The following is a 129,240-nucleotide window of genomic DNA, read 5'->3' as shown; positions in this document are numbered from 1 at the left end:
GGATAGAACAACAGTTCAAGTATAAGGGAATAGTTATAAATAACACTTTATAGTCTAAAAAATAAAGTGTTAGAAGAAATTATATCATGAATTTTCCTATTGTTTTTCTTGTGGTGAGGGAGCAGCACCAATCTAAGTGGCAAGGACATATATTTTAATAATTTTAGAACTTAAAAAGAATCCAGATTTTTGTGATTGTTAATGTAGCCTTCTTTCCCTTAAATATTCCTAAAAAGAGACTGTTAAGAAACACTAGGATTTTAATCCGGCAACCTGGCTATTCTGGCTGGACTACAACATTCCCTGTGTACACACCTTTAATCCCTCACAATGGAGATTAGGTTAGTTTGAAGGCGGAAGTACCCATATTCGAAAATGGCTCGTGATTGAGACTATGATATGCCCAACTCTCACAAGACCAGAGGAAAAGAAAGGCTATTCAGAGAGCGCAGAGAAGAGAAAGAAAAGGAGAGAGGGCAGCTTTACTGGAACAGCTATAAAGAGACAGGATGCAGAGAAATAAGAAAGTAGACATAGGTAGAATGCCAAAGGTAGTGTGAGCTCGAGCTAAGTAATTCTATCTGAAGCAGAAAGAAGACAGCTTGAACCAGTTAGCGTGGGCAAGAGTTTTGACCCAGAACAGTTGAGGTAAGCAGACAGCTAGAGTTCAGACAGGTCTACAAAGGGTAAGCTTATTTATGAGTAAGTTCTGTATGCTGAAATGTTCTAGGCCTAATTGAGATTGTATAGAGACCAGAAGCTTCCAGAACTAGGTCTAGGTAAGCAGGCAGGCAGTAACCCTCGGAGATGACAATTACATCTGATGAATAAAAGATACTCTTAAAGGGCTACAGTAACAGCATTTTAAAAGAAAAATATATTGCAAACTCGGTATTTTACATGGCTTACATGTCTACTTCATTGAATATATTTGCTTCACTTATTATTTCCTCACATGTGTATTTATCATAGTAGTTGCCATACTCTGAAGCATGACTCTTACATATATTGCATAAAACTATCCTTAAAAAATACAAAATGTATTATATACAAATTTTGTTGATGCTTATACTGACAAAATTCTCAATATCCCCTGTCATTTAACATTTGAGATCTATTTTTGCAGAAGCTTAATAAGTTACCTCTAAATGCAAAGAATAAAATCTATACTGGGGTCTGTGTTTAATAAGAAACTAACCTATGAATATTTTTCAACTCCTACACTTATTATCAATGGAGGCTTGCATAGCATCATTTGTCCAGTATGTAGATTAACCTGGATTGTGACATACAAGGTTAACAAGTCACCCATTCACTCTTGCAGTATTACAGTGCTTTGCTACCCTTTCTGGATTTAAAAACAGAGAACTGGCTAGTGATTTGTCAAAGTACAAATCAATATGTGATTTAAATATTGTGACTACAGCACACTTTGATTTTATTTCCTACTTTAAAATGAACTGGAAAGATGACTCAGTGTTTAATAATATGTGGTGTATGCCACAGTGATCATGGGAGTCCACATACTCTCATCATTACGAGGAGCCCAGTGCTCTCCACTCGACTGTTATCCCAGCTCAGAGTCAGTGATGCTAGGAGAATAGCTATGGCTCGTTGTGCTACAGCATAGCCATGAAGACACAGTATAAACGAGATGTCATATCTTAAAGAAATAAGGGGACAGTAGTGGAGGACACCTGGGATCCAGCTTCTTATGTCCCAAAATATGTGCAGACACACATGTATCAATACATATCTGTGACCATACACTCTCACACGCACATCACATTGACAAAAATGACAATTAGTTGTTTCTCTGTTCACCTTATGAAAACTTATCATAGTTTTATTATCCAAGAAAGTTTGCTTTATTCAGGGTTCCAGAATCCTAAAGCATTTAGGACTGTTGTTGCCAGAGGGAATAAACATGTATGTAAAGAGATTTAGTCTTGTATTCTGAGCTAACAAAGGTATCATTGTATACTAGACAGAAGAAACTGATAAATAGATGATAGGCAGATAGATAGATAGATAGATAGATAGATAGATAGATAGATAGATAGATAGGTAGGTAGGTAGGTAGGTAGGTAGATAGATAGATAGATAGATAGATAGATAGATAGATAGATAGATGATAGACTAACAGATGATAGACAGAGAGATAAGAGACAGTCTCTGTTTATGCTTATATAGAAAACACCTTTTTCTCCTGAAGCTTCACGAATAAAAAATTTCTCTTTGCCAGAAGAGTAACAGCTTCAATCAATTTCTCTTTTAGCTTATGTAAGCGATCCTGATTAAAATAAGAAAGATTCACAGATGGGACATGAAGCGTGCTGTTCCCCTTGGATATTAAAGGACAAACAAACAAGGTCTCTTCAGACATCAATTTTCTGTCAGAACAATCAGAGAACAGTTACTGAATGGCATCCATTAGGGAGAATTCAAGGCCAATAACAGCAGTGGGTTTTGGTAACTGCCTGGGAGTGTCTCCTGGGAACCATAAGACGCTGACAAAACAAGGTTCCTTCTATGTTGTGTCAAGCATCTGAATGATGGCCTTATTCAGGACTGACATTTGGGTGATTAACTGCATTTTGCACATTAGAACTTGTTCTTTCTTGTCATGTTCTCATCTTAGCCAAAAAACATAGCACCTTTTCTCTGATACACAATATATTCCAGTTTTAACACCTATTTAACACCTTATTCTTGACCATACCTGACTCTATCTGACACACTAAAATATCTATCCCAAGTCTAACTTTTAGTGTTGATTAAATGAGAAGTTTATCACCACATTTTTAAAAATAAATTCTCTACTCTCACTCCCTTCTCTTCTCTCTCCCACTCTCTCCCCTATCAGTAATCTTAAAAGAAATAAAAATAGATTGTCATACTAATATTACTAAACTCTCCAACTATGTATCCATTTTCTCTTCCATGTATTTATATCTCTACAAGTACACACACACACACACACACACACACACACACACACACAAAATTATGTACTCTTAATAATGAGTGGCCACTAAAAATGAGAGTTTTTTAATGTTTTATGTTGATATGTGAAAAACCTCAATGCCTGGATTACTGTTCACCTAAAGAGTTATGTGATTCGTGACAAGATCCTCCAAAATTCTGAACCAAGAGAAGCCATTTTCCAACAATATATTAGCCATGTAAGGTGTCAGTAACAGTAAGTCAATCCATTCCATTTTAGAATTCCAGAAGCAAAAAGGAAGCAGGTGCAGAGGAAATTGCACTGAAATAAGGAGGGATCTGTCTCTGTAAAAATTCTCAGAGGTATGTACTAAACACTAAATATCTATCACTTAACTCTGAACCATCATGACTAAAGTCATGGATTTCAAAAAAAATGTCAAAAATAAATTAAACATTAAAGTGGCTGAGAAAGAAATTATGGAAATGACACCTTTTACAATAGTCACAAGTAATATAAAATACTTTTGTGTGATTCTAACCAAGTAAGTGAAAGATCTATATGACAAGTACTTCATGTCTCTGAAGAAAGAAATTGAAGATCTCAGAAGATGGAAAGATCTCCAATGCTCATGGATTGGCAAGATTAATATTGTAAAAATGGCCATCTTGCCTAAAGCAATCTAAAGATTCAGTCCAATACCTATCAAAATTCTTACTCAATTCTTCATAGAGTTAGAGAGAGCAATTTGCATATTCGTTTGGAATAACAAAAAGCCCAGGATAGCAAAACCTATTCTCAACAATAAAAGATTTTCTAGGGGAATCACCATCCCTGACCTCAAGAAGTATTACAGAGCAATAGTGATTAAAAACTGTATGGTATTTGTACAGAGACAGGCAGGTAGATTAGTAGAATAGAATTGAAGACCCAGAAATGAACCCAACACATCTATGATCACTTGATCTTTGTCAAAGGAGCTAAAACTATCCAGTGGAAAAAAGATAGTATTTTGAACAAATTGTGCTGCTTCAAATGGAGGTCAGCCTGTAGAAGAATGCAAAATGATCCGTTCTTATCATCTTGTACAAAGCTTAAGGCCAAGTAGATCAAGGATCTCCAAATAAAACCAGATCCACTTGAATTAATAGAAGAAAAAGTGGGGAAGAGCCTCAATCACATGGGCACTGGGGAAATTTTCCTGAATAGAACACCAATGGCTTATACTCTGAGATCAAGAATGGACAAATAGGACCTCATAAAATCGCAAAGCTTCTGTAAGGCAAAGGACACTGTCATTCGGACATAATGTTAACCAACAGATTTGGAAAAGATCTTTACCAATCCTACATCCAATAGAGGGCTAATATTCAATATATACAAAGAGCTCAAGAAGTTAGACTCCAGAAAGTCAAATAACCCTATTAAAAATGGAGTACAGAACTAAACGAAGAATTCTCAGCTGAGGAATATCGAATGGCTGAGAAGCACCTAAAGAAATGTTCAACATCCTTAGTCATCAGGGAAATGCAAACCAAAACAACCCTGAGATTCCACCTCATTCCAGTCAGAATGGCTAAGATAAAAAAACTCAGGTGACAACAGATGGTGTCGAGGATCTGGAGAAAGAGGAATACTCCTCTATTGTTGGTGGGATTGCGGACTGGGACAACTACTCTGGAAGTCAGTCTGGAGGTTCCTCAGAAAATTAGATAAAATACTACCTCAGAACCCAGCTATACCACTTCTGGGCAAATACCCAAAAGATGTTCCAACATATAACAAGGACATATGCTCCACTATGTTCATAGTAGCCTTATTTGTAATAGCCAGAATGTGGGAAGAACCCATAAGTACCTCAACAGACAGATGGATACAGAAAATGTGGTACATCTACACAATAAAGTACTACTCAGCTATTAAAAGCAATGACTTCATCAAATTCATACGCAAATGGATGGAACTAGAAAATATCCTGACTGAGTTAACACAATCACAAAAATACAAACATGGTATGCACTCACTGATAAGTGGGTATTAGCCCAAAGCTGGAATTACCCAAGATATAATCCCAAGAATGTATGAAGCTCAAGAAAAAGGATGACCAAAGTGCAGATGATTCAGTCCTCCTTTGAAGGAGAAACAAATATATTCATAGGAGAAAATACGGAGACAAACTTTGAAGCAGAGACTGAAGGAAAGGTCATTCAGAGACTGCCACATCTGCTTATCTAGCCCATACACATACAGCCACCTAACCCAGACAATATGGCAGATGCCAAGAAGTGCATGTTGACAGGAGCCTGATGTAGTTGTCTCCTGAGAGGCTCTGCCAGAGCATGACAAGTACAGCAGTAGACATGCACAGCCAACCATTGAACTGAGAATGGAATCCCCATTGGAGGAGTTAGAGAAAGGGTTGAAGTAGCTGAAGGCATTTGCAACCCCTTAGGAAAAACAACATCAACCAACCAGAACTCCCAGGGAGCTCTACCCAAAGAATACACAAGGATAGACCCAAGGCTCCAGCTGCATATGTAGCAGAGGACGGCCTTTTTGGGAACCAATGGGAGGAGAAGCCCTTGGTCCTGACAACCCTCGACTTCCCAGTTTAGGGGAATGTCAGGGAGGGGAGGCATGAAGGTGTGTGTGTGTGTGTGTGGTGTGTGTGTGTGTGTGTGTGTGTGTGTGTGTGTGTGTGTGTAAGCACCCTCATGAAAGCAGGAGGTGCGTGGATGGCATAGGGAGTTTATGGATGGGAAACCGGGAAAGGGGATAACATTTGAAATATAAATAAAAAGAATCCAATAAAAAAAAAGAAAAACTTTCAAAAATTATCACTTATATAAAGCATAAACAAGTACAATTGTGAAAAATAAAATTAAATTTAAAAATCTCTAAGCAAGTAATACATGAGAATAATTCCAATGATTGCTATTTCTTTGTTCTTTAATTTTTAACATTTAAATATCATTATTTATTACTTATTTTTTAGAAACAAACTTAGGAGACAATCCTCAGTTACCAGGGTTTACTTCTTTGTTTTACTATATTTTATATTTATAAGTGCAATGTTTGTACAATCTTTCAATATTGATATGACCACATCAGTCATCCCTGTATCATACAACCTTTAAAATTATTCAACTTTAAGAAATTTATTTTACCTATTCATTTCTCATGTTTCAGTACGACATGAACACTGCTGATTATTTTAAATTCTTATCTTACGACTGGTTCCAATTAAGGAATTTTCCTTTCTCTTGTTTCAAACCACTTAGATTGTTTTCAGCCTGATTTTAGATCTTTAGTGACTTGCTCCCTGTCTCAGTTAGGGTTTTACTGCTGTGAACAGACACCATGACCAAGGCAAGTCTTGTAAGGACATTTCATTGGGGCTGGTTTACAGGTTCAGAGGTCCAGTCCATTATTATCAAGACAAGAGCATGGCAGCAATCAGGCAGGCACCATGAAGGCAGAGTTGAGAGTTATGGCATGCTCAAACTTTCTTACTAAAATATGAAAGGCTACACGCTTAAATGTATGCTTTGCCCATTTTTATCAAATTTATCAATGCAGTCCACAACTCACTAAGCAAAATGGAAGTGAATAAATGAGCCATTAGACTAAGTAGATTTTAACTTTACTCTGGAGAGTTCTTTGTGTTTGCAGATTCCATTGGTGTCAGCATAGCATTGCATTTTAACATTTACTTACTGAGTTAAAATTTAAAACTCATTTTTTGAAATATCTTGTTAGACATCATCATAATTTGGAAGCAAAGAGAAATTTTAATTAGATAATTAAAGTGTTTACTTATAACTTTCACAAAAGGGATCATCTATGCTGTTTCTCTATCCCTGTACTAAAAATTCCAAACTTATTATTTTGTCATAAATTTGGCATACACATCTGTTTCAAAATAATTTGAAACTTACTTTCTAAATGTCATTTACAATTCTCATTATCATGAAAAAGTTCTTATCCCATGGAGATATCCCAGATTTTTTGTTTGAATGGACATTACTCAAACACCTCAAATCACAGTAAACCCACCCATAGTTATAGGAGACATCTTGGAGCAGTGATTTAACAGACATTCCTAGGAAGAAGACAGAGTCTCAAATGTTTGTGGTTAAATTTCCATTACTCATGGGAGCTAAACCATGTAACGATTTAATCCATGTACTTAGAAGCTTTGCAATGATCTTATTACTTTCAAAATTCACTGCACTTAAGTAAATCCAGTTTAGTGCTTTGATCCAAACTCAGAAGCAATGCATGAATCTGAGTATATCTCTGTTTAATAAAAGGTTTTCAAATAAAATTATTCTTTAAATTATTCCTTAGAACTATTTTTGAGCTTGTAGAACATAAGATCATCCAGGACATGGGCACCTCAACATCTCTGTTTGGCGTACTCTTGATTACATTAATTACACAGAAATGAATACTATGAGACTACCTATTTCTGGGTAGGGTATTTGGGGCTTTAGAAGAAGAAGAATATTGAGCAGAAAGCAGTGCATGCATTGGTCTTTTGATGACTACAGATATGACGTGACAAGCTGCTTAAGGATTCGGCTGTCTTGAGCTCTCCTTCATGAAGGACTGATTCCTTAACTAGGAACTTAATTAAATAATTTCTCCCTTAAACTTCTCTGGTGAGAGTATTTATCACATCAGTAGGAAAGGAATCTAATGCACATAATAATTTAATTAATAATGTTACACTTCTCAGTAGTCTCTAGGGAGTGGGATGGATAAAAATATGTTTAAAGAGATGTTGGACAATATTTTGTCAGAAAGAAGGGAGTTTTTTCATGGAGAGGATAAGATGGCTTTGCTAATGCTATTGTTATTATTTCTCTTTATCCAAAGGCTAATGAACAGGGGCAGAATTGTTCCCCATCCATCTCTTTCTGAACATCCACTCATTTAAGCACTCCTTGTGTACTGTTATCTACCATGACTTACGACAGGAAGGGAAGACATAGAAGCAAATGTATCATGGGTTTGTAAGTAAAAAGAACACTGTAGGGATAAAAATTAGATACTGTGCCATTATTTACCTGTAAGCAATGACGAGATTGCAAATAGTTCTTCTGTAGATAATTAGAGCCAAAAGTTCACGGGACCAGAATAATGAAATAATTATATCCTTTTTGGTTAAAGAGGATATACTGGCAAAGACTTGTTATTGGTGTGTGGGGGGAGTGCTGTTGGTGATATTTTTCTAGACCTGAATATTGACACGTGTATAGGGTAACTGACATACAAAACCATTCATCCAAATTCATGTTATAAACACCATGAGGCTCCAACATACAAGTCTGGTGATTTGAATTGCAATATTGCAACTGAGATATAAAGAGATCTTCCACAAGAAAAGAAATCATCATTTAATTAATAAATATAATAATAAAAATATTTAAGTATTGTCATCTTCTGAGGAAAAGAGAGTCTTAGAAAAGTTAACGTTAAATATTGCATACTTTTGGTTGAAAGAATTTTGATTGAATATGTACACTATTTTATAAATTGTTGATTTCTTCTTTCAGTCACTCATAAGGAATTCAGAGGAAATGACTGAGATTAAATAGTTTAAATTCACAGAAAGGACAATGTAAGAGTAAACAAAGAGAAAATAAAGCCTTCTGTAAAATCAAGACAAAAGTTCTATGCAAATTCTCTGTTAACAATTACATCTCTTCCTATGTCACATCTTGAGTGACAGTTCAGAACTTGAAAAGTACTAAGGGATTAGACATTCAGTCTACAGGTCAAGAACAGACACAGACCAGTCGAGACAGTGGGTAATGTGATCGCATTTGCATATTTGTAAAAATGAGTCAGTCAGAAGAGTGAAAGCAGAAAAGAAGATGAAAACAGTACTCGCTGGATTTGATTCTCTGGGCAACAGCCCACAGAGAATTGACAAGAGAATTTTGAGATAAGACAAAATAGGTTAAGAAGGAATCTAAGAATTTCACAGATAAAAATCATTTATAGTTTCAAACATAAGACTCAGTTGTCAATTGGTTTTGGCAGATGGATAATGGTCTTCAATCGTACTTTGGATTTTTTCGTCAATGTTTATGCTCGTCAGTGTGGCTGCACAGTGAGGGCCACGAGGTTTGAATGGAGGAGAAAGTGCTAGCAAATCAGAGAAATAAGAGCCATTATGCCTACAAAATATCAAAGAGGAAAAAATTCCAAGCATGGAAATATATTTGGATAAGCAAAACATCCTACAACTAAAAGTCTCGAACAGATTTAGAAAATATGGGATGAGGAAAAATTAAACAGTGGGATATTTAGAAACATGAAAAAAATCACAAAAACACAAATTTTCTGTTGGCACCTTATATTGCAAATGAACTGCTACCTTTTTTATTAATAACCATGCTCTTCACAGGCAAGGCACTATAGGTAAAAGTGCTTAATCTCTTTTTCATATTACAGCCTCATGCTTAGTATAGCATTAAGTTCAGTTATCTAATAATCTTCTTATGTGTATATGAATATATTCAAACATGTTTTAATAGCATATATACACACATACATCACTGTTTGATTTGGTGTATAAACGCAGTATATTAATATATAAACATATTATCGAAAATATTTGTATATACAATTGCATGTATGTGGTATAGCATACACCTTCCCCCAAAAGACACGCGCGCGTGCACGTGAGAGAAAGAGAGAGAGAGAGAGAGAGAGAGAGAGAGAGAGAGAGAGAGAGAGAGAGAGAGAGAGAATGTATATATATACACACTGAATTGTCAAAGATAGGAAAATAAAATTCAAAGCAAGATAATGATTATACTAACAAAATGTTGACTCTTTTGTCTTTGGAATTTTTTCTTCCTTCTGGGTTTTCTCACCTAACTTTCACATGACAGTTTGTGCCTAGCCTTATTGTAGTGCTGTGCTTAGTTGATTTCCCTGGGAGGACTGTCCTTTTGCTGAAGGGAACTAGAAAAGTGGACCTATGGCGTTGGGAGATATGATGGTGCGGAGGCTGGGAGAAGTGGCAGGATGGGAAACTGTGGTCACAATGTAATGTATGAGACAATAAATAAATAATGCTAGATTGAATATATCATTTTGGTTAGATGTGAGGAGGATCCCATATATTTTGTATGAAGATATATAAGCCTGTTGCTAATTAATGTTCTTTTTCAGCAAAGTGAGATTAAGTGATTTGTTTTCAACTGTTGGGTCCACAAAAATGGGTAGGTAAAGGAAGTATCGAGGATGTGGCTTGTTTAGTGCTTTTAGGGAATTTATCTGAAAAGTATGAACTCTGCCTCTTGGTAATAAGCTTCCACTCTTCAAGAACATAACTTCTAGGAACTCACTGGACCATTTGTTCTTAGTTGCCATGTATTAAAATGGAAATTATAGTACTGACTCCTACATTTTAGAGCTTTTATGACTATTAATTGTTTTATTTATTTCCAAGCATTGAAAAACTAACATATTGGACACTATTATGCTTCTCAGAGAAGAAAGAGTATCCCTATTTTGAGGTATTTATTTTCCAAGTAACTTTTAAAATTTGAACTTTTATTCAAACTGTCTATCCTTTGGTAAACTCACTGATTTGCTTTCTGGGATGAAACCATTTTCTGGCCATTCGCACTGACGTTTTATGTCTCCCAGTGTTATATTATAGTTCTATGCATGGATTTATGGGACACCGAGTCTTATACTATTGGTACACTAACTTGAGTTCTAACACTCAAGTGCCTACACTGTATCTGGGTCCTTATTGTTCTGAAGATTTGATGTTAACCCCAAATACTAAAATAGTGTGGGGTAACTATGGTGTTCTTGAAGAAAAATATAACTTTAAGTCCCTTTTTTATTATGAAAGTTTATAATTTTGAAATACTCAACTGAGCTCAAATTTGATATAAGTAAGACAGTGAAGAAAGCAGACACACAAAGGCAGATGCATACATTAAAAATTGATAGGGATATTTTCATTGAACAGCAAAATATGTTAGCCATTCATTTATTTAAAAGGGATAAGATTTTATCTTTGTTTCTATTACTTCTTAAATTCATATTGATTATCTTGTGCACCTTAATATATATTTATATATATTTAGATTAGAAAAAATTGTCAAGTTTACTGACTGTAGGTATATTTCCCTGATTCTAAGACTCAATTTTTACAAAGATTTTTTTTCACAAAGTTTCATTGCTCAATACCATTTTCAATATGCCTAAATATAAATGTGCTCCCTCATGTACAAGCTGTTTCTCATTGTATACTACAGATATCACGAGACTGAATACTTAGTCAATATGCATTCAAGATATTAAGGATGCAAAAGTGAACTATTAAATTACAGAGATAAACAAAGATCTTGGCCCATTTAAGTCAATAAAAATAGAGAGAGATTATCAAAGTATATTCTACTTATAAATTTAAAAAAGCAAAAATATTACGAATGGCTATTAATAATATTTCATGTTTCAATTAAGGTTGTTTACAGAAAAATCAAAACAAATTGATGAATGCATCTTAACATAAAACCTTTAATAAAATATTTCAAGCTCTGATCCCTTCTGAACAGTGCACACACTTGCTGTTAAACTATTTTACACTTTGCATACAACATTTGCTATCTATGCTCTGACATTTTACTCAAGTCACTTTGACAAAGCACATTCATGTTGTAGTATAATAGTACTGGAGGTAAAGAAAGCTACATGAATTAGTGCTACTGTATTGTTTCTATTCATCACCAATTTCCTCCTTTATAAAATAAAGAAAATAGTGAGAGGAGAGAAAGCTCTTAGGCCTGTCAAGACTGATGTGCTGCCAGGATTGTTAATCTCTCTGTTCAAAGGAACACAAAGAGCAAGCTCTTAAAACGAAACTCAGATGAAAATGTCATCGGGAATCCTCAATGTACTCATGGAGTTATTAATGAAAAAATCTTAATACTCACTCTCAAGGGGCAATTTCTTAACATTTAAACGTCAAATACCCAAGAGGAGGTTGGTTTTGAAGCAAGCTGTGGCCATCTGGAGCTACTGTTTTATATCTGTAGTTTTAGGTGAAATGTGGGTGGATGTTAGCATCTCTTTTCTTTCGAAGTGCTTTGGAATAGTACTGCACAATACCCTCACAAGTTGCAGATTCCTGTAATTAAGCTGCACAAACCCTCCCACGGCAGGCAATGGAGATTTTACACACAGAGCAAGTGAAAGGCTGTATTTTCCGGCACCGATTCTTTGGTGAGTAACAGGAGTGTTGAAATAATAGGGCCTTTTATTTATAGAGTTCTGTGCTTCAAAGGACTCAAAGGCAGCAGCAGTCATGATCTCATTAACAAGCAAGGCAGCTCTGTGAGAGAACATGGGACCAATAACTATATTCTGCATATGAAGTTACTTGGGGTTCTATAGCTCTTTGCAAGACCCAATTGTCTTTCTGCCCTTATGTAACTGAATAGTGCAAGGAAAACAGCCTGTGCCATCACCAGAACTCAAGACTGTTTGCTTGACTGCCCCAAGCACACTACTGCACATTATTACTAATAGATGGATGATGAAACATGGATTTAGCTTCACTTTAATTGAGAATACTCTGGCTAGCCCTAGGATATTGTTTTAAACAAATACGAGTCATGGTCATTAAATTCTGAGCAGAAGTTTCTTTTTCTTTGATGACTGCTAAATATGATATTTAAATCATAATAATTTAACTTGATTATATAAAATATTATTAGCGCATATATTTCTTAAAATGTGCTTATATCATAATGTCATACGAAAAAGATGGTGGGATTACTTGGCTATGAGTACGATATATGTCAAGTTAGAATAAAATCAGGAAGAGAGAAATTTAGGAAACATTATAACCTGTAATTTGTAGAGAAATCAAGGTATATTTGCTTTCTGACTATTTGCGAAAGTATTTATGAATTTAAATTAGTACTACTCATGAAGTCCAAGCTAAAAGTAATAATTAGCAATAATCAATAAACAGTTGTCTTTCATGAGATTTAAAAAGGAATTAAGCATTCCATTTAGAATATTCTTTTCCTACCTTTCATACACTCTTCTGGAAGGATTTGCATAAGGTCAGAGTAACTAGTGACTTTCATTCTACCATTCAGTGCAGTGATTCCTGGAGAATTCAGAAGCTCATAACTATTTAAATAGTACTCAGGGTTAACTCGTACATCTCTGAAACAAATACTTATTACTCAAACTTTAAAATATATTGGTAAAACGGTAGCTCTCAATACATTTCAGATTCTCAAATACCATTAACAAGGATTCCTAGAAGCTATATTTAAACTGCACTTACAAGCTACAGTTTGGTTAATTTTCATGTTAGCCATAGTTGCATAATCCATCGGGTTTCTTCACCATTCCTAAATATTGAAAAAAGTACTTTTAAATATTATTGGTTCAAATTTAGCAGCTGAATAAAGTTCACATGAAAAGTTACTCTTCAGTTAAATATAATATAAATGTTGAAGGTTTTTGATCTCCTCCATTTTTAAAATCTCTAAACCAGTCAGTAGGGTATCCCAGCATAGGAAGCAATCTCTACACCCATACCCACATACTACTAATATCGACAAGAAGAAACAAGTTCAATCTTCTGCAGTACTCAGGACTTCATGACTGCTAGAAATGAAATGTTTCTCATTCATATAAAACAATTTCAGGGAATATCATCTTACTGGTAACTATGCTGTTTGGAAAAATAATGCAGTGTTATAATGTGCATAGATACATTTTATAGATTTTATTATTTTTAATTTTTTATTGGATATTTTATTTATTTAAATTTTAAATGTTATTCTCTTTACTAGTTTCCTGTCCAGAAATCCTCTATCCCATCCTCCCTCCCCCTGCTTCTTTGAGGGTGCTCCCCCACTCACCCACCCACTTCCACCCCCATGCCCTGGCATTCCCCTACACTGAGGCATTGGCACTGTCAATAGGACAAAACAACAGCCAACAGATTGGGAAAAGATCTTTACCAATTCTACATCCATTAGAGGGCTAATATGCAAAGTATATATAAAGAACTCAAGAAGTTAGAATACAGAGGACCAAATAATCCTATTTAATATGGGGTACAGAGTTAAACAAATAATTCTCAACTGAGGAATATTGATTGGCTGTGAAACACCTAAAGAAATGTTCAACATCCTTATTCACTAGGGAAATGCAAATGAAAACAACCCTGAGATTTTACCTCACACCAGTCAGAATGGCTAACATAATAAAAAAATAAATATAAAAAAATAAAACCCTCAGGTGACAGCAGATGCTCTCTAGGTTGTAGAGAAAGAGAAACATTTCTCAATTGATGGTGGGATTGCAAGCTGCTCAACCACTCAGGAAATCAGTCTGGCAGTTCCTCAGAAAATTGAATATAATACTACCTAAGGACCCAGGTATACCATTCCTGGGCATAGCAAGGACACATGCTCCACTATGTTTATAGCAGCTTTATTTATAATAGGCAGAAGCTGAAAAGAACCCAGATGTCCTTCAACAGAGGAATGGATACACACAATGTAATACATTTACACAATGGAGTACTACCCGGTTATTAAATACAATGACTTCGTGAAATTCTTAGACAAATGGATGGGATTAGAAAATAGTTCCCTGTGTGAGGTAACCCAGACACAAAAGAACACAGATGATATGCACTTACTAGTCAGTGGAAATTAGCCCAAAAGCTGTGAATATCCAAGATACAATTCACAGACCACATAAAGCTCAAGAAGGAGGAGGACCAAAGTGTGAATGCTTCAGTCCTTCTTAGAAGGGGGAACGAAATGCTCAAAGGAGGAAATATGGAGACAAAGAGACTGAAGGAAAGGCCATCCAGAGACTGCCCCACCTGTGGATCCATTTCATATACAGATACCAAACCCAGACACTAAGGTGGATGCCAAGAAGTGCTTGCTGACAGGAGCCTAAAATGGCTGTTTCTTGAGAAGCTCTGCCAGACCTTGACAAATACAGAGGCGGATGCTCTCAGGCAACTATTGATTTGAGCATGGGGTCCCCAAAAAGGGGAGTTCAGAGAAAGGACTGAAGGAGCTGAAAGGATTTGCAACCCCAAAGGAAGAATAGTTTTTATTGATTTCCACAATTGATAGTTTAAAAAAAAAAACACCATGTCACTTCTGGAGTTATATATGATCCATATATTACTGATACTCCTTGTATTCTGGAGTGATCTTTCCATAATTCAAAAACTTCTGGAGAGTGGAAATATTATATGACTCAGCAAAATATGCTTCTTCTTAAACAGTATTCTTGCTAGTTATACAGCATAGTACATATGGCTTTTCAGGAATGTCTATGTATCTAAAGACATATTCTAAAATGTCCCTTCTACTTTTATATTGAAATGAAGCAAAATTTTATTTCATTATCCCATACTATATAATAATATATGAGTATGTGGAATCATAAGAAGCACAGTTCAATATAACCTAATGTGTCTGAAGTTACCTTTGGCAGCCTGCAGAGTAAGACAATGGGAAAAAGGCTTTCAGGTCCTGAGGTATCCAAATCCCGTATCTTATGTATGCTGTGTCTTTGGTAATAATGGCTACCTTCAACCTTTGCGAGGTAACCATGAACTCCACTATTAATTTACACTTTTTTGGGACTCATATATACTAGCAGACTAACCCTTAGTAAACACCTTTAATCCCTACCAATGAAGGCAAATTTAGTTTGTAGGAGGAAGCATACATGTTTAAAATTGATGTGTAATTAAGAGGCAGTTAAAATGCTGAATTCTAGAAAGAAACTGACAGAATGAGTCAAAGATGGGATACACCCAACTCTCATGAGAACAAGCACTGGAAAGACAAGTTATTTAAGGGTAGTGCAGGGAGGGAGAGTAGGACAGCTGGAGTTTAGTCAGTTGGGAGTAAGTGCAGTGACTGCAATGGAGGAGAGTTGAGTTCATGAGTGAGTTCATGCAGTAGAGTGCAAGTCAGCAAAGACAGATGAAGCCAGAGAACAAGGAGCCAGAAGATTAGAACAATTTGCCAGGGTCCGTTTGAGGCCAAGCAGCAATTCAATGAGAAGCAAAGAGACTCCATTTTGAATCAGTCAACTTGGATATGAGTTTGATACCAGAGCAGCTAAGTCGAATCTGCCAGTCAGAGATCAGATAGAAAAAGCAAGAGTGAGCTTTCTCATTAGGAAGCCTCAGAGATTGAAAATATTCTAGCCTAGATTAGATTGTGCAGAGGCTAGAAGTTTTCAGGACTAGACTAGGATTAGCTGATGGAGGTGGCAAGCTTCTGAGACAACAATTATATCAAGAAAAAGTTACAGAATGAAAAGTTACTTTTACAAGTGATAAAAGATTCACAGGAAAAATTAACCTTTCTCAGAGGTTTGCTCCATAATTGATTATCAACATACAGTGGTCAACTCTAAAACCATGTAAATACAAACAGGAAAAATATACCCAGAAGGTTGTGTCGGATGGTGTCATTATGCAGGTGAAGGCTAGCACAAGTTAGATCAAGGTCATGATTGGACAGTAAAGAATAAGGCAGGGACAAAGTTTTTGTAGGGAGGGAGAAAAGGAGAGAGAAGCAAAATGGAGACTGAGAAAAAAATGACCCAGACCCCAGTGGTCCTGAATTGCCAAGGTAGCAGGAATGGATTTCTGTAGACAAATTTATCTTATCTCCGTGGGTGGTGTATGTCCTTTTCAATTGGTTGTAAGCTCATTGCGTGGATGTATTATACATTGAGCATTTAACATATAAATCTGATTGTTGGGTTGCAGTTTGATGAGTCTTGATATTTCCAGGTAGTGGCTGGCACCAGAGTTCCCTGCTGGCCAAGGTTGGCCAGGGTGACTAGCAATGGGAATGGAGAAACTACAGGGGCCAAAAGAAAGCTAGGCTAACATGGTGTGGTGCCTCACTGAAGCCAGCCACCACTGAAATAAATTAAGGTTGGGTCTACATGGTCCAACAATGCCAGAACTAACACCAGGGACCAACCACCTGGGTCTGAGAGAACCAGGGGCCCAGTGTGGAGCGGTGATGTGCAGGAACCGGTTAAGACCTTTTTAAATTATACTGCAACAAAGTTGTATTTAATATATTTGTACATATGTGTGTGCCTATATCTCTGTAAGCTTATGCAACAATAGCAATCAAAATAAAAGAAATTATGAAAATAAGGGTGAAAAAGACAGGTCCTAGGAAAGAGTTTCACAAGAATTGCAGGAATTAAAGACAGCGAAAAGTGAGATAATTCTATTTTAATTAAAGCCATACACATTTTTTTAAAAAATGATAATACTTGTGACTTTTATGATAAAACCATGGTTTTGGTATATTACTTAAGACCTGAAATCATGGATGTTATGTGATCTAAGTAAGAGCTTTCAAATATATCATAGAATATTTCAGCTATAGACACCGTATACATTTTCATCTTTTTTCCCTTAAAACTACTAGGTTTATACTTTGCTGATTTTCAAGTCACAGATCTAGAAAAGAGAAAAACTTCTAAAGATATCTTGTTCAGAGAAATAGGTTTTCAAATACTTTCATTAGTTATTTTGGGTGACATAATCTGAAAGATGTTTTATCTTATACTTTATAAGGCAAAAAACCTAAATGAGAATCCTGAAAAGATGGTTTCTTCAGATAGGCGAAGCTCAAGTTGACATGTTTCTAGTTGTTTCATTACAAAAGAGGTAAATAGAAACACAATGCACCTATGGATGGGCATTTGTAATAACTCATCCTCTTTTAGTAGAATAAATCTATTTTTCCTAATAAATTCTTAGATCTAACTACCAGTATAGACAAAATATGAAAGGACAGTTGCAGATGGAATTGAGTTAGTGAAATGTAGTTTGTAGAAATTTACAAGGGAAGTGTTCGAGAAAATATTTCCTTTCAATAGGTAGTAAATGACACCCATAATTTAAAGGCATCACCATTACTGTGGGAGTTAAGTTTTAACAATATGATGAAGTCATTTTTTTTAGAAGAATGGAGATAAAATGCTTATCATTGGTCTCACACTTAGAAAACTACTCAAATCTACCTGAGGAACATGTGAGGGTATTTAAAAATAATTAACAAATAGGATATACTGTATGAGAAAAGGATTGATTTCCAATAGAAGAGAACGAACAAAAGGAACAAGAAGAGGAAAAGAAGAAAAGAAAGAAGGGAATGTTCAGGAAAGCAATATTTATTTAACATTTTATTGATTCTTTGTGAATTTCAGTTAATGCACCCCAATCCCACTCATCTCCCCACCCCTTTCTACTTACTCTCTGCTCTTGCAGCCTCTTTCAGAAAAGAAAGAAAAAAAGAACATTTTTTGTGAAGCTGTAGTGTGTCAAAATGACACCCTTTTGTCCACATTTCTTTATTTACCAATGGACAGTGCCATGAGTCATTGGTCTGGTTCGTGACCTCTGGCCTCTGACACCCTATCAATAGACATCTCTCAGATATCCTTTTGCTCTATATCATAGAGATCACTCAGCTTTACATCTCTAGAACTGGAGCCGTCAAGCACTCCAGCAGTTCATAGAGTGCTTAGATGTTGGTGTGGGGCAACTCAAAGCCCTGGATCTGGTCCCTGGATCAGCCTACCAGCTCTCCCATCACTAGGGCGACCTCTGCAGCACTGCACTGACCAGCTCACTCAAATCCACAGCTGACAAGAGGCAGAGCCACTGCTTTTGCTCTCATGTTCTTGGGGTTGGCTCACCAATGCCCACACCAGCAGAGCTTGCTCTATTGTGCCGCCCAGATGGGGAGCAGGCCCAGTTCTCTAGAGTGCTGCCGAGGTACGGACCACTCTCCCGTTCTCATGACCTCGAGGCCAGCTCACCACCAGTCATAAGTGGCAGAGTGATGAGAGGGCAGGGGAGGAGGGCATCTCTCCCTTGCCCACACCAACAAATATCAGATAAGTTGCGGGTCCAGCTCTCCCATGCTCACGCCCTTGGGGGGGGGGGGGGCTTCACTACAGTCCCTGCCGCCAGTGTCTGCTCTACTGTGCCACCCAGGTGAAGTACAGGGCTCATTCCCCTGAATACTGCATCTGGTAAGAGACGTAGCCTGAGGGAGAGGAGTAAGGAGACAGGAAAAGCTTCTGTCTCCCATCCATGCCAGTGCATGTCATACAAGAGATAGGGCCGCACTGCCAATGAAAGCAAAACTTTTGAAGGCCATAAAAGCAACTACTAATTAAGAGTTTAGATATAACTAAATTTACTTATACTATAAGAAAAATTAGGCAAGGTTGTGCTTCATCAATGTAATTGCTTTTAATATTTTCATGTTTCATTGTTTATTGTGATTAAAAATCAGAAAATATGTTTTTAGAAGTGGGTAGAATATACAGTTTATGGAAATATCTGAAAGTTTGCATAGACCACAGAAGGTCTTTCCGCTAATTAACATTCATGGGACTGGCTACTTTCTATGGGTGTATGCTCCAAATTAAGCTGATCCCTGATTTCCCTCACCAAACGGGCTCCCTACTTACCACAGCTTCTTTTTCAGTGAGGTTGTCTGAGTTACAGTTTTCAGATACAGGTCATGTGGGAAAAATGTGTTCTTGTTTGTTTGTTTCACATGGAGTCTCCTTTTGTTGGTCCAGCTTACCTGGAACTCTTTGATCTATTTTCCTGTATGTGCCATCCTGTTTGACAATTGTGATCAAGTTTTACTCCATTGCATCCCTTTTAGTTGCTACTGGAACTCAGTAGCTACAAAACTTTTCCATAAACAGCTCTATTCTAATTTGTGAAGGGAGAGAGTAAGTTGTCTTGAAATCTTGGGGTCATGATTACATTAAGTGTTCTGATTTATAATATATACAAGTTGAAGCAAATGAGCTTTTTTCTTTTCAGATTTCGTCATTAGTTTATGTAGATGCCTGACTTCCCTCTCTGAGAAGCGATCAAAGTCTGTGAATCTGGCTCATTTTATTACAGAGTAAATCACTGTAGACAAGGCTAATTATAAAAGAGATCACTAGTATTTATGACCAAATATATTGATATTCTCTGCAGACTGGATGTAAAGATGTTTTAATCAGTAAGCACTAAAATATATAACATAGATATTTTGTTAATGTATTTTCTCCCAGGGTTTCCTCTAAGTGCTCTCAACGTTGATTCAAAAATAATGACAAATTTCCTACAGGATGCAATTCCAAAATTTAGGACTGATCTTATTATTAGTAATATGATCATTGCATCTTAAATTAAGATAGGCTTAAGTCATTTTGCTTTAATGTCAGCTTATCAATTACTTTAGCACCATATGAGCATTATGTAATTACAGTGAATTATACAATTATGAGATATGAGATGGCTTAGTTAGCTTCACATCTAAAAGTGGAATGACTTAATTTGAATTGATTGTTGTTTATATACCATTTAACTGCATGCATGAGCTGATCACATCATTAAAAAAACAAAAAATAAAAGCACATGCTGCAATGGAGGTAAAGAACATTTAGATTTAAGAAAAGAACAATGTGCCAAACGTAAAATCCTCCCCTTTAGTAGCATATGGATGAACTATACACATAAATTATTGATTTCTTTTCTATATTCAAAAGAGGTCACAAAACTAAGGAGTTATCCAGGCAGAGAAAAGATAATTTAGGCCTAATACATAGATTCTACAATCTTTTTTTTTTTACTATTTTAATGTTTATGGGAAGAAATATACTTAAGACTGGAATAGAAAAAAATTCAAAGAATTATGGAATTAAGTTTTCTTTTTCTTTTTTTTCCCCAGATGCTTTGACTGCAAGCATTCACATCTATATTTGTCATGCTCTGGCAGAGCCTCTCAGGGGACAGCTATACCAGGTTGCTGTCACCAATCTCTTCTGGCATCAGCAGTAGTGTCTGGGTTTGGTGTCTGCAGATGGGATGATCCCTAGGTGAAGCAGACTCTGATTGGCCTTACCTTCAGTCTCTGCTCAACTCTTTGTCCCTGCATTTCCTGTAGACAGGAACAATTCTGGTTTCATGTTTTTGAGATGGATGGGTGGCACATCGCTCGATGGGGACCAAGTCTAAACTCTAGGTATAATCTATAAAGGTTCTCACTCCCCTGTGTTGTGTATTTTGGCTAATGTCATCCCGTTGGGTCCTGGGAACCTCTTGCTTCCCTGGCATTTGGGATTTTCTAGAAGCTAACCCAGTTCCCCATCTCCCACTACTACACCCCTCTGTTCATTTTCCTGATTCTCTGTACTTCTCTCCAGTCTCCTCCCACACCTGATCCTGCCCCCATTTCCCTCCCCCCTCTCTCCCTCCCAGATCCCTCTGTCCTGTGATTATTTTGTTCCCCCTTCTGAGTAGGACTGAAACATTCACACTTTATTCTTCCTTCTTCTTGAGCTTCACAAGGCCTGTGAATTTTATCATGGGTTTTCCAAGATTTTTTTCAACCAACCATCAGACTGAGCACAGGGATTCTTATGGAAGAGTTAGGGGAAGGATTAGAGGAGCTGAAGGGGTTTGCAACCCCATAGCAAGAACAACAATAACAAACATATACCCTCATGCTTCCAGGGACTAAACTACCAACCAAAGAGGGACCCATGGCTCCAGTTGCATATGCAGCAGAGAGCTGCCTTATCTGGCATCAATAGGAGGGGAAGCCCTGGGTCCTGTGGAGGTTCCATGTCCTAGCATAGGGGCATGCTAGGGAGGTGAGGCAGAAATCAGTGGGTGGTGGAGGGAGCTACCTCATAGAAGCAGAGAGGAGGAGAAATGTGATAGAGGGGTTGCAGAAGGGAAACCAAGAAGGGGAATAAAATTTGAAATGTAAATAAATAAAATAACCAATAAAAAAGTATTTTAAAATGGAAAAAAAGAGGTTTTCCCCTCAAGAGGATCAATAAGACTGAGAAAAAAACTTTTAGCCAAATAACCAAAAGACAAAGGGACAGAACCCAAACTAGTAAAATTAAAGATGAAGAGGTGGACATTACCAACAGTCACAGGAAATTCAGGGAATAAATACACACTTTAAATATTTTTGTCCAACCAGGTATGATACTACACACCCTTAATTCTACTATTGAGAAGGAAAAGGTAGATTTCTGTGAGTTTAAGGCTGGCTTTGTAAAAAAAAATTTTTCTAGGACCATCAGAGTTTTTTAAAAGAGAAACCCTGTCTTAAAAAATAAACAAACAAATCTGTATTTCATCAAAGTGAAAAACTTGAGATGAATTGTACACACACACACACACACACACACACACATATGACCTACCAGTATTAAATCAAGACCAAGTATAAACATACACATAATCATTAGTAAGATTCAACAGAGAATTCTGCCATTCAAAGAAGAATCCATGCCAATACTCCGCAAATTATTTTGAAAAATAGCTACTGACAAAATATTACCTAATTTTTATGAGATGACAATTATATGCAAATAACAGATTGACTCAACAACAACAAAAAAACCTTATAGATCAAGATAATTTATGAAGATAAATACAAAAATTCTCAATGAAACACTTTCAAACTCAACCAAGTTCAATGAAAAAATGTATCAAAAGGATTATCCACCATGAACAAGTTGGATATATCAGAAATGCAGGGATAGTTCAAAATATATAAATCGATAAACATAACAAAGGGAGTGGAAGACAAAAACACATGATCTGCTTTGTAGACACAGAAAAGACACAGAAAAATTTTAACAAAATCCAAAATTCTTTCACCTGAAAAGTTTTTGAGAGGCTAGAGATACAAGGAACAGAGTACAGCATGACAAAGGTGATGCACAAGTCTATGGATAGTAACAAGTTAAATAATGCGCATGCAAGCATTTCCACTAAAAAGAAGTCCAAAGCGAAGTTGTTGACTATCGCTGTATTTATTCAAAATAATATTTTGTCATAGCTAGAGCACTAAGACAACAAAGTGAATCAAAGATTTTCAAATAGGAGAAAAACTCAAAGTATCTTCATTTGCAGATAATATGGTTTTATACATTAAAATCTCTACCAGAAAACTACCACACCTATGAACTATGTTCAATAAACTAGCAGGTATAAATTTAATGAACAGAAAGCAGTAGCTTTCCTGTGTACAAAAGACAAATATGTGGAGATTGTAATTATGGAACAGTTCTTTACCCAGTGGTGTCACTAAAATAAAATATGTTGGAAGAACGCTACCCAAGCATGCAAAATCTGTTGTAATACAAAGTTTAAACTGTTGAATATTGAAATACAGTATGAGAATAGTAGATGATGAAATGATCTCCCTTGTTCTTAGATTAGTAAAATTAATTGTGTTTAAATGTCCACTTTACGAAAATCAATCTACAGATTCAATACAGCTGCTATCAAAGTTCCCACACAATTCTTCATGGAAATTGAAAAATCTATCTTCAACTTCTTAGGGAAAAATGAAAAACAATGGTATCTCAAATAATTATGAGTAATAAGAGAACTGCTGGAGATAACATCATCTTTGATCTCAGAAAGTACAACAGAGTTATATTAATAAAAACACCATAGTACTGCCACAAAAATAGACCCATTGGTCAATGAATACTCAGAAATAACTCTACATCCTGATAGGTTTTGAAAAGTAAGCTAAAAGTACACACTGAAGAAAATAAAATTTTTCAACAAATTGGTCAAAAAGGATAGGTATATGCGAATGGATTCATATCTACAACTTTGCACAATGCTCATTTTCCAATAAATTAAGGACCACAAGGTAGGACCAAATTCCATGAATCTGACAGGAAAGAAATGGACAATATTCTTGATCTCATTGACCCTGGGAAGGATGTTCCAACAGTATACTGATAACCCAAGAACTAAGACCAACAATTAATAAATTGATCCTCTTGAGAAATAGCTTCTGCACGTCAAATGATGCTATTAATAGTAGAAAGCAGTAGACTAGAGAAAGGGAAAAGATTCATAAAAACTATATATCTGATAGAGGATAAATATTATCTAGAATATATGAAGTATGGAGAAACTAAACAGCAAGAAACAATGGTTGATGAAGAATAATGTTGATAGTTCTCCAAAAATAAAGCACAAATAACTGAGAAATATAAACACACATATATAAATGTTCAACATTCTTGGCAATCAAGAAAATGCATATTGAAACTATCATAATATTTCATTTAGCCCAGGATATACATATGAACAAATGTTGGCTCATTCAGGCAGTAAAACAGAGAGGAAACATTTATTGATAGTGGGAGTGCAAACTGATATGAAACTATGGAACACTGTGTGGCAATTCCTCAGAGAGATGGCAGCCATTCTGCTTCACTCTTGAACATGGAGGCAAGGGCTCTGCCTCCTTCTTCAGAGATCCTCCCTTGTCCATGTTTCCTTCTACTCTCTTCATACCAAGCTTCTTTTATATACAATCTTTATAATCATGAAAGGAATTCCATTTTCTCAAAAAAGGAAGACATAGTGTCACAATCAAATTAATTGATGGTTTTATGTGAATGACATTCATTTCAATATTATGTAATTTTGAGATTTTTGATGATCTCGTTTTAAAATGACATAAAAGTGATTTCTTAGAACCTATTAAAACCCATTTTTGTAGACTCTACAAATGATAAAAATGGAAATGTTTTTATATTACAACCAACACTCACATATTTCAGTAAGACAAAAATATGTCATTAGAACATAGAAGGACATGGAATATACACATGATGTCCTAGTGATAAAGCTTCTGTTATTTTGTTATTGACAACCGTGATAATGAAAGCAAGGAAAAGCTTCTAAAGAATTGGACAGAAATACAGATGGTTTCTCACCAGGCTATTTTGTCTTTCTCACTACTCTATCTAGTCAACCAGTCTTCCATGTAGAGCCTGATAGGTAATTAATCATTTAACTTACATTCGAGTTTATTACTATTTGGAGATAATGATTCAACAACAACAAAAGAGATAGAAACTTTTAATTTGTACAATATTTAGGAATTAAAATGATTACCATCTTTGCCTCAGAAACGAGCAGCCTAAGTTATACAACTTAGAAAATTTTAAAAAAAAATCCCAGTTACCTTTAGTTGATCGGTAACTATGTGTTCATAATCTCAAACATTAACTAACTATAAATAGGTGTAAAATTCAAAAGAAAACATTAAAATCATACATAGAACAAGGCAAATGTTTTAACAGAGTTGAAAACTTCAGATAAAACACAGTGGTATTATATGTTTCATTCCTAAATCTTATTTCTGTATTTATATTGATCCATTGAAAATATTTTTACCATAACAATATCATATCAATTATTTAATTTTATAAAGTATTTAATCCCCTAAGTGACACATTGTATCTGTGATCTATAACCTATTTCTCATAATTTTGATGGCTCTAGGATATTTTTCTAAGTCTCCATATTTTTCTATGACTCTAGTTTGGCTCTACTAGCTTCAATCCATATATTTATTAATATTACTTTTTAAAATCTTTTTTATAGTTCAATCGTTATGGTCCTCCCAGTACTCTGTCTCCTCCCCACAACCCCAGTCTCCAAAATAATGTGCCCCCTCCCCCTCCCCCACCCCACCAGACCTCCCCACTCCCTGAAGTCTCAGGTCTCTCAAGGGTTAGGTGCACCTTCTCTCACTGAGGCCAGACCCAGCAATCCTCTGTTGTATATATGTGCAGGGCCTCATATCAGCTGGTGTTTGCTGCCTGTTTGGTGGCTCGGTGTCTGAGAGATCTCTGGGGTCCAGGTTAGTTGAAAATGCTAGTCTTCCTATGGGGTTGCTCTCCTCCTCAGCTTCTTCCAGCTTTTCCCTAGTTCAACCCCAGGGATCCCAGCTTCAGTCTATTCTTGGGTATAAATATCTGCATATGAATCTTTCATCTGTTTGCTGGGCCTCTCAGTGGGCAGTTATGCTAGGCTCCTGTGTGCAAGCACACCATAGCATCAGCAATAGTATCAGGCCTTAGAGCTTCCCCTTGATCTGGATTCCAATTTGGGCCTGTCAGTGAACCTTCTTTCCCTCAGTCTCTTCTTTATTTTGTCTCTTGAGTTCTTTCAGACAGGAACAGTTCTAGGTCAGAGTTTTTGACAGTGGAATGGCAACCCTGTCCCTCCACTTGATGCCCTGCCTTTCTACCAGTTCTCTCTCTCTCTACTGTAGGACATTTCATCTAAGGTCCCTTCCTTTGAGTCCTGAGAATCTCACATCCCCCAGGCCTCTGGTAAAATCTAGAAGATCACCTCTACTCCTATCTCGCAAAGTTGCATGTTTCCCTTCTTTCTGCTGGTCATCAGGGCTTCACTCTTGTGCCTTACCCACAAAAACACCTGATTGTGTTCCCCTTTTTCCTTCCCTTTCCCCCTTGCCACTCAGGTTCCTTTCTCCCTCTACCCCCATGATTACTTTATTCTCCCTCCCAAGAGGGATTGAGGCATCCTCACTTGGGCTCCTCACCTTGTCAACCGTCTTCAGTTCTGTGGTTCGTATCCTAGGTATTCAGTACTTTTTTGGCTAATATCCACTTATCAATGTGTGCATACCATTCATGTCTATTTGGGTCTGAGTTACCTCACTCAGGATGATATTTTCTAGTTCTATTCATTTGCCTGCAAAACTCAGGATGTCCTCATTCTTAATAACTGAGTAGTATTCTATTGTGTAAATGAACCATATTTTCTATATCCATTCTTCTGTTGTGGGACATCAGGGTTGTTTCCCACTTCTGGCTACAGCAAATAAGGCCACTATGAAGAGAGTAGAGCATGTGCCCTGTCAAATGGTGGAACATCTTTTAGGTCTTCAGGTAGATAAATTTTTCATTTTCTGAGGAACCTCTGGATTGATTTCCAGAGTTTTGTACCAGTTTGCAATTCCACCAGCAATGGAGGAATGTTCCTCTTTCTCCACCACATCTTTGCCAGCATGTACTGTCAGCTGAGTTTTTTATCTGAGCCATTCTGATTGATGTAAGGTAGAATCTCAGGGTCATTTTGATTTGCATTTCCCGGATCAATAAAGACTTTGAACATTTCTTTAAGTGCTTCTCAGCCATTTGAGATTCCTGTTGTGAATTTTCGGTTTAGGTCTATACCCCAGTTTTGGAACAATTCTTCAAAGACATGGAAAGAGCAGTTCTCAAATTTATCTGAAAAACAAAACACCCAGAATAGCGAAAAAAAATCATCACAATAAAAGAACTGCTGGGGGAATGAATATCCCTGACCTCAAGCTATACTAGATAGCAATAGTGATAAAAAATAAAAATAAAACAAACAAGCAAACAAACAAAAAAAACCATGCATGGTATTGGTACAGAGACAAAGAGGTTGATCAATGGAATAGAATAGAAGACCCAGAAATAAAACCACACACTTATAGCCATTTGATCTTTGACAAATCAAGCACTTCTCCTCCTATTGATGCCAGACAAGGCCATCCTCTGCTACATATGCAGAATTTGAACCCATCAGTTACCTCTTTTATCTGGTTATAATTATTTGTTTGTAGTGGTGACAATGACATACTGCCTCCAATATATTTTTCTCAACATATTGTGCCTTATCTTTAGGTGACTTTATTCCCAAACAAAAAGAAGACACATATTGTTAACCCATCTGCCACAGAAGTATTAAAACACTAAGAACTGGTGGATGAAGGACAAAAAAATACATTTTAAATCATTGTTTGACAGTTTCATAAATTTACATTAACACTCATAAATTCATTTAAAAATGAATATTTGGTCTTTTTACCCTAGACTCCCATCTCTCAATCTACTTCTGTCTTCCTGGAACCCACTTTCTCAAAGTGTCTCCATGTCTTCAAAGTATTTCATGTCTTCTTTTTTTTTGTATGGCCTCCTAAGTTTAATTGTAATCTCTGGCTTTTTCATGAGTATCAGGTAGTTAATATCTGTAGCAAGGTCAGATTAGCACTGCTATACAACTGACTAAAATGGTGACCCCTCCTTTGACAATGGTTGCCATGGGACCTCAGTAGGACATCACAGGTACAATGCTGCTTACTATGCACTATAGGGCATCTCTGTCTTTCAGCTTGCTTCTTGAAAAACATCAGCCACTTTAGCTGATGTTTTACATCTTTTGACCATTGTTTATCTGATTAACAAGGTTTTCTGTTAATACAACAATTGGACTGGAGGTAAGTGACTAGTTGAATCTTTGCCTTATACCAACCCATTACTTTAAGGAAGACTGAAGGAATATATGTATGGTCTTTGATTTACACTTTGAGATGCGATCTCAAATGTACTTCTCTTCAACACTTACCCAACCGATCAAAAATAGCTTTTCCCTATGTGTATTTCCTAGTCTGGACTAGAAATGCAGCCCAGGTGGGCATTCAGCTCACAGTGACTCTTCCATTTCAGTCTTGGAAGAACTGAGATAACAGCTGCCAACCCTGGCTGTTTGCTTGTCCTTGTGTTTGTTTTGTTTGGTGTTTTCATTTTTTATTGGTTATTTTACTTATTAACATTTCAAATGTTATCCTCCTTCCGAATTTCCCCTCTGTAAACCTCCCTCCTCTCCTCTTCCCTCTGCTTCTATGGGGGTACTCCCCCTACTACCCACCCACTCCTGCTCCAACACTATAGCATTCCCCTATGCTGGGGCATACAAACTCCTCAGGACCAAGGGCCTCCCCTCCCATTGAAATCTATAAGGCAATTGACTGCTACATAAGCAGCTGGAGCCATGGTCCCTCCATGTGTACTCTTTGGTTGGTGGTTTAGTCTCTGGGAGTGCTGGGGGTTCTGATTCGTTGATATTATTGTTTTTCCTATGGAGTTGCAAATCCCTTCAGCTCCTTCAGTCCTTCCCCTATCCATTGCGGTCTCTGTCCTTTTTCCAATGGTTGGCTGCAAGCATCCATATCTGTGTTAGTTAGGCTCTGGCAGAGCTTCTCAAGAAATAGCTATACCAGGTTCCTGTCAACAAGCATTTCTTGGTATCAGCTATATAGTGTCTGGGTTTGATGTTTGCAGATGGGGTGGATCCCTAGGTGGGGCAGTCATGGTATAGTTTGTCCAGTGATAGAAAAGATTTCAGAAATTCTAGAGTGTTAACCTGCAAATTACTTGTAGTATCACTTAGAGGTTTTGAGCACTAGCCGTATTCACAGAATTTGGTTTAGGATGTATTGCTATTTTTTCAAACCTGTTTTTTTAAAATAGATATTTAGTATTAGATGTCAACAGCTCTATACCACACATTCTGACATTCTTCCTGAAAAACTCAAAGTTACTTGCTTGCAAATCTTCATTCCTCTTTTTCTCCTTCGATTTTTCCAGAGGTGGTTCTTTTTAGACATTTTCAAATGTACAAATAAGGAGACAAAAGTATTTGCTATTAGGATAATATGATATAAAACAAAATTGATGTTCTCAGATGAATAATCCTGGTGTATGTGCTCCTCAAAGTCTATGGAAAACCATAAATAAAACTTAAGCTCCTAACCAGAGGAAGATATTCTCATTCAGAGAAGATGGCACTTCTTAAATTTAGTATGATGAGAATGCTTACTCAAATGAAGTAAGAAATAGTAAAAACTATTCTAACTTGAATCTAGTAGCCGCAAAAGTTTAATATTTTATCTTTTTCTTTTCCTTTCTTTTCTTTCTTTCTTTCTTTCTTTCCTGTTTTTCTTTCTTCCTTTCTTTTTTTCTTTGCTTTTCTGCTGAAATAAAGGGAAAGTATGTTGCTCTAAAATGCATGGTATGATTGAAGAGCTGCAGGATAATTAGGTCAGGAATGCAGAATGTTTACACACAGTGGCAGCATGGGTGTTGGGTGATATGTTGGTGTGCTTAAAAGGTTGAAGGAATGAGGTCCCAAAGCTTTAAGGCAAAAAAAAAAAAAAAAACTGGAAGAATCAGATAATGTAATGAGGAACAAATTCACACATTTTCCCAGGTTTGTGGTCCTGGCTTTTCAAATCTATTACACATTCAAATATTTGTTTTTGCTTCATGTATATCTTAATTTCTTTTTATTTTGAACAAAAAAGAAACATTAAGACCAACAGAAGTGTATAATTTATATGTAGCTTTTCCTTATAAATTGAGAAAATGCAAATATAGTTTATTTTTGTTTTCACTTATGTAAAAACTATAAGTCATTGGACCACCAACCAAAGAGCATGCAGAGGTTGGGAAAGAGATGTTCGATTGGGAGCCTTAGGACCCCAACCATTTTGTAGCAGGTTTGCAGTTGGTCTTCATGTGGGTCCCATAACAATTGGAGTAGAGGCTGTCTTTGACTCTCTTGCCTGTGGTTGGATCCTCTTTCCCTACCTGGAGTGCCTGGTCAGGCCTCAGTAGGATAGGATGTGCTTAGTCTTGCTGGAAATAGATATCTGGGGGTGGTACACAGGGGCCTTTTCCCTTCTCTGAGCAGAAGGGGAGGGGATATTTAAGGACAAGTTCTACATCACTATTGGCCCACTACATCTTGAAGGCAGGACATATTGTAAACAGAGAGCTTCACCTCTGGCTATTTCTTGTCCTATGTTGCATAGCATGCTCAAAGGCAAAGAGACTAGAATATAGGGGTGAAGGCTACATGTGGGCAACAGCTCAACCTTACTGTGTTCTGAGCTATGTGGATGTTGTCCTCAGGAATGGGGCGCTCAGATGTCAGATTTTAGTGAATAACCCTCTGTTTAGGAATCTCCATTGGACCCCTTTGACCAGCATCTCAATGGAATGCAGCCCAGCTCCATCACTGGAAGTCTTGCCTGGCTACAAAAGATGAAAGGTTCAGTTCAGATTCTACATCCTGGGTTTCTAGGATTCCCTATTACGGTCACTCTCAGTTACCACTAGGTTTTCACATCACCTCCATAGTACTCCCCAATTTCACTGTCTCCTCTTGCTTACTTTATCCAACCGTCTCTTCTCCTGACTTCATCCTTCATATTTTAAACTTAACCCATCCAACTCATGCTGCCCATATGCTCTTGTGTGTCAGCATACACTGAATATGGGGGTTCTTCTTCGTTGTCTTATTCTTAAATGAACTCAGAAGCATAGAACCTACAAAGTCCCAATAGCTCTCCAGTTCGAAGTGGGACTTAATTTGTTATTCTTTTTTCTGGGTTGGGATTTTTGTTTGACTTAAGCTTGAGCAGGCTGTATGCTACCTACACTAGTGTGAGCTCACATGTGCAACTGCGCTATTGTGTCTGGAAACCAGTGTCTCCCTGTAGTCATTCAGCATCTTTGCTGTTAGAATCTTACCACTTCCACTAGGATTCCTGAGCTTTGGGGCCAAGGATGTGATATAGATGTCCCATTTAGAGGTGAACTTTCTTCCATATCTTGTTTTCTACGTCTTGACTAGTTGTGGTACTCTGTGTTAACTGCTATGTACTATAGAATGAAGTCTTTCTGATGACACTCAGGAGATAGACTATCCCGGTGTAAAACAGTAAGATGTTAGGAATTGACTTAGTGGTATATCTATTTAGCAGAGTAGTAGTAGTAGATTCTTCCTTAGGGACATTGACCTATTTAGTCACAGGTTATTGACCAAATAATAGAGACAAAGGTAAGTTTCATCTTGTAAGTTGGCCTTAAATCCAGTAATAAGTCATTACATCCATGACTTTCTTTCCAGTCCTGAAGCAGTAGTAAACTCGTACTTTTAGGGAATTTTTTGTCACTTGCACATTGAAATAAATTGAATTCTGTATGAATAAAACTTGAAAAATCACCAAAATAATAAAATGCAGCCCTATGGTGTTTACATTCTGGTTTTTTTTTTTGTTTTGTTTTTAAATCAAGAGATGATGTACTACATAAAATAGTTCTGAGTTTTAAAACTTGTGAGTATCATGTTAGGTCAGTCTCTATGATTTATTACTAGCCTAAAGAGAACCCAAGAGTTTAAGCCTGTCTGTAAATATGACCACAGTTATCCCAGTGAAATCCTTGGGTCACTGATCTTTCATATATATATATATATATATATATATATATATATATATATATATATATGATTTTAAAGGCATTTTGTGGAACTTATGAAAAGAACAGTAACCCAGACAAGACAGTAGTGTGGCCTGTGCTTATTTTCAGATGCCATATATATTCTAGAATAAGTCTATTTAAACTCATTTTTATATGCTCACATGCCACTTTAAGAAGCTTCATAGTGACATATGACATTTCCTAAGTTGACTTGTGTTATTGTTTCTCATACTCACTTCTTCCTTTTGTCCTTCCATGGCTCTTAATCCTTAAGCCTTCTGTTCTGCCATTGCCATTTATACCACCTGGATTCTATAGCCCCCACCCCTTAAAATCCACACCTAAGGGATATTATTAGTTTCCTGAACTCTATAGGTACACCAGTTTAAACACAGATATATAAAGATTCAATGCTAACATTCCCCTAAGAGCCAAAACATGCTGTGTGTGTTTTTCTAACGTTGGTTAACTCACATAGATGAATATTTCCAGATATATCTATTTTTGGAAAGCTTCATAATTTTATTTCTTCAGGGCAAAATAATACCACATCGAATAAATATACTACATTTATCTTCTCAGTTTATCAGTTGATGGGTGTCTAGGTTATTTTCAAGTTTGGCTACTGTGAATGAAAGAACAATGAATGAATCTCTGTAGTAGGGTGAACAGTTCTATTGTTATCTACCCATGAGTGCTATATATGGATTAAATAGCTTTAATGGATGCTCCCCACTGAAATGCATAATGACTAAACCAGTTTGCATACACATTACAGTTCAGTAAGTTTTCTCTTTCCCAAAATCCACACTACCATTTTAATTCTTATTCATTTTTGGAGTTCTGGCTGGGGAAAGATGAAATCCCAATGCAGTTTTGGTTTTTGTTTCTATTGGATATAGATGTCGAACATTTTAAAACTTAAATATCTTTTATTAAAACAATTTTTATTTCTTCTTTTGAACTCTGTGGTTTTTGTTTCTTTTCCTTTTTTATTGGATATTGTATGTATTTACATTTCAAAAGCTGTCTCCTTTCCTGGTTCGCCCCTCTCCCATTCTCCCTCCCCTTGTTTCTATGAGGATGCTCACACACCCACTCTCCCACCCACCCAACCTCCCACCCACCCACTCCCACCTCACTGCCCTAGTATTTCCCTACACTGGGGAATCAAGTCTTCATAGGACCAAGGGCCTCTCCTGCCATTGATGCCAGACAATGCCATCCTCTGCTACACATGCAGTTGAAGCCATGGGTCCTTCCATGTGTACTCTTTGGTTGGTGGTTTAGTCCCTGGGAGCTCTGGGGTGTCTGGTTGGTTGATATGGTTGTTCTTTGGGGTTGAAGCTCCTTCATCTCCTTCAGTGCTTTCTTCAACTTCTCCATTGGGGACCCTGTTCTTATTTCAGTGGTTGGCTGTGAGCATCTGGCTCTGTATTTGTCAGGCTCTTGCAGAGCCTCTCAGGAGACAGCTATAACAGACTCCTGTTAGCAAGCACTTCTTGGCATCAGCAATAGTGTCTGGATTTGGTGTCTGTATATTAGACGGATCCCCGTGTGTGGCAGTCTCTGGATGGCCTTTCCTTCAGTCTCTGTTCCACACTTTATACTCACATTTCATTTATTTTATTCTCCTGCTCTTGCAGATCCTAACTGTATTGGGGGACATTAGTGTGTCAGATCTTGGTCTTCATAGCATGTATGTGATGGTAGCTGTTAGCTGTTTAAGTTGTCACCTCCATAGTGACATGTGACACTGGGCAGCTTCTCATGTCACCTTATTCTCTACTTTGGTACATGTATCTTTTCAGGTCTATGGTTGGCCTCTTATGTCAAGCCATTGGTTTTATTATTGGGTTTTTCGAATGTTTTATATATTTCTGACAGCATCTTTGACTAGACAAGTCTTTGGAAATTCTTTGTACCTAGTCTGTGACTTGCCTTCCCACCATTAAGACACTGTCTTCCATGTAACAGAGGGTTTTTTGTTATTATTGTTTGTTTGTTTGTTTTTATCTCTATTAAAGCTCACTATGCCAGTTAATTTATGACTTGGGTCTTGGATCAGGCCTTTGCTACTGTTGCTCAAATGTCATTTACAACATACATACTGCTGTCTAGAATTCCTCAGCATTATCTTGTGGAGTTATATAGATTTGCATTTTATATATAGATGAGTGAACTATTTTGAAGGAATTTTTGTGAAGTATCTAAGTGAGCATATAAAATCCTTTCTTCTTATGTATGTATGTTCTCACAGAATTTGTTTGGATTTTGTTTTCTTGCCTTTTCTTTCTTTCTTTCTTTCTTTCTTTTTTTTTTTTTTTTTGCCAAAGACCAAGTCAGTATTTGCACTAGTGTGCTTCTGAGATCCCTGCTCTGTTTTATTGATCTTTTTCTTCTTCACACACTGGCACGGTTGTAGCACTCTATACCAGGTCTTCAACTTTGGGTAGCAGTAGTCCTCTTACCTTGTTGTTCTTGTGCAATGGCTTAGCTATTCCAAGGTTTCTTTCTTCTTCCTGTACATTGGAGAGCCAGCACATCAATGTCCATGTTAAAAGATGTTATGATTTTCTTTGGGATTACACTAAATTTTCAGATCCAGTGGGGAAGGATCAACACATGGAACTCCTGAAGCTTTCCTACTTACCTGAATGAGATGTCTTTCCACTTATGTTGCTCTTATTTTACTTCTTTTTTGTTTGTTTTGTTTTTTAGCTTTACTGCCTTCTTTTTATTTAAACATACTTGGTATTTTTATTGGAATTTTTTAATTTACATTTCAAATGTTATCCCCTTTCCTGATTTCCCCTCCAGAACTCTGCTATGCCATTCCCCTTCCCCCTGCTTTTATAAGGGTACTCCCCCACTCCTCCACCACTCTGTCCCACCTTCCCACCCTGACATTCCCCTTCACTGGAGCATCTAGCCTTGACAGGACCAAGAGCCTCTCCTCCCATTGATGCCCAACAAGGCCATCCTCTGCTATATATGCGGCTGGAGTCATAGAAAAGGGTCACCGATGGAGGAATTAAAGAAAGGACTGAAGTAGCTGAAGGGCTTTGCAACCCCATAAGAACAACAATATCAACCAGACACCCCAGAACACCAAAGGACTGAACTACCATCCCAAGAGTACACTGGGATTGACCTATGGCTCTAGCCACATATGTAGCAGAAGATGGCTGTGTTTCCTTTAGACAGCAGCCATTCTTTGTTAAAAATTTGGAGATGAGTGGGTAGTCCCATCCCCCAACATGGAGGGCCTTGCCTAACATGGATATATGTTCTCCCTCCCCTTTGTTGGGCATTTCAGCTAATCTCATCCCTCTTGGTTCCTGGGATCCTCTTTCCTAGCATCTGGAACTTGCTGGTGGCTACCCCCATTTCCCTATCTCTCAATGCTACATACCTCTGTTCAATTTCCTGAGACTCGGGGTTGGGGATTTGGCTCAGTGGTAGAGTGCTTGCCTAGCAAGCGCAAGGCCCTGGGTTCGGTCCCCAGCTCCAAAAAAAAAAAAAAAAAAAAAAAAAAAAAAGAATTTCCTGAGACTCTGTATATCATCTCATACCTGATGCTGACTCCTCTTTTCTGCCCTCCTTCTCCTCTCTTTCTACCCATTACATCCCACCGTCTACCTTCTGTGAGTATTTTGGTCCTTCTTCTAAGAACTTTTATGATAGGATTATTTAATATGCAAATAATCATATTTTGAATAATTTCTTTCCTGTTTATATGGCATTTCTCCTTCTTATTGTTCTGCCTGAGGCATAGATCAATACTTTATTGGAGAGGATTAGAGAGGATGTCTTATTCCTAAATTTAGTGAAGATGCATTTATTTTTAATCCTAGATTGACTGTGGCCTTGTTTTATTGCCTTTATTATGTTGGCATATGTTACCTCTACTTTGCATTTACAAGGACCTTTACAATGAAAGGTGGTATATCTATAATGAAATGATCATATGGTTTCTGCCCTTGTTTCTATTCATACTATAGATTGCATATATTGAATCATACATGTTGAACAATGTCTCCCCAAATCAATAAAATGAAGCTTACTTCATCATGATAGATAATTTTATTATTTTCTTATTGAACATTTGTAAAAATGATAACTTTCCTCTACGTTAAAAAATCCTTTTTGTTATAATATGATCTGTAATTAATATTTTGCTATTAGAGTTTCATCTGATTTGAGTATTGTTATAATGATATATGAACTGAATTGGGAACTATTCTGTTCTTAATTTCATAAAATAATTTGAAAAATAATAGTGGTAGCTTCTTGAATGTCTGATAGAATTCTGTACTGAATATTGGTATTTTTTAATGAGGGGATTATTAAAATTCATCTTGTTGGTATTTAGTTGGTCTGTTTGAACTACTTATGTCAAACTTATTGAACTACAGTACATAATATGCAAGTAGAATTTAATCTACTTCTTTTGGTTTTCCAGTTAGGAAAAAAAATAGTGACTATACCCTTATGATTCTCTGAAATTCTTCTGTGTCTGTTACAATGTACGCTTTTCATACATAATTTTAATAATTTAGGTCATTTCTTTCTTGATTAATTTGTGCACAAGTTTTTAATTTTAGTGTATTAGTTCAGATTTTTAATTTTTCAAAATTCAAACTCCATGTTTAATTGAATATTTTAGGGAGACAGTATTTAGAATGTAATAAATAAATAATTTATAAAATAAAAATTCTCTTATATATTACATCTCTACTACACTTTTCTCTCTTTCCACTCCTCACAATCCCTTCCCATGACCTTGCCTATCCCCCACGATTTAAGTAGTTACAATAAGACTAGGGACAAATCCTCATATCAATGCTAAACTAGATCACACAGTAGGAGGAAAGTGGTCCACGTGTAGCAAAAAGTGCAGAGACAACCCCTACTTCTACTATTGAGAGTTCTACAAGGACACCAAGCCATACAACCACAGCGTGTGCAAGTACAAATACACACAAATACACACACACATACACACACACACACACAGAGAGAGAGAGAGAGAGAGAGAGAGAGAGAGAGAGAGAGAGAGAGAGAGAGAGAGAGGCTATGACATAGCTCTGACCTATTACAGTTTCCATGTTTGTCACTTCAGTCTCTGTGAGACCCTTTGGACCATGCTTATTCAATTCCATGGGGCCCATCCTCTTGGTGTCCTCGACCCCGTCCCTTTCTCTGCCTAATATGTAGCTCTGCAGTGTCTGCATTTACTCCTATCAGTTGATGGGTGATGTTTCTTTCATGAAACTGGACTAGGTACTGGTCTATGACTGGAGCATAGTCTTCTCTTTTTTCTCTTCTCTTCTCTTCTCTTCTCTTCTCTTCTCTTCTCTTCTCTTCTCTTCTCTTCTCTTCTTTTCTCTTCTCTTCTTTCTCTTCTCTCTTCCTTTCTCTTCCTTCCCTTTCTTCCCCTCCCATACCATCCCTTCCTTCCTTCCTTTTATTTTGACAGTTATGTTTGGTTCTACACTGGGCATCTGTCATGACCTGTCTCTGATTCCTAACCATCTAGGCAGTGTCATGCCTGAACTCTCTTTCATGACTTGGGCCTCTAGTTGGACCAGTCAGGCCTTGGTTGGCTGCATTTTTTCCCCTCTTTCATTAATTTTCATCCTGATTTTGGGTATCTTATAATCTATGGTTTTATGGTTTTGTTGGCTCTCATTTTCAACCCTTCCAGGTGTGTAATTAAGGTATTTAATTAAAATTTCTCAAATGATTTTATACATAAAATTGGTTCTGGTAACTGTCCTACAAATAATTTCATTGGGTGCCATTGATTTTGATATGTAGTGTTTTGTTTTGTTTTGTTTTGTTTTTGTTTTTGTTTTTGTTTTTTGTTGTTGTTGGACAATCCTAGTAGTCTTTCAATTTATATTTTAGTTTCTATTTGGTACTGACTGCATTCAGCATTGTGTTTGATTGTGTCTATGATTTTTAAAAAATATATCAATGAAAAAGGTGACAAAATAATTTATTAAAAAAATAAAATTATCGACGTAAGGAAGACCATACCATCCACAATGTGTTGGATCTCAGAAAGAAAGCATTCAAAATACCTTGCTATGTAATTTGTGCTGGGTGTAGGTTATTTCATGTAGAATTTAAGAAATCAGGGATTTTGCTTACTGTAATAGCAAAAAGTTGGCAAAATTTTTGTTTTCAGATATTAATAATTGATATACCTATTAGTAACAGACAAAACTACTTGAGGATTGAATGAACTAATGAATGCAAAGGGATTATTCTGTGTAAATCTTGCATGAGATACTTTGCTTATAATTAAAACCTAGAATGTTAAAAATACATTCTTTATGGCTGAGTCCCCAGGTAAAGACCATATTCAGTTGATAGCTTCTCTGGGAGGGAAGTTTCAAAGTTGTGCCCTATCGTAGATTGTGAATGTTACAGTATATGTCACTTTCTATACATGCTTAAGGGAGCTCAACTTAACTTTATAGCTCAGTGGGCTATAAAGAAAAGGATCAGTCCAGAATTGTGGAGGAGTTGTGGAGGTTTCTGACTGAAGTTGGCAGGAGATTAGTATGACTAAAGGTATTTTATTTATGTATAAAATCTGAGTAATTATCAAAGTAGATAAAAACTGAATTTTTTCTAAGTACCTCATTTTCAGGAACCAATTTTCTCATGTTCCTGTGCCTAGTCAACAAAGAGACCTTCTATGTTTACATTTTAAATTTGGTGATTCTTTTTTTTTCCATCCTGATCTTCCTCTGGTTTGAATACAAATAAATATATAGGAAACTACTTTTTTCTTTTTTATTGTATATTTTTATTTACATTTATTTTTATTGGATATATTTTAATTTCTTTTACATTTCAAATGTTCTCTTTCGCAGCTTACCTTCCAAATGCCCTTATCACTTTCCTCCTTCTTCTATAAGGGTATTCCCCCTTCCAAAATCCCCACTTCCTGCTTCCCCTCTCTGATATTCCACTACACTGGGAGGTCCAGCCTTGGCAGGACCAATGGCTTCTCCTCCTACTGGTGCCCAACAAGGTCATCGTCTGCTACATAGGCAGCTGGAGCCATGGGTCTGTCCATGTGTACTCTTCAAGTAGTAGTTTTGTACCTGGGAGCACTGGTTGGTTGGTATTGTTGTTCTTATGGGTTGCAAGCCCCCTCAGTTCCTTCAATCCTTTCTCTAACTCCTCCAATGGGGAACCCATAATCAGTTCAATGGTTTGCTGCTAGCATTGGCCTCTGTATTTTTCACACTCTGGCTAAACCTCTCAGGAAACGGCTATATCAGGCTCCTGTGAGCATACACTACTTGGCTTCATCAATAATGTCTAATTTTGGTGGCTGTATATATATATGGGCTGGATCCCCAGGTGGAGCAGGCTTCGAATGATCTTTCCTTCAAACTCTGGCCCAAACTTTGTCTTCATATCTCCTCTTCTGAGTATTTTTGTTTCCCTTTTTAAGAAGGACAGAAGAATTTGCACTTTGGTCATCCTTCTTGAGCTTCATGTGGTCTGAGGATTGTCTTGGGTGAATCAAGCTTTTGGGCTAATATCCTCTTATCAGTGAGTGCATATCCTTTGTGTTTTTTTGTGATTGGGTTACCTCACTCAGCATGATATTTTCTAGATCCATCCATTTACCTATGAACTTTATGAAGTCATGTTTTTGATAGATGAGTAGTATTCCGTTGTGTAGATGTACCATTTTCTGTATCCATTTCTCTCTTGAAGGGCATCTGAGTTCTTTACAGCTTCTGGCTATTATAAATAGTGCTGTTATGAATACAGTGGAGCATGTGTCTTTGTTGTATGTTGGAGCATTTTTTTGGGTATATGCCCAGGAGTGGTATAGCTGGGTTCTCAGTTAGTACATTGTCCAATATTCTGAGGAACCTTGAGACTGATTTCCAGAGTGGTTGTACCAGCTTGCAATCCCACCAACAATAGAGGAGTGTTCCTCTTTCTCCACATCCTCCCTAACATCTGTTACCTGAGGTTTTTATCTTAACCATTCTGACTGGTGTGAGATGGAATCTCAGGGTTGTTTTGATTTGCATTTCTCCAATGATTAAGGATGTTGAACATTTCTTTGGGTATTCTCAGCCATTTGATATTCCTTAACTGAGAATTCTTTGTCTAGCTCTATACCCCATTTTTAATAGCATTATTTGGCTCTCTGGAGTCTAACTCCTTGATATATATATATATATATATATATATATATATATATACACACATATATGCTATTTGCCCTCTATAGGATGTAGGATTGGTAAATATCTTTTCCTAATCTGTTGGCTGCCATTTTGTTCTAATGACCATGTCCTTTGCCTTACAGAATCTTTACAGTTTGATGAGGTCCCATTTGTTGATTCTTCATCTTAGAGCATAAGCCATAGGTGTTTTCTTCAGGACATTTCCACTGTGCCCATGCATTCAATGCTCTTTCCCATTTTTTCTTCTATTGGTTTGAGTGTATTTGCTTTCATGTGGAGGTTCTTGATCCACTTGGACTTGAGTTTTGTACATGGAGATAAGAATGGGTTGATTTGCATTCTTCTACATGCTGACCTCATTTTGTACAGCATCATTTGTTGTAAAATGCTTTCTTATTTTTCACAGGATGGTTTATATAATTTGTCTAAGATCAATTTTTCATAGGTGTATGGGTTAAATTCTGGGTCTTCAATTCTATTCCATTGACCTACCTTCCTGTCTCTATATCAACACCATTCCATTTTTATCACAATTGTTCTGAAATACAGCTTGAGGTCAGGCATGTTGGTTCTCCCAGAAGTTCTTTTATTGTTGAGAATATTTTCACTATAATGGGTTTTTGTTATTTCAAATGAATTTGCAAATTGCTCTCTCTAACTCTATGATGAATTGAGTTGGATTTCTGATGGGGATTACATTGAATCTGTTGATTGCTTAGGGCGAGATGGCCATTTTTACTGAATTGATCCTGCCAATCCATAAGCATGGGAGATCTTTCCATCCTGTGAGATTTTCTTCAATTTCCTTCTTCAGAGACTTGAAATTCTTGTTGTATAGATCTTTCACTTTCTTGGTTAGAATCACACTGAGGTATTTTATATTATTTGTGACTATTATGAAGGGTGTCATTTCCCTAATTGGTTTCTCAGTCTATTTATCTTTTGAGTAGAGGAAGGCTACTGATATGATTGAGTTAATTTTATTCCCAGACACTTTGCTCAAGTTCTTTATCAGGCTTAGTAGTTCCCTGTTAGAACTTTTGGGGTTATTAAAGTGTACTATCATATCATCTGCAAATAATGATATTTTGACTTATTCCCTTCCAATTTTTGCCCCTTTGTCCTCCTTTCATTGTCTGTTTGTTCTGGCTAGGACTTCGAGTACTATATTGAATAAGTAGGGAGAGTAGGCAGCCTTGTCTAGCCTCTGAGTCTAGTGGGATTTCTTCAAGAATCTCTCTGTTTAGTTTGATGTTGGCTACTGGTTTGCTGTACATTGCTTTTACTATGTTTAGGTATGGGTCTTGAATTCCTGATCTTTCCAGGACTTTTATCATGAAGGGGTTATGAATTTTGTCAAATGCTTTTTCAGCATCTAATGAAATGAACGTGTTGTTTTTATCTTTGAGTTTGTTTGTATAGTGGATTACATCGATGGATTTCTGTATATTAAACCATCCCTTCATCCCTGGATGAAGTTTACTTGATCATGATGGATGATTGTTTTGGTGTGTTCTTGGATTTGGTTTGCTAGAATTTTATTGAGTATTTTTGCATAGAATATAAGGGAAATTGGTTTGAAGTTCTCTTTCTTTGTTGAGTCCTTGTGTGTTTTAAATATAAGTGTAATTGTGGCTTCATAGAAGGAATTGGGTAGTGATCAGTCTGTTTCTATTTTGTGAAATTATTTGGACAGTATTGGTATTAGGTCTTCTATAAACGTCTGCACTAAACACATCTGGTCTTGGGCTCTTGTTGGTTGGGAGACTTTTAATAACTGCTTCTATTTCTCTTATAAGTTATGAGTCTGTTTGCATGGTTTATAATTGGCCATTTCTTCCAGATTTTCCAGTTATGTTGAATATAGGCTTTTGTAGTAGGTTATGATGATTTTTTTAGATTTCCTCGGATTCTGTTGTTATATCTCCCTTCTCATTTCCGATTTTGTTAATTTGGTACACTCTCTGTGCCTTCTGGCTACTCTGGCAAAGGGTTTATCTGTCTTGTTGATTTTTCTCAAACAACCAGCTCCCGGTTTTCTTGATTCTTTGAATAGTTCTTTCCATTTCTACTTGGTTGATTTCAGCCCTGAGTTTGATTATTTCCTGCCCTCTTCTCCCCTTGAGTGTAATTGCTTCTTTTTGTTCTAGAGCTTTTAGGTGTGCTGTCAAGCTGCTAATGTATGCTCTTTTCACTTTCTTTTAGAGAACATTCAGAGATATGAGTTTTCCCCTTAGCACTGTTTTCATTGTGTCCCATAAGTTAGGGTATGTTGTGCCTTCACTCTCATTAAATTCTAAAAAGTCTTTAATCTTTTTCTTTATTTCTTCATTCACTAAGCTATCATTGAGTAGACATTTTTCAAGTTCTATATGCATGTTTACTTTCTGTTGTTTTTCTTGTTATTGAATATCAGCCTTAGTCTATGGTGATCTGATAGGATGCATGGGTTTATGTCAATCTTCTTGTACCTGTTGAGGCCTGTTTTGTGATTGATTACATGGTCAGTTTTGGAGACGGTACCATGAGGTGCTAAGAAGAAGGTACATTCTTCTGTTTTAGGATGAAACACTCTATAAATAGCTGTTAAACCCATTTGGCATATAACTTCTGTTATTTTCTGTGTATCTGCATTTAGTTTCTGGTTCCATGATCTGTCCATTGATGAGAGTGGGGTGCTGAAATCGCCCACTATTATTGTGTGAGGTGCAATGTGTGCTTTGTGTTTTAGTAAGGTTTCATTTATGAACGTAGGCACCTGTCTTAGGGTGTTATTGCTGTGAACATGACCAACATGAGATTTTTACAGACAGCATGTAATTGGGGATGGCTTACAGGTTCAGAGGTTCAATCCATTATCATCAAGGCAGGAGCATGGCAGCATCACAGCATCCAGGCAGGCATGATGCAGGAGGAGCTGAGTTCTACATCTTCACCTGAAGGAAGCCAGGAACAGACTGAACATCCACAGGCAGCTAAGAAGAGGGTCTCCAAGCCTCCTCCCACAGTGACACACTTCCTCCGACAAGGCCACACCTTCTAATAGTGCCACTCCCAGGGTCAAACATATGCAATCCATCACATTCCACTCCCTGGCCTCCATAGGCTTGTTTAAACGCATGGGTCTATGGAGACCAAAAAGTATATTTAGTTTAACTTCCAAAGTCCCCATAGTCTACAGCAGCATCAACAATGTTAAACATTCAAAGTTCAAAGTCTCTACTGAGATCCATCTACTCTCTTAACCGTGATCCCCAAATTAAGACAGGCAACCAGCTGGGCAAACTTCCAACTCTGCTATTCCCAAATCTGATGTCAAAGTAGTCATCAGATCTTCAACTCCTTTTTTATCTTTGCTGCCTATAACAAATTTCTTTCTCCTGAGCTGGATCCACTCCCTGTTAGCAGCTTTCCTCAGCAGATAGCCCACGACTCTGGCATCTTTAACATCTTTGGGTCTCCAGGGCAGCTTCAATGTTATAGTTTGTTTCAATGCCTGGGATCCACACATGATCCTCCAAAGGGCTGTCTTCACTTCTCCAGCTCTGCCCTCTGCATCAGGTTAACTTCAGGTTGATCCACACTACTGTTGCTGCTGCTCTTGGTGATCATCCCATGGTACTGTCGTCTCCAATACACTGGGGTCTTCCGTCTCATCCAGACTCCACCAATAGCCTCTGCTAGGCTCTCTTCATGGTGCCAAGCCCCAAGTCCTTTGCCTGACCCCGTTAGTCCATCAATTACAACGGAGGGTGCACCTTCACTAATGACCTTCCATGGCCTCTCACAGTGCCCAGCCTCAGCTGCTCTTCATGACCCCTTCATGCCTTCAACCCAGTACCACCTGGGTGACTCTTACACACTACCAAGTTCAACCACAGCACTTGATACAGCCTTGGCCATCTCTGGAACACAGCTCTCAAAAAACACTTCCTAGAATATTTCATCTCACTGATGTTGACCTCTTAGCTCCAGCTAACCAGCATCAATTGTCACAGTAACCTCCTTCTCCTCTTGAATATAAAGCCAGAGTCATATGGCTGAAGCTGCTGAGTTCTGCTGCTTGCAGGAGCTGGAACTTGGCCCCTTGCTCTATTACATTATCACTATCTTCCTCTTTCTTAACTCCTTCACTGCCAAAACTTAGATGCTCTGGATCTTGCTCTATAAATTGACCTTGAGTTTAGAGATCTGAATGCCTGCCTATCTTCTGGGATTAAAGGTGTATACCACCACACCTGGATTTAAGTTTTTTTTTTTTGTTTTGTTTTTTGTTTTTTGTTTGTTTTTTCTTTTTTTCACCTAGAACTTGCCCTGCACCAGGATGGCCTTGAACGCAGAGATCTCCTTGCCTTAATCTCCTGGGATTTATAACCACTTTGCCTTAAGATCTCCACACCAAGGTCCAGGTCAGAAACTTATATCTCCCAGCCTCAAGATCAGGATCAAAAGTGAGCCTTCCAATTCTGGACGGTAATTCATTCCAGATATAGTCAAGTTGACAACCAGGAATAGCCACTACAGTGGCCTTGCATTTGGAGCATAGATACTCAGGACTGAGAGTTCACCTTGGTGGATTTTTCCTTTGACGAATATAAATTGTCCTTCCTTATCTTTTTGATAACTTTTGGTTGAAAGTCAATTTTATTCGGTATTATAATGGCTATTCCAGCTGGTTTCTTGGGGCCATTTGTTTGGAAAATTGTGTTCTAGCCTTTTACTCTCAGGTAGTGTCTGTCTTTGTCACTGAAGTATGTTTCCTGTATGCAGCAAAATGCTGGGTCATGGTTGAGTCCAGTCCTTAGTCTATATGTCTTTTTATTGAGGAATTGAGTCCATTGGCATTAAGAGATATTAAGGAATAATGATTGTTGTTTCCTGTTATTTTTGTTGTTAGAGGTGGAATTACGTTTATGTGGTTCTCTTCTTTTGAGTTTGTTGCAAGATTACTTTCTTGCTTCTTCCAGGGTTCAGTTCCCTCCTTGTGTTGGAGTTTTCCTTCTACTATCCTTTGTAGCGCTGGATTTGTAGAATGATATTGTGTAAATTTGGTTTTGTCATGGAATATCTTGGTTTCTCCATCTATGTTAATTGGGAGTTTTGCTGGATATAATAGCCAGGGTTGGCATTTGTATTCTTTTAGTGTCTGTATGACATCTGCCCAGGATCTTCTGGCTTCCATAGTCTCTGGTAAGAAGTCTGGTCTAATTCTTATAGGTCTACCTTTATATATTACTTGACCCTTTTCCTTTACCGCTTTTAATATTCTTTCTTTGTTTTATGCATTTGATGTTTTGACTATTATATGGCGGGAGGAATTTCTTTTCTGGTTGAATCTATTTGGCGTTTGGAAGACTTCTTGTATGTTTATGGGCATCTCTTCTTTTAGGTTAGGGAAGTTTTCTTCTATATTTTTTTTTCTTTTTTTCAGAGCTGGGGACCGAACCCAGGGCCTTGCGTTTGCTAAATCCCCAACCCTTCTTCTATAATTTTGCTGAAGATATTTACTGTCCATTTAAGTTGGGAGTCTTCACTCTCTTCTATACCTATTATCCTTAGTTTTGATCTTCTCATTGTGTCCTGGATTTCCTGGCTCTTTTGGGTTAGGAGTTTTTTAAGTTTTACTTTATCTTTGATGTTTGTATTGATGTTTTCTATGGCATTTGTATTCTCTGTCCCTGAGGTTCCCTCTTCTATCTCTTGCATTGTGTTGGTGATGTTTGCATGTCTGACTCCTGATCTCTTTCCTAGGTTTTCTATCTCCAGGGTTGTCTCCCTTTGTAATTTCTTTATTGTTTCTCTTTCAATTTTTAAATCCTGGATGGTTTTGTTCAATTCCTTCACCTGTTTGATTGTGTTTTTGTGTAACTTTTTAAGGGATTTTTTGTTTGTTTGTTTCCTCTTTAAGGCCTTCTACTTGTTTGCCTGTGTTGTCCTGTATTTCTTTAAGGGAGTCATTTATGTCTTTCTTAACTTCCTCTACCATCATCATGAGATTTGACTTTAAACCCAACTTGCTTTTTTATTGTATGTGGATATCCAGTATTTGCTGTGGTGGGAGAACTGGTTTCTGATGTTGCCGTGTAGTCTTGGTTTCTGCTGCTTAGGTGCCTACACGTGCCTCTCACCCTCAGGTTGTCTCTGGTGTTACCTTGCCTTGATGGCTCTGACAGTGGCTTGACCTTCCTGTAAGTCTGTGTGTCAGCACTCCTGCACACCTGTTTTGTTTCAGCTGGATCTGGGAACAGAAAGATGTGGGACGTCCGGACACTGGCAGAAACAGGACAGGTCCTATCTCAGACTACTCCTGGGTTTGTGTGTCCTGAAATCTCCAGGCAGGTTGTTTGGGGCATTAAAGTTGGTCTTACCTCTGCTGGTCTCAGCGCTCCTGGTGACTCCCTTTCAGCTCTGGGAAAAAGCAGAAACCGGAAGGGTCCTGCCCCTGACTGCTCCTAGATTCCTGTGCCCAGAGGGCATTAGGCAGGTTCCTCTTGGGCCAGGAATGTCAGCAGAATTAGTTGTCTCCTCTGAGCCCTCAGGAATGTCTGCACTTCTGAGAGTCCAGCTCTTTCCCCCACAGAGAGCTGTGGGACTGGTTCAACTCTGAGTGCAGGCAGAAACAGGAAGTCTGATGATTCTTTTTATATAATGCCTTTCAACTCTTAATGGGAATTAGGGTCTGTGAACTGATAACCTGTTTTAGATTTGCCACTATATTGTTTTAATTGATATTTTACATAATGTATAATGTATTAAATCATTTAACTGTACAAAGATAAATGTACAGCCTAACATATTTCTCAGAGGAGGAACATAGAAATGGAATGTATCAAATACATAGGCAAATGCCAACAGCAAACCACTGAGCTGAGAACGGGACCCCTGTTGAAGGAATCAGAGAAAGGACTGGAAGAACTTGAAGGGGCTCGAGACCCCATATGAACAACAATGCCAACCAACCAGAGCTTCCAGGGACTAAGCCACTACCCAAAGACTATACATGGACTGACCCTGGGCTCCAACCTCATAGGTAGCGATGAATATCCTAGTAAGAACACCAGTGGAAGGGGAAGCCCTTGGTCCTGCCAAGACTGAACCCTCAGTGAACGTGATTGTTGGGGGGAGGGCAGTAATGGGGGGAGGATGGGGAGGGGAACACCAATATAGAAGGGGAGAGGGAGGGCCTAGGGGATGTTGGCCTGGTAACCAGGAAGGGGAATAACAATCAAAATGTAAATAAGAAATACTCAAGTTAATAAAGATGGAAAAAAAATAGAAATTAAAAAAAAGAAATGGAATGTATCATTCTTCAGTAGTAAACTAAGTAATGACCTTCATGAATCCTAAAATTTTAGCTCTTTTAGTATAGTACACATTCAAAGTACATTACCATTGTGCTTTATTATTACATTAGTATTGTTGAGACTGTAGAATGATTACATCATTTCCTCTTCCTCTTGCTTCCCCGAAACCCTCCCACATATTTCTCCTTGCTCTCTTTCTATTCATGACCACATTTATTTCCTAATAAATATTCCTAAATGTAACCTCCTCAGTCTGTATAATGTTCCTTGAATATATGTTTTCATTGCTTAATTTCACTAAGCTTAATTTCCTACCCTATAAAGCAATGCATTCAATATTGCCTTATAACCCATTTCAGCGATTGTCTCACTTAGGGTTTCTGATGCTCTGATTAAACACCATGACTAAAGCATTCTGGAAAAGAATGGGTTTATTTTCTTCTCATCCTTCCAGGAAAACAGTGAATCCATGTAGAAATCAGAGCAGGAATCCATGTAGTGGCCAGAACCTGGAGGCACAACTGAAGTGGAATCCCTGATAGTGCTTCTTACTGACTTGTTCCCCAAAGCTTGTTCAGCCTGATTTTTTATATTATCCAGTACCACCAACCTCAGACTGGAATCATCTCCACTTGAATGAGTCCATCCACTTCAATTATCAACCAAGGTAACACATCACAGTTTTGTCTATACTCCAACCAGATGAGTATTTTCTCAATTGAGGTTTCCTTTTCCAAAATGATTCTAGTCTCCACCAAGTTTGCCTAAAGAGTAGTCACTCCAAGGATACAGGACACAGTGCTTTCATTATCATTCACATAAATGTATTATTTCATTAGTAAATAATGTAAAATTGGTCGTTTCATAAGATTAAAGTGCTATAGGAAATAGAGAATATTTTATGTCTGTTTTCCTTTGACTTCTGAACTAGTTAAGAGGATTTGTTTACCAAATATCTTAATTCAATCTTAAAACACAGTATACAGTATTTATTAGGTAAACAAATAATGGAATGAATATAAAAGACCTACAAGTGTCTATAAACAACTCCACAGCTGTTATGGAACAAATCCATGCTTTTGTTGTTATATAGCATGAGTATTTCTGCTAAGTTGGGTAAAAAAAATGGGCATCAATTAATGTCTATAAACCACAATATGCTGTGAGTTCTGCTTAAAATAGTTTGACTTCAAATGAGTTCTGAAATTCATACCTATATTAAGTAAATAAAAGAAACTTAACATTTTTGTACTTTCATACTTTCTAAAATTATAGTGTTGATATTACAGACCTTTTAAAAAATTCTGTGACCTAATTCTTGTCAGTAATTATATTTGTATCATGTTTATGCTCCAGGTACTAAATTTAAATTATAATTTGGAACTTCAGATTATTGTCACAGAGAGACATGCTTTCAAGAGAAATTATCCGCATGAATTCATTGTTTTCTTTGCTATCTAAAAGAGAATTCAGGATTTTTGGCAAGCGCATTCTGTATAAAGTAGAGGTATTAGTTCCTTTTCACATGAATTTAAAATAGTTCTTAACTTATTGACATTTATTTTAACATTAAAAATTTTAATCTTTAAATATATTATTTAAAGACATAGTACAAATCAATTTTGTCCAAAGTATGTGAATTATTTAACTCTTTCTTGTCATTCACTTATTTATCCATGTAGAACGAAAGGTGTGTTTTGGACACCCTAGGGCTTCTGACACATTCTGCTCTGTTGGAGAGGTTCTTCTTACTAAACATAGTCACTGTGCATCCTTGAGCTACTTTATATACCTATACTAGCTATAGATAACCTCGATGGCTAAAACCAAGCTAACTAACTCACAAAATGATAGCGTTTGCACCCCTTCCTTTCTCTGTGAGTGGAGTATGTGTGAGGACGATTTTAGCAGAATAATTTAGAACTATTTTGAAATAGTCTCTAAAATGTTTTTCTATAAGAACTTTCCTTCAAGGGATAGAAGAGACTATGGGGAAGAAGAGGTTATACTCTATAATATACTCTTTCTCTAATGTTACTGAAAAAGATTCGAGGTGGTTTTTCTTTCCCCAGTGTGCAGTTGTGGACGACTGGCCTTGCCCTTTAGCTTTGCATGAATTATAATATGATACAGCAACTGAAAAACAGCCAGCTAACAGGTAACCAAAGTAATCAAGTAATTCAGAAAAAAAATCAATGTACGAAACAGAGTTCATTCTCATTGTAAGACAATGCAAGCAAAGACATACAGATGTTCTCTACTACAGCTATGGGAAGGGAGGGGGAAAAAGAGAAAGTATGCAGATTCAAGGTGTCACTTGAGGGCCACACTGTCTAAAATCCTGAAACTCCTCAAATTAAAATGGATCAAAATCCATTTCTATCAGATGTAGTTAAGTAAATGCTTATTTTATAGTTACATGGACAATAATAGGACTTTGGAATTATCTGAGTGTTAAACTATAAAAAATACTGATCATAAACAGAGTTACAAAGTTATAAATAGCCCAGGAAAAGTTCAAATATTCTTATATAATTAATGCTGATGATTTGCTAGAAATTGCCTAATCTCAGAAACTTTGCTAATGAGTTTTCAAAATCCTGTGCATTTAAAAGTCACATGGAGCCTTCATTTTGTTCAATGTTGTTCTGTATCCCGACCCACATATCCCTTAGGAGAAAAGAAGGAAAAAGGAAAAGCACTAGGAAAATAAAATAAAAGGAGAAATATAAATGAAGGAAATGAAAGAAAGACGAATTATGCATAAAAATTGTGTCGTCTGTACTCTTGGGGGCAGCTGAGTCCTCAATCAATCTACGGTGCTCTTGAAATGCAGGCTTACGTTCCAAGCATTATATTAAAATTTCATGATCAATAACTCTGAAAGCTGCAGAACATACAAGCAAAATAAGTGCTGACAATTCACCAGCATATGGATTTAATGAAATGTCATCCTCTAGCATCAGCAGTAGTGCCAGGAGGAGATGACCATTCTGTTCGCAGTCTGTCAAATAAATCTCCATTTGTCAGGTAATAATAAAGCAGGAGGCTACCTTTATTCCACGGTGTGTTTGTTCTCCAAAACACAGCACACAGCTCATATGGCAATACAAAGCAACAGAGTCAGCAAATCAGACTTTTTTTTTTATTTCTTTTTTGTTTTGTTTTTTTCCTGTTGGTTTGTTTTGCTTTGCTTTGTTTTTAAATACGGGACAAATCTAACGGCATTTTCTTTTTGTAGCTCCTTTGCTTCTATCTGTACAGTACATCAAGACGCGGGGAGTTAAGCAGGTTTTAATTCCCAAGCCCATTCACATATCACATTATTTAAGGATGCAATCTCGTTTTTCACTAATTACTAATTGTTAAGGGCAATAACTTATACAATTAATGAAATATTCTAGTAGATGACTGTAAAGTAGCAGATACAAAAGATGTTTATGCAAAAGAGAAAGAGTGCAGTTAATAAAATTGTATCATGGTTGAGTTTCTTGCTAAATGTGTAGTTTTCTAGCTTTTCTGATCATAGAACCCAAAAGGAAATTGGGAATCATATTAGTATTTGGTATTAAGAAATTTATCTTGTTATCATGATATTTGCTGTGTTTATATCTATAAATAATGGCATACAGTGTGAATATAATCAATAAAATATTATCAAAATACTACTGCCTAAGAAATGCTGTATTTCAGTCTTTTCAAATCTATTGCTAAATAATGATATAATCTTATTACTTTCACAACAAGGAAGAGGATACTCTTGAATTATCGTCATCAACTTCCTGATCTGACTTGTTTTCTATTGAATGCACCTAGTTAGAAACTATTTTAGTTATTAGGTAAGTTCCTTCATTCAATCAGTATCCATTTGACACCCTACTATGCACAGGCCTTGCTCTTCACTCCTGCCTTGTTTAAGTTTCTGAGAAGCCCAGAACTGCCTATTGTAATCTTTTTGTCTGTCTACTCTTTTTTACAAAACAAATATCTGACTTGTCAAGGATTTACAACTATTAGAAATTATCTAGAGTAGATGTAAGCAACTGATTCAGTATTTAAAAAAAACTGTAGCCTTGAAATATTTATTAAATTAAAGTGCTAAAGGGAAATGAGCTTTTTCCTTTTATTAAAATATAAAGTCAGTTTGTAATCACCTGCACTCCATCAATAATGTGGATTTCCATCATGACAGAGTAGTGGTTTTCCAAAAATAATTATAAATGTGATAATTGAATGTAGGCACAATAAGCATCTGAATATGTTGCTTAAAAATTTCACCAAATTTGACAAATGAAAGGAGAGAGAAGTTGGCTACACCTGATGAAATAAAGTAAAGCAGAAAATAAAACATTGTAAATTTACTCAAATTGAAATCTACCTCTTTAATTTACCAAAATATATTTTATGACCTTGTATGATTATTTTAGGTATGACATTTTATTTTAGTTTATACATCTGAATGAAGGAAGGGGTTGTAGAATACATAAGATGAAGAGGCAAGGAAATTGTATACAGCTGAATAAAGAGGCAGGTTTAACTCACCTGCGTAGATGTTCTCTATAGGGAAGGAGGCTCAGGGTGTAAACATTTCAGAGTGAGACGATGCCACCAACATATTGGGTAAACACTTCAACATTTACAGATGTTCCAGGGAAAGCTTTGCCATTCCCATAGATTTGAGACAGGGTGGTCCTTCACCATGGCTGTGCTCAAAGGCTCTCTCTGCCCCCACATTGCCCTTCTTCATTTCTTTGTTGTTCCTAATGAATATTCATGCTTACTTCAAGGTATGGTCACTGTAATCCTGGACACCAGGTCAGCCTTTATATCTGACGCCATATTGGTGGTGGCATCTTCTTCATAGTGGTTTTTTGTTTGTTTGTTTTCAGAGAGACTTTTCTAGAACCACAAGATCGGCTTCAAAGGATATCTTTGTATGTCCTGATAGGCTCATGTCTCAGCATCTTAATTTCTGGGACTATGGCTTTTTTGCATCCACAGATCTTTAGGAGCATGGACAATAGTGAAAATGGCTGTCCCACACCTTCAGGTTAAACAAAAGATACCATCTTTCCCACATAAGCACCTGGGATGGGCAAAACTGTTTTCCCTTCCTGAGATCTCTTCAAAACACCTTAGGCTTTATTCCCCTGTGGTGACATGTGGCATTCTATTTCCAAGCGGCCTCTGATTAGTTAAGAGAAGGGTAAAAACAATGTTTTCACGATGTCCAGGATATAGTAGAATGGGAGGCATAGTAGAATCCTTTAAGTCATCTGTAATGAAGTGAAGATGTAATGACATAGAAGTAGATAATGTTCTTTCTTTAGGAGCCCTGTTGGTTGCCCAACTTTGCTTACTGCTTTTATATCCTGTAGGAGACTCCATTTGTCTTATGTTCTTTCTTTCTTTTCTTCCTTTCTTCCTTCCTTCCTTCCTTCTTTCCATCCTTCCTTCCTTTCTTTCCTGAAATTACAAGTACAACATTTTCCCCTTATCTTTCCTCCTTCCAAAACTTGTCACGTACTCCCAACCTGAACTTTGTGGCCTCTTTTGTCACCAAGTATTTTTCCATTATTTCTCTTCTAGAACAAAAATAAGTGTATTTTGAGTACTATTGGAAGGGTCTGTTTCCAGTCTATAATTTTTATTCCAATAAAGCAGCAGCAATAGTAATTTTTTCTCACATGCAGCCAATGATCCCCCAAAATTCATTTTTCTGACTGACAAGTGGTCAGGAGACAAAATTCCTCAAGGAGTAGGGGGATTTGCAGAGTTAACCAGGGTTTCTAACAAAAATAATCAATCATGGGATATACCAATCTCAGTTTTTGATAGTTTCCATGTGGATTTATGGAAGGAATTGTATTTATATAGTTTAACCTAAACCCCAGAAAGTATTAAAGTCCTAGTGTAGCATCTGATGAGAGAGAATATTGTTTGGACTATGGTAAAGGATGCTCATTTGGCTTAAGCTATCTCTGCCAGTAAATTATGGAGATAATCGGTAGGAAATATGGACTAAAGATAATTTTCATGACCTCACCCCTTCGGCATCATGCCAACTGTAGAGAGGAAATGTTGTTATTATCCCTGTGCCTCACCAGCTTACCTATAGGTTTGTAGCTCATTGATGACATGGCCATCCTGAGAGCAACAATTAAATGTGATTCCACAATTAAAGACACATTGAACACAGTACCAAGAACCACACCAGAAGCTTTACCATTGGAATATTCTCCATTAATCTCCATTAATTTGATTAAGGAAGCATGCTTTGATTATATATATATATATTGAGCCAGGAGCACCTTTCTTTAACAGTGGCGAACACTGTGAGGTATGCTGTATTTTTATTCATCTGTACTATCAATAAGGTTGAATTGGCTGAGTGAAAACCTTGACTACCTCTGAATATAACCTCCACCTATTATCCCTAGTGTCCCTGGCAGCTACTTCCTAATGTATTTCCTACTGTGTGTACTGACAAGTACCCAAATACCCTGGGATCCCATAGTACAGACTACTATAAGTCCGATGGTAGAAATTTGGCCCCATTATACACTGCATAAGATTGCAGTATAGAGCTAAGAGATAGTATAGTTTCTTCCTCAGGTCGTTGCTCTGCCCTTGTTATCAGGTCCCACTGAGTGATATACACTACTTTTTTGGTAGATCCAGGAGAAGCTACATTGACCGTTGTCTAGCCGTCCCAAAAGTGGTCAATGAATGTCTATTTATGAAAATTATTTGTTACTTAGCCCAATAATTCTTTCTGACATAGTAAACATAAACCTGGGAACCTAGGCACACTCTGGGAGTAGTACAAAGGTCCACTCACTTTTAAATCTAAAACCCTTATGGCAGCCACCACTCACAAAATGTTGCATTTTCTACATGTGTAACAGGTACCACTTTCTTCCAGGAGTCTGTTACTTCTTTAAGGGTTACTGCAGAAAACATGCTCTGCTGGTGGCTTGAAGCTATGTCTACACAGAATCTAATAATCTCCTGTAAATTTGGTTGCTTATAAGATCCCTGAAGTGCCTCCTTCAAGTCTTGTTAGTGTTTTCAAATGCCAGTTGTTTTGTAAGCAGTCCTGGCTCTGATTCAGCTCTGCCATTCCTTGAAACTTGTAGGAGCTTTTCCACAAAGTCTAGGTACAATTCTTGCAGGCTCTGTCAAATCGCAATAAGTAATGAAGTGTTTTTCCATTTTGGTGGTCAATTCTCTATGTGCTTCTGAGGGGGCCATGTCAATTTGTCCATAGGCATGGGAAGAGTGATACAATCAGTTGTTAGCCACAGAGTAACCAGAGACAAGGTCCATGAGGCTAGATTTCCATAGGATACAAACTTATAGAGCCTGCTATTTTGTAGCAAAATAGTCATGGGTTTATTTAATTATATATGACTATATAAACCAAAAATGAAAATGAAAATACACTCAGATCATCAGGCTGTGTAACTGTCCACAAACCCTTCATTTCTTCACGTTCCTCAGCTTGCCTTACCTTTCCCAAAGGGTATGGCTCCTAAACATATTCTAAGAAATGATGGAGCTGTAATGTTTTTACCTTTCTTTTATGGGTTTATAATTTCCTTCCAAGTCCTAAAATGTTTAACTGCCAAACTCAGTGTTTTACTCATGTTTTTCAACTGATGCAAAAAAAAAAGTCTCTCTTCTCTTTACTTATATTTGTGCACTTATCAAAGAAGCATTCCTCTATCTGTTAGGTAAGAGTAACCTACAGTTCAGTTCCTTATTTGGGTATCATTTGCTGAGACTGCTCACCTGAATCCTAGAAATGTGACCGGAATAATAAGGGGATAAAAAGAAAAATTGCAGACTTAAAAAAGCTGGGGTCAACTAGCTGTATACTCTCCCGGAGTTGTAACAGCAGCAAACTGAGTATGAACTTACATCTTCTACGTTTGTGTTGGGGAAGTCAGCTTATTGTATACACTTGAAGCAGGATTCAGAATTATCATATACAGCTGAACAATGAAACAGGTTTAGCTGACTACAGTGGAGGGTTTAGGCAGGGGAACAGTTTCAGGTTAAATACATACTTGAGGAAGAAGGTTATGTTAACATTTTCTGCACAATGTCAACATCTGCGAGTGGACCAAGGGATGACAGGTACTCTTCTGAGCCTGGTAGAGGAAGGTTTTGAGGAAGTTTGAGGTTAAGGGTCCTTTATATGGCTGTAGTCATGTCAAAATGCACATTGCATCAAGACTTCATTTGCTCCTTACACATTTACTCAGATCTTTGCCGACTTTCTCAAATCAACATCCATGAATTCATCAATGTAATACAATATTTTCTAAGACCTAGGGAAATAACATTGAAAAAAAGAGTATATAAAGATAATTGGTTTTAGCGTTCTTATTCTGTCATGTATTATTGTTGCTGGTTTTGATGGCTAGTTAAATTCATAAAATATACTTGATATTGTAGGTATGAAATTCCATGTTAAAATTTATAGGTTCTCTCTGAATGCCAATTTTATAATTCTTTAAAGTTTATTACATTATATGGATTTGGAGTTTTAATAATTCTGGTATATAGTATTTTTAATTATTTGCAGACTTATTTGATTTTTATTAAATATTTTGTTTACATCTCAAATGTCATCTCTTTTCCTAGTTTGGTTTCCCTTCTTCAACTCCCCTAGCCCATCCCCCCTCCCTCTGCTTTAGTGAGGGTGCTAACCTACCCACTCACCCACTCCCATGTCACTGCCCTGGAATTCCCCTAAACTGGTACATTGAGCCTTCACAGGACCAAGGGCCTCTCCTCCCACTGATGCTAGATAAGGCCATCCTCCACTACATACGCAAATGGAATCATGGGTCTTTCCATGTGTACTCTGTGAGTGGTGATTTAGTTCCTGGGAGCTCTGGGGATTCTGGTTGGTTAATATTGTTGTTCTTCTAATTGGTTACAAATCCCTTCAGTTCCTTCAGTTCTTCCCCTAACTGGTCCCTTGGGAATTCCTTTCTTAGACTACTGGTTGACTCTGTATTTGTCAGACTCTGGCAGAGCCTCTCAAGAGACACCTTTATCAGGCTCGTGTCAGCATGCACTTCTTGGTATTCTCAATAGTGTCTGTATATGGGATGGATCCCCAGGTGTGGCAGTTTCTGGATGGTCTTTCCTTCAGTCTCTGCTCCACGTTTTGATCCCATATCTCCTTTAGAGAGGAGAAATTCTGGGTTAAAAATTTGAATATGAGTGGGTGGCACCATCTACCAACTGGGGCCTTGCCTAACCTCTGAATATGGTCTCCACAGGTTCTCCCTCTCCTTTGCTTGGCATTTCTGTTAATCTCATCCCCTTTGGATCTTGTAAGCCTCTTGCTTTCCGGGGACCTGCGACTTTCTGGTGGGTATTCCCAGTTCCCCCATGCCCCATTGCTACACACCTCTGTTCAATTTCCTGACCCTCTCTGTATATCATCCCTATCTCCTTCCATACCTGATCCTTCCACCCCCTTCCCCCCTCCTCTTCTCTCTTCCTCTGAAGTTTCTTTCACCCTCTACCTCCCGGGAGTATTTTGTCCCCTCTTCTAAGGACTGAAGCATCCACACTTTGGTCTTCCTACTTCTTGACCTTCACATTGTCTGTGAGTTTTATCATGGTTATTTTGAACTTTTTTCCTAATATCCACTTATCAGTGTGTACATACCATGCATGGTTTTTGTTTTGGTTTGTATTTTTGTGACTGGGTTACCTCACTAAGGATATTTTGTAATTCCATCTATTTGCCTATGAATTTCATAAAGTCATTGTTTTTAATAGCTAAGTACTACTTCACTGTGTACATGTACCACATTTTCTGTATCCATTTTTCTGTTGAAAGACATGTGGGTTGTTTCCAGCTTCTAGCTATTATGAATAAAGGTGCTATGAATGAAAGGAGCATGTGTCCTTGATATATGTTGGAGCGACTTTTGGGTATATGCCCGGGAGTGGTATAGCTGGGTCCTCAGGGAGTACTAGTCTAATTTTTTTAGAAACCATCAGACTGATTTCCAGAATGGTTGTGCCAGTTTTCAATCCCACCAATAATGGAAGAGTATACCTCTTTCTCTTCATCCTCGCCAGCCTCTGCTATCACTTGAGTTTTTGATCTTAGCCATTCTGACTGATGTTAGGTGGTATCTCAGGGTCATTTTGATTTGCATTTCCCTGGGACTAAAGATGTTGCACATTTCTTTAAGTGCTTCTCATCCATGTGCGATTCCTCAATTAAGAATTCTTTATTTAACTTCGTAGCCCATATTTTAATAGCATTGTTTTGTTCTTAGGAATCAAACTTCTTGAGTTCTTTGTTTATATTAGATATTATCCCTCTATTGGATGTAGGATTGTTAAAGATCTTTTCCCACTCTATTGGTTGCCATTTTGTCCTATTGACAGTGTCCTTTGGTTTACAGAAGCTTTTCAATTTTATGAGGTCCCACTTGTTGATTCAATTATATAGTGTGTTCCTAATGGTTTTCATTCATTTAACAATTGTGCAATAAATTATTTTTTCAAATCTCTTCTTTCACTACCCATTTACTTATGAATTCTTCTAATTTAATGTAATTTTTAGCTCAAAGAATCGATTTACTTTATATTTGTGAAGATTCACTATTTTTCAGTGAGTAATATTTTCTTTAAAAAAGGTTATTTTATTTGTTTGTGCAGTCAGTTCTGCCTTTAGTTATCAAATCTACTCTTTAGAGAAAACTTTTTTTTTCTTTTTTTTTTTTTTTTTTCGGACCTGGGGACCGAACCCAGGGCCTTGCGGTTGCTAGGCAAGAGCTCTACCACTGAGCTAAATCTCCAACCCCCAAATCTACTCTTTAATTATAGAAGCAGACTGACAAAATTTCCAGGTTTCTTTGTTTGAACTATGTACAATTTGAGCTCTTTTACTGGCATATAATTACTTTCTAAGCATTGCATGTGTGTTTTCTTTCACTTTGCTCACTTAATGTTTCCCTCGCCTATGTCATAACTTTATAGCTTTAGTGGAAAACATGGTTCTTGATATCTTATTTTCTACCTAATTTTCTGATTACTGTGGCATGTTGGAATGTGGAATGTCTGGGTTGCAAGTATGAGTGGTTCTTTCTTCCTCAGTAATACTGAAGGATAGTCCTAGAGTTCATCATTAACAGGTAATTAGGTAATTTATAAAAACCTAATAATGATGAACCAGCTGTGTCCAGAACCACAGGTGGTGTGTGAGACAGTGGCTGCTGGACACAGCAGGGCAGCTACATAATGTGAACTCATAGCGATTGTGAATGTACTCACAAGATCTGTAAAGCCCAAAGCCAGGTCAAATTCCAGAGACAGGATTCAGTTGGAAAGCTCTACTCCTGACCACAAAGCTGTTGGAAAGTTTCAACTGCTGGGACAAGAAGATGTCTCTTAGAAAGAAAAAAAAATGTTTTGCTCTTATAAGTCAACCAAAACATTTCTAGCAGATAGTTACCCATGCAAGTTTATAGGGTCAGGATACCTTATTCTTCATGGGAAACCATACACTACATTGAGGGAGAAGGGAAAAGGTTCGTTTGCCATGAGTTGGGGAAGGGAGGGTGAATATAATCAAAACTCTTCTGGAATCCTCAAAGAACTAATTGAAAAGATTAAAAATGAATTGTGTCACATTTCCCAAGCACATGTTGAGTTAATAGCATATGATTCCAGACAAAGGTTTGATGGGAAGTGATTTGAATACCAAGTTATGATCACTTATAATTGTTTTCTGTGAATGATAGTAACTTAGCATGGGCACTCAAGTTTATTACTTCATCATGACTTTCAAGACATTTGCCTTGTTTATGTTTAGTGTTTTCTAATTTTTATATTCATCATTAATACTATCTAGTAGACAGATTGATAGAAGGTAGATGATAAATAGATGATAGATGAATGATACATAGATGATAGATGATAATTGGATAAATGATGATAGATGATATATGGATAGAAGATAGAGAGATGACAGATAGACAGACAGACAGACAGACAGATAGATGTATAACTATACTGGGTGCTTTCATTAGAGTTCACAGTTTTGTGATTTTTAAACACACAGCTATCCCAGACTCCTCAAATTGAAATGGTAACCATTTGAAATATGTCTAAAGAATTGTTTTTCTGTACTGGTGTTTAGTTAATCTGCTTTGAACTTCCTCCCTGTAGATGATTGATTGAGCCTTTAGCTATCACTCAGAGCTCTCTAGATTCACAAATAATAAAACACACACACACACACACACACACACACACACACACACACCAGCTTAACTTTGAATATGCCTAACCAGCTCAATAGCTGACACTTCTGAACTTTCTTCAGAACACTCCCCTCTGATATTCCAGAATTAATATTTGCTAACTCTATTTTTATCCCTGCTGCACCATACCCAGTCAGTAGGGGTAGCATTAGTATAACAGGATAAATTTCTCATCAAAACAGAAGGGGAACAGACAAAAGCCAAGTTTTGTTCATAGACCTACTTTATCTGATTTACCACCAGAAAATATCATTCACATTTATGATAGACATTTCCATTTCCAATAATCTTATTAAGAAATTTTCTCACATGGATACCCTATGGTTCATCTTTAAGTTTACTCTACCATAGATATACAATAAATTAAACATTTTGAATTAATAAATTAATATTAAGAAAGGAAGTATATAAATGATTCTGTCTAAAAGTAGCAGTGAACATCTAAAGAAGGTAGATTAGACAGATAACCAGAAATAAAGTACAGTGGGAGCAGTCAAAGATTATAATAAACATTTGTCCAGTGGTATGTAGAGATTTGTACAATGCCCTTTCAAGTTAGATCTTTGGCAGTGGCATTTACTTGAAATTGAATAATAAACTTAATTGGCACAGAAATATTGCTTTTTATTGGGTTGAATAGGTTTGGCTCCCATAGACTCATGAACTCTTAGGAGATATGTTCTTGTCAGAGTAGGTGGTGTGGCCTTGTTGAAGGGGGTGTGAATATATACATAAACATGTACACATACACATACACATATGCATACATACATGCATATGCATATACATATACATATATGCTCAGGTCTGACCAGAGTGAGTCTTTTTCTGGATCAGCTTTTCCAGTACCATGTTTGCCTGAATGCTACCATGCTTCCTGCCATGAGAATAGTGAATCAAACCTCTGAAACTATAAGCCAGTCACAATAAAATGTTGGCCTTTATGAATGTCTTTTGGTCATTGTGTCACCTCAGAGCAATAGAAACCCTAACTAAGGCAGATAATAATGCAAATTATCGATGCAAATATCAAGAGCAATCTATATCTATTGAATGTTCATTAAATATATGTGCTTCCCATTTTGTTGAATTGTAATTCTAGCTTTTGGGTAGATCAGTGGTACTAGCCTGTCATATGCAGGAATCGAAGTACACTTTATGCTTCAAAGAAACAGAAAGAGAGATAATGAGAGTGATACAGAGAGAAATAGTTTAGGTAGATAGATGATAATTACAGATAAATGATAGAATGTTTGATGATAGCAAAAGAAAGAAAAGAGAAGTTAGAGAGAGGAAAGGGGAAGAAAAATATCAATCAATAAAAAATCCCATCTCACTGTAGACGTATAGTCATTCACCCACATTTAGTGGCAGCGTTCTGTCCATCCAATACTTGGGAGGTATAGGAGTGAAGATCAAACTTTTAAGGTTTTCCTAAGTTTTGTAGAAAGTTCTAAAACAGCTTCCATTAATGGATAATGTGACTCAATATTTCATTCTATCGAAACTTTAAACCAATGGTGATTTCAACTTATGATATTTTCTTTTTTTTATTAGATATATTTCTTTACTTACATTTCAAATGTTATTCCCCTTCCTGGTTTCCTGTCCATAAGCCCCCATTACCTCCCATTCCCCTCCCCCTCCCCCATATGGGCATCCCCCCATACATCCCCCTTACTGGCCACCCTCACATATTCCCCTGCACTGGGGGTCCAACCTTGACAGGACCAAGAGCTTCCCCTTCCACTGGTGCCCCAACAAGGCTATTCTCTGCTACATATGCAGTTGGAGCCCTGGGTCAGTCCATGTATAGTCTTTCGTTAGTGCTTTAGTCCCTGGAAGCTCTGGTTGGATGTCATTGTTGTTTTTATGGAGTTGCAAGCTGCTTCAACTCTTTCAATACTTCCTCTAATTCCCCCCAAGGGGGTCCTGTTCTCAGTTTGGTGGTTTGCTGCTAGCATTGACCTCTGTATTGGACATGCTCTGGATGTGTCTCTCAGGAGAGATCTATATCCAGTCCCTTTTAGCATGCATTTTTTAACTTCATCAATCTTATCTAGTTTTGGTGGCTGTATGTACATGGGCCACATGTGGGTCAGGCTCTGAATGGCCATTCCTTGAGTCGCTGCTCTAAACTTTGCTTCCATATCCCCTCCTATGGATATTTCCCCCTTTTAAGAAAGAGTGGGAGCATCTGCATTTTGGTCATCCATCTTCTTGAACTTCCTGTGGTCTGTGGATTGCATTTTGGATAATTCGAGCTTTTTGACTAATATCCACTTATCAATGAGTGCATACCAAGTGTGTTTTTCTGTGATTGGGTTACCTCACTCAGGATGAAATTTTCTAGTTCATTCCATTTGCCTTTGAATTTTATGAATTCATTGTTTTTGATAACTGAGTAGTACCCCATTGTGTAGATGTACCACGTTTTTTGAATCCATTCCTCTGTTGAAGGGCATCTGGGTTCTTACCAGCTTCTGGCTACTACAAATAAGGCTGCTACGAACATAGTGGAGCATGTGTCTTTGTTGTATGTTGTAGTATCTTTTGGGTATATGCCCAAGAGTGGTATAGCTGGGTCTTCAGGTAGTGCAATCTCCAATTTTCTAAGGAACCTCCAAACTGATTTCCAGAGTGGTTGTACCATTCTGCAATCCCACCAACAATGGAGGAGTGTTCCTCTTTCTCCACATCCTTGCCAGCATCTACTTTCACCTGAGTTTTTTTTAATCTTAGCCATTCTGACTGGTGTGAGGTAGAATCTCAGGGTTGTTTTGGTTTGCATTTCCCTGATGACGATATTTTCTTCACTAATATTGTACTAGACAATTTAATAAAATGATGAAGAAATTTAGAAATGAGTTTTTTTTCAATTTTTAATAAAAATAGAATCAGTAACAAATAGGTTTCAAATGGAGGGATAGCAACAATACAGATCACTAATTTTCCCTGTTAAGAGCAGATATTATATTTCCTTAGTCCTTATTTACCTTCTCTTTGTGGAGTGTGTGTGTGTATGTGTGTGTCTGTGTCTGTGTCTGTGTGTTTGACCCTCAACATGCATGTGGAAGTGCGAAGATAAATTGTGCATATTCCCTCCTTTCCACCATGTGGATTATCAGATTTGAACTCAGGTCCTAGGACTTGGCAACAAGCATTGTTTACCAGCTGAATAATCTCACCATCTCAACTGAACACACACATATCAATAAGGAAAATGGATTGTATGTAAAAATGGTTGGCTATTCAACACTGAAAACTACTTTAATAGTATGACAATGTTGTTTTCAGGCTCTGCTTCACTACCTGAAGCAAAGTGATAAGTCAGGGATCACAAACAACAGGAGATCAGGACAGGGTTGTCCATGGTTTGAAGGCAGTGAGTAGGGCAGACAAGAATAGATTCTTGGGAGAAGGCCTTTAGTGAAACAGCTTTTTAATTGGAGGAAAACAAAGGATATTTAAACCCTTGGGGGTTGAATAAGGCTAGTGATTGAGTACCTCACTGAGTGTTGCCAGCATGCAGGTGATGCTTCATTAGCATAAGAGGAAGTGTAGGTACTGCTGGAGATGACCTTATAAGGGGAGAGGAAGTTTAACCTGGCTACTGGGCTACATGACCTCCTGGGGGGACTGGAGCAAAGCTGGAGGCACAGGGTCATGTATGCCTCTGAGAAGCGATCATACTCCTTCCAATCTCAAGAGAAGACTTCTGGCATTTGTATAGTCCTTGACCTCACCCTTTCTCCAAATCTGTTTCACTCATTCCCATGACTCCCTGGCCCCACACAATGTTATCTTTGAGTAGTTGATTACAATGCATTCTTGGATGAAAGTTTGCTTTTGATGTGTATCAAAGTATGGAATAAAAATATATTATAGACGGATAAATAGAAGGAAAAATAAATGAGTAAATAAATATTAATAAAGTCTTCCTTTTTATTTTTTTTAATTTTAAACAATGGGAATAATTTGGGAGATTTGATGAACACCTATCTAGTCCTATTACTTTTCTCAGACCAGATATCATTTATTCTCTAGTAGACAAACTAGCCATACACTGCTGCAGTATTTGAACTGCTTTTGTTCTCTCATAATTCAAGGCTCAGAAGCAGTTCAAGGAAATAGGTTCTCTAGAGGGCAGTAGCAATTGTATTTACCACTGAGGTTTTACTGACGTAAGATTAATTAAGATCAAAGATCAATGATTCTGCTTTACAGCTGTAACTTATAACATTCACGATGTTAGTAGAAATTGCTTCTTATTTTATGTTAGTTTTACTGGTTCAATTTAAAAGTTGAGTCATAAAAATGCACACATTAGTCCTTACAAACAATTTCACTTCATTGGTACTGCTAAGTAATATTGATTGTGACCCCTTTTTGTTCCTGATTTTATACAATGTGATTTGAAGAGTTCTGTATCTCTTTTGTTAAAACCATGGGATTAAAATATTTCATTAGTTTTCGTAGTTATCAATTAGTAGTACCAAGAAAAGAAAAGGATATAGATGTTTTTGAGATTTGTTCGAAAGTGTAGAAAAGACCTTTGCTGTTCAGAACTCATCAAGTATGAATAAAACCCTGAGTCCTATTTACAGTACTATGAAACCAAAGAAATAAATTAAAGATGCAATAATAATTATAAGAAGCACCAAGTGGCATAATGATTCTGTTTGATATATGTTAAATCAAAAATAGCAACATGTGTGACAAGAAAGTAAGAAAATACATGTCATAATCTCCTCTTTTCTCAATCTTGTTACACTGAACATCAAATTTTAGCATGAAATTTGAAAGGAATAAACAACAGCAAAATGATATTACAGGAATTAATTTGTGGTGTATTTCAACAGTGACTGCAAGAAATCATCTAAATAACAGGTACTGGTAAATTTTTCATATACAATAGAAATGATGCAACTTTAGTAATTTAAAATATACAGTTAGTTGGTGAATGAAGACACACACTGATATTCAGGTGTGATAAAAGAACATCGCACAGTCTGATAATTGAAGTGAATAACTCACATAGGAACCTAAGACCAGATTTAATATCTGTGTAAACACAAAGGCATTTATGTAATAAAATTTCTTCATCATTCATAGTCTTCTACAAATCTTTATGATGCCCCAAAGCAAAAATTTTTTACTAGATACTTTTAATATCTGAGCAGTATTAGTCAATAGAATCCTTTAGCTCTTTAAGGAATGCATGTCTTTCCATCATCACTCAAAACATGTTTCAGTTCAATTATATATGCATAGTTTATACAAATAACCACTCAAAGGCCCACTGCTGCTTCTATGTAGATACTGAATGCATGGAAATGAAACGCTGATAATGAATTTTTACCATGTAGTGGGTAGCATTCCCAAATATGCTGGACTAGTTACAGGCACTACTAAGGGCCATATGATTGCTTAATCAGATCTCACGGGATCATTGAGAAATTCGATGAAATGGAAATTAACTATGTTTATATCTTTATACACAGTAGTTTCTACCAGATTTAGTCATTTCTAAGAGAGGAGATTTGTGACCATTAATTAGGTAACTGAATACAAATTAGCCCATTTCCCCAAAGAGGAAAGCTTAATTTCCCAATATTCAATAGTTGTTGACCATTTTGGTATTCAAGATTTGAACTGGACTTCCTACCAATTAGCAGTGTTTTCCTTTGGCAAAATAATCATTCACTTAAATAAAACAAAGTCAATCTACCACAATCCTTGAAGCCACAAAATCTAGAAGTATAAAGAAAGGACTTGAAGTAATTCAGATTTATAGTTGATCGATTATCAGGAAAGCACACAAGTACTGCATTAGATTGTGCAGTTTTGGACACAATAGTAGTATAGAAAATTTTCACTGCTATAAAATAGTAATATAAATTTGTGAGTGTAGACATCCTTATAGTTGATGTTCTTGTGATTTTTCCAACTTTCAATTTGATAGGCTTTGTTTTTTCCAAGCATCAGTTCATAACTTTACCCTAGTTTAATGATGAGACATGTCTAATGTCATCTGTGGAAGACAATTAAAGACAAAGGGTTAGAAGGCATGGGTTAATTTGCTGTCCCATTTTTGGAAGAGAATGCATTTGTCTTGAAATTCTCTAGCCCATCATTCATATATAAGGTCATTTGTGCAATGTTGGATTGGTAATTATTCTATTATTAGTATGCTACCAGAAGATAACTAACATCAGTGAAAAAGTAGAAATTACAGCCAAAGGATAAATTCTTGCAAATTGATCCATTAAGTAATATATTTAAGAAACATATTGCTAGAAATAGTAAGAAAAAATTACTAAAATATTGAGTAGAAATAATAATGACTTGAGAAGGGAGTATTTCCTCTTATCAGCTGAATATATATTGGCCTGGAAAGGTCTCTGTGTGTAGAGACCTCTATACTTCTCTCTATATTTCCAAATATTTTCTCCTATCTTCAATCTTTCTAAATGTGTGAAATAAAGAATAGGTAATGCTAAAGACATTTTACACTTTTTGAGATGATATTTAGAGCTATTCAAGGATCTTAAACCAGTTGAGTTCTTAAAGGTCCCACAATGTATCCCATGTGTGCAACATGGCCAAGCCTCCACCATATGAAACCTTGGATTAGATAACATGTATCCAAAGAACAACAGCCATGGCATTTCTATAAGTGAACAAACCATAACTTTGAAATTATCCAACTATTGAGAGCAAGTTCAAATTAGATCTTCTGCTTCAAATCTTCATTGCATACCTCCTAATTAGGAAATAATGCATTATTTATAAAGACTACTAAGTTAAATGAGTAACAGATTTGGCACTTCAGGAAATGTATTACTAATAAACTACCATGCAAAGATGAAACCAGATCATTTATCTGTGATTGATAGGTCCCTAGGGCAAATTTTGTCATTTGTTTTTTTTTTTATTCACTCTACATTCCAATCACTGTCCCCTTCCCTCCTCTCCTCCAAGTCCTACCCGCCCACTCCTGTTCTCCCATTAGCCTCTGACCTTCTCCTCTGAAGTGGGGAGCCCTTCCCCATGAGTACTAACCTATCCGACCCTGGCACTTTCACATTGCATCAGGACTAAGTACATCCTCTCCCACTGAGGCCAGACAAGTTAGCCCAACTAAGGGAAATAAATACAAAGGCAGGCAGGCAACAGTCTGGGTCAGAGTTGGTCAAGGTTCCAATTGTTAGGAAACCCAGAAGATGAATTAGCTGCATAGCTGCTACACAAGCGTGCAGTGCCCTGCTCCAGGTCATACATGCTCTTTGGTTGGGTGTTCAGTTCTGTGATCCTGCATGTGCTGAGGTTAGGTGGCTCTCTAGGTATTCATGTTGTATCCTTGAGTCCTGCAACTCCCCTGATCCTTCCCCTGACTCTTCCCCAAGACTCCCTGAGGTCTGCTAATATTTGGTTTTTTTTCATCTGTTTCTGTCAGCTGCTGGATGAAGAGCCTCTCACATGGCAGTCATGGTAGGTTCCTCTCTGCAACCATAGCAGAGTATCATTAATAGTGTCAGGGGTGACCAAATGGTAGGTCTCAAGTTGAGCCAGTCATTGGTTGGACATTCTCTCAATCCCCGCTGCATCCCTGAACATCTTGTATGCAGTAGACAGTTGGAGTCAAAGGTTTTGCGGATGGTTTGGTGTCATACTCCTTCCCATAGAAACCCTGCCTGGCTAGTAGAGTTGGCCATTTGAGATTCCATGTTCTCCATGTCTAAGAGTCTCAGCCAGGGTCATCTCCATATCAACCCAGAAGCCTCCCTTGTCCCACATCTCTGGCTTATTTCAGCGATGTCCTCCCATGCCCCCACATGATTTTCTGACTCTTGCTCAACCTCCCCACCCCACCCATGCTCTGTCCATGCCTAATCCCCAACCCTGTTCCTTGCCCCATCCCTTCTACCACCCAATTCCCTCTTCTCTGTTCACTTCTGTTGTTTATTTCCTCTGCTGAATGAAATTCAAGCATCCTTCCTTGGCCCTCCTCATTATTTAGCTTTTTTGGGTTTGTGGATTGTATCACGGTTATTCTGTACTTTATGACAAATATCCACTTATAAGTGACTACACACTATGTGTGTCTCTCTGGATCTGGGTCACCTTATTCAGGATTACATTTTCTAGATCCATCCATTTGCCTGCATATTTTGTAATGTCCTTGTCTTTAATAGCTGAGTAGTATTCCACTGAGAAAATGTAGCACATTTTCTTTATCCATTCTTCAGTTGGGGAACAACTAGGTTGTTTCCATTTTCTTGCTATTACGAATAAAGCTGCTATGACCATAGTTGGGCAAGTGTTCTTGTGGTATGGTGGAGTATGTTTTGGAGAATATACCTAGGAGAGGTACAGCTGGGTCTTTCTGCCGAACTATTCCCAGTTTTCTATGAAATTGCCAGATTAAATTTCAAAGTGGTTATACAAGTTTGCACTCCCACTAGGAATTGAGGAATGTTCAAGTGGATTGTTTAATTCATAGTTATTTTAAGGGTACATCTTAAATGTATACAACTTAGATATATTGTTAGGTAAATATGAACTTAATAATTCATGCTTCACATCAAAAGTAGCTCTGTTCCTTAGAGATAGAAAGTAATACTAAAATCTGTGTGAAACAGAATACCTATTGTCAGTGGAGGGAGACATGGGTACGGAAATGAATAATATGACACAGATACATGAAACATTTTCAGAAATTTAATCAAAAGTTGAAGATATGTGAAGAAAAGCAGAATATTTCTGTCATGGAAAGTTATATGAGCTTTTTCTTAAAATTTTTATCAGAAAACCAGTAAATTTAATCTACACTTGGGAGGCTATTTTCCAAATTATTCTAAGTATAAAACATAGTAGGGTGTCATTTTTAAATGCCTAGTGGATGAAATATGAAATGATCCCATAGTCTCCTATGGTTAAACTTTTGGTGACCATATTTAGAGTCATTAAGAACTGTAGATTTATAGGGAATGAACTATAGCTTTAAACTTCTGGTTCTCTCTATTTCATGATTGTAAATGCATGTTTTGTTCAGGTCTTTACTCCTCCTCCTTCTAATCCTCCTCCTGCTCTGCCTCCTCTTCTCCCCCCTCCTCTTCTTGTTTTGCTTGTTCTTCTTCTTTTTCTTGTTCTTCTTTTCCTTCTCCTTCTTCTCCTCCTCATCCTTTTTCCTCCTCATCTGCCCTCCTCCTCCTCCTTATTCTCAAAATCTAATGGTTTACTTTTTATTTTTTTAATTTTAAGTTTGTTTTAACTTTTTTCTTCTCTCATACCTTTCATGCCTACCAGGGTTTCAACCATCCTTTGCTCCTCTCTGTCCCTCTCTCCTTTTCCTGCCCTCCTCCCTAAAACATCAAGAATATTCCCCTCTTCTCCAGGGTTCTCCTAGTTTTGCTTAGTGTTTGAATTTGTATCTCTGCCTTTGCTCCCATCAGTTACTAGATGTAACCTCTCTGATGACAATCAACTCAACCACAAAAACTTTGACCTACAATATACCCTGCCTTCTTGAGCAATGCAGGAATAGAACTTATGGGAGTGGCCAACCCATGACTGGTTCACCTTGTGATCTATGTCAAGAAAAGAAGCCCACCATGCCTAACTCTGCATGGATGACCAGGAACCAGTTATGGAACAGCCCAGAGACCCATGATAAAATCAGTATTTCTTGGAAATAGAAATTATGAATGATCTAATTGGATTCTTATTGAAAACTTTTATGAGTTTCTTAGTATTACTAGCCCCATTGTAAGAAAATTCAAGGACGCATAAATGAAGTGAACAAAAAAAGTTCTCAGCAAAAGGAAACGTGAACAATGATTTTGGATATTAATATTACACAGAATATTAATAGCATAAAGGATAATTTTTGATTTTTCTTTTCTGACAGAGAAAGCAAAATATGTTTTTATTTAATATAATTTGACTTGATTTTGTTATTTTTCTATAATTTTTACTTATACATAGAAGTAAGTAGAGAAATAAAATGCAAATAAAAATAATTCTTAAAAGATTTGAAGTTTGTACTTCTGTGTTCTCCTGAGGTTACTTTGATAATATACTTAGAAGTAACACTAAAATGGGTTTTATCCACCTTGGATTTCATGCCTAATTTGGTTACTAAAAATTATATTTCATTTTTATTTATTTTTAATGTGATTTAATTTAAATAGAATTTGATCATTTCCCCCTTTCCTCCTTCTAGCCCCTCTCAGCTATTCTGCCTGGAAACAGTCCAGCAACTTCAGCAAGTTCAGGACCCTTATTTATTTTCAAAGGTAGCATGATCAGTCTTAAAGTCATATACACAAAACATGACAAATGAACTCTGCAGGTATAAACCTATATCTTTATCCATATCATCTGTACATATATGTGTGTATATGAACAAAGACTTGCTTTGTATATCTATACTTATTATGCACACATATATCAAAAATAAAAAATTGAAAAGGCTTTCGACATTTCATCTTATATAAAAAGTTTAAAATTTTTTTACTTAAAATGTGCCTCTAAATATGATGTGTCTGCATTTGTTTAAAACAGTTTGATCTACCTTGTGCTTATTTAAAAGTTAACAATAAAACCCATGTAAATGAAAATATTTTCTTTCTATGCAGAGATTCCCCAAATACAATTTGTTATAAACTAATACAGCACTGTTCATTATTGTGGTCTTTTAATTTATGTGATTGTTATAGCTCCACTTATTTGTGTATCTCTTCCAATTAGGTAGGATTAATAATTCAAGATTTATGTGATTTTAACATCTATAAATATAGAACAATTTAGCGAATACATTTTATTTGTGCAAAAATGAAGCTTAATTTTTCTCTTCACTTGTTTTTAAATGAGAGGATTCAAACATTGATATACCAACTGGATAGACTATTGAAATTTTATAGCTATTCTCAACAAGTCTTATTCCCATCACCATAAATCCATTCTTGGTTGACTTCTCATTCTTTTAGCAATTAACACAATTTATCAGGTCATGAATATGCAACAAAAATAACCCTTGACAGATTTCCCTCCATCCTGGATATGAAAGCTGGCTTCATTTTTCCATATGGCATTCCAACTGCTGGCACAATTGTCTTCTTTCACTTGGCACTAACAGCCCCAGTAGTGCCTTCCACTGCCTTTTCTTATCAGTGTACATTCAAATTAACCATTTCTGCCACCAAAAGCAGAACTAGTCAATCATTTCATTTCAAAAGTAAAAAGAAGCTTTTAATTTTTTGGCTATTTTAAGCAAAGATCTGAAAATAGTTTTGTAAGTAAACACAGTATGGAAGAATCATTTAGTTCTTTAGGGCATCAGTTGCACTAACTTTTTCTACATATACTCCATCTGACATAAAACTAGTAGACTTGAATATAAAATAAACAAGGATTTTTACATCTCTGAATTCATTTTTGGTAATACAGAAAACTAGCTTTTTAACTTGCAACCAGCCACAGAGCAAGGCTTTGTGATTTTCAGTGTACAGTCAACATTAACACTTGCCATTTGTAGAGCAGTATCAAGTAGAGGAAAAGAAACCAACAAGAAAGAAAGAAGAAATGAAACACAATTATCCTTCTGTGCCTTTGGAATAGCATATATGAGGAACATCTTAACCCTTTGATTATTATTTTTATTATTACCATTATAATTAGACTAAAATGATGCTTATTTTTTTAGTGTTTGAATCAACAATTGAAAAAGCTCTCTATATTAATGTGTTGGTGAAAAATTTTAATATGATTTGAAAGCATATTTTCTTAAATTTTAAATCCAAAGAAGATATCTATTAGGTATAGGTGGGTGAGTATTTTATAATTCTGTTTTATTAAGTTCTTACTATACTACTCTTGGTAAGAGGTAAATATAAAAGTATAATAAAGATAGTGTTTTTAAAGATAAGACCAGAATTATTGGTGTTTAACAGTTTCGTACGCATTACATAAAGAGAGATATTATAGAAAACAAACTATTTCAAAGCAAAAAATTAGAAAACATTATTTAATCCTTTTATATCCTTAGATACGCACTACTTTTGTAATAAATCATTAAAATGGTGCTTAGAATTTAATTCTTGATAGAATTAAAGAGCAGTCAGTGAGCTCTCTATAAGTAGAAACAAAGTTTGGGCAAATGAAAGGAGAAATGCATGTGAAAACAGAGAACCTTAACTCAGTGACAGATTACATCTATAAACTGACCCTTTCACAGACACTGTCCCCACTCATTACTTGGTATTTGGATTGCTAGCTGTTAAGTATTCCTGCTGTCACAGCAGATCATGAAACATGCAGCATCCAGTATTTGGGGTCTCATGGATTGCATGCCTTACATACACTTCTAGATATTTTCCAATGCTAGATTTTGTGTGTATTCAATATGGGTCTTTGTTTCATTCTTAAGACCACACCATTGATTCCTCTATGAAGGACTGCATTTGAAAGACAAAATAGAATGCTATAAACTTGAAAGGAGGAAGTTGGCCACATTGTAATGTTGATCACTGAATGTTCTTGCCTTTGCTATTTCTTCCTCTGTGTTCAAGACATGAGAAGGGAAGAGGTTAAAGGCGGGCATTTACTACCTAATGCACCAAGTCCATTTCTGTATCTTAAGACTCTGATCATGAGACAGTATCTTTTTCTAATGTAAATATTTTATCCAAAAATTTTAACCAAAAAGTCCATTGCATATTTTATAAACATCTCATTTCTTACAAGTTTGGAATTCCAGTATAAATATAAAATATTAGATAACAAGGAATTAACAAGTTATTCACAAGATGCATTATTTGACTAAATGCAAAGGCTTTTGCTCATCCAAATTTTTGAGTGTCTAGTCATTTTTCAGAGTCTTCTCTTACTTTTTGTTTTTTGTTTTTTGTTTTTTTGAAGTGATTAATAGGTTAGAGTTTAACATCAAATACTCAAAAGAAATTCTGAGAAATAAAGGAAGAAAAGATTGAGAGAGAAAATTCAAGCAAAGAGGGGGTAATTGAGAAAGGAACAAAACCCAGTAGGGATGCAATATCTATAGCTGTGAAGTTTTATAGTTTCAGCATAATTACCGTCTCGCAGAAACACCTTGGACATCGCCCCGTGTATCTCTGTCATTACTGTGAGAGTAGAGTCTAGAATCTAGAAGGTTCACTAAAGTCAAAGCAGAAGAATGGCCATTTTTTCCTCTCAATTCCCAGTCTAATTTGAAATTTAAGTACACTTCCAATAAAGTGAGACAAATCCCTATTATCTCATGAAAACATGGATTATGTTACAGCACATTTCCTACCAATGGAGAGAAATTTTTATTACTTAACACTGAAGTGCTGAAACCATTAGTATACCCTTTTAGACCTAAAATCAAATGTGTGTGTTATGTGCCTGCACCTCCCAAGGGGGATTACAAATGGTGTCATAATGCACTGTGGATCCATTAGTAGCAGCATGGTGTTCAACCACAGGTCTGGCTAATGGTTTAAATTGAAATAACGTTGTATATGTATACATTTTTAGTTCAAAAGGAGGTAGTGACAGAGAGAAAATACAAATTAAAAAAGACAGGAAAAGACGTGAAAGGAGATAAAAAAAGCAAAATGAAAGACAATAAAAGTATTCAAGTGCAAAAAGCTTAAATTTTTGTTTCTAGAAAGTATGATACAGAAGGAGAAAAAAACATATACTATGTAATCTAGTATTTTTGAAAAAGTTGTCTAGTATGCAAGAATCAATAAAAAGCATGGTCCATGTAAACTTATTCAACATATTCTTCTCTAATAAATTAAATGGAAATTGTAACATTTTAAAATTGGGCCCTATAACCTAATTTAGGATAGATATATCAAGAAATGATAAAGCCCACTTACATATAAATCCAGTACAGAAAAAGCTAATTGGCTTCTCAGCGTGACTTACAACATCACCTTTATAACAAAATTACTGTAATTACTGTAACGAGAGGGGACAAGTAACTTTATTGTTAGGAAAGACACACGTTACCCTATTTCTGGAAAATTAGCAAACAAAATATGGTATGATTTTTTGAGTGAAGTAACTTATAACATGAGGTTTCTTTGTTTTTAAAAAAATTATTCTTCCAAAACCAGAAAGGTGAATGAGTGGTTGCTTACTTTTAAAACTTTTATCACATATTATCAGAACATGGCTATTTCTGACTGTGAATAAGTCAGATGGGGTAGAGCGAAGGATGTCGGGGAAGAGAGTTCTGTCTCACAAAACTTATTCATTTATTATAATGATGATGATGATGATGATAGTTTGTTATAATAATCATTATTAATAATTATATTAATATTACCTGTGGGTGTGTGTTGTTATAGAACCCACGCTTATTCCAAGAAGTGTAGCTGCTCTCTTGGTTACTGAAGAGTGTCCTAAGGCCACTGAGCTCCATTAGCACTGTGATTTTTCTAAGAGCCATGCTGAGAGTAGTGATTCTGATCATTATTTTCCCAGGAAAATATAGGCATATGTTCACTCATTCTGCCGTGTTGCACTTAAGTGATTAAAAATTCATGTTCCAAGTAAGAAGCTGTTAAGTAGCTAATTATTTATTCTGTTTACAAGATATGCCCCAACTGGTTAGGGGAAATGAGTACTGGGCCTGAAGAAAGTATTAAATATATTTAAGGTTAGAAGGGCAATCTGTGTCCTGGCAAATATAAGGTCAAGTAGTTCAAACTGATTGAGTACCCTAGGCACACAAACCACCCGTCAAATAAATGGAGTGCTCAGATTTAGAAAATACAGAACACCTTTAGTTCTTGACAATACCCCACAGAAAACCTATTTGAAATTCATTGTCACAGAAACTCAATTCATTATGTATCCCAAACTAGCTTGTTGAATGGAAGAACATTTAAATAAAATTGAATACACATCATAATAATGAGTTTTCACAAAATAATTTGGGGAATAAAATATCAGAATAAATTATGATAAACATATTTTAAATATAATGCGCACCCATAAGTATAAGTGCGTGTACTGAACTGTGAAAAATGTAGTTAGAAGCATATTTAACATACTTTCTGAAAACTGCTAATGAAAGGCATCGTATAAAGTACTCGAAATTAGTAAGATGGATATGAATTTATGTTCTCCAAAGAATTTCAGTAGCACTGTCAAATGTCTTATTATTCTTATGATTTGCATGAAGGACACACAAGCTGTAGGGATGATGGTGACAGAGAGTGTTGAGGAGTACACATGCATATATTCTGAGAAAGCTGTCAGTGGGTTTTCATAAATCTGTTTTACAGGACAAAAGGTTTCAGTAGCAACAGGAGCAGGAGGGAGTCATGGGAATGTGAAGGATCACAATGGCAGTCAGATAAGGCTTCAATCATTTACCCAAATCCTGTTAGTAAGCTGAAGGTCACTCAAGACTTCTGCAAGAAGAAATTAGATATTTCAAAATGAGTATGTGATTAACATTCTCATCGAGAATGTCTGGAAAATATACTCGTCTCAACAAGTAAATAAATACAAGTAATAAACAGGATATACTTAAAATCATATAATATCTATGTAGAAAAATATAATTATATTCTAATAGTATCACTTCTTTATTATATTTTGGTAATTTAAGAAAAAGTCTGTTGCAGGTTTTAATCAAGAGAACCAAACAGAATAAAATTTATTACAAATATTTTTCCTTTATATCTTATGATATAAAGTTGCCAGCAAATTATTTCTACCAAGACAAGAACTGAGTAAAGAGACACTGGGCTTAGCTACAGATGAAAAGTACTGACACAGACCAATGACAGTACCAATATGTGCTAATTCTGCTCATTTTGTCATGTTTTAACCTGTATTAATGAAAGACACTAGATAAATTCAAAATAAAATCAAATGTGCTGGTTACAATAATAAATACAAATTCTCTGTCTTTATTTTACCTACTACTAATTTCTGCTCCATTCATTTTGTAGTTGTGCAACCCTGTGAGAATACATTTTTCCTCATTCTGTTGACATATTTAGAATTTATGAAGCATCTATTGGCACACGGTTTCAATGTTCATCTTGTGTCAATGTCATTCATCCATTTGTCCTACTTGTAAATTTACATAGTGATATAAATAGATAAAGAAAGGTACAACCAATCAAAATATCAAAGTATTTATGTCAACAGCATTGACTACAATACTATTAGGTTCTTCCTTAATAACTTAGAGCAGTGGCCAAAACAACAAGGCGTGCAGATTACCTAAGACTATATTACTCAGGGTGTTTTTACTATAACAAATACCCGAACCAGATCAATTTATTAACAGAAAATGTTTATTGCTGCTTATAGATTATGAAGTTTCAGATCACATTATCTTTGTTTTTTGCTTTGTTTTGTAATAGTACTGTACCTGAGATCACAACAGTAGTGGAGGAAGTCTGTTCACTTCATGATATTTGAGAAACAAAGAAAGAGGGGAAATGACGATCTCCCTCACATGCAGTACCTCAATGACCAGCTTCCCATTAGACCCAAACCTCCACAAATTTCCCTCACTTTACTGTTTATACTGTATGCTAAGACCTTATAACAAAGACTTGGGGACCTTGAAGCTATAAACTAAGTTATGCCCTCACCTTTGTAAAGTTTTATTGCATCATCAGTATAGAGGCTCAACTAGAGAGAATGAAAAATAGCGTGAAATCACGTCAGTTCTGTCTGTTGAATTATTATGTAGGTTTGACCTTGATTTATGTACTCAGAGAGCGGCCTCTGTTGTAACTTGGTTTTCTGAAGAATGCTTGGAGTTATTTTGATATTGATTCCTATAGGATTCAAAGCATACACTTTAACATATAATAACAATACCTGTACTCACTTAATTCTAACCAAAGAAAAGAAAGTTAGATTTTGCTTTTATACATACATATATACATATATATACATATATAAGCTATATCTGTAATTTCTATATAAAAATCTCATAAAGCAACTGACAGTAGAATATATAGGTAGTAGAGATGATACATAATTAGAAATTTATAAAGACTGAAACTCTTCTCTAGTAAATTTCCCAATATTCAAAATTCAGCAATGTAAATGAAGGTTTGGTACTCAAACTGGAAAGTCGATGTCCTAAGTGTGCTTGGAAACATATGTAAATATATAATTATGAAATTCATAGCAATATTCTATAGTAATCTAATAAATGTCATGCTGGAGAAGTCACTCACTTAGTTTTTACCTTCACACATTTTATAATGTGCAATCTTACAATTTAAAACTGTACATTATATAACACGATTTCAAATTTTACCATTTGAAAGTTAATGTAACCAAAATAATCAAACCACAAAGTCAAAATATAAAAGGAATGCACTACACAATGTGTTAGAGTGCTAACTAAGGAACAGTTTATGTTTCTGATCTTTAAATGTGTTATCAGATGTTTTTACAGAAAAAGAAGCAGCCACTTGTAAGAGCACATAGATAGCACATCAAGATGACAAAAGATATTTGAAACTATCTAGAGGACTGGCATATTAATTTATACATTCCTTTTCTAAATATGAACAATTATCATTTTAACTATAGGCTTCAAATATTATCGTATAATTTTTAAACAGAAAATGTTGTCGAAATAAACCAATCATTGTCAATAATTTACTAGGCATTATTTTAGAATGAAATTAATTTTTATTTTAAATTTTAATGTTTCTTTCATGGCAGTAAATAATAGGATAAGGTGATATTAGTGAGGAAGGAATGATGCTTAAGCAATACCAGAGGATGAACTGATGGGTATAGAGTGTAGATGCTAAACACATTATTTTACATCAATGGTTGGGTGGAAGACATCTTGTACAGCAGAGCTCGCACTGTCAGGTCCAGGCCTAGGGAAGGTCCTGAATAAAGTCATTGTCTTTAGGATGACAATTGCTTCCATTTTCTTCCAAGTTGCCACAATTCATCCCCTAAACATTCCCAGCAGCAAGTATTCATTGCTAAATAATGGTACAGAATGTTTTAAGCTATTTTCTCAGGCATATTTTTTAGCTTCACAAATGTAGAAAGAGTCAAAGAGATTTTTATTAAAAGGTAAGGGTTATTGTTTTGGACATGAACTCTATTTTAGGATGAAAACTGCTGAGTGTCTCATCGTCTACTGATAGAATATCCTACTCAACTATATCGTAATATTTTCCCAGACTTTTTGAGCCTTCTGAGAACACTTTCTCTCTTTTAAAAAATCATGATTTTACTTCAGAGTTTCCAGTTTGTCCTAAAGAAGGTTTAATTATTGAGTATTCCAAAATACAGACAATTAAAGCAAAAGCTCTAATTCCAGCTGACAAATGATTGGAAAGAATATTCATATTTATCCATGTTTCTATAATATCATTTCGAATACCTCAAGGTTGGATAAAAAATAGCAATCAATTATTTTGGATCATCTAACTTTGAAAAATATATATTAATATGAGTATTTAATCCATAATCCAAAATAAATTATATAAACTCTTCTCATTTCTTTCAATATTCTGCCTAGTGGATTATATAATCACTCCATAGAATCTTGTCTCATTCAAAACTGTTACAACACTGATTTTCCCCTCTCAGAATTTAGGCAACATAGTGTGGCTCATACTCAATGACAAATCCATATTTGTTAAAAAAAAAAGCTGTGGAAAATAACAAATGGTTTATAATATTCAGTGAATATTTTGAGATTGAATACTGTAGGGGCCATGTGATGACTGAAAAATGGGGAATTTGTTTAAAGGCATCTGAAAGTAATTTAGTAAACTCCCACTTTCTTCATCAAAACAATTCATTAAGGAAGAGCTTAATTGCTATTGGCCCTTTGTCTTGTGAAGGCTCAATGCCCTAGTGTAGGGGAATGCCAGGACAGGGAGTTAGGAGTGGGTGGCTGGGTTGGGGAGCACCCTCATAGAAGCAGGAGAAGAGGAGATGGGATAAGCATTTTCTGGAAGGAAAATCTGGAAAGGAGATAACGTTTGAAATGTAAATAAATAGAATATCCAATAAAAATGCTGTTTTGTCAGGATCTGGTAGAGCCTCTCAGGACACAGCTATATAAGGTTCCTGTCAACATTCACTTCTTGGCATCCTGGGTTTGGTGACTGTTTGGTGTTTGGCATATGGGCTGGATCCCCAGGTGGGGCAGTCTCTGGATGGCTTTTCCTTCCGTCGCTGTATTTCCTCTTATGAGTATTTTGTTCCCCCTTCTAAGAAGGACTGAAACATCTGCACTTTGGTCTTCCTTTTTCTTGGGCTTCATGTTGTCTGTGAATTGCTCGCAGCCAATCACTGAACTGAGCACAAGGTCCAGGGGGTGGGGGGGTGGGATAGGCTGTTTCAACAAAAGAAACCAGAAAAGGTGATAACATTTGAAATGTTAATAAAGAAAATATCCAATAAAAGAAACCAAAAAAAATGCAGTTTTGAATCAAGAATCTAGCTTCAATTTTGGCCTTGAAATTGTAACTGATTTATAAAATACTGCTTATTGCTTCTTGAAATGAACCTATATCTTAAATGTCACAATGGATTTATTATACTATTCACCGACTAGGTATTGTACTTATGTTAGCTTTCTCTTTTTTCTTAATATTTCTTCACTTTTCATTGTGATATTCATTATATTTTCTACCCTTAAATGAAGACATTTTTATGTAAGTATGTATTGTACACTATTATATATCCCTCTACACCTCTGTATCTTTCTGGTTCTAACCTTTCCCATTGATTTATTTTTCTCCTAGATATTTTCATACCTACTTTAATGTCATGCACAGTTTTATGTATGTATTTAAAATCTGATCATAAATGATAGAAAGCACATTTGCATTGCTTAACTGGTTTACTGCACATCCGATTATCACAAATTACATCCAAGTAGCTGTAAATGACATATTTTTATAGTTGAAAACTGTATTTCTTCTCTCTCTTTGTTTCTCTGTTTCTCTGTTTCTCTGTTTCTCTGTTTCTCTGTTTCTCTGTTTCTCTGTTTCTCTCTCTCTCTCTCTCTCTCTCTCTCTCTCTCTCTCTCTCTCCCTCTCTCTCTCTCTCTGCCTCTCTCTCTCTGTATCACACTTTCTCATCCGTTTCTCTCTTATTAGACACATAACTTGTTTCCATAATTTGACTACTATTCCCAATGTCATAATAATCATTAAAGTATCTGATTGAAAATGTTGATCTGAAATTCTTCAAGTAAATATCCAGGATTTTATGTATTGGTATTTGAGAAATGTCTATGACAATTACCTTAGCCTTCGTTACTAAACTCTGAACAGGTCGGTAAGAAACACAGGGTTATTAGGAAAACCAGTTTTTAATTATGCTAACAGATTGACCAATCTTCTGTAAGAAAGAACCATCCTTTTTACTATATGATTTTTTTCTTGCTTTTTTTGTCTCCCATAATGGTAAGATATAATTTTATTTGCTAATTTTAAAAAAGCCACAAGCACAGCAAAGGATTCTAATGTGAGGAAAGGTGGAAGGAAAGGCTGGAATAGAAATGTCATGTACATTCATGAACAAAATCAGTCCATGAAGCTGTTTTTCTTTTTCTTGATTATTTGGGCTCCCCTTCACATTCTTCTGTTTAATGCTCTGATTCCTTTAGGGGCAGAGAGGATCATACTTTTCTAAGGACTTAACTTTCTGTAGCATGACAAGTTCTTTTCTGTTTTTTTTTTTCTTTTGTTTTTTTGGAGCTGGGGACCGAACCCAGGGCCTTTCGCTTGCTAGGCAAGCGCTCTACCACTGAGCTAAATCCCCAACCCTTGTTTTTGTTTTATATTGCCTTACCAAGACCTTAATTAAGTGGGAGATTAATTTGGATTATAAAGATTAAGTGGGAGACCATTTGGATTATAAAGTACAAGATATATCAAGGTCATAATACAAAGTCATGGTACTTATGGATATTTTGAATTCCCTGCAAGTTGAAAACCACCCTCTAAGTAAGTTATCCAGTTTTCTCCATCCATGTCTGTATATAACAGGATCAAGTCTGTGAAATCCTGATATGCAATCTATTGGTATCCATCTTCAAGTACTTAATCTAAAATGGTTGAATTTATTACCATATTTTAGTGTTTTTAGGTGATACTAAGGTATAGTGAAAATATAATCCCAACAGCATGCCTTGCTAGGGAACCCAATCATAGAGCTTGTGACATGCTCAGGGGTAGTCATTGCATTCTGGGTGATAGGATTTCTTGAAGAGGGTTGTGGTGCTTTGAATAGGTATGGACCCCATATACTCATGCATTTGAATCTTAGAAATAGCAAGTGGCATTATTAGTTGTGCCATCATTGGAGGTTGTATGTCACTGTGAGCACAAGCTTTGAAGTTTCTTATGCTCGACCTACACTCAGTGTGGAACAGACTCTATCTGCTTAGTACAGATCAAAGTAAACCTCTCAGCTCCCCCAGCACCAGCCGTGTCCTGCCATCATGATAATGGACTGAACCTCTGAAATCGTATGCCAGCTTCAATTAAGTGGTTTCCTTTACAAAAGTTGCTGTGGTCATGGTGTCCCTTAAGACCAACAAAACTCTGACTAAGAAAAGACAGTCTCAGTTCACATAAATCTTCCCCCTTTTCTATATCCTGGAATTGTTGCCAGATTCTAATTCTCAGAGCCAGATAGGTTTACATATAACAAAGGATGTTATGATTGGCTAATGTAACAAAGGATATTATGATTGGCTAAAGAGGCTGGGTCAGTGATCTAGGTTCCTGTAACTAAGATTTGCTTCTCTTTGTGGACCTCAATCTATTTCCTGAAAGGGGAAATTTATCCTTATATTTATCCTTATAATCACAAACAGAATAAATAGTCTATTGTGCATGCAAGTTTACTGAATCCTTCATTTGCTTTTAAATCTAGCATAATAAAGTATAGTTCATTCATGTCCTGCTTTGGACATACCCATGTAGGGATCACAGGAAGGAGGTTCACAGGTATAGAGGTGATGCAAGTGGGAAGACACGTGAGTAACAATAGTGGTAATAATACATAGTATATGAAAGGTAAAGGGATGTTAAAGCCAGCTTTTCATCATATTTCCAGTAAACCTGGAGGATAACAGTTGGGCATATGGCAAAGACTACAGAACATATAAATGTAAAGGGCTGACAATACATTCATATATATATATATATATATATATATATATATATATACACGTATATATATACACACATATGCATATACACAAACACTCTCTCACACACACATACACACACTCACATACACATTCACACACATATGACAATAGTATATGAAGAAAAGTTATAATTGGCAGTTGTCTTAGTTAGGGTCTTACTGCTGTGAACAGACACCATGACTAATGTAAGTTTTGTAAGGGACAACATTTAATTGGGTCTGGCTTACAGGTTCAGCAGTTCAGTCCATTATCATCAAGACGGGAACAGAGCAGCATCTATGCAGGCATGGTGCAGGAAGGGCTAAGAGTTCTACATCTTCATCTGAAGGAAGTCAGGAACAGACTGTGCATCCTCAGCCAGATAGGAGTAGGGTCTCCAAGCCCCCACCCCCACAGTGACAAACTTGCTTCAACAAGGCCATGCCTTCTAATAGCACCACTCCCTGGGCCAAGCATATGCAAACCATCACAAGAGTATATAAAGAAATCGATGAAACAGTTTTGTTTCATTAGGTTGTCAAATTGTCCAGCATCTACTGGGTATGGACTGATCATCTTCTGGAGCCTCTCCATGTGGTCGCTCCACACGATTGCAGCAGATACAACAAATTATCAGTCCTGAGAATATGACTTTATCACAGGTATCAGGGTTATGTTTTTGTCTATGTATATTCTAACATGTGTTGCATTTGTTTAATTAATGACAGTTATTCTTCTCAGATGTATATGGAATATTATACTGTTAATTTCATTTTGTGTTGGTATTTTTTATAGAAAGACTTTATCTATCTATCTATCTATCTATCTATCTATCTATCTATCTATCTATCTATCTATCTACATATCAAACACTGTTCCCTCTCCCAGTTCCCACCTCAGAGTCCTTCCAGTTACCTCCTTACCTTTGTCCTCCAAGAGGGTGTCCCTTCCAGGCATCCTCTGACCTTGGTACATCAAGATTCTGCATGATTAGGCACGTTCTCTCCCACTGAGGGCAGATATGGAATGCCAGTTGGGGAACAAATACCACTGTCAGTCCAGAGCATTGGAGAGAGCTTCCACCCCAGAGACACTACCTCACTAGGTACCTCAGGCTTGCCTGGAACTTTTTTTGTTGTCCAGTCAGATGTCAGGCATATAGTTCTCCTATTTCTCTAAATAACCTAGAAAATTATTAAGGCCCCAGGAAGTGATATATATTTTCCTTATAATTTTAATTCCAGGATGCTGTAGTTAATTCTATTATTTCTTCCCCACAGTGATATAATTGGAAAACTCTTCCTGGATCTCTGATAATGAGAATGAAAAAAAAATCTTGACTTCTGGACACTTGTGATGCCTTCCTAGCTGTAGGCTCTTCTTACTTGTCTTGGAAAATTTTGGTTATAGAAATGCTTCCTTTGCAGAGGTTATTTAGTAAAAGAAATCACAATTCTGTCAATTAATGTATATTTCAAATCCTTGTGAAGACTCCAGTAACCTAACAATACCTAAAAGGCTCAAGTTTTACTTCTCTAGGAAGACTTGTACATGGCTGAGAAGATATACCTAACTAGGTGTGTGTTTGTGTAATTAACAGAATAATCTCTTGTTTGTATGGAATGTTTTATGAGTAAAGAACTAGTTTGAATCCATTTGCCACTCACATCATATGCATATTGATGATAAATTGAAGGAAGATAAATATACTGCCATCTATCTGAGAAATGCCTCATATGGCAATACATGTGTATGTTATAGAAGGTACATAGTTAGATTTATATTTAGTAGAGTATACAGAAATATACTTAACATGTTAGCTTAATGTAGTCAAATTAGATCTAAAATCTCGATATCATGCTAAACTACTGATAATAAAAACTATTATGAAATATAGTAAACATATAGTTTAATATCGATATTTTTATTTCTAATATTGTATCATTTATATTGCATAGTAAGCTGAATTGATACATTTTATCTTACTTGAGGATTTGGCACATTTTGTCATACAACTGCCACTTCAAATATATTAATCATGTGTTGCATTATGATATTAAAACACACTGAAGGATTCTTAGAAAATATGAATATTTTCAATCTTGTTATTTTATGGACTCAGCTTCTTTTATGGGATCCACTATTAGTATGTCATTCATTACAATGCACATAACTTTAGTTAAATTTAAAATGTACTAATACTTTAATGATTCTATATAAAATGAAAATCAAAGGAAGATGTTGTTAGTATAAGAATTTATTACTTTTATTCTTATTTAGTGTGTATATATTCTAATTTTTGAAAGTTGAGCATGTAACAGTGTGTCATTTTCATTCAGCATCTGTCTCACTCACTGGATATCTACCACTTTTCTTGATTTCATATTATTTCTTTTAACTGACTTATTATAATATTATTTGTTCATTTGAATACCACATGCACAAAATTTGGTTAGAAATTTTGCCAGGAAATAGCTTTTTTAAAATTTGAAGAATTTGAAATAAAATGTGTTTAAAATTAGAAAAGTGTAAGACATGAGATATATGATATCCATAACCTTTCAATAAGTTACTACATTTTATGGTACTTTCATTGTAAGTAGAATAGAGAGATCTAGACGTTTGCAGGACAAACCACAATGAATATTCACTGTGGTACAAGAGAAGCAGTAATTAGAGAGTAACTACTGTTTGTCTAATGCGACTTCCGGCCCACTCAATAGGAGGGAATGTGTGCTGGAAATGTAAACTTGGGCAAGAACCTATGGCTAGAGAGGTCATAGATCCTAGAGAGAGAACCTTCTGCTCTCATTTTCTTAATCCAACATAATTTCTAACTTATTATAAGTGTGACTCTCATCCGTAATCAATGAAGCTTCTTTTCACAGAGACTGAGACAACTACAGAGTTCCAACTGTATAATCACAGACTAAAATTGATCGTAAGTGCAATTTTTAGAGTCACTTAAGTATTCTATCATATCATCTGCAAATGGTGATATTTTGACTTCTTCCTTTCCCATTTGTATCCCTTTGACATCTTTTTATTGTCTAATTACTCTGGCCAGGATTTCAAGTCATATAGGTAGAAGGAGAGTGGAGAGCCTTGTGTAGTCGCCAATTTTAGTGGAATTGCATCAAGCTTCTCTCCATTTAGTTTGATATTGGCTACTAGTTTGTTGTATATTCTTTTACTATGTGTAGGTGTGGTAAATTGAATTCCTGATCTTTCCAAAATTTTTATCATGAAGGGGTGTTAAACTTTGTTAAATGCTTTCTCAGCATCTAATGAGATGATCATGTGTTTTTTTTTTAATATAGTGGATTATGTTGATGGATTTCTGTATATTGAACCATCCTTGCGTCCCTGGGATGTATTCTACTTGATCATGATGGATGATCGTTTTGATGTGTTCTTGGATTCGGTTTGCGAGAATTTTATTGAGTAATTTTACAAAGATATTCATAAAGGAAATTGGTCTGAAGATCTCTTTCTTTGTTGGGTCTTTGTATGGTTTAGGTGTAAGCATAATTTTGGCTTCATAGAACAAATTTGGTAGTGTTCCTTCCATTTCTCTTTTGTGGAATAATTTGAAGAACATTGGTATGATAGGAAACTGGGAATATCTACTAGCAACTCCCAGATGCCAGGAAAGCAAGAGGCTCCCAGGACCAAACAGGGATGAGATTAGCTGAAATGCCCAATAAAGGAGAGGTAGAACCTGCAGAGACCATATGCAGAAGATAGGCAAGGCCCCGATTAATTGGTGGATCAGGCCACCCACTCTTCTCTAAATTTTAACCCAGAATTGCTTTTGTCTTAAGGAAATACAGGGACAAAGAGTGGAGCAGAGACTGCCCCACCTGGAGATTCATCCTGTGTGCAGCCACCAAGCCCAGTCACTATTGTTGATGCCAAGAAGTGCCTGCTGACAGGAGTCTGATATAAATGTCTGCTGTGAGGCTCTGCCAGAGCCTTATTGATACAGATGAGGATGCATGCTAACCATCAAACTGAGTATGGGGACTCCAATGGAGGAGTTAGAGAAAGAACTGAAGGAGTTGAAGGGTTTTGAAACCCCATAGGAAGAACAGCAATATCAAGCAATCAGAGACCCCAGAGATCCCAGGGACTAAATCAACAACCAAAGGATAAACGTAGAGAGACCCTTTGCTCTAGCTGTATATGTAGCAGAGGATGGAATTGTCTGAAATCAATAGGAGGAGGAGCCCTTGTTTCTGTGATGGTTCAATTCCCCAGTGTAGAAGAATTCTAGGATGGTGGGCTGAGAGTGGGTGAGTAGGAGGGGGAAGCACAGGGAGGGGTGATGGGAGAGGGGGTAACCAGCAAAGGGGATAACATTTGAAATGTAAATACATAAAATACCCAATAAAATATTGATCATAAGGTACCTATTCTTGAATGGGGCATTTACCAGGCAATCTTTATACAAGAGGCTTAGTGAACATTGAGGAAGAGGAGTGACATAGGTTATAATAACCAAAGGATTATGAAACCTACTTGAAGATAGTATCTTCTAGACATAGCAAGGATACTGTTCGCATGAAATCCCCAAGACATGGTAGAGTAAAAATTGACTTACATAGTGACACCGGTTAAGCATACCAACATAGATAAAGTTTCTTAAGACCTACCCCTAGACTAGAAATATAGGAAATTAATGACTATTTAAAGACAATGGATCAAAATTCCCCAGAAAAGAGAACTTTGATAAGTTCTCCAATCTCAAATGGATAGCCTTGTACACATGTACACAAGTACAACACTAAATAGACTTCAAAGGCTAAAGCAAAGAGAATAAAAAAGAAATGCTCCAAAACTTGGGATGGAATGGATGAATACAGGAAAAAGAGCCTGGATAGGAAGATACAGAAATGATATGAATACAGACCTTATATATGAGGTTCTCAAAAAATAAAATTTAAAGTAACATAAGATTAGAAAGATAAAATCTCTTTATTGTCTATTCTACCCAAACATGCTGAATTCTATAATCCTTGTGACTTTTGAGAAAGAGAATAAGTAATTGGTACTATTAAAAGAATAGTTCTCTGAAGGTAAAAAAATTAAAATTGAGAAAGGCTTATTTGAGATGGCACAAAATTTGGAAAGATTGAGCTGAATTCCAAACACACAGATATATAACCCTCTTAGCACCATGATGATCATGATCAAAGCCAACTACGTCTCTTTAATGTTAAAATAAATCGTTCAAACTGTTCATGATATTGCATGTAGTTCTAGTTTGGACACTTTAAATAATTACAGAATCATTACTATACATTGTTAAACTGAGTGGTTAGTCTTGGACAATTAATGTTAAGATGGTTGAATAAATTTTTGAAAACAAATGTGTATATATATATGTGTGTGTGTGTGTGTGTGTGTGTGTGTGTGTGTGTGTGTGTGTGTGAAAGTTGTTTGCCAATGAAAGACTGGATGCAGATTTAATGTCCTTATTCTGAAAACAAATACCTAAAGGCAGGTCAAATCATTACATGTCTTACTGATTTTATTTTTTTTGGTTTTTTGGTTTTTTGGAGCTGAGGACCGAACCCAGGCTCTACCACTGAGCTAAATCCCCAACCCCGTCTTACTGATTTTAAATAATAACAATTTCAATTGAGCATCATGTTTCACATGAAAGAATAAAACTGGTTATAGATTGACATACTGCTTTCTTCACGTTTATTCACAATTATATGCCTCTGGTGTATTACATGGGTGTTCTAAACTTCTAGGTGAACTACATTTTCTCCTGAGATGCTGTCATGAATTATGTCAACAATAGAAGACATATTGTTAAAAGAAATAACCTATCATTCAAGGCTTGGCCTGTGTTTAACAGTGCTCTCATTCAGTCTTTTTCTTTGCATTCAATTCTACATCAAAGGATACTTTTTTCAGCTTAAATAGCATATATTTGACTTAAACACAGGGCATAATAGGAAATTGCTATTTTTAAGTCATACTACCATAAGAAGAACTTTTTGCACACTACCATAACAACTAAGGGAACCAGGAAGCATTGATGCTGATGTGGAAGACTGGTAAGATCTATGCCAGCCCTAAGTGAGAGAGGAGATAAATCAACTAATATCAAAGAACTTCAATAGATTTTTTTTCGATATTTTTTTTATTAACTTGAGTATTTCTTGTATACATTTCAAGTGTTATTCCCTTTCCTGGTATCCGGGCAAACATCCCCCTCCCCCCTCCCCTTCCTTATGGGTGTTCCCCTCCCAACCCTCCCCCCATTGCCGCCCTCCCCCCACCAGTCTAGTTCACTGGGGGTTCAGTCTTAGCAGGACCCAGGGCTTCCCCTTCCACTGGTGCTCTTACTAGGATATGCATTGCTACCTATGAGGTCAGAGTCCAGGGTCAGTCCATGTATAGTCTTTGGGTAGGGGCTTAGTCCCTGGAAGCTCTGGTTGCTTGGCATTGTTGTACATATGGAGTCTCGAGCCCCTTCAAGCTCTTCCAGTTCTTTCTCTGATTCCTTCAACGGGGGTCCTATTCTCAGTTCAGTGGTTTGCTGCTGGCATTCGCCTCTGTATTTGCTGTATTCTGGCTGTGTCTCTTAGGAGCGATCTACATCCGGCTCCTGTCGGTCTGCACTTCTTTGCTTCATCCATCTTGTCTAATTGGGTGGCTGTATATGTATGGGCCACATGTGGGGCAGACTCTGAATGGGTGTTCCTTCAGTCTCTGTTTTAATCTTTGCCTCTCTCTTCCCTGCCAAGGGTATTCTTGTTCCCATTTTAAAGAAGGAGTGAAGCATTCACATTTTGATCATCCGTCTTGAGTTTCATTTGCTCTAGGCATCTAGGGTAATTCAAGCATTTGGGCTAATAGCCACTTATCAATGGGTGCATACCATGTATGTCTTTCTGTGATTGGGTTAGCTCACTCAGGATGATGTTTTCCAGTTCCAACCATTTGCCTACGAATTTCATAAATAGATTTTTTAAATTAGATATTTTTACATTTCACATTTTACATTTCAAATGTTATCCCCTTTCCCAGTTTCCAGCCCATGAACTCCCTATCCCATTCACATTCTTCTATGAGGATGCTCCCTCACCCACTCACTCACCCCTTCCTGCCTCCCCACCATGATATTCCCCTACACCGGAGGGTCCAGCCTTTGCAAGACAAAGGGCTTCTCCTCCCATTGGTGCCCCAAAAGGCCATTCTATGCTACATATGCAGCTGGAGCATAGGTCTGTCCATGCATACTCTTTGGATGGTGGTTTAGTCACTGGGAACTCTAGTTGGTTGGTATTGTTGTTCTTACGGCATTGCAAATCCCTTCAGTTCTTTCAATTTTTTCTCTAACTCATCCAATGGGGACCCTGTTTTCAGGTCAATGGTTGGCTGCAAGCATTTGCCTTTTTATTTGTCATGCTCCGGCAGAGCCTCGCAGGAGAAAGCTATATCGGGCTTCTGTCAGCATGCACTTCTTGGCATCAGCAATAGTGTCTGGGTTTGGTGGCTATATGTATATGAGCTGGATTTCAAGGTGGGGCAGGCTCTGAATGGCCATTCCTTCAGTCTCTGCTCCAAACCTTGTTTCTGTAACTCCTCCTGAACAGCTCTATGTCAATAGATTGAGTAACCTCAAAAAGAGGTTGCTTCTTTAGACAAATAAAACTTATTATATCAAAAACAAGGAAAAGGAAAACTCAAACATCATAACGAGAAAGTGGATTGGATTAGAACCGCAACCTCTCTGGATAAAAATCCAAGTGTCCACTAGTAAATTCACAATATAAAATATATCAAAGAGACCTATTGTCCTTGTGCTCAAATGTTATAAGAAAAATGTATTAGCCAACATTATAAGTTAGGTTAGCTTAAGTTGTCACTGAACAGATATCAAATTAAGCACCATATATACTTCTAGTCCAGGTATGATTGGTGTATAGGAGTGCAAGCATACAACATCATATATAAATGACTACAAAAGAGGAGGAAAAAGATATAAGAAGCAGAAGTGTGTGACTGCAGAAAAACAGTATTTGGACTGGCACACGTGAACTCACAACTGTGATTGCAAGCCTAGGATTTTGACAAGATCAAAAACAATAATACAGTTATGGGTATGGGAGAGGATCATGAACAAATATTACCCAGACTTTAGAGGCTTCTGGAAATTGGATGAGGATGAGAACTAATTATCTTTTAGTTAGCTTCTGAGAGACCATTAATGCTCCAGTATATGGTCCTATGACAATGTTTATACTGGTAGCAATAAGTGAACTCAGTAATTTTTTCTATTATTACCTTTACTTTTTTCATAGTCCAGTCATTACCTCTCTCTAGGTCTGTCTTCCCACAATTTCTCATCCCATTCCTTCTCGGCCCTGTCTTCAAGAGGATGTCCCCACCCCATACTGCCATCCCCCCACGCCCCCGCGACTTGACTTCCCACTCCTGGGGACCTCAAGTCTCTCAAGGGTAAGGCGCATCTTCTCTCATTGAGGCCAGACCAGGCATCCTCTGCTGTATATGTGTTGGGGGCCTTAGACCAGCACCTGTATGCTGCCTGGTTTGTGGCTTGATGTCTGAGAGATCTCAGGGTCCAGGTTAGTTGTGACTGCTGGTCCCAACTTCAATCCATTGGCTGGGTGTAAGTATCTGTGTCTGTCTCACTCAGCTGCTTGCTGGGCCTCTTGGAGGACAACCGTGCTAGACTCCTGTCTGTAATCACACCATAGCATCAGCAATAGAAGTGAAAGAAATTGTGACTGAAAGTGTTATATCATAGGGCAAATAATGGATAAACAGGAAAGAAGTGGGAAGGAAACATGAGATTCAATAAAAATTCACTAAAAAGTTATTGTGATATAACTCATTAGCATAATAAAGCACAAAATCTTGATAGCCTGAATAAATTTAAAATAATGCTTTGATAATTATTCAAAATATTTTGCTATAAATACTTCTATTAAAATAAAAGTAGGAAAACATACCCTCAACATCATGAAGGTCACATATAAACTCCATTACTAACATCACAATCAACATTTGAAAAACAAAATTTACAAAACTTGTGAGTCTCCTCAAAATTCACAAGAGTCACATAAATGTACTTGGGTTATATCAGTAGAAAGAGTTATTAGAAGAGGGGACTCTGCCCAAACATCTCTGTGAACACAGATAGAGGGATGAAACTAACATGCTAGGTGATTTTCTTTGTGATATATTTGTTTTTGAAAAATATTATGCCCTTGTAAACAAGGGAACCATCATCTATACTCCTGTATGTTACCCCCAAACTTACCAACTTACTTGGAATACACTTGAATGGAATCATTTCATGATCATAACATAAAAATATAAATACATAACAATGGACAATAAAAAGAGATGTAAGGAATAAAACTAAGAAACTGCAGTAAAACATTATGAGGTAATGTGTCAAGAATATGTTATACAGATGTAATTAATTTTTCATAAATTAAGGGACACAGTTAGATATTCCCATGTAGTAAACTAAATATACCATATTCCAGACTCTTTCTAAATATCTCAAAATGAGTTAAAAGACTTAACAACAACCAAATATTTCCCAAATGGTAAACCTTTAAGAACAAAGCATTGTGTAAACAACATGATTTGATCCTGGAAATGATTCTGCCTTTTGATGTAACAAATAAAGCTGAGAAAAGAAAATAGAAATAAGGGAGACTTGCCACAAGCTAAGCAGTTCCTGCATATCAAAGAGAAGGATCAATAGATGCAACTTGTGGAAAGGAGAAAATATTTGCAAAGCATATATTAAAAACTGTTAAGCAAATACCAAAGAAACTCCAGAAAACCAGTTATAAAATATTTAACAACCATATAAAAGTCCACTTAGGACTAAAGACCTAGTATCTTTTTTTTCTTTTTCTAAAACCATGTTAACTGGTGCTTTATTCATAATAGGCAAAAATGGGCTATTTGAAAGACAGCTAAATTGGTTTTAAGGAAAGTATATGCTGAGTTTTTATCTACACTGTTTACTTCTTTTTTATTGGATATTTTATTTATTTACATTTCAAATGTTATCTCTTTTCCCAGTTTCCTTTCTGGAAACCCCTATCCCATCTTCCTTCTCCCTGTTCCCCCACCCACCTACTCACTCCTGCCTCCTTACCCTTTCATTCCCCTACTTTGGGGCATCAATCCTTCAAAGGACCAAGGACCTCTTCTCCCACAAAGCCATCCTTTGATACATATGCAGCTGGAGCTATGGGTCTCTCCATGTGTACTCTTTGCTTGGTGGTTTAGTCCTTGGGAGCTCTGAGAGGTCTGGTTGGTTGATATTGTTGTTCTTCCTAAGTGTCTGCAAACCATTTCAGCTCCTTCAGTCCTTTCTCTAACTCCTCCTTTGGGGGCCCTGTGCTCAGTCCAATGGTTGGCTGAGAGCATCTGCCTCTGTATTTGTCAAGCTCTGGCAGAGGCTCTCAGGAGACACCTAAATCAGGCTTCTGTCACCAAGCACTTCTTTACATCCCAATAGGGTCTGGGTTTGGAGTCTCTATTTGGGATGGATCCCCAGGACCTAGTCTCTTATCTCATCACTTTGACCAGATATATTTCTCTGCATTGACTACTACCCACTGCAACTTAACTTACCTGATCAAAGTTGACCTCAGCTCAAGTGTGAGTTTAATATATATATGGATTAGGTGACACGATTGTTTAGCACAATAACACCTTTTCTCCCACCTCCCACTGTGGTCAGGACATAGGGAACGTCATCAAAGAGGGTTCAGAAAGAATGTAAAAGCCAGAGGATTGCATATAGTGCTCTGAACAGAAGCATGTTTTCTGGATATGACTTGAGAACTGCACTTATAAACTAATGGTAGCCCCAGTTATCTGTGCAGCACCTGCACATGGTCAAGGAAGACAAATTCTGGCGTTACCAAGGCAGAATTTGTTAGACCTTATTTTTCATTTGGAACTCTTGGCAGTTATGGGAGGGAAAGTTATATTTTTTTCAAAAGTTTTTTTTGTGTGGTTATAGTATCATTTCCTATCCTTTTCCTCCCTTAAAAACCTTCCGTATGCCAATCTTTGCTTTCTTTTCAAATTTATAACCTTTTTGAGGGTTTATTTAGTCAGTGGTAGGTTTTCTTTGTTGCAGTGGATGGTTTCACATCCATGCACAAATGAGCAGCCCTGACTGTACATAATAGTTTGTCAATTTTATAATAATAAGTATGGACTAGAAACCTGTTCAACTGTTAAGATTACTTCTTACACTTCAGGAAGGGCCATCCTCTATTTCTAGCACCCAGACAATGCCTTGCCAATGTTTGTTATTCCAGTTTTAGAGGTCTGATTCAATCTTTTTTGTTTAAGAGGGTTCCAAGTATACAAACTGTGCAAGAGCATACTTGCAAGCAAAACACTCGTGCAAATATGATAAAATCAACAAATATTTAAAATTAAATAAAAGGTAGAGCAATACACAGTTAAGAAGGTGACCATGTAGAAGGATACATGGTAATTGGAGGGAATCTGGAGACATGTATACAATCACATGTCCCCGTGCACATCTGTAGAATTATCCAGAATGAAGAAAGATATTTACATTATAAATAGATGCTTCCTAACGGAGACATTAAAGGACCCGTAGGTGTGTAAAATGTGTTAATAATCACTACTAATGAGGAAAAACCAAATTAAAGACATAGAGACTTTTTGAGGTATCCTCATCATTATAGTTATGGAAAATAAATCAAAAGCCAGATGTTGTGAGGAATGAAAAACTGAACCATTTTATACCGTTAGTGATCACATACGATGATACAAGTACAAGAAAACAGTTTAGGGGTTTTTAAAAATTAAATAGAAATCCAAGTCACATTAACCCATATATGAGATCCTAGTACCTGGGAGGTAAAAGAAGGAGATAAGTATATAAAGCTATATCCACATACATGATGACTATGGGCTGACTAAAACACACACACACACAGAGACACACACTCCCCCACCACGCACCCACACACACACAGACACACACACACACTCCCCAACCACGCACACACACACACACACTCCCCAACCACACACACACACTGACACTCCCCCACCACACACACAGACACTCGCCCCACACACACACATACACACACACTCCCCACCACACACTCACACACACACAGACACTCCCCCACCACACACACACACACACACACACACACACACACACACACACACATTCAAGCTGCCCTATGATCCAGCAATAATACTTTCCTCAGTCTCCCCAAAGGATGCTGTTACTCTCATGAAGAAATTCCTGTATTTTCTTGTTTACAAATGTGTTATTCACACTACCCAAGACATAAAAACATTCTACATATGTGTGGGCAGATAAAATGTGTGAGATACAGACTTTGCAAAGATGAAAGTGTCTGCTGCTATTAGAAACGCCCGTGAAACCAGAATTTGCTCAGCTCAGTGAAATAAGTCAGACCCAGAATGAAAAGGGGATACTGTTTAGTTCATATATGTTGGAGTCTAAGAATACGTGGTTCATATATGCAAAGAGCAGAAGGATACCGTTAGCATTACAGAGCTGAAGTTAAGATATAGATGTTGGTTAAATGGTAAAAACATATTCATGATAAAACTATGTCTGGAGATGTAAAGAGAGCATGGTAGTTACAACGAACACTGAACATTTGATAAAATTCGAACCTAAGAATCTAATACTCCCTGTCACATAGTAACGTGAAGTGGTAGGTACATTAATTAGCTTGGTCTTAGCAATCATTTTGCAATGTACATATCTATATATGTACATATCGGGGTTGGGGATTTAGCTCAGTGGTAGAGCGCTTGCCTAGCAAGCACAAGGCCCTGGGTTCGGTTCCCAGCTCCAAAAAAAAAAAAAAAAAAAAAAAATGTACATATCACATTGCATGCCTTGAACTTAGGAAATTTTGTTAAGGCTGACTGAAATGTAGGCATTGGTGTACCTTCAACATGGAAAAATATTGTTATTGTAAAGGAAAAATTGAGCCTAGAACAATGATTCGTTTTAGAAAGATGTGCTATATTCGTACTTTTCCAGTACGAGTGTTGTAGATAATAAAATGAACATAGTAATCCTTATTCTGGCTGAATAGATTTTAACAGAGAAAACAACTCCCTAGATCCCATGATTCAGATGACGAATCCATATTAAAATAAAGCTAAGAGAAAATACGTTTGGTCTTGTGGACCCATGCAATGAATTGAAGGTTTACAGAGAATAGTTTATCTTGCGGCTGATGTGTACCAGTCTCCTTAAATCAACCGACTAGTTTTCCCAATATTAGAAATGGATGGTAATAGTGTATCATTAATGAGTGAACAGAGCAGGAAAGGAAAGTGCTAAGGAGGTTTATCTTTAGGTTCAACTTTTATTTTTAAGAGAGCACTGATTCCAACATGATGAGTCCAACTTGTGATATGTTAATGATCTGTTCCCAAGAAATCCTACCTTAGTGCTGTAACTACAATTTTCTCAGCATTTCCTCTTATTTAACATTCTTTTGTAAGTCAGCACTTTAAATTTTTCACTCCTTGTTTGTCTGCCTGCTCTCTTTGTATGAGAGAGAGAGAGAGAAAGAGAGAGAGAGAGAGAGGTGAACAAATGGTGGGAAGGGGAAAGTAAAAGAAACTAAATTGCTTTTTACTTTATTCTTCCTTAATTAGACATTCTTCTTAATGATGTGACTTCAGGATGATATATGGTGCATCTCTGTAGCAATCCACTTCCTTTCTAAAGTCGTCCATCATTTTCCTGAGGAGCTCTAAAATGTTCACAGTACTCTTGTATGGAAGAGGCCACCTCCAGATGAAACCTTCTCTGTTAAATTTAAATGATAAATTAAAGTCTTTAACACAGCTTGATGGCCAGCAGGGGTTAACCAAATTTCAGCAGAATTAATTGCCTAATGCATTTTTAGAGTAGAGAGACTTTTCAAAATCAATGTGCTTTCCTTTAATTTTTACCTATCTAGTTTTGAAAAAGTAGAGGGAAGAATAAAACAAAAATGATTTAGATTCAATATTGCAATGAAACTAAATAAATTACATTTCATGTATTTTCTATCTATTAAAATTAAAATGTGTGAGGAAGACAAGCTTGTATTAATATAGTAATTAGATAAAATGTGCTGACTATGTATTATATATATTATATGTAGTCATAAATTACCATATAAATTTCCACGCAAGATAGTGTGGTTGTGATCAATTATTTGATGAATTAATAATTTCAGTTCATAATTTCTTTTATTATGAGTTTCTTCAGTTTATACTTGAAGAAGCACATTTATTCCAAAATTCACATAAAATGTTCATAAGTATTTCATCATAAATGAAAAAAAATGGGGTTATTTACATGAGGAGTAACAAATACAGGAACTAACACTATGATCAAAATGGCAATAAGACACACTGGACCCTGAATGGTTATCTTGGAGACTATCTACCATGTATGCTTCATTTTAGATAGCATTTTCTTTGAGTTTTTTAATTACTTTATTATTGTAAAGTAAGTGAAAAGTAAATATTAAACATTAGACACATTTTACAGGGATTCATACAGTTCATAATTAGAGACTGCTTGGACTAATGACCTCCTAGAAAGCAATTTTTTTGTAGTTTATCGACATTATGATGCTGGCTTAACAAAAAACACTTGGAGAAAAATGCATAGATAATGTATATTACCCAATACTCTATTTTGTTGTTTGGCCACCTAATAATTATGCTTACATTATTTGTATCCTATAATTACTTTGAATAATGTTTGTCTTACATTTGTTTATTTAAGTATGGGTTACTGGGTCAAATGCTAACTATGTTCTCTGTCTTTTTCTTTTTGTCTCTGTCTCTGTGTCTGTCTCTGCCCCCCCCAATACTAGATTTCTCATAAGTCCATGGATTATGGATTTTCAGATTATTGGTCACTTTAGTAGTATTAGGATTGAGTTCCATCTCATAAAGTGGGCTCTACATATAACTAAAATATAGTTAGGTTTTTATTTAAAATTTGTCTCACTATTGTAAAATATTACATTCAGGTAGGTTGATGTGCTAGGTAGCAGGATTTGTAGCTAGGAGATATTGATAATTTCTTTCTTTTCTGGTAGCATGGAAAGTCCCTTACAGAAACTTGAACTATACTTGGTAGAGGTGAACCTTCTGACTGAGCATTAGCTCAACTTCTCCATGTTTGATGACATTTGTAAGTGGTGCTTTCTTCAATATCATTGACACATTCATTATACCATAGGACTGTGGACTGTATCCAATAGCATTGATAATAGCCTTTGATGTTTTAGAAGTCTTGTGGGAACCCTTTGGTCAACGACTCAACAAGATGTAGCCCATTCTTGGCACTTAGTGCTATAAATGTCTTTTTGGGACATTATATCACCTCTCATTAAATGGCAACTGGTCTCTCATCTTATTGAATAATATTTTTCCCATTTGGTCGTCTCTGTTTGTGCTTTTGTTCCTTATGGCTTTGGAATATTAGGCAAAGGTCTATTATCAAAGATGTATTAATTTGAGGATTATTTTAGTATTATTCATGCATACTCATTCATATGAATCTGTTTCAACATGGCTTTTGTTTTTATTGTAAGATAGTCTTAATTGTTTTCATTTGAATATGGAAATCTGACTCTGCACTACTGATTAACTAGACCATTCTTTCTCCAATTGAATGAGGTTATCATCACTGTTAAGTATCAATTGTTCAGATGTGTATGAATTTATTTTTGGCTTTTCTCTTTTATTCCATTGGAATTTGATTCTTCCAGCAGCCTTTATTACCTTAGTAGGCAACACCTTCAAATAAGGAAGTACTGTTCTCAAAATCAATTTCATATGCAATACACTTACAGTTCGACATTCCTAACTAAGCTAATTATCTCCTATTGGGGGGAACGGGTACTTGGAGTTTTCACAAAATTTCACTGAATTTTTTAAATTATGTTAAGTAGTTCTGATATTTTATTGACCTCATATTTTCTTATGGATATTTTTACTTTTAATATTGATTTGTTTTATTTTATGTGTATAGGTGCTTTTGTATATAAGTTTACACACCATATGTGTGCAATGTCGAAAGAGGCCAGAGAAGGTGTAAGCGATACTTGCTCTGGAATTACAGGTAGCTGGCAGCTGATGTGGATACGAGAAACTGAGCTTGGGTTCTCTGCAAGAGAAATAAGTCTTCTTCACAGCTAAGCTCTCTCTCAAGCCTCCGATCCTACCATTTCTTAAAACCCACCTGTGTAAGTTTGGAGTTGTTAGTCTGGACCTTGAATATCGAGCCATCTACTTAAACTTAGAGAGCCCAGAAAACACTGATCAGTTGTCATTAGCTCCCCAACAAAGACTGCTGTCTCATTTATCCATCCTCCATTCAGACCAGCATATATTATGAAAAAAAATTTCATACATGTACTGTATCTGAATAATCATGAACCCCCTCCCACAACTCCTTCAGCATCCTCCCAACAACATCACTTACTAAAACCCACATCCTTTCTTTTTCTTTATTCTTTAAAAAGCCAAGGCATCAACACACACACACACACACACACACACACACACACTCAGAGACAGACAGAGAGAGAGAGAGAGAAAGAGAGAGAGAGAGAGAGAGAGAGAGAGAGAGAGAGAGAGAGAGAGAGAGAATCCTTTCTCAAAACAGAAACCAACCCTCAAACAGCTGGCATTCTGGCTAGCTTGATTTTGATCTAATGCATGCAGACACAGCTGTTGTGAGTTTGTATGTGAATCGGCACTGTCCCATCTGACATATATTGTTATGCTGCAGACACCTACTACCTCTAGCTCTTATAATCTGCCTGATTCCTCTTCCAAAATGATCTTTGAGCCTTGTGGGAAAGAGTTGTGATGGTGATGCCAATTTGTAGCATAAAAACAGTCTCTTATTCTTTGCATGTTAACGAGCTATGTGTCTCTTGTTTAATTACCATCTAATGCAAAGAGAAGCTTCTCTGATGAGGGTTGAGTTCCACTCATCTGTATGTATAGAGTAAGTGCACAAAGGGCAGTTTATTCTCTGGTACATTGATCATAGTCTCAATAAAGGATCTTTTCTACGTTATACATGTTTTGGGGTCAGGAATTTATTCCATGTTGTGCATTAAGCTCCAAAGCTAACAGGAAATACTTTGTTTCTCCCATAACAGTTTGACCCTATTCCATTACTCGACATACCTTCCCATTGGTGGTTGCTGTAGTTCAGTATCTTTACAACTCTGTGAGACTTTGATAACTTCCAACAAATATCTTTAATGGAATCTTCTAAAATATTAAAACTAGACAGTCAGTATGAAGCAATGAGGTGGGTACCAACTTGATCTCTCCATACTCTGTACCACAAATATATGGTATCCTCAGCAATGAGGTCTTAAGTTCTGGAAGGTAATCAATGTGGTCTTTCTAATCACACTGGGTCTGAAAAAGGGTAGTATATACTTGGCAACGGGATTTATATTTTATAATCTATGTTGTCTGGAAAGACATTATATTAAAATGGTAACATAACTGCTTTTTTAATTTCCATTTAAGATAATTCGTTTGTTCTCTAATCAAGATATAATAAATTTTATATGCTGACTTTATAAATCATTAGATTAGGTGGTTGTTTACTTTCTGGTGCATTTTAATAACTTGTATATGCATATATTGTTATGACATCTGTAACTAGAACTAGTTTTAAATCATCTCATAATTTTCACAATTATGTTTATATTTCTAATTTCATTGATCTGAGTAGACCTTCCAATAAATGGTGAGAGAGTTTAAAATAAACATTCTTATAGCAAAATATTTTGCCTTTAAACTGAATCGTTTATTTTTATTGAAGTGTTGTTATCACTTTACGTTTTAAAAATTGCACAATACTTTCACATGTCTGACCACTTCACAGACATCTGTATAAACATCCACCCATTTCTAGTGGACTTTGACATTTCCTATGGCTTTCAGTACTGTGTTTGCTATGACATTAAATATTACAGATGCTATCAATGAGTTATATATTATACGAATCATAGAGCCAGTAGGTTCTATGTCATTTTTTGAAACATTATGAATATATTCTTACTATTATTTTTATTCTAGGTATTCTGTACCACAAATCTTTGGCTGCCCTGCTTACAATTTTCTTCTTAATAACACAAGTAACCTCATCCCTTGATCTTAAGGTACAGAAAAATAAACTCCTACATTGCCTATTTACCATGTCACCTTCCTTAGTTTTTTTTTTTTTTTTTTTTTTTGATTCTTTTTTTCGGAGCTGGGGACCGAACCCAGGGCCTTGCGCTTCCTAGGTAAGCGCTCTACCACTGAGCTAAATCCCCAACCCCAGTTTTTTTTTTTTTATCCATTCTGTACTTATATAAAAATGTATTTTGGAGCTTAAATCTTGCAGATTAGCCTTAAAAGTCATCTTTGTGCTTGTGCACATTGATCCATACCTTCCACAACACTTAGTAGCATTATTATTTATCATAAAACTGTCTTTATTATTTATTTCATATCTTGTATCTTTTTTCAAGTTAACAGCTTCTGAACTATACTTTCTGTACTTATAGCTATATACATGTTAACATGTTATATACCAAAACAAAAGCACAAACCTTGAACTACTGACACATCATTATCCTATATTTTTAGAATTATTTTAAAGACTATAAAATTACTATCACTAGCCCGTCATTTGTTTCCGTGTGAAATACTCTTTATTAGTAGCTAAAACTGTCTCTTTTTTTTTGTTTTATTTTAATTGTCGCCTCCATTCATTCTAATTTGTTAAGTGACAATATTTCTTGTATCTTGGTTTCTTTTAACACTGGGGATTGCAGCATTTAATTTTTATCAAATCAAACCCTCTCTTAAGGTAAAGTTAGACAACGCAAAAAGAAAGAGAAAGCAAAAAAGCAATTTAATAATCTTTTAAAGGAAATAGACATAACAATATATGAATTGATAGCATTACTAACTTTAAAATAATTTTGAGGGAAACCAGCATTTACATGTAATAGTAGAATAATCAAATTAATAGATGCATAATAGTATAGATATTATAATTGCCAAAACATATTTATTATGCAAAAACAATGTTAAACCACTTAATACTAGTATATATGTGTGCATGTGCATGTGTTTGTGTGCGTGTGTATCTTTCCCGAGAGATTCTTCACTGAGTTATAAATGAATACTACTTGTGTTAATTGCCTTATTTTAATTTTAAATTTTTCTCCTCACATCTACATTATACTCTTTAAAGTCTCCTCTGTGTTAATTTTGTATAGGTGTGTACATGTTCATACATCTTCAATAGCACATAGCTGCAAGTATATATGGAGACTAGAGTTCAACCTCAGGTAGTTTTTATTTCAAGACATCTATATTATTTTTTGGTTTTGCTTTATTTTCCCATTGGCACAGGGTATATTTTGGGGATGTAGGGTTTGCCAAGCCCTGCATGGTTGCAGAAGAGACAGTGTTACACAGTTTCTACACCTGAAGCAGAGCCACCAGAGTGTGGGCCTCTATGGTTGTTGACAGTTGCTAGATGTAAGGCTTTCTTTTTTTGATAATAATGTACATATTTTCATGTTCCTACTTCAGGGAATGATCTCTCTGTTAAGGTTAATAACTCCATGATAATTAGAAATAGCACGAGTCTGGAAAGCAAGAATGTGTTCTTCAGCAAAATGGTAAATGCTATGATATTCAGGGCAGTTCTTACGGTTTTGGGGAAGAAATCTGAAAACATGAGTTCATCAATATATAATTTCTAACTATGAATAATATGAGGACGCAGTATGAATTGTATGAGTGGCTTCATGAGCTTAGAAGAACAGAGTCAGCTTATTAGAAAGATATTAAGGGATCTGGCTAGCCTGGGATTTGAAACCAACTTGTATACATGAGGAGTGATGTCATACCAACCACGATATGTCAAGAAAGAAAAAGGGACCCAGTAGAAATGTTTCACTCTGGAGAGCTGGTAAAGGTCTGTGCCCCGATGGTTATTATTCAAAGTTGGCTTTTAGAACATTAGTAAAAAAATACTCTTGTGAACTGTGTTATACACCAATGATAGCTGCCGCTGATTTTGTCAGATCTGTAAAAGCCAGGGAGAGTGAATTCCCCACAAACCGAGGTGATTGCCCATTGATTGTTCAGTTTGCTGCTAATGATACAAGACTTTTATCTGATACGGCTCTGATAGTCTGCTCCTATGCAAATGGAATTGATATTAACTGTGGTTGCCTCATAGGTGGGTGATATCAGACGGTTATGGAGCTTGCTTGATCAACAAGCCGGAGCTCTTTCTCAATATGGTGAGACGAGAAATCGAGTGGGAAACCCAAGGTTTTCAGTTTCCATTAAGATAAGGATCCATGATGACCTGGCAAGACCTGGCAAGAACTTGCGGCATAGATCTTTGCCGGAAGACTGAAGCCACAGGGTTGTCCGGGAAGAAGAGTTGAAGAAAGACACCAACCAGTTCACTATGATGCCATTAAAATGATAAATGAAAATGAGTCAATGAAAATGAGTCTATACCCATAGTTGCTAATGGAGACATAAGAAGCTTGTAAGAAGCAGAAAATATGTGACAGATGACTGAGACAGATGGTAGAGGGAGTGAAGGAAAAAACTACAGGAAGAAATGTCTGACATCTGTGGGCAATTAGGGAGTGATACAGAAACTTATTGCAGTGGAAACTTCTTGGAAGCTATGAGGTTAACCATAGTGGGGACTCCTAGTAATGGAGAATTTGGAGACTGAACTTACTTAACAAGTTAGGATCCCTGTGGTGGGACTGGGGACTAGGACATCAAAGTAGCCACAAAATCTATGACTCACAGCCTGCCCTTACTGCAAGATGTTCTGAGCCAAAGGTGGCTTGGAGTTTGTGGGAGGCCCAACCAATGACTGTTCTAACCTGAGGATCACACCATGAGAGGGACCCCACGCCTGCCACTTTCTAGATGGTGAGAATCCAGAAGCTGGAAAGCTCAGAGACCTAGGGCAGAACCAAGCACAGATAACCAAAGGAGGGGGAAAGTCAATGACATGATTCCTAATGATACAACGGTATCCTCATAGGATTTCTCCCCAGCTTTTTCATGTGGTTTCTGGTGCTTAAACCCTGTTCCTTATTCTTGCATGTAATTACTTTACTGGCAGAGACATTTCCCCAGATCCTAATTTATATATTTTATCTTATTAAACATATGTTTAGGGTTTTCTTTACTATACTTGACAGTTTCATATCTTTATAAATAAGCAAATCAATGAAATTTTCATCTATCAGTCTTAGCACTCTACCATAATAGCAAAGGCATTATGGAATATGCCAAATGTTGGTATATCCCAAATGTTGGCTTTGAAACAGAATTTCACATTAGCCCATGCCATTGTTTTAGGCGGAAGAAGTTTAGGCTGGTCATGTACAGATGCTTTATTCATAGTTTCATTATTTTACTGACTTTCTTATGGATACGAAGCATCACAGACCCACTAATATCCACAAATGCGAGGCGTTCCTCCCATTTCTTTGTGCTTTGGGAACAGAGGCAATGCTTAGCTTTGTTACAGATTATCATTTCAATGAAATTGTGAAATGCAGGCTTGGAAGGGTGAAAAATCATTTCTTCTTAGTTTCCAGGACATGCTCACATTCCTTTGAGTATTATAAGGGCAAGGCCCTTAGGGGATAAGACTTTATGAACATTATAAGGGCAGGAGATTCCTTAAAGTAAAGATCCTTTCCTTATGTTTCACCCTACTACCTGCGGATTTTCCTTTAATAAAATAAAGATGATTTCTCCTCTGTGAAATCAAACATAACTAAATAAAACATTAACTTAGCTTTAGAAAAGATATGCATTATCAGGAATACTTTTATTGGTATGAAAAAGTTTCAACAGGTACAAAAGTTACTTGTAACAATGCTCTAGTATGAAAAATATGTCTAGGCTTTAAATCTGTACCATTCACCTTACAAACAACTTAAATAAAGATACCATTTATTTTAGAAAGTAGGACATATAGGAAATACAAGATCAAAATTAGGTTCTTTACTCCTGTTATATAGACATTTGTTTTCTCACTTCAAGGTTAAAACTTCTGAAAATGTTTTTTGCTACAAGTTAAGATTTAATTTAGATTCATGTGGTCATAGAAAACTTTCAATTATTTTGGAATTATGTTAGTATTGAATGAAATCAATTCTTCACTCACTATCTTCTTTATACATACAAACAGGTATTATATTTTGGGGAAATATTAATATTAAGATAGCTTGAACAATGGAGATATAGTAAACATAAATATTCATTCTTTGCACTATGTAGATATACAGATATATAGAAGATATATAAAATTGGTTTTGGATAAATAAATAAAAAACAAACACTTTTTTCTCTACACCTTCTGATGGTGGTCACTCATAGAAAAATTAATATACTAAGACCATCAATATTTTTCTTACTTAATAGATTAATAAATAAAACCTTTTGCTCATAAAGCTATGGTTTCTTTCACCATTCTAATATGTGATTTAAATAATCAAATGTCATCTCTGTGGTAAGAAGGACATAGGGTGTAGAGATTCCTGAATTCCAGGTGTGCTTACAGTATATCACAAGATTCTATTGGAAAATAAGATATATCAGAAGGTTGAATGATAAAAAAAATCACAGCTATCGTCTTTGAGCTAATCAAAAATGGTTGTAGTCAGTTACTCTGGTGTGGTATGGGGAAGAGTAAAACCACTTCTGCATTGCCAGGCAAATGTAACTCAATGAGCTTTACATTTCCATGGTGATATTAGCCCTGGACCACTCTTAAGTATGTCACTATCTGTATAGGAAATTGTTCTTTCTGTTAACAGTTGTCAAAGAAAGATGGCCATACAACATCAGTTTCTCTTGCCTGTTTTGTGTTCTCAGAAAATTATAATATATATATATATATATATATATGTGTGTGTGTGTGTGTGTGTATAGTAATATTGCTTTATGTTGTTTAATATTATTTCCACATATATTATTTATCATTTATGCATTCAACCTATATTTAAATGTGCATTTCATTTCACATATATGCATTATTTGAATGTATTCAATTATTTAATGAAATGTCATTATATTATAGTGTGTATTTAGTAAATAGTGAATAACTACATAACAAAGAAACAGCATGACATTCAATATATTATTATGTATTACATTATATTTTACTTAACACATATTTGTATTAAATTCTAAGCAAAACACCCTAACATTTCACTTATGAAAGCATTGAAAACTGACAAGTTTCAACCCTGTCTAGTGTATTTGGGACCCTGAAACACAGTGAATAAGCACTCTTGGTTAGGGCAGCAATTTATGTCCCTCAATTTAGAGTCTGAGGACATAATTCCTGGGGTGTAGATGCCCTATCGTCAATTAGGGCAGAGCAGAAAGTGACCATGCTCATCTGTCTCTTTTCTATTAGGCTCCACCTATAATGCCACTATTATATTTGAATTTTATGAGGACATGTTTATCAGAATATAATGTTTCTATATCCCAGAGATAATTATGCAGAATCTAAAACTAAATCATCTACTAAATTTTAATTTTTGGAAAAAAAGAAACAGAAAAAATGGAAAGAAGAACCAACAAGAACAAAAAGCAAAACACTAAGAGCTAAATGAAAGCATACATGGGCAATGAATTGGAAACTCAGCATTGTTATTTAAGTTAAAATTTTAATCTCCTTAGTAATAAAATATACAGTAATAAGTGATATAATGCCCATTACATATACCTGGTTCCAATTTGATTTCCAAGATTCTAGTTTTTTCCAATGTTATCACAATTATTTTCACCAATTCTCAGTCATTCTGAGATTATTGAAGTCAACGATCCAAAGCTTGTATTCTCTCTTGTCTTATTCTAGGTTCTAACAAAAGAACTAGTACAATTATAACTTGAAGATGATTTTAGAATTTTTATTCTACAAGGAGGGAAATACAAGTTACTATATTTTGTATTAGCTCATAAGATTCTGACATAAATATCTGCTTGATTTTCACTATGAACCCAGTAGCCCCTTTCAGTGCTGTAATTTCTCTGTCATATGGTATCTCAACTATTATTCCTAAAAATATCAGAACAACCACACTTCTCTCAAATAATATGCCTTGAAATATGTCCTCAATCCTATATGTATATTAGTATATTGGAAATATATTTTTACACATTTCCAACATAATATATAAGAAATGAATGACTCCCTTTTATTATTCACTTTAGATCCTGATCTCTGTCTTCACTTCCGGTTACCCTTCCCACAGTTTCTCTCTGGTGCTCCCTCCTCTTCTTATCCTAGAAGGTAGACCCCTCCCTGGATATCCCCCCTCCATGACAGTTCAAGTCTCTGCAGAGAGAGGCCACTGAGGCCAGATAAGACAACCAAGTTATGTTAGTGGATTCCAGAAACCGGCAATAGCTTCACATATAGCCCATGCTCCCTTTGTTCAAGATCCACATGAAGACTGTGCTGAATGTCTGCTACATATATGCCCAGGTCCTAAGTCCAGCCTGTGCATACTCTTTGAAAGGTGGTTCAGTCTTTCAGAGCCTCCTTGGATATGGGTTAGTTGACTCATTTGGTCTTCCTGTGGAGTTCCTATTGCCTTCCATGCTCTCAATCCTTCTTCCAGCTCTTCCATTGAGTGCCCAAGTTCTATCCAGTGTTTGGCTGTGGGTCTCTACATCTGTCTGACTCAACTTTTAGGTAGAGCCTCTCAGAGGACAGTTATGCTAGGCTCCTGTCTGCAAGCATACCAGAGTATCATTAATAGTGTCAGGGATTAGTGCTTGCCCATGAGATGGGTCTCAATTTGGGCTGGTTATTGCTTGGCCATTCACTCAGTCTATTCCATTCCCTGTCCCTGCATTTCTTGGAGTCAGGATAAACTTTGGGTCGAAAGTTTTTTTTTTCTTTTTTTCGGAGCTGGGGACCGAACCCAGGGCCTTGAGCTTGCTAGGCAAGTGCTCTACCGCTGAGCTAAATCCCCAACCCCTGGTCGAAAGTTTTATGTGTGGGATGGTGTTTCTATCATTCTACTGGGGTTCTACCCATGATACAGAAGATGGTTACTTCAGGTTCCATATCCACACTGCTGTGAATATAGCTAAGATTCTTGGGAACCTCACTTATTCAAGGTCTCTGGCATGTCCTCCATATGCTCCCTACCCCATCACCACTGTTAGCTGCATAATTCCATTCACAGAGCCATCTGGCCATCTCTCCTTTCTCTCCCCATACCTAATACTAACCTATCCCCCATCCCTGTTCTCATCACCATCACCATCCTCCTTCCCATTTCCTTCCCTATATCTGCCTCCCATGACTATTTTATTCACCCTTCTAAGTGGGTTTCAAGCATCCTTTCTTGGGCCTTCCTTCTTGTTTAGCTTCTTTGGGTCAGTGGAGTAAAGCATGGGTATCCTGTATTTTATGGCTAATATCCACTTATAAGTGAGTACATCCCATGCATGTTCTTTTGGGTCTGGGTAACCTTATTCAGGATGATATTCTCAAGTTCTATCCATTTCCTTGCAAAATACATGATGTCTTTATTTTTAATGACTGAAGATAATACCACTGTGTAGATGTACCACATTTTCTTTATCCATTCTTCACTTATGTGAAGACACATAAGTGTTCTGAGAGACACATATGTTGGTTCCAGTTTCTGGTGATTATGAATAAACTACTTTGATCACAGTTGAGGAAGTGTCCCTATTGTATAGTGGAACATCTTTTGAGTACATAGTTGAGTCTTGAGATAAAATTATTCCCAATCTTTTGAGAAACCGTCAAATTGATTTCCAGAGTGTTTGTTTAAGTTTGCAATCACACCAGCAGGGGAAGAGTGTTCGCCTTGCTTCACCACCTCACCAGTATATGTTATCCTTTGAGTTTTTGATCTTAGCCATTCTGAGGGCATAAGATGAAATCTTAGAGCTGTTTTGATTTGCATTTCCCTGACAACTAAGAACTTTGAACATTCCTTCAAATGTTTCTCTGCCATTCAAGATTCTTCTTATGACAACTCTCTGTTTAGCCTGTATCCCATTTTTTAATTTGAGTTATTTATGCCTAATTCCATGAGTTCTTTATAAATTTTGGATATTAGACTTCTGTAAATGTAGGAATGGTGAAGATCCCTTCCCAACCTGTAGGCTGCTGTTTTGTCCTAATGACAGTGACAAGAGGACACTGTTCAGTTTTATGAGATCTCATTTATCAAGTGTTGATCTTAGAGCCTGAGTTATTGGTGTCCTGTTTGGAAAACTATCTCCTTTAACAATGAGTCAAGGGTATTTCCTACTTTTAGTTCTCATAGATTTACTGTATCTGGTTTTATGTTGATGTATTTGAACTACTCTGAGTTGACTTTTGTGCAGGTTGATAAATATGGATCTATTTGCTTTCTTCAACATACTGTCATACAGTTACACCAGCACCATTTGTTGAAGATGGTTTCTTTTTTCCAATGTATGGGTTTGTCTTTATTAAAAAACAAAAAACAAAACAAAACAACAACAAAAAAACCAAGTTTCCATAGGTGTGTGGGTGGGTTTTTAATTTTCAGGGTCTTCAATTCTAATCCATTGATCAACCATGCAGTTTTTATTAATACAGCTCCATAGTACAATTTGACCTCAGGGAAAGTGATACCTTACAATGTTATTTTATAGACCAGGATTGTCTTAGTTATTCTGTATTTTTTGTTTATTTGTTTGTTTGTTTGTTTATACGAAATTAGGAATTGCTCTGTCAAGGTCTGCAAAGAATTGTGTTGGAATTTTGATGGGAATTCATTCAATAGATTGCTTTTGGGAAGATGGCCATTTTAGAAATGACTGACCCTTTACTCTAACACACTGAATCATATTCAATCTGTACTTTGGAACTATTTCAAAATAGTTGGCATTTTGTTAATCTTTACAGTTAAACACCCAAATTTCATTTAATTTCAGGCTCTTGACCAGCTCTAAGTCTCACACCCACCATTGTTTATAGTCAAGGGAATATTCTTCATTAAGGTTGTTAATCACATTTGTCTATTAGTATATGTTAATATTTAGAAGGTACTTTGTCACCATGTTATAGAGATATTTTAGTCCAGCAACATGGCTATTCTGCCAGGGATCATATACAAAGACTTTTTAGGTCTGGGTGATCTGGCTGGAGTACATTCATGCCTTCAATCCCAGGAGACAGAGGTATACAGATCTCTGAGTTTTGGTTAGTTCTGGTCAATCAGGTGAACGCAAATGAGTTGAGTTTGGTGCACTTCACAGTTAAGGGACTTAAGAAATCAGTGAGGGAGGGAGAGGAGAGGAGGGGAGAGGAGAGGAGAGGACAGGAGAGGAGAGGAGAGGAGAGGAGAGGAGAGGAGAGGAGAGGAGAGGAGAGAGGAGTTAGTTTTATTTGGGGAATTTTACAGAGACAGGTTGCAAGTACAGACAGAAGGAGCCTAAAAACATAAAGGAGCCAGAAGATTAGCACAAATTTCTAGAGTTAGTTTGATGACAAGCAGAATAATTTTGTGAGAAGCTGAAAGAAGCCAGATTGAATCAGTCAACTTAAAGAGGAGTTTGGGTCTGAATAGCTGAGTTGAACCAACCAGCAAGAGTTCAGAAAGATCTAGAAGAGGTAAGCTTATTTATCAGTAAAGCTCGGAGACAACTATATACAACAAAAAAAGGATACTTTTATGCCTTATACCAGTGATAAGTTAGTACCTTTTAACTTCATTACAATGTCATTTGTTCTTGCTTCATAAGTGAGAGAGTGAGTATAATTTCAATCCAGGCATCAAGGTATGTTTTTGGAATGATTGGAATCTTAGTAGACAGATGTGCAGTTATTGTAAACACTGATAACGTTCCTGTTATTACAAAATGTTTCTTAATTTATTATGGTATCAATGACAGCCTGTGACAGATTTTCTCCAAGTAAAGGTCAAATTTTGCTCTAGCTTGTCAAGATTGATTGTTGTATAAATGTATAGTCACCAAGATTTTGTGTAAAAATTAAATATGAATCTCCTTTTTTTTTATTATTAACTTGAGTATTTCTTATATACATTTCGAGTGTTATTCCCTTTCCCGGGGAAACATCCCCCTCCCCCCTCCCCTTCCTTATGGGTGTTCCCCTCCCCAACCTCCCCCCATTGCCGCCCTCCCCCCAACAGTCTAGTTCACTGGGGGTTCAGTCTTAGCAGGACCCAGGGCTTCCCCTTCCACTGGTGCTCTTACTAGGATATTCATTGCTACCTATGAGGTCAGAGTCCAGGGTCAGTCCATGTATAGTCTGTAGGTAGTGGCTTAGTCCCTGGAAGCTCTGGTTGTTGGAATTGTTGTACATATGGGGTCTCGAGCCCCTTCAAGCTCTTCCAATTCTTTCTCTGATTCCTTCAACGGGGGTCCTATTCTCAGTTCAGTGGTTTGCTGCTGGCATTCGCCTCTGTATTTGCTGTATTCTGGCTGTGTCTCTCAGGAGCGATCTACATCCGGCTCCTGTCGGCCTGCACTTCTTTGCTTCATCCATCTTGTCTAATTGGGTGGCTGTATAGGCCACATGTGGGGCAGGCTCTGAATGGGTGTTCCTTCAGTCTCTGTTTTAATCTTTGCCTCTCTCTTCCCTGCCAAGGGTATTCTTGTTCCCCTTTTAAAGAAGGAGCGAAGCATTCACATTTTGATCATCCGTCTTGAGTTCTTTTCTGCATATTTCTTGTTTGTATAAGTTAAACATTTTGCTTTCAAGTATCACAAAGCAGAAAGCCTTATTTTATAAAAGTAATATCTGGGAGTATGTATTATTAGGGATGACTTATAATGTATAACATAATGTAATGTTTCTGGAAAATTAAAACACCATTAATCAATGTTGTTGACCCTAAGATTAAAAATAATGATTATACTAAGAGATGTAGTGATGTAATAGAATGGATGATTTGATTCAAGTCTTCCTAATAAATTATATGAAGAAACTCTGTGAATGAAACATTGGCAGTCTATTGGGTCATATGTTATTTTAGATCCAGTTCAAGGGGAAGCCCAGAACATAACACCATTACGGAAGCTATGGGCATTCACAAAAGTGGAGCTAACATGACTGCTCTCCAAAAGACCCAAAAAAACATCTAAAAGGGTCAGATGCTGATATGTACACCCAACCAATTAGCAGAAGCCACTGACCCATCTGGTTGGATTAGGGAAAAACTAGAGAAAACTAAGGAGGAAGGCAACCCTGTAGAAGGTCAATTAACCTGGATCCCTGAGATCTCTCAGACACTGGGGAAACGACACCCTTCATAATAGTCCCAAATGATATAAAATACCTCGGTGTGACTTTAACCAAGCAAGTGAAAGAACTGTATGATAAGAACTTCAATCCTCTGAAGAAAGAAATTGAAGAAGATCTCCCATGCTCATGGATTGGCAGGATTAATGTAGTAAAAATGGCCATTTTACCAAAAGCGATCCACAGATTCAATGCAATTCCCATCAAAATTCCAACCCAATTCTTCATAGAGTTAAACAGAATAATTTGCAAATTCATCTGGAATAACAAAAAACCCAGGATAGCTAAAGCTATCCTCAACAATAAAAGGACTTGTGGGGAAATCACTATCCCTGAACTCAAGCAGTATTACTCAGCAATAGTGATAACAACTGCATGGTATTGGTACAGAGACAGACAGATAGACCAGTGGAATAGAATTGAAGACCCAGAAATGAACCCATACACCTATGGTCACTTGATTTTTGACAAAGGAGCCAAAACCTTCCAATGGAAAAAAGATAGCATTTTCAGCAAATGGTGCTGGTTCAACTGGAGGTCAGCATGTAGAAGAATGCAGATCGATTCATTCTTATCACCCTGTACAAAGCTTAAGTCCAAATGGATCAAGGACCTCCACATCAAACCAGATTCACTCATACTAATAGAAGAGAAAGTGGGGAAGCATCTGGAACACATGGGCACTGGAAAAAATTTCCTGAACAAAATACTAATGGCTTATGCTCTAAGATCAAGAATCGACAAATGGGATCTCATAAAACTGCAAAGCTTCTGTAAGGCAAAGACACTATTGTTAGGACAAAACAGCAACCAACAGATTGGGAAACGATTTTTACCAATCCTACAACTAATAGAGGGCTTATATCCTGTTTGGCCCTACCTTGGTGTTTCCCTTCCCCCTTGCTGAGCCTTTTAGCCTGATATAGCAAGAAGTTGTTTATACCCTTGGCAGCTGCTCTTAGCCCCTGATTTGGGGCCGGGATTTTCCATGGCACCCTTCAGCTCCACTGAGCCTTCCAGCTTGTTGTTTAAGAAGTTTATGCACATGGTTGGGCCTGGGACTTTTCACCACACAGACTTTTCCTGTTTTCCTGGTTGGGGATTTTCACCTGCCTTCTGTTTTCCAAGCCTTGGGTATATAAGGAGATCTCAGTAAAACCTTGGTGGCACTCTTTGAAAATGGGTGACCCGTGTATGTGTTTTCTTTCAATCTTGCAGACCTACACTCTATATTCACACACTGGCAGTGCAGGCACCAACATCTGGAGTGTCGCTTCTGTCTCCGACCTGCAGAAAAGAGCGATAACACAGCGTTCTTCTCAAAGCAGTTTATTCAGGAACCTTACAGCATGCAAGCAGGAATCTTTCTTTTCTTTTCTTATCTCCCTCTTTTTTCAGCCCCTGTGAACACTCCCTTATATCCTCTGTCAACTCCGCCTCGTCAGTCCAATCTGCGTAATCTCAGTTCATAGGTCCACATCACATGGCCTGATCTTGCGTCATGGTGTGCCTGCGCAGCTCTCACAATGGACGTGGCTAGTTTCGGTTGTGTGAGGAAGTCAGGTGCTAGTCATGAGACTTAGCTGCAGTCCCGGGCGCCATCTTGGGACTGCCGCCACACCCGCTCTTCACACTGGAGGTTCCACCGAGATCTGGAAAGAGAGGACAAACTGATGGGATCGTTCCAAAATGCCGGCTGGCAAGGAAGTGGAACGTATTGGGCACAAGTGGCGACCACTGGGCAAAACTGGAAGTAAGTAGCTCTACAAAGGTTTTTCTTAGCCATGGGAACTACAAGTTCCTTGCTATTGGTCATAGATCAGCTTGTAAGTGTACTCAAACAACAAGGTACTGGTATTAAGGTAAAGACAGCCCACGATAAGCCCAAGTTTTAAAAACTATAGAATGTGTTCTTTTAGAGTTACGCTAAAATTTAGAGAAGCAAAGTCAATTCCATAGATGCTTTTAGTCTTTGGACCCTGACTAGAGACAATTTACACCCTAGAAAATAGAGAGAATGGGGTAGAAACAGTCCTCCAGGACTCTCTACAGATGCTTTGGCAAAAGAAGGAAATGAGCTTTTTTGGAGCTCTCCTGGGGACAGAAGGAAGTGGGAGATGTCTTGCCTCCTTGCTGGTTCCTATTGGAGAAGTGCTTATTTCTGGTTCTGGGTCCTTTAGGTAGGATATCTGGGTCCCTTTGGTGGGACACCATCTAGTTCTTTTCCTCTATGTCTATTCTCTGTCTTTGGTACACAAAGTTGTCCATGTATGTCAATTTCTGTCTGGGTTTTCCTTCTTGTAACTTGAATGTTTTGTGTTTCATGTTTAAAAGAAAAAAAAAGATATGTGTAGTCACTTTATTTTTTGTTTCTCATTTGTTTTAAATGTATAGTATGCTCTACATGTCTTGGTTATAGTTTACTGGCTTTTAAGTTATTGGGTATTTTAAAAATTTGTAGCCCCTCCTACCCCTCTTGTACTTTTTGCCGATTCATAGCCTCAGTTTTCATTTATTGCTGTTGTACGCATCACCATAACTGCCTAAACATGAGATTAACAAAAAATAGCATTTGAGTTGATACCTTGATCCTGTTAATTTTCAAAAACTTGGAGATTGTTGACATTTACCGAATACGAATGGGCTGTTTTTTTAAGTATTCCATTGTGCAGAAGATACCATTGACAATAAGCAATTACCCAGCATCAACTGTTGTGATAGCAGTCCTTTTGAGAAACCCTTTTCTACTATGCCTTTGGCATTTCAAACAAAATTCAGTCATATTTTAAAAGAAAAATTTCAATCTTGTCATTGTTGTAAAAGAACAATTAAATTAAGCTTATGTCAGCCAAGTTGTTTAACTGTATCATTTAACATAGGAAGAGATGTATGAATGCGTAGTTAGATATATAATGCAATAAATAATTTATTGAATTATTTGTATTGTGTAACATTATGTACATTACTCATATTTATTACAAACCTTATGTACTTGGGTGGTATTCAGAGGGAATGTTTTATTAGAATGTGAGAGAAAAGTATTCCTTTGACATACTTCACATGGTTTTCTTTCAAAAATAATATAATTATACTTCATGATTTATTTCTTGTTGAACATACAATGATGATTTGATGATTTATTGTCATGCATTTGTTTGTATGTTTTGGTAAATAAGTGCAGAGAAGGATTCTGTGTGTGTGTGTGTGTGTGTGTGTGTGTGTGTGTGTATAAGTGAAGTTCAAATATCAATTATTTCTTTCTTAATCATGGTCTACCTTGACTGTGAGAAAAATATCGCCCATTGAAATGAGAGTTAATTAATTGTCTAGGCAATCTGCTTAATAAAGTCCTGGTATCCTGCTGTGTAAAAAACTTTGAGCACATTTTAATATAGATGACAAGGATCTGGACACTGGTTGCCATGCATAGACTTCAAACCTATTATTCAGTTGGACACCCTCACAGTCCCTATCGTTAATTATTTTTGTGGCAGACACACACCCTTATTTGTCTCACACTACACCACCTGTAGTGCATTTATTTAGTTAGATCCACTTATTTAATATTCCCATTTATTTTTCCCCTTGATGAAACAATCACTCATTTTCAAATCCCTCATTTGTCTCGGAAATGTTGGGTAAATATTTGCAGGATTCAGTTTATTCTCTCCTCTTCTACTCAGAATTAGCCGTTTGTGTATTCAGTTCACACTTAGAAGTTTGTCTTTATGGGCAGCCAGATCATAGAGGGGTAACTGGAAACTTTGTATGTCCTGCAATTTATAAATATTATTTAAAGATTCTGAAACCAGCTGCTGTTCATTCGTAGGGAACCATGTTATTGATAGCAACACCAAAGAACTGTCTTTATATCTAGATCTCACACTCTCCTGTGTTATCTATGCTCCTGAATGTCAAACAATTGCAGAGTCAAATAGATAACACAGTTATGTGCTTTATTTCCTGTCAGCTCAGACTGGACATTGGCAGACTTAACATACTCTTATGTGAATTCAAGACTCACTGTAATTTCTTTCAGCATCTGAGTACAGTGCTGAGGAGTGACAAGGGAATCCTAATTAGGCTCTACTGCTCTATTTTTTGCTTCTTTTTGGCCAGGTTGTGAGATTTAGATTGCATTGTCTTTGTATGTAGAGAATATAACCATACTTTTAGAATCCTCTTCCAGGAGCCAATGCAACATTTTGCTTCTTGGCAACGGACATCTTTATCCACACTTCCAAAATGACTGATGGAAAAGTGTAGAACTTTTACCTTTCTCCCCTCTACCAAGAGTAAACAAGACAATTTTCTTTACACTCAAGACATATCTTTCGTATCTGTAAAATTGCACCATTGTCCTTATTGACTTGCTTTTGAATGACAAATCGTAGAAGTCATACAAGAATCAAGCAGAATCCTTTCCTCTGCCACTTTAATTAAGTGGATCCAATCATGATGATAAGTGCTTAAGTTCCATGTATTTCACCAATGATATTGGCGGAAACTTGCCCTTAATAACACAAACTAATTCCACAAGTTTGTGGAATACCACCTTGATGATGTCGCTAAGTTCAACAATATCAGAGGCGGTAGGAATTGTGAAAGAACTGCTGTCTACTTGTATTTCTTGTTTTAGTATAGAAGCATGTCTGGAGTTATGTGATGTGGGGAATATACAAGAGACATCTCCACAGACCTGTCATGGTTGGTCATAATGGAGCTGTACTTCAGACCGGAATATCAGAAGCTGGCTTCCTTCCCCTCCCCTTCTTTTCTATATTTTCATTCTGTCATGTTTTGTCCTATTTTGTTGTTGTTTCTGGGAGGTCTGCTTTTTTTTTCTGTAGGGAAATGGTGAGGAGTAGATATGAGGAGAATGGAAATGGGGTAAACTGGAGGATGGAGAGAGGGGAAACTCAGTCAGAATATATTAATATGTTCCATGGAAGCTTTGAGACTTAATTTATGTTTGTTGACATTTACTTGTCTTATTTATTCAATAGTGGATGTTTTCAACCACACTCTCCTTCCTAAGAGTTTAGTGACATGTCGCTTACTTTTTGTGTATTATCTACCAATACTATGCAAAGATGTGTGATTGTTTTAAAAGGTTTCACTAGGTTTACCTTTGTATTTCTCTCAAAATAAAAATTCTTAGATCCAGCTTTAAAAAACAAACTCCTATGTGTAACTGCAACTTCAATGTTTGAAAGACAACAAGGGAAGCAACAGTAGCTATATTATGTAGGGAATGCTTGAACTAAGCTGACCAACCATTCTAAAGGACATTTTTCATGCCTGTTTCTGGGATTTCTGCTCGGTTCTTGTCTTGGTGATGTTATCTATGTTCTATGGTATCAGAAAATATTATGAAAGCTACCAAGGTAGGGAAGCAGTTAATGGTGCTACCCAGCTATGACACCTATGAAACTCAATAGCTACCAGGGCAAGATATTCATAAAAACTTAATAAGTGGAACTCACATGGTATTGGTAACCCAAAGCACTCTAATTGTACTCAACAAGAAAATAATTGCCTGCTACTACAAACTTACTGAACTTCCTGTGGCTAGTGAAGTCATGGATCTCAGAAAAGAATCTATCATGAAATAATTAATCTAGCATAATTCATTACTACATTCTACATTTTATGTTTATATTCACAGATAAATGCAGCAAAACAGTCTTTGGCAAGTAAATGGAGGCCCTCACAAACTACAACTGGGAAAATGCAGAGATAAATGACTTATTGAGATCCCAGCCTCAATAGGTAGGTACATCTATGGCATAGCTTCTACATGAATGGCTCATTGTAGAAGAGGGAAGGCTTTAAGAGGCAGAATTCTACAATGTCTGCTGTAAAACTCTATTTAGTACAATAGCATTTCACAGATCAGTGTGGAAGGGGGAAGTCTTATAAGGTCTGGGAGCTATAGACAACTTATGACAACAAGGAAAGAACCTCCCAGAGATGAGCTGCAAATAGGTTGACCAAAATAAAGTGTTCATCCGTGAAACCATATATACAGTAACAAAAAAAAAATAGCTTTATCAGGTTGTCTTTACAAATTTTTACAGAAATACATATGTTACAATAAAATTTGGGTATGAGTGTGTGTGTGTGTGTGTGTGTGTGTGTGTAAACTGATATTTATCTTTTAATTTGGATATTTTTAAATTTACATTGCAAATGTTATACCCTCTCTCAATTTCCTGTCCATAAACCCCAATCCCATTCCCCCTCCCCCTTCTATAAGAGTGTTCCCCGACCCACCGACACCTTCCTGCAAACCTGCTCTTACATTCGCCTACACTGGAGCATCAAACTTTGGAAGGACCAGGGGCTTCTGCTCCTATTGGCCCCCAACCTGGTGGGCCATCCTATGCTACATTTGCAGCTGGAGCCATGGGTCAATACATGTGTATACTTTTGTTTTTCTTTTTTCTTTTTTTCGGAGCTGGGGACCGAACCCAGGGCCTTATGCTCGCTAGGCAAGCGCTCTAACACTGAGCTAAATCCCCAACCCATGGGTACTAATCCCCATCCCCAACTTTTGATGATGGTTTAGTCCCTGGGAGCTCTGGTTGTTGGTATTGTTGTTCTTATGAGATTGCAAGCCTCTTCAGCTCCTTCAGTCTTTTCTCTAACTCCTCCAATGGGGACCCCATTCTCAGTTCAATGGTTGTCTGTGAGCATCCACCTCTGTATTTGTCATGCTCTGACAGAGCCTCTCAGGAGACAGCTATATCTCCTGTCAGTATGCATTTCTTGGCAGTAGCAAAAGTGTCTGGGTTTGGTGACTGTATGTATATGGGCTGGATTCCCAGGTGAAGCAGGTTCTGAATGGCCATTCTGTATTTCCTCCTATGAAAATTTTGTTTCCCCTTTTAACAAGGACTGAAGCATCCACACTTTAGTTGCCCTTCTTCTTGCACTTCATGCGGTCAGTGAATTGTATCTTATGTAATCCGAGCTTTTGTGCTAATATTCACTTATCAGTGATTGTATACCATGTGTGCTTTTTGTGATTGAATTACCTCACTCAGGATGATATTTTCTAGTTCCATCCATTTGCCTACAAATTTCATGAAGTTATTGTTTGTAATAGCTGAGTAATACTACATTGTGAAAATCTACCACCTCTTAACCATGGAGGAATCAATAATTTATTCCTTCTGAGAAAGAGTCAGTTTTCCCTAAGAGATTGACCCCTAATACATTGTTTCATTGGAAGAGCATACACCAAAGTGTATTTGGGAAATAGAAGAGATTTGGATTTTTGTTTGTTTGTTTGTTTTGTCTTATTTTTATCTTGTTTGTTTGTATGTTTAATCTTTGAAAAGGATGCAAAGCTGGAGAATTGGCTAAGGATCAATGGGAAGTAGATTGGAGAAGAGTTAGGGATGTGGAAAATGACATATGTAGTTCACAAACAGCTATTAAAACTAGAGAACCAAACTGAAAATGGAAGTACTTATGATTTTCATTTTTATCATTACTTTCATTCTAATATTATTTATCAAAAGCACAACCAAATCTTTCATTAGCAGTCCCAAATTATCTATTTCTTCATATATAGTTACATAAATTTATTTATTTTTAGTTAACAGTAAGTAGGAAAAAGTATCAACCTCAATCTTTAGAATTACAATAATCATCATGCTACTTTTGATGTGATGAAAATTTGCACACTGTGTTAATAATTACAGGTTAAAAACAATGATAACGAAAAATAAAGCAAATGGTTTAACTGATTTCTAAGTATAGTGCTACAAAAATGAAAAAAAAATGTTCAAATTTGGGGATGCAGGATATTTTAATTGATTAGCTGGCTTCAATGAATTTTATGAAACTGAACAGATTTATGTAGATGCCAAGGCAAATTTCATAGTTCAAAATTATCTTCTTGGATTGCTTTGTTCCACAGCTACTAGTTAACTTCTCATGTTAACGTGCTTTAAGTGAACAACTCTACCACCTAGAACTGTTACAAGGATTTTTGCTTCCATATTTTTGCTATTATATATATAGTTGAATAATATAACTATATATTTTAATTTTGTATATAAATATAATTTAGAAATATGCATAAACAGTATGTAATAATTATCATTAACATAATTAAATATATAATTTAATCTAGGTACTTAAAATAAGTAGTAATTTTAGAATAGATGTTATTAAATTTCTGTGTGTGTGTGTGTGTGTGCGTGTGGTAACATATCATGCTTTCTAACATTCCTTTGCTTGTGAGCACTGCATTTGATTTCATGTAAAAAAAAATGACGTTCAGCCAATGATATTACTGTTATGAAACAGGCATTAACAGGTAAAACATTTAATTCTTAATGATGCATAATTAGTATGTAATTTTTTGAAAAATTACAAAATCAGTGAAACTTTAAATAAGAATACTGAAATTTCCCGAATAGAAACAAATTTATTCACTGTGAAGAAAGGAAAGGATGACTACTTATTCTTTAGCCAGGGTTGACGTCAGATTTAGTTAGCATTACCCATGCTCCACTGCATTGCTAGTCAAAGACAAGTAACTCATTTGTCTACAGTTTGTTTTTGCCATGCATACCTGTTTATGGAATTAAGGAAACCCTATTTCATACTTTGATTTACTTCAGGTAATTTTGCTTCCTTTTTATATGGCTAAAAATAATCCCAAATTAGGGATATAAAGAATTTGACTAAGAACAATTAGTGGTAGAAAAATTCTGAAAGCCCGACTTCTGTTTGCGGTGATTATCCCACCCCTATCGTTTTCTTGGAAGTGCCCCCTACTAGAGCAAATTACTAATGATAAATTTCTTCTGTATTAGTAGTAAAGCAGAAGCCTTCTGGAATAGACTCTTCCCTGATATTTTCATTTGAGCCTTAGGGAATGGCTTGTTTTGTATTGCTCCGGGATCCCAAGCCTTGTCATTCCTAGGGACAAGTCAAAGAAGAGAAACAGAAGGTCATCTTTGGGTCACTGCTATTCAGTTTGCTGTTTCAAGCTGAAAACCAAGGCCATTAAATATGAAAATCCACTCATTGTCCCCAGCCTGATTGTATCCTGTCTTTCAGATCTGACTCACCATAGTCATAGCAACCCTAATAGGCGGATGTGCATTGGACCACATCATTTGCAGGGTGTCTTTAACTGAGAAAAGTTTTGTTGAAAATATGTGTGATTAATGCCTTCAACTATTATCTCTAATTGAACAGACATGAAAGTGGGCCACTTTGTCGGCACAGATAAGCCTATTGCATGGCTATTAATGGCATATTCAGCCCTTGCTGAATTATTCTATTATTGCCTCTTGTCTTCAGTAACCATAACATGTTGTTGGAAGGCTGTGCAAAATTTGAGTAACTGTTTGAAACACAGCTCCAATAATCCTCTAGACATGGGTGTTAAAGAAGAGAGGAAGGCTATTTAGACCATAATTGAATGTGCTGTCCTGTTTGCACTATTATAAGGCATTGACACATTTAAAAATGCTTCCGTCAGAGCGATGCTTCACCTTAAGATCTAATAACTAATGATATTCAGACAGATTTACAGAATTCTCCTATCCAGAATGTAACTAAATCATAAGATCGATCGCTAGGGAAAACAAAACTTTGCACTGTATGCATGCTTGTAAAGGCAAGAGAGAGAGAGAGAGAGAGAGAGAGAGAGAGAGAGAGAGAGAGAGAGAGAGAACGTTCAAATTTAAAATAAGTAAAAATACTTTCTTAACACTGCTCTAGAAGTATGCAAATCTTGTTGAATTTATACAGAGTGTGAACAACACAGATACTGAGAATTACTCCTTTCCTTACCAATTGGCCTGAGTACTTTCTGGAGAAAATCCCTCTTTAGTAACATTGAAGAGGGAAGTATTTAGATCATGATCAAATAGGCAAAAAGACATCTTTGTGGATACTGGAAACATAGCTGTGTATAAACAAAATAGCATTGGATATACTACTTAATATAATTAGGCACAATCAATATATTCTTTGGAAATTTTGATGAGAAAAGGGCGCCATTCATGATTTCTGTGTTGAGCAATAGAAACCAAGAAAAACAGAATGAATTTTTCAAAAGAAATAAAATGGTAATTTCCATTCTTCTTTTTTTCTTTTTTTTTCTTTTTTTTTTCGGAGCTGGGGACCGAACCCAGGGCCTTGCGCATGCTAGGCAAGCACTCTACCACTGAGCCAAATCCCCAACCCCGGTAATTTCCATTCTTAAAAGCAAAATTAAGTCACAAACTCAAAGCAAACTCCCTGATCCTCTGGGTTTCCTAGTAATGTCCAAAGCTATGACAATCAAGTATAGTCTACAAAAAGAGTTATAGGCAACTGAGTACAGCTGGAAACAGAGGAGATGACCTTTCCCAGAGAAAAGCACATCACTTTGTAATCTGAGGCCAAATAATCATCACTGAAAACATGTATACATACCACATTGTACTGACTGAATAGGTTTCCTTTTGGAATATATATGTATCCAAATATACATACAATTTTACTGTAATGGTAAAAAAAAGTCATGAGTTTGAAGCAAAATTTGAAGGGATAAATGAGTGAGTTTGCAGGGAGGAAAGAAGGAGAAATCTAATTATTTCATAATCTCAAAAAAAGTTAAGGAGAAAGAAACTTTTATGTTTCTGGTATGTTCTCTTACATATTGGTAGCCCCTTGTGTATTTATGTAAAATCAATTTAATTAACTTGGCTATGTATTCTTGAATGAACAAAGGTTCATGTATCTACAATTTCAAATTATAAATTATTAACATAAATATGAGAAAGATAGTTTGAAAAATAATCTTTAAATGTGATATAAGGGCTGAAGGGGAGCTGAAGGCATTTGTAACCCCATAGGAAGAACAACAATATTAACAAACCAGATCCCTCAGAGCTCCCAGGGACTAAATCGCCAACAAAAGAGCACACATGGAGGGACCCATGGCTCCAGCTGGATATGTAATAGAGGATGGCCTTATTGGGCATCAGTGGGAGGGGAGCCCCTTGGTCCTATGGAGGCTTGATGACCCAGGGTAGGAGAATGTTAGGGCACTGAGGCAAGAGTGGGTAGGCAGGTGGGGGAGCACTCTTATAAAGGCAGGGGGAGGAGATAGGGTGCTTGTGGAGAAGAAACTGGGATGGGAGATAATATTTGAAATGTAAATAAATAAAACAATCAATATTAAATAAACTATATATGTTTTATAAACATATATAAAATACATATATATAAAATATATATGTAGTCTCAACTTCTAAAATAATACACTTCTAGAAATCATCTGTATATATTTTAATTTATATAAAATGTGTAAGAACATAATAAGAATGATTTTTATGTTAAATTATTACAGTTTGACTATAATATGAAAACCTCTAATATTTAATAAAATAACACTCATAATAATAAAAGTGAATATATCTTTAAAAATTTATGTTTCATAAAAATGTCATAAAGTACAACTATCTTTTAGAATGGAAACAAGATAAATTAACTAATTATTCTATTTTCCCAGAAAAGAGTAACAAAACTTTAATTCATTACTTCATTATTTAAACAGATAGATGGATAAGAATCTTTTTATTCTCTAAGTACCAATAGCTGACCACAAGTGTTGGATGAGAGTATTCAAGTGTGTAAATTCTAATTAAAATAAATATTGTGCTTTGTATGTATGTTCAATATCATGAAGTTATATCATAAAATGGAAAACACATAAATCAAATACTAAATATATGAAAACTAATAAAAACTCTATGCATTACTTATTTCAAAGTAATGTTTGTAATTATGAACATAATCTCTATCAAAAAAGTCACATTGTTTTCATTTTTTGATTAAACAATTTAATAAGCATATTCTAACTAATACAATTTATTTCAAAATTAATGCTGACTTAATCTGAGTTAAGTTTTTCTTACATAGATTATTTTCTAATTTGAAGTATTACTATCATACATTTTATACTTTCACATTCCGTAAATTCAGCAGTGACATGTTATAGCTCTGATACTAGATAATAATGAACCACTTGTAGATATTAACATAAAACATAATATGAACATTTATTTCCTATATAAATATACTTGAATATGCAGAGAACAATCTTTTATATTTAGACATGTTCATCATTTTCTTGATCTTGGTTATGTGATGTCATTTGAGTTACTCTTTAATATTTTTTTGAATTTAACGAAAGTTTGATTTTCTTTTTATTTGTTGAAACTTTCATATATATATACAATGTATCTGAATTACATCCACCTATTTCACTCCACTCACTCCTTAGTCCCTTCCATTCGGGAACAAATTTCTTTCTCAACTTCATTTCCTCCTCTTTCTATAAATCATGGAATCTAGGTGGCGCAGTCTTATATGTTCATGAGTCTACTATCCTCTATTGGAGTATAGGAATTCTTCATTTAGCTGTATTCCAGTGGAAAATGACTCTTCCCCCACAGTCACCAAACACACATAGTTCCTCAGCTGCTGGTAGTACCTCAAGTGTCTCTCTACAATATCCTAGAATTTTTAACTGGCTTGATCTTGTTGAAGTCCTGGGTAGCTAATCATAGCTTCTATTCCTGCATAGTTACACTAGCCCTGTCAATTCTGGAAAATAACCTTTCATAGTAGCCCTCATCCTTTGGTTCTTCTATTCCTTTCACCTCCTTCTCCCTGACACTCATTGAGTTTGGTAGGGAAAGAGTTGATATTCATGGCATGAATAGTCACGTAGTCTCAGTATATAGAACCGTAATGAGTATGTATTAACTCATTGCAATAAAATGCTTCTCTGACCTAGGCTGATCTCAGAAAAAATCTTGAATACAAAGGTAAATATTTAAATCATAATTTGATAACATGACCATTTAGTCAAACAACCTAAACTGCTTTTCATCAAGGGGCTACGACATATCCCATTACCTCCATAAACAACCTTCCCACTATTAAACCAGTGAGTTAATATTACACAGTAAATAGATTTTATAGCATTCAGAATCTGTCACTGTGTATGGTAATTGTATATTTTTTCCCACCTATGTAACATCATCCAAAAAGTGCTACTCAGTAGGGATTTTCCTTCTTTAAAGATAGATTTCTCTATGTTTTACAAATAAACCATATCAGTAACATCTCACCATATAGTTTTACATGCAACCAAGAGTAATGGTAATAGCTTGGGATATTTTGTTGCCTCTGGACCTGTTCTTCAAATCATTCTCCATTAATAGCTTTGATGAGAAGACAGATGTGAATTGCAGCATTGTATCCCTGCGACAAGTACTTATTTCTTGTAATTTCAATATTTGGTCTCTGTGGAATTTCAGGAGTTTGGGTGTAATTCAATTATAAGTGAGTTTCTTTGACCTATTAAAAATTGTACCTTTGACTCCTTTGTTCTGACATCTTATTTTTTTCACTTAATATCAAAAGCATTGACTATTGATCACATATCTAAGAGCAGCAATACCTATACTTTTATATATTTCAAAACCTGCTTTAATAAGGGTTCTTAAATGCTTTAACTTCTGTTATAGTCCACTGACCAAAGGTAGGAGGGAAGATGGCCAGTAGGACAAGGGGGACACAGACCTGTTTAGAGCTAGTTCCTTAGGGACGCAAAACATGAATCAGGAACAGCTGCTTGATTCAGAAAAGAAAAAGGCTCGGGTCATCTGCAGGAGTCCCTGAAGCAGCAAGAGGTGGCCTGGACAAAACCAGAAGTTCTCTGATGCATTTTTCCCTACAAAGTTACTACAAGCTAAGAGCAGAGACGAAAGCATAGTAAACCAATACTAGAGTGTCATCCACTGTCATTTGCGTTTCACTTACACTCTTTCCACACATTGCTCCAGCAAAACATCACATGCCCTTTCACCAGGCAGCTTCCAGAAATCACCACGTGTCTGTTCTCAGCAAAACATTCCTTCACATGTCTTCCCCAGCAAAGCATCCTCTCATATGGCTGTTTCCGCAGAACATCCTCTCATAAGATAGTTACCAGGAAAGTATCACAACTGGAACTCCAATGAAACCAGAAATTTCTACTTTAAATACATTTATCCTGCATTGGCTAAGCCAAGTCCAGTTAGAAGACCATATTTGACTCCATAACAAACTTTCTACTTTTCTGCTTCTTTAACTCTTCCAGTCCCCATTTTCTCCAGCTTCTTCCAGAGTGGTAAGTCAGATGTACTTGTGTGGTTAGGTTAATATTCTTCATTGATCCTGTTCCTTCATGGCATTATAGAATAAATTCCCAGGTACTCCTTTACCTGCTTTATAGTCACCACTTGCACAAGTGAAGATAGAAGAGATGAAAACCATCAGGTAGGGTCACAACCCCCCCCCCAACACATACAAACATGTATAATACAGATTGATAAATTGATACAGTATTGCTTACTATGCAGAAATTCTGTACATATTAAATGCACCTGTAAACTCCATAGTCCCTGAATCAATTCTCAGGGGCTTCCTTGCTTGTTCTTGGACATATACTGAAAAAAAATAAGACATATTTTCTTCCAGCCGAAGTTCAAAACACCAAATCATTTTGTTCCTAGAAAAAGAAACTGTAGGCTTTCCAGTGTATTTACTGTTAGTCTTTGTGTTTGTTATTCCATTGGGATTTTTTTTATATTCATATTACCCCCAAGCATGCTACTGAAATGTTGACCAATGTTTGAAAAGAACCAAGAAGGGTGTGATATGCTTTACAGGCTATGGGCACAAGTTGCAGCAATATTTAATGTTACCAAACCAATGTCTCCTATTAAATGAAACGTCTTTAAAGAGAATCATACATAAAAGAGGATTATTTATTTATTGATCAGTTCACAAAAATGCTGTAGCCAGAGGTGAGAAGAAGCCAAATCTCCCCCAGGGTAATAATTCAGTATTCATTAAGTCGGCCTTCTCATCAGGTTACTTTCCAGTTTTCTATAAATGCGCGTGGTAATTTGATTAGGTACAATCTTAATCTAAATGTGTCCAATGACATTATTGTTCCTGCAAACACAGTCTGCTACTTTTCTTTTTTCCCAGTAAAAAAAAGTTCTATTTTTAATCCATAAATTTATGTCTTATAAGCTTTATATTCTCAGCTTTAGTTATGAAATATATATTAAAAACTATGATTTGCAAAAGACTTTATGTTCTCAACCCACTGTTATTTCTTTCTTTCTGTTTTTTTTATTCCATATCTTTCTCTACCACCCTCAGTCTTCCCATTCCCACCCATACCTCCTGTATCTTGATATTACCCTTCCTAGAATCCTTTCATCCCCAAAAGGCTCCTTTCTCCATTCATGACTTCTGAGTTACTTCAAATATTATATTTAATCTAAAAATTGAAGGCTGAATGGGAAAAAGTAAGAAAGAACAGAACATTTCATGTTTCTTGATTTAGGATCCTTAATTCAGTATGTTTTTTCAGTCTTATTCTTTTACCTGAAGTTTTGTGATTTCATTTTTCTTTTCATTTCAAAAATCATTGGATTTTTCATAAAAATGTGTTTCTATTTTATTCTTTCCCATTTCCTAACTCCTTCCACACCTGTCCCAGTTTTTAAATGCCCAAATTCATATTCTTTCTTTCCATTTCTCTCTGTGCTAAGTTCTCTGCATACATGTTATAATTTTGTTTGTTTGGTGTTCTTGTGGACTCCCAACCCTGAGGGTGTCTCTAACTATTTTGCCTGTGTATGGGAACCTTTTGCTCCTACTGGGTTGCCTCATCCAGTTAGTTTCTACTCTTACTGTAATTTTTTAGGCCATGTTTTGTTTATAGTCGTGGGAGGACAGCGTTCCTTCTCCTGCTCCCCCTCCTTTCCTTCTTCTTAAAAGGGAAACAGAGATAGGGTGGATCTGGAGGGGAATGAGGGGCTTAGAAAGTATAAAGTGGAGAAAACTGCAGTTGGGATGTAATGTAGGGGAGAAGGATGAAGAAAATAGTAAAAAGAAAAAAGTAAAAAAGTCAAGACAAGTTAAAACATTATATATATATAATATATAATATATAATATATAATATATATATATATATATATATATATATATATATATATACGCATTTTGCCTGGCCCTGGAGTGTGGTCATTTTATCAATGACACTCAACAAATTTTCCTTTTGCTGTAGGTAACAGTTGCAAATATCTTCCTGGTTAGGAGCCATATTTCTGTTCCATGATGGATGAGTGACATTTCACCATGTATCTTTCACGTTTTTTGTTATCCCCTGATCATTTGAAGAATACCTAAATTGTGTCTATATATTAACTATTGTGAACATGGATAAGCAAGTATCTCTTGTAAAGTACAGAGTCCTTATATCCGTGGAAATGTTAACTCTCTCCCTTTGTCAATGACAATTTGTTTTATAGCTGACATTAGCTGTTGTCAGTATCAACAACTGGTTCAAGTACAGAGAAAGGTAACTGTTGGGTACATAGCTCCTGTTGATATATCTGCATACTAAGTCTCAGGAAATATTATACATGTGATTGTTGAAATGTTGTAAGAATTAGAGAGTAGGGATGTCTTTTTACTTTTAAATAGAACATTTACTTAATACCCTCCAAATCAAAGGGACTATATTAGAAGAAGGTTTGATTAGAATCAAATTGCTCGATGATATGATGAAAGTCAATGAAATGTAGTCATGTGGACAAAGCTGTTGCAGTCATGATATCATATTGTGGCTTACTTCCTAGGACTACAAAAGAATGAACCTGCCATCAGTCTATCATAGATTGAGGAGGGGCTGAATTAATGGTTCCTGATGATCCTGAATTAGAGTTAGTCATTGTTTTTTGTTATATACACATTGCTGTGTCATCCAGACTTGAATTTATATTTCCAGTAAATCATTACACAGGCAATAATGGTATAACTCAATGTTTTATAAAACAGAAGGTATGTATGTGATGATGGTACATGTAGTCAAGAGGAGCTGATAACAGGGATGATAATGCAATTAAGAAAAGTTGTAATATGTAAAAGTATCATAATATATTTTATACATGTATAAAATTGCTAATAATTACAATAGTTTTTATTCTAAATGTTGTAACTGCATCATTTATTTACATTAAATTAATACTTATAGTATTTATTTGTTATCTGTGAGGATATTGTGTATATAGGCATACAACTGTGAAGTTGTAGATGCCAACAAACACCTTGTATAAGTTTGCTCTCTCCTTCTATGTGAGTCCCATGGAAGAAACAGAGATTGCCAGTTTAATATGAGTCTTTAAAACTAAGTCATTTTGACACCCGTGATGATACATTTGGATAGCAGGATAGCTTGTGCTTTCATGTCACTTTATATAGCTATCCCATTGCCCCATTTAATACTTAATTTTCTCCTAATTACGATTGTGACCATGTATTCATATATTGTAATCATCATTTTTTTCTAATTATTTTCTAAATTTGTTCCTTATTTCCTTTGAACAAGCACTGTATTCTGTGAATTATTATTTCATTTTATAGAATACATCTTCTCATCTATCATTTTGCTAATGAATGTCATGAGTACAATTTTATCACAAAATAAGCTCTTAATAATATAACAACCTTGTAAATATGCTAAGTAGGATTACATCTATTCTATTATGAATGTTTTGAAACTTTCCCTTCTAGTGCTGAGATTTCCACTGTATCAACATAACAAATCTTCTCAAGTACTCAGTTCTTTCTTCCTCTAAGATTATCTGTTTCTAGAAAGTCA

General features: G+C 36.4%; 1 long non-coding RNA gene and 1 pseudogene across 1 annotated transcript; both read left to right on the top strand.

The window, feature by feature from the left end:
• Positions 1–28,049: 28,049 nt before the first annotated feature.
• Positions 28,050–119,262, top strand: LOC148001286 (uncharacterized). The gene is made up of 3 exons (XR_015637703.1): positions 28,050–28,164; positions 47,986–48,198; positions 117,155–119,262. It is a non-coding gene; the product is annotated as an uncharacterized LOC148001286 (long non-coding RNA).
• Dus4l-ps1 (dihydrouridine synthase 4-like, pseudogene 1) lies at positions 102,028–102,802 on the top strand (annotated as a pseudogene).
• Positions 119,263–129,240: the final 9,978 nt, after the last annotated feature.

The sequence above is a fragment of the Rattus norvegicus genome, chromosome 14, assembly GCF_021556685.1.
Source record: "Rattus norvegicus strain SHRSP/BbbUtx chromosome 14, alternate assembly SHRSP_T2T, whole genome shotgun sequence".
In the NCBI taxonomy this organism is placed as follows: domain Eukaryota; kingdom Metazoa; phylum Chordata; class Mammalia; order Rodentia; family Muridae; genus Rattus; species Rattus norvegicus.
The sequence above is the reverse complement of the archived record's forward strand: the minus strand, read 5'-3'. Positions and strand labels throughout refer to the sequence as shown.